The 142362-nt window shown below is 46.4% G+C and overlaps 3 protein-coding genes across 4 annotated transcripts; 1 reads left to right on the plus strand and 2 right to left on the minus strand.

The window, feature by feature from the left end:
• Window positions 1–1242: 1242 nt before the first annotated feature.
• On the minus strand, window positions 1243–5208 carry Pigp (phosphatidylinositol glycan anchor biosynthesis class P). Its single transcript, XM_051191922.1, has 5 exons — window positions 5190–5208; window positions 4882–4985; window positions 3002–3074; window positions 2002–2120; window positions 1243–1452 (listed from the first exon to the last, which is right to left on the minus strand). The coding sequence occupies exons 2-5, from the start codon at window positions 4961–4963 to the stop codon at window positions 1322–1324; spliced, it is 405 nt and encodes a 134-aa protein (XP_051047879.1). The 5' UTR covers window positions 4964–4985; window positions 5190–5208; the 3' UTR covers window positions 1243–1321.
• A 480-nt stretch (window positions 5209–5688) lies between these two features.
• Window positions 5689–91032, plus strand: Ttc3 (tetratricopeptide repeat domain 3). The gene is made up of 45 exons (XM_051191923.1): window positions 5689–5755; window positions 15853–16007; window positions 16321–16363; window positions 16746–16896; window positions 17330–17417; window positions 19090–19143; window positions 19918–20038; window positions 21780–21865; window positions 23045–23139; window positions 24263–24325; window positions 35017–35071; window positions 40054–40216; window positions 41865–41910; window positions 42826–42949; window positions 43592–43655; window positions 47160–47220; window positions 47480–47564; window positions 49186–49320; window positions 50115–50195; window positions 52431–52543; window positions 54084–54204; window positions 54737–54859; window positions 55538–55639; window positions 56546–56638; window positions 57115–57179; window positions 58144–58280; window positions 59949–60275; window positions 62415–62666; window positions 64483–64529; window positions 65478–65534; window positions 66585–66655; window positions 69960–70124; window positions 70958–72071; window positions 73348–73413; window positions 74860–75009; window positions 77903–78042; window positions 80243–80339; window positions 81938–82038; window positions 82781–82871; window positions 83305–83406; window positions 85910–86223; window positions 87700–87826; window positions 87971–88114; window positions 88916–89008; window positions 89756–91032. Exons 2-45 carry the CDS (start codon window positions 15864–15866, stop codon window positions 89828–89830), a joined length of 5946 nt encoding a protein of 1981 aa, XP_051047880.1. The 5' UTR covers window positions 5689–5755; window positions 15853–15863; the 3' UTR covers window positions 89831–91032.
• A 12088-nt stretch (window positions 91033–103120) lies between these two features.
• Window positions 103121–121992, minus strand: Vps26c (VPS26 endosomal protein sorting factor C). 2 transcript variants are annotated; one of them, XM_051191924.1, is made up of 8 exons: window positions 121918–121992; window positions 113872–114015; window positions 113239–113388; window positions 110483–110563; window positions 108696–108770; window positions 105985–106135; window positions 104879–105031; window positions 103121–104286 (listed from the first exon to the last, which is right to left on the minus strand). In XM_051191924.1, exons 1-8 carry the CDS (start codon window positions 121972–121974, stop codon window positions 104204–104206), a joined length of 894 nt encoding a protein of 297 aa, XP_051047881.1. In that variant the 5' UTR covers window positions 121975–121992; the 3' UTR covers window positions 103121–104203. The 2 variants fall into 2 exon arrangements, with proteins under 2 accessions (XP_051047881.1, XP_051047882.1); XM_051191925.1 differs by lacking the exons at window positions 108696–108770; window positions 110483–110563.
• Between the last annotated feature and the right edge of the window lie 20370 nt (window positions 121993–142362).

Raw genomic sequence — 142362 nt, forward strand, 5'->3', positions numbered from 1 at the left:
AGACATTATTATGTGGTAAAATTACCTTAACAACCAAAAAGAGATTGGCTTGTTATTCTTTGGTATGTGTGTGAGTGCCCAGGCCAGTGCACGCGTGTGAGTCAGTAGGTTTGCTGGTAATTACCTTCACCTCACTGACCCTGATTTATCATTTACAACAGCATTATATAAATCTCACAAAAGTTCTTTGGAGGCTCCACTTCCCACAATCTATTAGAGAGGTCCTGAGATTATTGAAGGTGGAGAGAGGCTTCATTAACTTTATGGTAATCCTCAAAAGAAATATAGCCCATAATGTGAAACCCCTGGTCCTGGACAGTGGCTTATGAGGTAGAGACAGAACGGAGAGCCGATTTAGAGGCTGAAGGGCTGGGGAGTACTATGCTTCACTGTAATTCATTTCAAACACTGCAGGCCCGTCACTGGTCCTTGGAAAGGTCAGGAGGGTACTGTGAACACCAGTGAGCTCAGATCACTTCCTGGTTTCTCAGGGCAGCAGCCAGTGTTGCTGGACCAGGGGCTCAGCCAAGGCCGAGCAGCTAGGACAGCTATTTTTAACCCTGGCTGCATGTGAGGAGACCGGGAAGATACTGTCCTTGGGTGCTTGGCTGTGCCGTGTTATGATGCACAGAAGACGCCCTTTATTCATTATTCTATACTTAGAGAGGGTTCCCTCAATAACCCAAAGCCTCTCCGTGTACGTTCTAGAACACTATACGACCTCAATGCTCTACACAGCAGTCACTCAGATCTGTCAATCAACCTCTAAAAGCTCTTTGACAGAGAGTCTTATTCACCCATTCTTAAAAAGTTCCTGGAAACATTAAAGAATATATGTTAGGCAGGGACGCATGGCTTAATGAGTAGAGTATATAGATTGTGTAAGCATGAGGACCAACCGGAGTTCAGCTTTCCAGCACCCACATAAAGGTAAGTGCCAAGATGGGAAACACTTCCTACAGCCCTGGAAGCTTGTGGGCTAGCCTGGCCTAAATGGTGAAGTTAGGCCAATGGGAAACCCTGTCTCAAAATAAAGGCATACTCAAAGATTATTACAGTATAATGTGGTATTTTATTTACTCTGTCAATTAAAAACACAATCGAAGGCTAGAGGGATGGCTCAGCCTTTAAAGGCTAGGCTCACAACCAAAAACACAACTGAACATCCTTACAGTATTAATTCAACTCAATCTATTAATCAACTTTCAGTTTTTTAAACTTGTCAATATTGAGTATTAAAAGAACAGTCGATGTAATTATGTTCAAAGTTATTTCGCCCCCAAACTTGTAAGTGTTTGGTGTTAGGGCGCTTACACACAGTTCAATTTTGGGTGTGCAGCTCCCGAGCTTCGAGGAAGAACATTTTGTTCACTTCACTAATGGGGACGTCTCTTAACGCCGGGATGGCATCTTCCTGGTAGCTTTTCCACTGCTGATTTTTAGCATAGTTATCTGCAACAAAAAAAGCTCTGCTGAGCCAGGCATTTTCTTCCTGTAATTTCTGTGGTTAGTTAAGACCAATTGCACTGTTTACCTGGCTGATATGAGACAACCACAAACACCACAGGTTGGTAGTTACTTGTCGTAACAAAGTCCCTAACAAATGCAACTTCAGGGCTTACTCTGGGCTACAGTTACAGGGATACAGTTCAGTACAGAGGGTGAGGTATGCGGCAGGCAGCTGGTCACTGTGTTCAGGCAGGGGTAGATGCTTATATTCAGCTGTTTTTCTTGTTTTTATTCAGGGAACGGTACCCTCCACATGTAGGGTGTCTTCTTCCTCAACAAACCTCACAGAGGACTCAGATTGCTCAGACATTGGTTTCCTTGGGGATTCTAAGTCCCATCAAGCTGGCAATCAAGATTAACCACCGTGCCATGTCTAACTAACAAGATTACTTTGTCTCAGTGCGTTTCTGAAGCCCACTGACCACTTTTCTGACAAAAGTACTAATATCTCATTCTTGTATCCTTCATAATTCTACTTACATACACGCTTACCTGTGATCGTGTGAATGGAGTTGAGTGGAGAGGTACTCATCATGTTAATTCCAAATAAGAGCACATAACCAATCACAATGGCGATAAGGAGGTAGACAGGCAGTGCAACCGCCCAGTACCTGCAGGAGAGGACACCAGCAAGTCCTGATTCCCGAGAGGCAGTCACAAAACACACTTCTTCGTTTGTTTGAGACAGGGTTTCTCTGCGCAGCCCTGGCTGTCCTCAAACTCACAGAGATCCACCTGCCTCTGCCTCCCAAGTGCTGGGATTAAAGATGTGCACCACCACTGCCTTGTCTACAAATATTCTTGATAACACATGGCAAAAACAGACTCTTCTATTTCAAAGAGTACCCTAAAATTTTGTTAACCTCTTTTATCTGCTTATACTTTTAAAAGATTTCTCAGCAGCAGTTATCATTTTAACAAGATTTTCGGGAGGAAATGGAGATAAATGTGTTTGCACCACCATCTTTAATTAGTGGTATATTAATAACCTTTAGGAAACTTTCATTTTCCAGTGGGGGGGGGTATGGCTCGCTGGTTAAAGCCCATGCTGCTCCAGTGTGAGAACCAGAGTCTGGATCCCCAGAACCCAGGTGCATGCCGGGTGCATGTGTGGCTCACCTGTAATTCTAGCACTAGAAGGCAGACACAGGGGATTCTGGAGGAAGCTGGCTAGCAAGACTATACCGTTCCACTCTTTGTTCAAGTGAGAGACCTTGCCCCCACAAATAAGGTGGAGAAGGATGGAGAGAGACTCCTGACATCAACTTTGGACCACTACAGGCGCATGCAAATACAATCACCTGCAGGCACAAATGTGGCCAGAACACCCCTCATCCCATCATGCCCCCAACACAGAAATTTAAAAAAAAAAAATTTATCAACAAGTTACTTATGGAATGTAAAGCAATAATGATTTAAGGTGTGTTAGAAAGAACTATAATCCTTCAAAACAGTACAGTTTTACCCTTATTAAAGAAATTATTAAACTTACTTTTGAGGCCAATAAGTTAAGCCTAAAGAGTTTAACCAAGATTCAGGAACGAAAGCCCACACAAGATAAAGTACTGCAGGATAAAGAGGTAAGAGAAGAGAGAAAAGTCAGTAAGGCACAGATCCAATCTATACGGTTCAGGTGCAACAAGAGTGTCCCCTGAGGCAGAATTCAGCATCTTTAGCCCCTTATTTGTACCAATCTTGTAATACCATAATTACCACATTAATGCTTTTAGTGTCTTAGCCCCCACACTGTGTTTTAAACAGTCTAAGGACACTCTTAGCAACTGTTACTTTTACAATATCTAGCAAGTTGCTTCTGCATGCTGTACTCAGATGTATTTGCATTTAGTTGCTTAAAGGTGAACTTGTGCTGTCTGGTTCCGACTGTCCCTGGATGCGGTGTCCCTGAAGCCTCCTCCTCTGCTTTACTTCATTTAACCCTCAAAACAACCCTGAGATATGTGTGTAAATTTTATACATGGGAAGTGGTAAAGGCAAGTTTCAAACCACAGCAGTAATGATGAGTCCTTTCCCTTAAGAATACAGTGCTATAGAGCTGTGGGACGCAATGAATCTTAAGAGCTGGTTTCTGCTTCCTTTCCCCATCAGGTGCTGAACAAACACGGTTAAAGGGATCTCTTCCTCACACTGGGTATGCTGGACTCATTTTCAGACTCTCCAACTATGACGGAAACTCAATGGGAGCAGACAAGGCTTGGTTGTTTTGCTATTCCCTGGACTGTAACTCTGCCTGGTACATAGTAAATGCTCAATAAATCATTGAATTAATTTTTGGTTGTATCTATTGATTTAACAATTTGTTTGCATACTTCCTAATCCTTAAAATATTTATAAAAGTTTACAAAAATAAACAGCTAATGCTTATTAAATAGTTTCTTTGCATTTTTTTACATAAAACATCCGAGTTAGTGCATGAGTCCAAAATGGCGGTAGAATGACTTCCGCCTGTATGACTGTGTTCTAACTCCAGTCCTACTGTTTATCAGCTGTGTGGTTTCCAGCGAGTTACTTCACTACAGCATTCTCATCTTCCAGTTGAGGACAGCAGGACTGTACCCACTTCCTGTGTCTATGCAAATCGTCAACAATGGACATCACCAATGTCCCCTTACAGATGAGGACACTTCAGGCCAGGGTTAAGTTAACACTCGGTCAGGTCAAACAAGGTCTCCAGGTAAAACGTCTTCATTCCACTGACCGGGCTACAAGGGCGCTAGATAATAAGGATTCAGAAAACTGGACTGTAGGCATTTAGTGTTCTCCTATTTGGTTGGTCCTCTGTGTGAGGTTTTTTTCCCGGTAAGGCTCAAGTGTCCTCCTGTAAAAAATGGGACATTATTGGGGATCAAAGTAGACCCAGAATGTAAAGGGCTCGTTCATTTTTGTTTGTTTTTGGGTTTTCGAGACAGGGTTTCTCTGTGTGGCTTTGGAGCCTGTCCTGGAACTCCCTATGTAGACCAGGCTGGCCTCGAACTCACTGCGATCCGCCTGCCTCTGCCTCTGGGACTAAAGGCGTGCTGGGCCACCGGCAGAGGGCACTTTCGTATGCCTGCACCTCTAGCCATTCACTGTGAGCATGCTGCCCTGCACCTGTACTCCCGACTCCCACACCTTCACCGGCCTCGCTCAGGACTCTGCCGCGGTCCTTCCCAAGCTGCCTTCCCTGGCCCGCGGCGCTCTCAGGGCAGGAACCAGGCTGCTCCACTCGCTTCGGTGTGGAGCCTGCAGCTGCAGACTAAAACCTAGCATCGGGCGTGTCTGCACCCTGGGCCAACAGCGGTCCCTCCGGCTCCCGGGGACAGTCAGGGAGGGGAGCGAGCACCGCGAAGTGGGCTGGCCGTGCAGTGTACTTACTGAAGCCAAACTGAGAGCTCAGGAAAAGCACAAAGCCGTAGATGGCTCTTTCTGGCAAGGGCGACGGTGAATTTTCCACCATCTTCCCCGGGGCTTTGGGCAATCTGTGGAAGAGGGAGAGGGACACGGTCGTCGTCATCGGAACCCTCCCTCCTCCATCCCTCCCTCCTCCATCCCTCCTCCCTCCCTCCATCCCTCCCTCCTCCATCCCCTCCCTCCTCCCTGCACCAGGGTCCCGCGCACTATTACATAATCTCAGCGCCGCGCTGCGCCCGCCCGCCCGCCCGTCCCCCTGCGCGTGCGCGCACCGCGGCGGCTGGAGAGGGCGGGAGCGCGCGCCGCGGGGGAGACCGCGCCCCTCGGACCGGCAGCGGGAGGCGAGGACTGGGCCCGGGCCGGGGCTGAGCGTGCGGGGCTCGGGCGCGGCGGGCCGGGCAGCGATGGAGACCCCTGGCCCGGGCCCGCCCCTCCCTTCCTGTGCCCGCCCGCAGCCCCTCCGCAGGCAGGGCTTTGCGCAGGCGCCGCCCGGACTGCCGCAGTGGCGCCCGGAAAAAAAATAAATAAATAAATAAATAAATCCCGGAGGAGAAAGGGGCGGGGCGGGGGCGGGGCGGGGGCGGGACGGGCGGTTGGCGCAGGCGCACTGCGCGGGCGCTAGCGCAGTCTGCCCCGGCGGAGTGGGCGGCGCGGCGGCCGCGCATGCGCGCCCGCGGCCCACGTGACCCGCGCGCCCGGCCGCCCGCCCGCGGAGCGCACAGGCGCTGCTGGCTCCGGCGGGCTCGCTCGCTCCCACCGCGGCTGGCGCCGGTGGACGTGGAGGGCCGGAGGCGGCGGCGGCGGCCCGCGTCCGAGGCTCGCGGGCTGCGGGCCCGGGGTGAGTGCCGATCCCGCCGCAGCCGGGGTGCGGGGCCCCGGGGCGCTGCACGCCTCCGCGCGCTCGGGGGTGTGGCCGGCCCGGGTCGGCCCGGGCCGGTGCGCTGGGTGGGTGTGTCCCCCTTTGTCCCCCGGCCCCGCTCCGGGGTCCCTGTGTGCGCATCCGCGCGGCTGACAGCGCTGCCGGGCGCCCGGGGCCGCGCGTCTGCGTCGGCTTTGTCCCTGCGCCCGCCCGCCCGCCCGCCCGCCCGGAGGCCTGGGCGCCCTCACGACTGTGTGTGTGTCTGTGCGTGCGCGCGTGTGTGTGTGTCTGTGTGTGTGTCTGTGTGTGTGTGCGCGTGCCTGTGTTTGCGCGTGTGTGTGTCTGTGTGAGTGTGTGTGTCTGTGTTTGCGCGCGTGTGTGTGTGCGTGTGTGTGTGCCTGTGTGCATGTGCGTGTGTCTGTGTATGTGTGTGTCTGTCTGTGTGTGAGTGTGTCTGTGTGTGTCTGTGTGTGCGCGTGTGTCTGTGTGTGTGTCTGTGTGTGAGTGTGTCTGTGTGTGTATGCCTGTGTGTCTGTGTGTGAGTGCGTGTCTGTGTGTGTGTGTCTGTGTATGCCTGTGTGTCTGTGTGTGAGTGTGTCGTGTGTGTCTGTGTGTGAGTGTGTCGTGTGTGTCTGTGTGTGAGTGTGTCTGTGTGTGCGCGCGTGTGTCTGTGTGTGCCTGTTTGTGTGTGTGTGTGCGCGCCCCGCCCCCACCGATCCTCGTCGCGGCCCCTCCCTCCCCCGCAGCCCTCAGTGTCCCCAAAGCGCGCTCCACCGCGGTCCCTGGGGCGCGCGCGACCCCCTGGTGTGTGTGTGTGCGCACGCGCGCGCGTCCCCCTGCGTTGTCACCTCCCCCCACCCCCGGATTTTTGGGGGAGGGCGGGAAGGGACGCAGAGCCGCCCCCAGCTGCAGCCTGTGCGGAGCATCCTTTGCGCTCGCGGCGCCCGCCCGCTGCAGGGGCTGCGGCTCTGCGGTGGTGGTGACGTCACTGGAGCCTGTGCAAGCCACCACCCCTTGGCGGGCGAGGAGGGGGCCCAGACCAGGGGGACAAAGAGCCAAAATGATGCCGACTGTGGGCCGGTAGCAGCGCACGGTGCCTTTTCCAGAAGCTTCTATCGTCCAGACGTGGTCCAGTGTGCAAACCCATTCCCAAGTATGCGCGTTCGCCTCTCACCCGGAGAGCTTGCTAACTGCGTGGTTGTCGCAGGGCCGTTTTATGGCAGCCCTGTAAATCCCTGGGTTCTGGCGAGGGAAGCAGGGTGGGACGCGTGCTTACTGCCCTCTCCGGGGACGGGTTTCTCACGGCCGCTTTTGTAGTTAGAACACCCGTCTCAAGAAATTTGAATTTTGATCGAAGGAAAACGGGTTTGTTCTGAGGATGCCTGTGGGGAAGGAAAGGTAAAAACCCCCTTTGGGGAATCAGTTGCTGCTACCGTTCTTGTCAAGGGTTTGTGCTTTGCGCTTAAGGGCTGCGGTTTCTGTTTCTCTCCTGCTCAATTTTCTTAACTGTTGGCCTAATTTTCCTTGTAATTTTCTGGAATACTTAAAAGGTTAAACATAGGCAGATCTAATCAAAACATTTTATTCATTTATTTGCCAAATTCAAATCTTCCAAAGGGGAAAAAAAAAAAAAAAGCTTAACAAACGTTGGAGGTGCTGAAAGTTCTCCCTCCCCTCCTTACCTGGAGATAGCCACTGTGTTCAGGTTTGTGTGTGTCATTTCCAAGTCGGTAATGGCGAATGCGTAAACAACACATGGTATTGGTTTTTAAACTAAAGTGATAAAATTGTGTCTTTTTGCAACTTGCTTTTTCACTCAGCATCACATTTAGAGATTATATATTTGAATAAATGGAACAGTTGTACTTTCTTTGAATTACTATAATTGTTGGTGTAATGCTGTCTTGTATGAATATACCATGATTTATTTTTATAGTCTCCTCTTGATGGGTTTTGGAATTGTTTATACTCTCTACCCTTTAAAACCGTCCTGCAGTAACTATTTGTTCCTGTTTGTTATGTGCACTTTTGGAGTTTCTCTAGGAAGTGCTCCTAGCTGTAATTTGGTGGGTGGTAGAGTATCTTCCACTTAATCCGGTAAGATAGAAGCACTCAGGGTTACTGTGCCAGTTTTCACAGTCACTAATACTGAGAACACCCATTTCCTCTCATGCTTGCTAACTACCGTGTTTCCCTTCTTTTCACTGACCGTCTTCGTGACTTTAGCTTGCTGCTAAATTTGCTTACAGCTTGGCCTCTGTTTAGCCATGTGACAGCAAATGGGTTACTCTCTCACAGCTCATTGGTTTGTTCTTTATTGAATTTGGTCTTCATAATATTAATTGCAACAAGTATTTGTTATGTTTATCTAATGTTGCTATGGTTGATGTAAAGACAGAATTTCATGGTATGCTATATGTACCTCTCTAGTAGCAGGTGAACTGATTTAATTAAAAGCATTTTAAAGATACGATGTTTTTCTTTAAATCCTTTCCTCTCCTTGATGTAGTAGTTGGTATATTTAGAATACATGTAGTATTTACAAACTGTGAAGAAAACAAACATTTGCACATCTACCAGTGGATCCAAGAGTCAACCTAACCAATATCGAATGTGCTCACGTTTCAGAAGTCATTATGCTGAACTCATGTTATGCTTGTATTTTAATCACTTTAATCAGTTTTTTGTGTAAAATTTAACACTGAATTGTATGTACAGTTTCTATGTTTGAGTTAAAAAGACATTATGGGTGTAGTCTTCTACAACTTTCTTTCACTCAATGCTGTATTTCTAAGTTACTAATATCAGTACAGATGTAAGTCTTTAACTCTTTACTGCTTGTGTAATATTGGGTGAATACAGTACAGTCTATGCATTCTCCTGTTGTTAGGCATTTTGATTTTTCTGTTTTCCATAAGAAAAGCAAACAGCTTGGAAGAACCATGGTAGAGCTTCAAGTAGAAATGTAAGAATAATTTAAAATGCTATATACAATGCAGAAAAGCTTCTTTTTTAATCCCAGCACGTCCTCTGTCCACTTAATTCAGGAAGTCGGTATAATTTCCTTTTTTCTGTTAATTACCATGTTTATAATGACTTATTCAACTGTCTGGCAAACGTAGCTGTAATGATCTGGAACGCTTTGACAGCTGTTTTCTTCACGTGGGTGTCTATGCCATGGTACGGGTATAGAGGGCAGGCAGCTTGAAGTCCATTCCTTATACGCTGTGGACCTGGGCGGCTGAACTCTGGTTGCTAGGGGTGGTGGCCAGGGCCCCTACGCACTGAGTCGCCCTGCTGGCCCAGGTATACATGTTAAAGACTCACAGTTTGACTTGAGAACGTCTTTACAATGCTGTAGGAATTACCCTTTGCAGTCTCACTCAGTGCCGACCAGTTTTAGGCATCACTGCAACATGTGGGCAGCACGTGATTTTAAAAAGCGTTTTTGGTGCTTTGTGGACAAAAAACAGGTTGGAGTATGCAGCATCATAAGCCATTTGCTAGAGTGGAATTGCTGGTCTTTAAGGGTGTGAGTGTTCAACTTCACAGAACGATTTGGCTTTGGAGCAAGTGGTCGCACCAGCTCGTATCTTTCTTTGGTAATAGTTTTGTTGCCTTATATACTTGGATCAGCATTCTATGAGAGTTACAGTTAACCCGGAACCTCTCCAACACTTACCTTAGGTTTCCTGTATTTGCCAGTAGTTGGAGGTGGTGCATCATTGGAGTTTAAATTTGCATTTATTAATGACATTGGGAATCTTTCATATACTATGCACCAGGTATTCACCCGTGAGGAAAAGGTGGCACATTCATTCCATCTCCATGGCTCGTCTTTTCCATCCTGTATATTGCCTCCTCACTTGCCTGCTGAGTTTCTGAGTATCGATCTGTCTCTATTTCTTGTCATCTTATTTACTATTATTATTATTTATTATGTATACAGTGTTCTGTGCATGTCTGCCTGCAGGCCAGAAGAGGGCACCAGATCTCACTACAGATGGTTGTGAGCCACCATGTGGGTGCTGGGAATTGAACTCAGGACCTTAGGAAGAGCAGCTAGTGTTCTTAGCCACTGAGCCATCCCTCCAGCCCCTTGTCATCTAGTTTCTACCCGTGCTTATACCTGCACTCTCTGAGTTACTGTCACTGTAGCTTTGCCTGAAATCTGTTTTTGTTCTTTGGACCCAGGCTGGCCATGGACTGAGTGAGTGCTGAGGTCCAGGCATTCAGATCACAGCATTGCTAAGTTGTCCTGGGCCATTGAGTCAGGCACTGCCCCCTCATGCCCTGGAGATTCTGCAGACTCACCTTTGACCTGTAAGAATCCGTCAAGAGGAGCCCTCTGGGGCTTAATTGAAATCAGTCCAGTTGGTGTTGTGAAGAATTGAAATTGGTTGCTGTTGTAAATAATATCCCCCCTCTCCAAAGATGCCATTTGCTGATTGATTTTAACTATCTTCTTTGTGTTTTGTTTTTCATATTTTGGAAGTCCATTGGATTTTCTGTCATTTGCAGTGGTGATGTTTATTTTTTTTCCCTTTCTAATTACTTTCCTTTTCAGAGTGAGTGAGTGAGTGTGTGTGTGTGTGAGTGTGTGTGTGTGTGTGTGTGCGTGTGTGTGCGTGCGCACACACACAGGTGGTAAAGGGGGAATTATTAGAGGCTGTGGTCCAGGTAGGCCAACAGAGGCTGTCTCCCTGTGGCAGGGTCAAGACTGTGATAGTAGGACAGTGGGTGGTCCAGTCCAGCACTCACTCTCTGGCGGAGGAGTCGCAGGACCCCTAGAGAGCTGCTGGTGTTCAGTCTGCATTGAAGTTCTGAAGGTGTTCTAGTACCAGCAAAGGAATGTCTCAGCTAGAGTGAGGGCAAGCAGGCAGAAGCAAAGACCTCCATGTCCTTCTATGTGGGTTCCCATCAGGAAGGGTGGTCCAGATCCAGAGCGGGACTACTCACCTCAAATGATTCAATCAAGAAAATCCCTCGCAGGCTGCCCACACGCTTGGGTTTTAGTTAATCTAGATATTGTCAAGTTAACAACCAAGATTAGCCATCACTTGTTTAAAAAGTGTATACAATTTTTAAAAGCGCATGCATTATGCATACGCTGTTCTACCTGCATGTCTTCCTGCAGGCCACAAGAGGGCACCAGATCGGTTACTGGAAGAGCAGCCAAGTGAGTGCTCTTAACCTCTGAGCCATCTCACCTACTCTAGGCATCGCTGTTTAAAAAATGGTTATTTAAATTTTTATATGTATGCTGTGTGAATATATGTGATATGTATTCACCATGTATTCACAGGTGCCCTGGAGAGTGGAATATTCGGTCAGCTGGCGTTGGTGTTCCATTCAGCCCATGTGGGTGCTGGGGACTGAACTCTGGTCCTGGGGAAGCAAAAACTGCTCTTAACCACTGAGCGAGCCATCCATCCTTCTAGTTCCCACTTTTTAAATAAACAGTCTTCATTCTGAACTTTGCCTTTCGTTAATTAGTTGTAGAGGATTGTACAATTGAAAGCCCTGTTTATTATTTAAATAACGTCTGGTTTTCGTCTGCTCCTTTTCAAGAGTATTTGTCTCTTTCTGGCTCACTTTTCCTCCTTCATGTTTCTCATCTTTTCATTTCTCCTAGGTGCTAGACAGTTTTAATGAGTTTTTCTTCTGGTTAACTAGTTTTTTGTCTTTAACTGGGCTAGGCTTTTTAGTGTGTGTGTGTGTGTGTGTGTGTGTGTGTGTGTGTGTGAGTGTGTCCACTTCTAACCCCTGGCTACCTACTTATCAGTTATCTGTCTGTATTGTATTTGTTGAGGCAGGGCCTACAGTATGGCTCAGGTTAACTTTGGATTTGTAATCTGCCATCTCTCCCTCCTGGGTTGCGGAGATTATAGGCATATACCACCATTCCTGGCTTATTTTTAAAATTTCTGTGTGGTTCCCTTCTGGTCGTATTTAGCCATTGTTTTAGTCTCATAACGGATGCTCATTTTAAAATCTGTAGCTTGTTCTGAATACTGTATTTGGCCATCTCTGTCTGAAAACTGGGGGTGGGGGTGGGGCTCTAACATAATTGCTTGTTTTCTTTTGTGTACTCATTCTTGTTTGGTACTGGTTGGTTATGAACGGTTTGACTCATTTTTGTGAGAATTTTCAGTAACTTGGGAGACCTTTCCTTCTGAAAGCATTGTGTCAGTTAAGGCTGGGAGTCCACGAGATTAACTGGATTACACATCGGCCTCCTGGACCGTTGTGAGTTTTGGGACCACTTAGGTGTTAGTTTAGTTTCTAACTTGAGGTTGAGGGCAGCTTTAAATGTTTTCCTCTGTCTGTGAATGGACAGAATCTTGATTTAAAAAAAAAAAAAAAATCTGTGATCTGCGAGACCCGAGGGAACGCAGCTCTAACTCCAGAATTTGGGGGACAGAGATAGGTGGCTCTCTGAAGTTCAAGGGCACCCTGGTCTGGTCTGTATAGAGAATAGAGGCCACAGTAGTGACTCTGTCCCCAAACAAAACTGTGCTGCACTTTCTCTCCCAATGATAGAGTTCTTTAATGTCCAATACATTCCTTTATCTTAATATTTAACTAGGGTAGTTTTACCTTGTATTGGAAAAAGAATTCATCCAATAGGATTTCTTAGTTACTAAAACAAGTTTAAAGTTAAGCCACAGGTTAAGTCAATCTAAAGAAAAATATTAGGTGGCTCCCTATGTAATGTGTTGAGTTTGTTACAGTTTACCCTCGAGACGCATAGCGAAGAAACAGATAGATAAACCTGTGATGATTAAGTAATATGAAAACACTCGCAGTGATGTGGGTGCTCTGAGCTGAGGGAGAGGAGGTGAACTCGGGGTAACCAGGAAATGCTCCCTGAACTGAGTGGTACTGGTGGGCCTTAGCGTGGTTACAGAATAAGGCTGCTAAGGGCTGACCAGCACAGCAAGCAGGCGTGACACAGTGGAGGCCCTGTGCCGTGGAGTAGGGACATGGAAGCCGAGTGGGGTTGTAGCGGGGCCTTGTCCTGCACGTGGTGAGGAAAACGTGCTGTTTGGTGCTGAAGAGAGGCTGAGCAGTGGCTCTAACAGTGAAGTGATGGGCCAGGCTCGGCGGACGTTGGACACAAGGGACATGTGTGGTCCGTTCAGGTGGTTCGCTGGCTGGCTGGCTGGCTGGTTGGTTTTGTTTTCAGACAAGTAGTAGTGTGGGAACGTTGTATTGAAATCTGAGAGTGGGCAGTCAACGCTGACCTGCGTTTTTGGTTTGGATAACCATTTGGCACTTAGAGCAGTTAATTGATAAATAGTATACAGAAAGAGGAAGGAAGTTGGCTTCTTTCTGAGTTTCTTTTTGTTTGTTTCGAGGAAAAACAAGTTTGTTTTTGAACTTCTCGAATATGAGAGGCTTGTGAGGCGTTTCGGTTAAGATCTAGTAGCAATTGACATAGATGTTCTAGAAGTTGAGAGGTGTGGTCCAGCCTGGAAAGATTTGGGAGTCCTTAGCACTTGGAAATTTGGAATCCAGTGTTCCTTAAGTACCACCTGAGCTAATTTAAATGGTCCATAGGTAAATACCTGGCAGGTTTTAATAGTAATTTAATGTGTGAAAAACTTGTGCGTCAGACCTGTGATACCGTGGACATCGTTTGGGCCAAGTAAACTCTATGAAAGGAACCACTAAGTGAAAATGCACGCAGTGAATGGAAATGGCAGGGGCTGCCGGGAGCCGTTCCGGTGCTGCCGCCGGTGTGGGGGGTGAGGTCACTCGGAGAGGATAAGATGAGAAGGAAGGGCAGTGGGCATTGGGTGTCGGGATGGAGACGAGGAGCCATGAAGGAGACTGAGGAAAAGCAGCCAGACGGATAGGAGGAGACGCAGAAGATGGTCTTTGCAGTCCACGAGAAGAGCTCTCAGGAGGAGGAAGAGTGGTCCACAGCGTCAAGTAAGTTGTAAGCTGAAAAGTGCTCTTTGGATTTAGCAATTAAAGTCGATTACCTAGCTGGGATCACCTAAACCAGTGTGTGTTAACAGTAGCTGGTAGTTATTGTGTTTGTTAACATGCCTGGCCCCTCGAAAGCACTCGACATGTGATAGCTGGTTAGCCGGGAAGGTGGTAGTCGTGATTCACACTTGGTGCGGGGGGGAAACTGAGGCAGCGGGAGCATCGGGTCCCCCTGCAGTCAGCCTGGCCACAGAGGTCACGCTCTGTACCGTCTTGCCACACTGCCTCTCTAGTCAAACCAAATGGAGCATTGGTAACCGGCACCAGCATTGTAATGCGGCCCAGTTGTTGCTGTGTGTGTTACCATGAGATCTGCTAGACTTGCATGGCTACCTTCATGTTAGAGGCTGAGTCTGCCAATTGTATTGTAAGCTACACCATGGTAGTGATTTTGTGGGTTATGACAGTTCTTGTCTCTTTCTGTATTTATAGTAAAAAAAAAAAAAATGTGAACTTAAAAGACTATATTTCTGAGGATAACAACATTTCACATTATGTGCTTTATCTTGGGTACTATGGTGTCTATTTTTCCCAGCTTTGTGTAAATCCCTTAAACTCTGAAAGTGTTGTTGGTGCAGAACAGATCAATTTCTCGGGTGTTACAGGTGACCATTTTACTGTAGTTTAACCTTATTAAAGCAGTTCCCTTCAAATGGGAGGAATGGGGCCAAAATGTGGCTGAAAACTGAGGGCCCGGTGGGAAAGGGAGACGGTTTCTGGGCTAGGTTGAAGAATGGGAGGTGATGGGGAGCTGTGGCCAGGGGGCGGGTGTTTAAGACTGGCTCACACAGCAGACACTGGTGTGAGAGGTCCTGGGAGAGGGGAGCCTTGTGGCGTAGGCTGTGACGTTGCTGGTAGCTGGGAAGGTGTGGTCGGCCAAGGCCTTGATGTGGCTGGGAAGGTAGGCTTGGGAGAGGAAAAGTAGCTGCAGCGAATTTCTGTGAGAGAGAGGAGACCGTGAGGCCCTCCAGAGGACGGGGTGTGAATCTTCCCGCACCTGGTGACCCTGAGCAAATTACTCGGTTTTGCTCAGGGTTTTCTTTCCGTTTGTGTGGTGGGGACGGTGACACAAGTGTACCGTGGAAGCTGCCGTGAGGGCTGGGGAGACGTTCCCTGCAGTGTGTGCAGTCACTGAGGTAGCTCGCTCCTCAGTCCTGGTATTGTGAGGTGTCCACAGGTCAGGCTGAACGCACTGCTTGATTGGAGAGATGGCTGTGTGTCCCACCCATGGTGGTCCATTTAAAGAGAAACTCAGCAACGGTAGGGTTGGAAGAGACAGAGGAGGGTGTTACGATGGTGCTGGTGACGGAAAGGGAGAGTGTGCTTACTTGTCAAGAGCTAGAACTTATGGACTGCTGAGTTTTCAGTGACATTGTAGCTCTAACCTGAAAAGTCCTTGTCATTGAACTTTGTTGTGAGGGTGGGGGGCAGCCTAAAACTTCAGTTTTCCTCCACCGAAATGCATGTTAGAAATACCTTTTGCTAAAGTGAAGGTGGTTTCTCACTCGCTGTCTAACAGCAAGTTGTGCTTGTAGTAGTTGAGAGTAGCAAGCGCAGAAAGGAGTCTTGGGATGGTAGGCCTGGATGCGGCCATGGATGTCAGGGCGCCAGGGTGAACCACTCCAACTTTGCCCTCTGCCCCAGACAGAGACTACTGAGAGATGAGTAGGACCCGGGAACCTATGCGCAGCTAACAGGAAATGGTTTCTCGGTGGAGTCAGGACGGTTTGAGGCTATAGCAGTTTGTATGCTGTGAAATGGTATGTTTTAGGGTGTGGCGTGTAGCCGATAGGGAGTAAGTACACAGCAGGATAATAATGTCTTTTTACATTCAGCAAGCACTTGTTAAAGACAGAGTTTGCTAGGCACGTGCGGAGTAAGATGCCCTTAGATGTGTGGAGAAGTGTGGGGACAATGAGCAGTGGATTAGGGATGAGGTTCCCCAGACCGTAGTGCTCTGATTGGAGTTGCTGCGTAGGATGCAGGCCCCCAGTACTTCTCCGATGTCCCACAGAGAAACTGCTGCTGCTCGTGTTCCCCGAAGCGACGGTTGATCTGCATGTGTGTTGTCTCCTTAGGACTGTGCAGCATGGATGGTTTTTCTGAGGGAGACTTCGCTTTGGCAGATGACGGGTTGTTGGAAGGTTACCCTTACGAGGATGACTGTATCTGTGCCCCCGACTTTACCACTGATGACTATGTCCGAGTGACCCAGCTTTACTACGATAGAGTGGTAAGTAGGCACCTGCTTTCTGTTGGAAGAGTTGTGTCCCAAAGGCTTCCTACCGAGAGGGACGACTGTGGCTTATGAGTGTGGGCAGGAAGTACACATGCCCCTGAGCAGGTGAATCCAGAAGGGAAGGGAAGTAGCAGCTCAAGAGAAGGGTGTGATGTGGAGAAGTAGTTCTCTTGACTGGAGGTTATAACCCAGCACCTGAGAAGCTGTAGGGACAGACAGCGTAAACCCCACGAGGGTGCAGAGAACACAGGTCATACATACTCACACGTTCTATTAGATGAAAACCAGAATAATTTTCTTCTTCTAGGGTATGCAATATAAAGATTATGCCCAAAGTGAGAAAAATTTAGGTGAGTACATTAACACTTTAATGTTAATTTGTTGAAGACCGTAAAGGGATGTTCTGTCCGTCTGTCACAGCAACATAATCCTTCATCTTTTAAGATGTGTTTTAGCTTGATTTGATGAGGCAGGCCTGTAATCCCAGCACGTGGGAAGGAGGCTGAGGCCCGCTTTGATCAACATGCTGAGGCTGCCTGTCATCTCAGACTGGAAGCTGTAATCTTTTTGTTAAGTTGGAGTTCACCCATTGCTTAAATATTCTTTAATATCTAATAGACTAAGTATTTTATTTCTTTAGTTTCTACCTTCCTGTATCTACTTTATTTTTCCCTATTAATGATAATGATTCATTTGAAAATACTAATTTTAAACTTCTTAATTTTAATTAAGAGTATGACATCTGCAATATATGGTGTAGTAAGCCACTTTCTATCCTGCAAGATTACTGTGACACCATTAAGCTATATATCTTCTGGCCACTTCTTTTTCAACAACAACACAGTTCTATAATATCAAGATTGCATCCCTGTGTGGAAGCCACGTAAGTTACTGTGTAATAATAATTTTTAAGAACTCTGACAGCACAGTGTATTGAGGAGTCCCCTGGTGCGGTGGGAAGGCCTGGGCCTCTTGAATGCTGTTTAATCTTTTGTTTGTTTAATTGGATAGAAAAAGCAAAGACTTGGGACTTGAATATAAATGGATAATTATAACATTTTAATGAATTACCTGAAAAGGAATAGATTGTAAACTTGAAGCTGAGTAAGAAAACTAATAAACTTATTTATTAGAGAGGAAAAGGTGCAGTGTCTGGTGAACCAAACACCGGATATACTGTTACCTAGAATAAAGAAAACGACCTTTCCACATAGTTTAAGGAGAACTATAAATATAAAGTTCATGTAAAGTGTAACGTTCATTAAGGAAGTACATTTGGGATCCTAATCTTTAAAAAAAAAAAAATTGTCTTTAAGCCGTTCTCGTGCCGCTGAAATAAGTTTGAAGAAATTACAGCATCTTGAGTTGATGGAAGACATTGTGGATTTGGCAAAGAAAGTTGCAGTAAGTGTAGATGTGGGTGAGTGCTGGCTGTGTGGACGTGGGTCCTGATACGGGACCCTAGCACCCGTGAAAAGCGTGACCCTGTAACCTCAACACTGGAGGGGGGGGGAGACGAGAGGGCACTGGTTCGCTGGCCACCAGCCTACTTCCAGAGTCAGTGAGAGACTTTCACAGGCGGAAAGCGATAGAGCAGGCCTCTTGCTGCGTCTTGCTAAGGGATGGAAGCTGGACCTGATCTTGAATGAATGCGGCCCCTGGCACATGCCGCCTCTGAAGCCAACGGTGACCTTGTGACGCTTGTGTGTGGAGAGTCTGTCAGGGAAGACTTGAGGCGGCACTCTGCTATGCGTTGTGGGTTGTTGCAGTTTTGGTACAGTTCTGGTTAAAGCTTATGTTTGTTTGGAGAAGGCGTTTCTTCTCAAATCAGCTGTACTAACACACAGCCGATGTACATACCTTTATTAAAAGTCTAGGTGCAATGAACTTCAAAAAATCTGCACATTTTATGCTATACAGTATATATAATTCTTTTGAGACAGGGTTTTTCTGTCCTTTGAATGTACTCTGTAGACCAGGCTGGCCTCAAACTGACAGAGATCTAACTGTCTCCGCCCCGAGTGCTGGGATTAAAGGCGTGTGCCACCACTGCCTGGCTTATCCATTCCGTTCTAGTTAAAAGCTGGAGCATTTCTGAGTTGCCTTAGGATGGTAAGGGGACAGACAAAGGAACCGTGCCAGTGTTGGTGGCAAGTGCTGTGCTGTGTGTGTGAGTGGTGTAGTCACACATCGCTTAGTGATGGGGTACATGCTGAGGACCGGGTCATTAGCTAGTCCCCCTGTTGTATGAATCTCATAGATTGCGTTTAAGCAATCTGAGCAAGATGATAAGCCTAGGCCTCTCATTGTAAACTAGAGACGGTAAACGTGGTTGTGTGAGACCAGTGACCTCCCTTCTGGTGAGTGAGTACTCTAAAGTAGTTGTAAACATTGTATTGTATGTGGTAAATACCCAGTGGTAAATACCACATGGTGTATCTGACCACGCGGGCCATACTTGCACAGTGACAGTGCAGGAGGTTTTTCTCAGGCGTGAGCACAGGCTTGTGAGCCGCGCACTGGGAAATCACAGACAGGGCAGTGTAGCGTGGGTGGTAACTTTTCAGGGTTGTTACCGTCTCAGGGGACGTTTGGCCTACCTGTGCTTCCTTGTTAATTCCGAGGCGGTGTGCAGCTCATGACTACTAAAATGTAGGGCTTTTGTTTTCGTCAGAAATTCAGTTCCTAGGCTGGGAAGATGACTCAGTGGGTAAAGCGTTTGCCATGCAAGTGTGAGGACCGAAGTTTAGGTACATACTCGAGCACTCGTGTAAAAAGTGGTGGCTGGGAGAATGGGTGGCCACCCCGTGGCGCTTCAGAGGACGGGCGGGATCACCCGAGCGAGCTGGCTGGCCACATAGTGGGATAGCGAGCTCTGGGCTCACGTGAGAGACCTTCCTCCCTGTACCAGGAGGGGAGGTCAGGGGAGATGTGTGTTGTTAACTTATGGCCTCCACATGCACACATGTGCACATACACATGTGCACACAACACACATGCCACCCCCAACGCAGCCCTCAAATAAATTGACAGAACAGAGAAAAATGTGTGGTTTTTGTTCTTCTTTATTTTGCAGAATGATTCATTCCTTATTGAAGGCTTATTGAGAATTGGTTATAAAATAGAAAATGTAAGTGTTAATGGCAACCCAGCACACCCATTGTGAGTGAATGATAGTCAGTCTCTTTGCATGTTTCCCGGGGAAGGACTCCATAGCCCAGCCTTTAACATGTAGTATTTGGTAATACCAATTTCTGTAATTATAAAAATAATCTTACAGATTTACCTCTTTTTGCCGTACCTATAGTATAATTTGAAGACTTTCACAAGTTACTCATTTTGTCTGTAGATTACTTGCCTAACATGTATTCCTCCAATGAAATTAAGTCCTTGGTTTTATTTTTTTAGAATTGTTAGGTAATGTTCAGGTGCAAAGATAAGTATTTGTAGTGTTACTGGAGACAGGAATGTCTGTATAGTTCCTTCAAGCCCAGTATCAAGATTGACAGTCCAGCCACTTAGTTTCTGAAGTTATTTCAGGTTATGCTTGTGAACTCCTGATGAGTAGCACCATTGCACTGATGGCCTGTTTGCTCTGCCATACCCTCGTCATGGGACCCTGTTCCGAACCCTGCTCTGTGCCTGAGGCCTTGTGCTCAGGATGAGTCCCTCTTGACCTCTCATCTGCCCCTATGCTACTACAGTACTGCTCCCTCGGCAGCCAAGGGCCATGCTTGTTACCATAGCAGAGACATTCTTGATCTGCGATAGTGGCCTAAGAGAGTCCGCCCGGGTGTTTTCCATTACATGCAGGGAAGTGAAGATAAGACAAGGGTGAATTCATAATGCCACGTAAGTTTAGAATTAATACCCACATCCCCTCTTCACTCCTCTCTTGAAACAGAAAATCTTGGCAATGGAAGAAGCTTTAAACTGGATAAAATACACAGGTGATATAACAATTCTCCCTAAACTAGGATCGGTTGACAGTTGCTGGCCCATGCTAAGTCTTTTCTTTACCGAATGTAAGTATGAGTGCTTGAATGGCGAGTTTGGGAAGGTGGGCTGAACACGTAGATGACGCTTGCTTTGCCTTAGGAATAGTTAAACGGTTTCTTCTGGTATAATGCTCAGATAAGAGAATTTAGCATTGCAGTTGTTTATTCTCTGCTTCTTGTCTTGATGGCTGTGTGGCATCATGCTCTTAAAGCTGCTGCTTCCGGGCTGGCCTGTCGAAAGAGCCCACAGCTGGGATCCTCTTTACTGTCTGAAGACACAGATGCTAACATGATTCTCGTTTTCCTGGTGCAGCCATTCCTCTTGAATAAGATGGAGCTGCCTGTCTTACACTCACATTTCACTGCAAGCATTTGCATATCAGCAGGGTTTTTATGAGGACAGGAAACGTTTGGTCCTGTTACCTCCTTGTCACCTCCACTGAGAAGAGCATGTGTTGTCAGGTGGTTTAAATGCTGTAAGTAGATAGAGACAGAGCCTTCTGGCCTGCTTGCTGGACACTGAGGTGTGTTGCATGCAGAATGTTTAGGGTTTTGCTCTCATCACAGTTTGAGGGTCTGTTATCACAGGGAAGGGTTTTGCTCTCATCACAGTTTGAGGGTCTGTTACTACAGGGAAGGGCGCAGTGTGCGCTCATCACTGAGTGCCTCTCATGGTTAGCTGCTCTCGCTTTCGGTAGTGAAGTCGGGATCTGAGGGTTAGAGCCGTGGGTTGTGACACCTTTGGGGTCAGAACCCTTTCATAAGGTTGCCTAAGAGCATCTGTGTATCAGGTATTTACACTGTGCTTTATAACAGTAGGCAAAATGAGTTATGTAGCAACGAAAATAATTTTATGATTGGGGTCACCACACATGAGGAACTGTATTAAAGGGACACAGCACTAGGAAGTTTGAGAACGATTTCCTTCAGTCTAATGAGCACTAGACTCTACACAAGAACTCACTCTGTCTTCTAATACTCTGTTTGGTGACTGTCCCAGATCTTGCTTGAATGTTACATGTTAAGTATATCTTTAACCGTGGAAATTAATGATTGGTTAGATAGAAGCTTAACTATAATTTTGGTGTAGTAAATTTTTAAATAAGAATTTAAAATCCTTCTTATATCATAGCCTAGAGTACAGAAAATGAGGCTTGATAACCTGTAAACACAAAGTTTATTGCATTTTTATTAGTTTACTAAGTTTTTTTGGAAATAGTATTTGAAATAATTCTCACTAACTTTTTTGTGAAGTCATTAAATAAAGCCTTTTAAATACTTGATTTGTTACAGTAAGTACATTTTAGAAAGTAGTTTTCCAGGTTTTTAGTTTTACACATTTCTATTGAACATTCTGTCTGGCACATTGAAAGTACTTGATACTGTTTGTTGAATTGGCTTTGGTAATTAGCAGCCCTAATCAAGTATGTTATGAAAGAAGGAAGAATATTACTCCAGTAATAACATTGAATTGCCAGAAATAAAAGCAGATTTTATTCACAAAGCAATGTGTGGTTTTCTGGTTTGTTTGATTGATAGAGGATAAATGTGTAGGTGCTTCCTGTATCACTGAGCTACATCCCCAGCCCCACCTTTTTATCCTTTAAATAGTTAATACATATGTAAGATTCCAAACACACAAACTATTTAAAATGTTTAATAATAAAACAAACATAGTAGACTTACTATTTAACCCAAGAATTAGAATATCACCAATACCAATTTAAAACTAATATTCCCTTTCTCTTTCTCCCGATACAAATCTCAGATAAGTACCATATTACTAAAGTCGTAACTGAGAATTGCAACTTGCTTGAGGAATTTAGAAGGAACAGTTGTATGCATTGTGTGAAGGTAAGGATACTTAACAGTAAATATATTTTAGATTTGTCTGTTAAAACATCTAATAGTCATGAATAATAATACTGTAGAAAGTAAAATATGGAACTACTACTGCTTTAAAGTAACATGCTTAAGGAAAACTTAAGGAATTTTGATTTAAATTTTTTTAAGAAGAAATATTATCTCAATCAAAATTTTCTGTTGATTTAAAAATTAGAATTTTTTTAAAAATCAGACATGTAATACATTGAAGAAATGTGATTTTCTTTGGTGAAACCCTTACTGAGATACAACCATGTGTCATGATTCACTCAGAGCTTAACTCAAGCTTAAAAAATTATTTAGGAGATGTTTAATGCTCTGTAAAGTTTTATAATTTAAGTCGTTAGTAATAGTTTTTTTCAATTAAAAAGTATGAGTATCTAGAGTTAAAAATTTTTTGGTTATACATGTAGCATCTTTTATGTATATTCTTGCTGACCTTTGATGCTATTCTTAGCAGTTAATCAACATTCTTGTGAGTCAATGATTTATATATGGTTTGTATATATAACAAGGATTATTAGATAATACTACACTTGCTAATAACCAAGAACTACAGTTCTACCATATATCTCATTTTTAGATCACTATACCTTATGGGTAACGTTTTTGTAAGCGTTGCCTATTGTAAAGTACTACACATGACAGAAAATTGTTTTATAATATGTTGGGAGACGCTGTCTCAAGGGAATAAGGTGGAAAGATGTAAAGGAGGGTACCATGCCTGTGCTCTCCTCCACATGCACACGCATGCGTGCACACACACACACACACACACACACACCCGGGCATGTGCACATACACCTCCCAACACATGTACACAGATGCATACACTGCATACAAGGTAATAAACGCATGCTCCTTCTCACTCCTTATTGCACAGTGCAATGCTGTGTACTTCGTTGTACTGTATTTTAGGGGATGATGACAAAAAACGTACATGATTGCCGATGCAGAAACCATGAATGCCATCTCAGTACTGATGGAATATATCAAAGTACTAGAGACCACATTCTCTTTTTCTGTGTAAATGACCGCACGGGACCCTGACCGCAAGGACAGAAACCGAGATGCCCTTCTCCTGGGTGTTGGGTTCCCGAGTGTCTTTGGAGGCGACTGATGGGCCTTCTCTCCCCCTCGCTTTCTCAGGAAGGAGAATTGATGAAAATGAGAGGAAATGAAGAGTTTTCCAAACAAAGATTTGACTTAGCTGTCATTTTTTACACCAGAGCCATTGAATATAGGTAAGAGCACAGGAGAACAATAAAAACAAGAGGCTTTTACGTGGTAGATGGGTTAGAATGTTGCCACGCAGAGCAGGTTTCCTTATCTGTGGGATTAGCTGTGCTGACAGCCTGAGTATGTGAACCAGCACATCAGGAGAGGCTGTGAGTTTCTCCCAGCGGGGCCGCCTCCATGTCTGAATTTCCTTTTGTATGGACTGTCCCTTCGGTACTATTAGTTGACTGTAGGGAGGGGTGTTTGTGCCTCATACGTAAGATGTTACCGTCTAGGAAGCCTTGCTTTCTTGGGGGAACTTTTGTTTGTTTTGGGACAGGCTCTCCCTGCATACCCTTGGCTGTCCTGGTGTGCACTCTGTAGACCAGGCTGGTATTGTACTCAGAGATCTGCCTGCCTCTGTCTCCTGAGTACCGGGATTAAAGTGTGGCTTTTTCCACTGCCCAACTCTTGGGAGTGTTACAAAAAGATAGTTGTAGTTGTTGAGAGGTCAGATGCACACAGTCTCTGCACACGTCACTCCGGTGCTGGATCTTCGTGGCTCTCCTCCAGGTCTATCTTACTCTTCCTTGCTGCTCATCTGAGCTGGGCACCTTATATTGTGGCAGATTTTAGGGGTGCCCTGTAGACTGCACCCTTTCCTACTCTGTTCTTCACATGGATTGAGGGAGTCCACATGTCATACCTAAAGGCTGCAGAATCAGACAATGAAAATTAACGAAATTCGAAAATATCTACCTGTTACTGTTGCTGTCGAATTTTACAAGTTTCTTTTGTCTGAGTAGTTAGTGTCACCGTCCTGACTTACATAAGTCATCTTGTCTTCCACAGTGGCATGCTTTGTAGTTGGCCAGCCTTTTAATAATGGATGGTATTACCCAGTTCTCAAAATAGTCCTGTGAGGTAGATAGATGTGTCAGTAATTATCTTCATTTGTTTTGACCGAGGTACTAAGACAGCAAAACCCTGGATTTCAGTCAGTTAAGGTGCTAGATCCTATATTCTTTCTGTTCTGAAACACAGTTGTAAAGTTTTTAAGATTTTTTTTTTTTGTCTTATGTTTTTAATGATTTATAAAGTTTGTTGCAGATGTAATGATTTACTGACTAAATGTTACTTCTTTTTAAGACCTGAAAACCATCTTCTTTATGGTAACCGGGCTCTCTGTTTTCTTCGTATGGGACAGTTTAGGTAAGTTGGTTAAAGTGATCTAATTACTGAATTATTATGCCCAATACCTATTTTAGGGAAACATTTATATCTTGCACATAGCAAGAAAACCCCTGATAGTTCTTTGTTTGAAATAGTTAAATGGGTAAAAGAATGACAGAATATAAGCATTTGTCACATGTTAAGTCTCACAGCACCCTTAGTAGGCATGTTAACGTTATTTCCCACATTTTACTCATGGGCAGTTCCTACGGCTAGTGAGCGGTGATGCTAAGATTTAGACACAGATCATGCTGGCGACATCTACATTTCATAACTTTTATAATACATTCCATCCTTCTGCTCTGTCACATCTGCATAGTGTATTTCTGCTGTTCACTTTGTCTTGTTATATAAAATTAAGTAATTATTTTCATAAGTGAAAAAATGCGTAGAAGTTTAATGGTATTAATGGGATAGACCTGTAATTTAGTTCCTTATATTGAATTTGAAATTTGCTTTTGAGTTGAGAAAGACTGGGGGGAGAAGGTACTCTGCTGTGATGTGATTGTCCTTCATTTAAAAACTTTTTAGTATATAAATTATAAGTGTTTATATTAAACAGCGTAGATTGTTGTGTTCAATTATGCCCTGCCTTATTGTAAGTGGGTGGGTCTGAAACCACATCCGTACAGAGGAAGATACTCAAAACACATGGGACTAGAAAACCAAGTCAGAGCCTGGGACCCACAGAGCAAGGCTGCCTGGCCAACGTGTTCATTGATGCCAGTTTTAATGCATTTTTGCCTTTGACTTTCTGTTGCCTGAAATAAAAAAGAAAACCCTGAAAAGTCACGAGATTCTCCTTATTCATAAAGAAAACTTTACAGCAGTTCTTTTTTTGAAAGTGTTCTCTTCACATTTAACCTAGAGATTGTCATATGGTTCACTGCTAATGTTAAGTACGTGAGGAATGTTCCAGAAACTATGGTAGGAAAATCTCTGGAAAGTGCAGTTTGGGGTTTCACAACTAAGCTTTTCTATGAAGTCATGCAAACAGAGGCTCTGAGGGTGTGGGGGAGTGGGGGTGGGGGGGTGTAGTATCTTCCAAGTGTGCAGCCGTAAAAAAGTAACATTTACTGTGTTTCTCTTTTATTATAAACAGAACACATTCTCATGGTAGAAAATTTGGAAAATACAAGAGTTTAAAAAGAAGAAAATAAGTATCACCAGTAATCCAACCACCTTGGAGAATACCGCTGTATTAACGTTATGCAGCTTTTAGATGGCTTAAGCCGTGGATAATCCGAGGCTATCTAGACTAGAGGAATGGATGGATGGGTTTGACACAGTCTTCCATCAATACCACTGTCCTCAACTGGTTCTGACAAGAAATGAGCTACAAATGTCTAGGTTATTGTTTCTGGCTAGGCCCAGAGTTACCAGATACTCTGTGTTGTGTGAAGGTGAATTTGTATCTTTTCAAGACAGAGGAATAGGTTTATGACTTGGCTAGCGTCTTGTGAAAACTGAGGTCTCCAGGTGAAATCTCGCCAGGCAGAGGGTCGTGTACTCTCCAGCTCCGAGAGCGGAGAGGCAAATCAGGGTGATTCTGCTTTTTATGCGTCTTTGAAAGTTAGACAGGGGGAAGCACTTCCTAAACCCCCGCTGTAACAAGAGGTGAGGGTAGAGACTCCTCCTCCAGATAGCGTGAGGGTGGGACGATGAGCCTATCCGTGCACCCTGTTGATGAGCCGCTGGTAGCGTGAACACATCGGTGTCAGTACAGGCTCAGTGTACCTGAAGAGTCACTGGTAACATGTAAAGCCATGCCACACTGGGTTTGCTGACGCCTCCTCTCGTCTCCGCATGCTGCTTCCATGGTTGTGGCCAGTACTGTGGAGATGAGGCCTTCAGGGTCTGTCCCTCCTGACGCAGCGAGTGGACGGTAGGACATAGGGTACGCTGCCTGTGATCGCCATGTGCCTGCGTGTAGGAGAAGTCTCACATCCTGTGACTGCCAGCCACATCTGTCATGGGCATCTGGTCAAGCAGCTGCAGGGACAGCTGGAGTAAAGTGTCCACGAGCCGACTCTAGGAGACAATGCAGTCCCTGTTTGTCCTCAAGGCCAGACTTCCTGTTTATTTTAAAAAAGCAGACATGCAGCTAGGAAAGAAATAGAATGAAAAGGTTAAAGGTTTGAATAAATGTAAAAAGCAAAGTGATTCCAAAATACTTTAATCTGAAATATTAGAAAATGAAAACATTCCCTTTAAAAAAATAACAGGCAAATAAAGGTAAAAATACGTACATTAGCTCTTACGACAGGCTCCGCCCTGAGTACTTTATACATATTTCTTCCTGGAAACCTTCACTACCATGGGAGGCGGTCGCCGGTGTCCCCTGCACCTGAGGAAACGGGGCAGGTGCAGGGAGGCCCTGCGGTGGCCGGGTCGCTTACGGGAGTGGTGCGGCCAGCGTGGAGCAGTCTCTGGGTATGCGCTCTACTGTCCTCACCTTGGAGAGGGGACACAGTAGAGCGTAACAGGAATGTGAACGTTGGAAAAGCTTTAAAGCACACGATCCACACAGTCACACATGCATGAGGACCTGCTTATCCTTACAGAACATGCAGATTAAAAGCTACAAGTTTCTCTTTCACACCATCAGATTGACAAAAACTTAAACCCTTCGTAAAACCAAGTATTTGAGAGGATGTGGAACAAAGGACGCTTTGACACTCGGCTGGACGGTGTCAATTGGTACAGTCACTGTGGAGCAGTCTGCCAAGGTGAAGATGAACACGCCTAGGATCACATGCGTGTCCAGGAAGACGTGCACAAGCCTTCACGTAGCAGTGCTTGTAAGAGTTCAGACGTGCAAACGGCGTCAGTGTCCATCACAAGGGGAATGGATAAAAGAGTTGTGGTATATTCATACAACGTTGTTTTAAATAGCACTTAAAATGAGTGCGATGTTGGAGTGTCAAGCAAGTTGCAGAATGATTTGTACAGTGTGATGCCTTTATATACTGTCGGAAGTCATGAGAAATAATGTGCATATTCATGTTAATATGAAGTATGAATTTCAAGTGTTTCTCAAATGTGTGCGCATGTTGTACACCAGATGAGTGGCTATCTCTGGGGAGAGAAGGAGGGGATGTGGGAGCCGTGGCACAGTAGGTGTCCGCTGTAACAACCCTGCAGAAATAACAGGAGCGAATGTGACAAAATGTTCCTTTCTCGCTAAGTTGTTGCCTAAGTGCTCTTCGTGTTAATGTCGTGTTCTCCGAATGGTGTACTTGAAATCTTTGATAAAAAGTAAAGCGAATATAATTTAAAATGCTCATAAAAGGGGAAAATACAGAAGCGAAACAATGAAGGTCAAAACGAGGAATGCTCTTGAAGCAAGAGAGACGCGCCCGTGCTATGGTTAGTGGTACAAAGAAGTAGGCCAGAGCTGGGAAGCTGACGCTCCATCCCAGGGTGGCCCAGGGACCTGTGGTTCTAGTGCTGAAGTAAACATTGTCACTCAGAGGGACCATGGAGAGGACACGGGTGAGGCCAACAGCCAGGATAGCCCCTGGGCTGGATGTTGTTCGCATGAAGTAAAGAGCTGGGGTTGTGCCCTTAACTCTTCCTCAGGCTGCTGCTGCTCCATCTTCCCCCGTGGAGTGCTTGGGGCTTAGGGAATGTGTTTCCCGAACCCAGGACTCCTGCTTGGAAGAGATTTTAGTTTACTGTGACCTTCTAGAAGCTCACTGTACAATACTCAGTTTATTACCATAGGCATTATTTGAATGACAGCTGTAATTGAATTAACCAGAGACTTTCAGGTTTGTTTATAGGGAAAGGAATCAGACGCGTCTACTGTAGGTGGTTACAACAGCTTAAGTAATGTACACACGAGCAGACGTTGCCTACTCTGCCTCACTAATTTTTGTAGAGCTCATATGTGGGAAATTTGAATTCTTCTCGGCTATAATGAGCATTGCTAAGGGGAATGTAACAGGAGATGGGGGACATGTATCCCTGGATACTCTAATTTGTTTTGAGAAATCCTTGACCTTTTTATATTTAATTTCCTATCTTGCAGTATTCCTTCCCAGCAGAGAGACTAAGTCCTGTCGATTTGTTTTCTGAGTTTCTGAGATCAGAGATGCAGCAGCTTAACCATGCTCCTGTGAGATTGCCTTCTCAAGTGTGAGGGAGAGAGACAGAGAGAGAGAGGAGAGAGAGACAGAGAGAGGAGAAAGGAAGAGGAAAGAGACAAAAAAGACGAGAGAGGGGAGAGGGAGCAAACACTTCTGGGAGGGGCCCACGGGCTTAGTTTAGGGCTTGCTGTTTGAATTACCCCTTGTGATATTTGCATCTCCGTTTTTATTTGGAAGGACTGAATTTGCTCTTGAAGAAAACACAATTGCCACTTGTTTCAGGGTGTACTCCCTCTTTAAAATATGTAGTTTTATTTTAGATGTACAAGTGTTTTACTTAATTTATGTATGTACCATGTGCACATAGTGCCCATGGGTCCAGAAGAGCCTGTCAGATCTCCTGGAATTGGAGTTAGAGACCGTTCTCAGTGGCCCTGTGGGTTCTGGGAACTGAACCTAGGTATCCTGCAAGAGCAGCCAGTGCCCAACAGAGTCATCCAGCCCCATCACTCCCCCTCTTTAGAAAGAAGTGGGTGCACTCAAGGGGGTGATTCTCACAGAGGCATGCATGGTAACGATGCTGTATCTCTGACCTCAGAAATTCAGAAAACAAACCTGATCGATCCACTGGCAGCGCTTGACTGTGTATCAGAATATTGGCAATTAGAGATGATTCAACAGCCTTTGTGGATGTTGTCGTATAACTGCTTTTTAAATGTTGAGCCATAAAACTTGTGTGTCGAGATCTTGCTCTTGTTCCCGGGCAACATTTAATTGGCTGGATACTTAGGTGATCCATCAAGTTTTATTAATAATATATGGTTGAATAGGCTACTTGGGTCAGTCTATAAATTACTTACAATTACAGGTTATTAGGACATAGATTATTTTTGCTTAATTAAATGCAGGTTTTTAATGAGTCTCCATTTGCTTACATTCAGTATTCAGGTGCTAGTGTATTTGTAGGATAAATTTTTTTTTTTTTTCTTGGTTTTTTTGAGACAGGTTTCTTTTTATTGCTTTGGAGTCTGTCCTGGAACTCTCTCTGTGGACCAGGCTGGTCTGGAACTCAACTGAGATCTGTCTGCCTCTGCCTCCCAAGTGCTGGAATTAAAGGTGTGTGCCACCAATGCCCAGTGTAGGATAAATTCTTGATGAGCTTCTTTTGTTCTGTTAGATGAAGGAGTATGAAGACTTTTATCTGAAGCATCTTCTGTTGGTGATTTTTTTTTAGTCCCTGTATACTTGACAGTAGCTTGAATTGTTTAATGCTTTAATAGTAACATTAAGCTACTTGGGTATTTGAATAGTTGTATCTTTTTAAATCTGGTCTAACCTTGAAAGTGATGATTGATAATATGAGGGAGAGGATCCCTGACAGCTAGCAAAATGTTTGTGTCCTTCACTGTGTGCGTACCGTGAGGGTGTCAGTTAAGAGATGGGCATGGAACATAAGCTACCCTGACCAAATACCACCTTCCGCACCGTTGGAGGGACCGCGACTGAGAGCCAGCCGTTAGTCTGATTGTTAAATTGTTCATAGCGATTCCCTCAGTCACAGGCAGCCAGGGCCTGTTGACTGTAAGTCTGGAAGAAAAGGGTATGTGAAGTGTTAGGTTGCAGTTTGCCTGGGGATGTAAGCATGCTTTTGTGGCGGCTGTAAGTTGGGACACTTGGACTTGTCCCTGTCACAGACTTGTCAGCCCCACTCGCTTGGCCACACTGGTCTACGTGAGCAGCACTGTGGCCTCCTCTGTTCGCTTTGTCCAAGTTGTAAGCCGTGGCTACATGCTAGGAAGTGTACTAGATTAACAACATCCATGTATCACCAAATGGGTTGTTAATAATAGCTGCTGTTATAACAAAGTGACATACTGTTATGGCACCAATAATTAATACCATTCGACCCTGATTCATTAAGTAACCCCAGGTTCTCGTCATCGCTGATGCCAGAAATGGGCGATGGAGACAGTCCCTGTGTTCTAACCAGTGAGCCAGCAGTGTGGGGCCTGCAGTTGGAAGTGCGTGCTGTGTTCATGGGAGCGTAGGTGGCTAGGGTTTAGACTTCGTAGATTATAGTAAGGCTGTTAGCTGTCAAGCAGGGCAGTAAGACACCAAAGAGTCTCAAAAGAGCTGAGGCTGTTACCCATGGTTAGGACCTCCAAACTCTCGTCTGGTTACAGAAATGACTTTGAAGCCGCCATGGCTGAGGTTGAGGCTGAGGAGGCTGCTGCCCCCAGGCGGGAGGAGGTAGTAAGAGTCGACCTGGAAAAGAGAGAGGAGCCAAGATCTTCAGAGGTGAAGTTGACAGGAATGGCTTAGTGCTGGGGTTTGAGGGAGGACACTGTGGTTTGTGTCCTTAGCAGAGCTTTGATTCTGGGCCTACTCGCTGGCATTGGGGTGGTGATGGAATCTGACTCTCTCTCTCTCTCTCTCTCTCTCTCTCTCTATATATATATATATATATATATATATATATATATCCTTTCAGTATATGTGTGTGTCCAGTGTATTTTGTATTTATAAATGTATGTATGCACATACACTATTTTTTATATCTGATTTTTTTATATATATGTATATATAATATACAAAATACACTGAATACACACATACTGAGTGGAAATACCTGGGAAGCATCCAAGTTGGAATGTTGTGTAGAGGTGAATGATAAGGGTCTGGAACCAAAGAGTAGATGACATGTATGAGGTAGATGACCAAGAAGCTTGATGTTAGAGACGTAGTTGCTATTGCTTGGGGAAGTACTTGTTGTTAGAGGTGTGGTTGCTATTGCTTGGGGGAAGTGGGTTTCGCCCTTTCCTGCGTCTTGGAATCATTGGCACTTTGAATTCCAGGCATTGTAGTTTAAGGTCCCGGGGTAAGCTTGCAGAATGGGGTTTGCGATGCTTCCCCAGTAATACTAGTGTGTAAGCAAGACAGAGAGGAGCCAGGTCAACCTCAGGTGTCTATCAGAGAAGGGTGAAACCCGGCCTGTGGACTACCTACAGGGGTCCAGAAAGGCGGGGAGCAGCCGTATGGGAATAGAGAACAAGTGTCTGGCTGCCAGGATGTGAGAGGATTTGCGTTTAGCGGTATGGACTGCGTTCTGGAACCAGAAGAGCTCTCCGTGGAAGGCTTTGAGCAGAAGCTGCTTGCAGAGAGCTGAAACTGAGGTCATTGCAATAGGTGTAGACAACATCTAAAAACACCCGAGGGAAGAGGCTTAGTGCCTACAAGGTTGTTTTAGGTCTAGGTAACGGGTTGAACTGGCTTGAACGGTGAAGAAATGTAATTTCCAGGCTCCAGAAGAAAGTGTCTTTAAAGTGTAAGTGATAGCTCTGTATTGTCATCTAAGACACCTATGTTTGCAGCCTGACTTGGTCAGGAAGCCGCCACTCTACTGCTGTGGTGGCATGCTGACACTTGAGACCGCAAGCCGTCACATTCTCCAGCGGAAGGAAGAGAAAGTAGGTTTATTGTGACCTTGTCAGAAGGATACGTATATCCCAAGGGAGTAGACTGAATTCTCGGAAGCCAGCACCCAAATCTCAACAGAGCCCAGGCACCTCTCCCTGGAATATTTGCCTAAACTTCATTGAGTAGTTTCATTTTTTGTTTTTCAAGACAGGGTTTCTCTGTCTAGCTTTGTAAACCAGGCTGGCTGAGAACTCACAGAGGTCCAACTGTCTCTGCCTTCCCTTCCTGAGTGCTGGGATTAAAGGCCTGTGCCATGACCACCTGGCGGGTAGTTTTATTTATTATGCAAAGTAAATGGGATCATGTACTCATGTACTGTGTTCTCCTGTGTGTGGCGCTCATCACTGTTGTGGGGGCGGGGTCCGTGTTGTTGCACATGCTTGTAAAGTATTCACCTGTTGCATGAATATACCATATTTTGCCCGTTGTATCATGATGGGCATTTTGGTACGTTTCTGGACTTGGCTGTTAGTGGTATCAGTCTCTGTGGAGTGAACAATCAGGCAGGGACAGGGCGTACTTGTGTCCTGCCATAGCCCATAGCTTTGCTGTGACGGCATCATTTAGTGTACTGGGGGTTAGAGCTTGGGTCTGTGTCCTCACCAGCACTTGTAACCCTTCATTTTAGGAGTGGCATGAGCCTAGTGCTGGCCTGCACTTCTGTACGTTGGTTAAGGATGCTTGATCATTTTCTCGTGTACTATTGTATCAGGGTGTCCTCTTGTGAAGTACTTTGTTGCCTTTTGTTACCTTCGCCCCTGCGTTGAATGCAGCTGTGACACTTGTGCTCCGGATGCAGTCGCTGAGACACAGGATTGCAAGTGTGTCTCCACTCCCTGTGGCCTGCCCTTTCAAGCTGTTCCAGGGGTGGATGAAATGGTTCAGTGGGTGGCAGTTGCCACCAAGCTGGAAAATCCCAGGTTGCACACTAGAAGGCTAGAACTGCACTCAGCCCCCCTTCTACAGCACACAACACTGTTACTTTTTAATACAGTGCGGCTTCCCAGATTCTTCCTTCCAGCGTCAGTGTTCAGGCACCTGTGCTGGCCTGTCCCTGGGGCTCTGACAGGACACGCCCTCAGTGCAGCCCCGAGAGCACAGTGCGCATTCACTGTGTTCCCTTTAAAGGAGTCCCGCCCACCTCCCCCCTCTCTCCCTCTCCCCCTTTCCCCTCTCCCCCTCCCTCTCTCCCTCTCCCCCTTTCCTCTCCCCCTCCCCCTCTGTCTCTGTCTCTCTCTCTCTCCCTCTCCCCCTTTCCTCCTCCCTCCTGCAGCTCCTGTCTCTGGAGGCCGGTTCCCCCTTCCCTTTCCCCATTTTATGATCCCTTTCACTAATTGAAAAATAAAAACAAAACAAACCCTCTGTTTGAGCCCTGTCTCATGTAGCTTTCTCTTGAACACTGCTTTTCTTGAATTGTAACAGTAAGCACTTCTTGTGTTGTGTTTATAATCCTTTCTGCTCTAAGGCCACCAGGATGTTCTGTTTCTCTAGAGTTTGACTGGTTTTTGTTTTTTAAACGTTAGGTTGCTATTAGGGTTTGCAGCCTCCGGAGCTTGGTTTTGCTGTTAAGCATGGGGAGCATTTGACATTTGAGGGTGTCTTAAGTGGCTCAGCCCCATTTGTGAAAAGCATTTGCCCATGAACTGTGCTGATACTGCTGTCATAGATTAGTTTGCATGGAGTCTCCTGCCCGTTGCTCCATCCTGTGCTGGTGGTCCACTTGCCTATCTTTAGGGGCTTTGCTATTTTGCTTTTTCCTTTTTAGTATTTTGGTATATGCCTTTGTGGATATGAATGTTTGGTGGTGTGCTATCTCATTTTGTTCTTTTTAATTTCTGAAGTGCAGTGAATTGATGTGTGTGACTATGAGATGATAAATTAGTGAATTCACACCAGACATCTAAACCGGGGAGGTGGAAAACGTTGAGAAGATAAAATACTCAGGCCAGAGAGAAGGGCGGTATGAGCCCACAGGAGAGAGCAGGGTGTGAACCAGTGCTTTAGGAATGTGTGAGCTCACGGGAGAGAGCAGGGTGTGAACCAGTGCTTTAGGAATGTGTGAGCTCACAGTAGAGAGCATGGTGTGAACTAGTGCTTTACTAATGTGTGAGCTCACGGGAAAGAGCAGGGTGTGAACCAGTGCTTTAGGAATGTGTGAGCTCACGGGAAAGAGAGCAGGGTGTGAACCAGTGCTTTAGGAATGTGTGAGCTCATGGGAGAGAGCAGGGTGTGAACCAGTGCTTTAGGAATGTGTGAGCTCATGGGAGAGAGCAGGGTGTGAACCAGTGCTTTACTAATGTGTGAGCTCACGGGAGAGAGCAGGGTGTGAACTAGTGCTTTACTAATGTGTGAGCTCACGGGAGAGAGCAGGGTGTGAACCAGTGCTTTAGGCACCTGGACATTTTTGCAAGGTGCTGAGTTCTATATGGATGTGGTGAGGACTTGGGGAACACATGTCCTAGAAGGCACAGATGCCACGAGACAGACCAGACGGAGGTGTGCATCTTTTTTTGCCTGACTGTTGCTAATTTAGTATGTACCTCAACAGATGGGCTAGACCAGAGTCACCTTCCCTTTCCTACAGATTGAAGAGTGGGCTCAGAGCCAGTGACATTCTACAGACCTTTCCACGGGGCTGGCCTGAGACCATCAATGAGAAACACAGATGTTCATATTCCATTTATAACTGTGGTTGGGTCACCATGTGTGAAGGGTTGCAGCCTTACAACGGTTGAGAAACACTGTTCTAGACTATGCTGACATTGTGTGAAAGGCTTGGGAGTTGCTTTGTTGATAATCAGTTTTGTTAAGAGACAGAAATAGTATAGGAAATCATGTTGGAGAGATACATAAGGAAGGCTCTGGAAATAGCAAACCTCATCCCTGGGTACTTGTGATGCGATCGGGTGACCTCTCCTCCTTTGTTCTATTTTTCTGCATTTTCTAACTTTATTACAGTGGACATTTATTATATGGATTAAAGTCTTTTGATTAGATTATATTTGAAAAATTGACAACGCGCAAATAGGTACTTGATAAATAGTACTTTCACAGTAAAAGAATGGGATGTTTAAATGCTTTATTTCTTGTTCTTCTTTTCAGAAATGCGCTTAGTGATGGAAAGAGGGCCATTGTTTTGAAGAACACCTGGCCAAAGGTAGGCTTCTTCTGTGTTGTACAGTGAGCAAGCCTTGAACCTTCACTGCATGGGTACCGATCTGTGGGATAACGTATTTGTACCAGGAAATGCTAGGTGACATCACAGAGCGCTCAAGAACAGGAAATGGGTTCGTGCATTCACTGAGTTCAAAGCTTGGCTGTGGGAGGGGAAGGGAAGGAGGCCTGGGAAGAGGGAGCGTGATCGAGAGACTCCTGTTAGCCTAAGGGTTGGAATGGTGTCCCAGAGCTCCTCCCAAGTTCTATTGAGTGACACCATGCACAAAATCGACAGCAGAAAACTTTGTCACTCAGACTTGTGAGGACGTGAAAGCACTTAGGCTAGCGAGGTCACGGTTGTGGGGACCTCAGGTATAACTGACAGCGTTTAGGTACTGCGCATGCGGAGTGCTCTGAAAGCAAGCGGGAAGCCTGGTCAGAGGGTCAACAGAAAACGAGGATATTCTCACAGCAGATTTATCTGGAATGGCAGTAGGAACGAAATGAAGGCTGCAGAGACGTCTGTGGTGAGGAGAGCTTGCTGCTCTTGCGAAAGAATGGAGTTCAGTCTCCTGCGCACAAGGCAGGGGGCTCACACCTGCCTGTAACTGCAGCTCCAGGGGGTCCTCATACCCCACACCCTCTTCTGGACTCCCACACACGCACCACACACACACACGCACCACACACGCGCACCACACACACACACGCACCACACACGCGCACCACACACGCGCACCACACACACACACGCACCACACACACACGCACCACACACACACGCACCACACACACACGCACCACACACACACGCACCACACACGCGCACCACACACGCGCACCACACACACGCACACGCACACCACACACGCACACCACACACGCACCACACACACACGCACCACACACGCGCACCACACACACACACACGCACCACACACGCGCACCACACACACACACACGCACCACACACGCGCACGCACACATACATAAAACAATGTAAATAAATGTTTTTGAAAATGAGGAACTTTGCTCTATTTCTAATAAAGTTGTAGGGGATAAAATAGAGAAAAGTCCAAATGGAAGAGAGCAGGGATCTAAGGAACACAGACCACCACACACAGCTACTAGCAAATAAGGCCATCATCAAAGCACTGGTGTTTACGGGAGCCCGAGGGTCCTGGGATGTTCTCATTGGGCAGTAACAGGAATCCAGCAGACTGATGGGAATGTGATTCGCATATAACACACTTGGGAAGGAGCTCCATAATTACTGTGTTCTGTATGCATACACCTTAGAAAATTACTCGATCTATGTGTACCATAACAGTTCTTGATTTCATGTGCATGCACCGTAGAAATTCTTTTGCATAAGTGCACATGGTAAAATGTACAAAGTCATTGAAGCATTTTTTATTTTCAGTTTTGGTTTTACACTGATTGACTGACTGTGGTAGTGGTGATTGAACCTAGAGGCTCACACACTGGCAGATGCCCAGCCACTCAGCATTTGTTTGTTTGCTTGAGACAGTGATTTCACTGGAGTGCTCCGGTCCAGGTCCCTTCCCGCCTTTCTCCTGAGTAGCAGAGATTGCTGGTGTCTGTCAGCAGGCCTGTCTTACAGCATTGTTCTTGGCCAGCTGTCCTGAGGTGAAGCAGTAGTGGGCGTCCTATCTTCCCTTGGTCAGAGTTGTTTCTTCAGTCTCTCTGATGTGCTCGAGTCTTGAGCGCTCTTACCCCCGCCCACCCCCGCCTGTTCTTTCTCTGATTCACTCCGCTGGCTTTGGCCTCTTCACTTCTCGAACGTGTGGCACCCACTTCACTTTCCTGCTTCTGTATCTTGGATTTTCCTGCACCTCTGCTTAGCTATTTTATTGCTGTCGTTCTCCCTTAGTCAGCTGTCTCCTGATCACACGAGAGCGCCAAGCCTGGCCCTGGCAGGCTTCTCAGAGTCTTTTCTTTCCTTCCTTTCCCCTTCTAGCATGAAACATTTTATTTTAAACAGATCACGTGTCTGGGTAAGGAACGTTCTAAGGCAAAGGTTCTGTGATTCACTCTAGAACCCGTCTGAAAGGCTCCGTGGTTCACTCTAGAACCCGTCTGAAGGCGCTGTGATTCGCTCTAGAACCTGTCTGAAGGGTCCGTGATTCGCTCTAGAACCTGTCTGAAGGGTCCGTGATTCGCTCTAGAACCTGTCTGAGGGCGGCAGTAGCCGGTTAGAGTGACGCAGCAGAGGACCTCGAGCACACTGCCACACAGTCACAGCTCACGGTAGTGACAGCAGCAGGCGCTGCCACTGCTTCTGGCTTAGTGAATAAAGTATCAAATAATGACTGTGTTGGAAATAAGTTGGCTGGCTTGTGCACATTTATGCATTTTAAAAGGAGTATTAAATGAAAAGAACAAAAGCAAGCATAACATAGGAGAATACTTACTCTTGATAGTCTGCTTCTGGGTGGGAAAGGGAAAGGACATTATCAATTTACCAAGGAGATTGTAGTTATGTCTATAGTTTCAGTAAATAAAAGAGAACCTGAAACGTACATAACTTGCTGAAGCATAGTCTCTGTGTCTGTTATATTAGTCTCTGATTTCCTAAGTCTTAAAATCATTTCTTTTAAATGGGGCTTTAGGGCAGCTGATGTGGACATCAGGTAAAGACACTTGCCATGCGTACTTGACGACTTGAGTTCCTGTCATTGAAGGATATAACTGACTCCTGAAAGATGTCCACTGGCTTCCACGTGTGCCCTATGGCATGTGTGGCCCTGTGCGCGCTCACGCATGCGCGTGCGCACACACACACACACACGCACACATGCACGCACACAGGCTTCCTCACCCACACAGTGAGTGTTGCAGCTGTGTGGAGGGGCTCAGTATCTTTGCCATTTTTATAGTGAGCCACTCTTGCTTGAGGTAGAATCTTTGTTGATCACTGACACTTGCATTTGGCAAATATTAAATAAATATTTGTACAAGTAGTGAGTGATAGAATTCTTACTACTAAAACCCAAGATCATACTAGTTTTCCAAATGTCTCTTGTGAATTTTTTGGGAGTATTAAAACTTCCTTTATTTTTTTTTTCTTCACTGAGTCAGAACCTCTCTGAGTGCTTAATGCTCCCTAACCTGTGACAGCCCAGGGAGGAGTTTTTGTATTCTCTCTCTGGGCTCCTACCTTATTACCTCAAGTTGTTCTGTGTTTCTCGTTCCTTCCGGTCAGTCTCTTGTTATTCCATCTTAGCTGAAAGTATACACTAGGCCTAGGCTTCTTGATTTTACATACTTTTTCCATGTAGGACAGGAGCAGCCTTCAAACCGTAGCTGCGGCCCCGGGAAAAAGAGCCCTCAGTTATCTGTGGTTAATCTAAAGGGTAGTCCTGACTGAGTGGCTGCTTGCTGCCTGTAGACTAATCAGTGTCCTGGAAGTTGGCCCCTCCCCTGGATCACGGCCATGATGTCGCTCCACAGTATTGCCAGGGTAGTGTACTTGATGGCCTCTGGTTGAAAGCATGGGAGAGCGACAAGTCTTGGGGTTAAATGTCATAGATAAGCAGAGGCTCAAAGGCAGAACAGAAGCTTAGTAATTGGTTTCCAGAAAGAGATAAGTTTAATCTTAATTCAGACAACTTCAGCAAAACCTCTGAGAGACCCTTGCAGTCAGCAGGAGTTGCACTGGGTTTTATAGTATCTCAGGGAGAATAGCGAAGGTCGCTGGGGAGTGATGGATAACATTCCCGCAGGTTTGGGTTGTGTATGGCCTCACTTCCTGAGTTGTGGTTTTCTCTTTTAAAGTGCTTGTGTAAACCCTGAAGGTGATCAATGCCTAGAGGTAGGATTTTGACCTTGTAGTGTGTCTGAGGTCTCTCAGTTGTCAAGAAATAGAGCGCACACCCTCAGGGACAAGCTGTGTTTAATGGGGTGCCATCTGAATCAGTATCTTCGATCTAACACTAGATAGTCTGCCTAAAACTTCTTTAGAAGTCACGGACAGGTCCCAAGGATGAACAGAATCTGCACACACATGTCACTGACTCTGTTAATGAGAATTGATGCTTCTTTAAAGGAATACCTTTCTTTTTTTAAATTCTGTTTTCTTTTGGATTCTTGTTAAAAAGAGTGTTCTCTGTAAGATAAATTGTAAATAAGAAGATTCTGGACCAGGTGTCAGGAGTCAGGTTCTTTGTGTAACATGCTGTAGCTTCAAGCCTTACTGCTAAATCATCTTCTAATAGGTTAGTTCCTAAAATGGGAGTTTGGTGTGTGAGTAGCTCAGAGAGATGTGTTCTATTATCATTCTAGAGTATAAAGTTAATGTTCAGAGCCAGAAAGGACTTTTAAGTTTGGTGATGATTAAAATCCTTGACGTTGGAATGAAGAGTAATAAAAGCAGTGGCTTCCAGACCCCTCTTGCATCTGGAGACTGCGCTGAGAGATGAAGCAGCTCAGAAGAACAGTGCTGAGAGGTGGCCTTGTCACAATTCTCTCTTGTCTCTGTCTCCTTGGAAGTGTTGGTGAAATGCCATACATGCTGACGGGCCCTTCCAGCTCCAGGAAGGAACCTTTGACTTCCAAAGAGTAGGGATGTCAAGACTTACAGACTTACCACATTCAAATATTTTTTTGGGGGAAAAAAGTTGCTTACTTATAACCAATAACTTCTATTCTTTTTTTCTTTTTTTTTTAGCTAAAATAATTATTTTGTTCCTTAATAGTAAACTATAACAAAAGTTAAATTATTTTCTGGGAGTTCAGAAACTTGAAAATAATGGTTTTAGGTTAATAATTAAACTTTATTTGCTTATTTATAACTTTTTACTTTAGCTTGTTAGCCATTTTATTTTCTGGGATGTTAGTATTTTAATTTATTTTTCATAGGCCTAAAGTAATCCATTTCAACCAAAATATTTTTCCTTATCTATCTTCTTTAACCTGAGCATATTTTTTGAGAAAAAAATTGAATTTATCTTTTTGGAACAGGGTCATTATCGTTATTGTGATGCTCTTTGTATGCTGGGGGAATATGACTGGGCCCTGCAAGCAAACATAAAAGCTCAAAAACTGTGTAAAAATGACCCTGAGGGAATCAAGGATCTAACACAGCAGCATGTAAAGTTACAAAAACAAATAGAAGACCTGCAAGGTATTTCACCTAAGATTCTTTCGGTTACAGTCGATTCCCTTTAACCCTTAGAAATGGATCTCGTGGGTTAATGGATCTCGTGGGTTAATGGAGGGCCGTGCCAGGGCCTCACACGGTTTGTACTTGTGCTATGCTATCTTGGTGAGGTCTCTCTTGCACTCTGTTTCTGTCTGTAGAGTTACGATAGTGCTGTGTTCAGCTGGGTAATTAAAAATGCTTGTCTATTTGAAACACAATAATCAAGTTTGTATTTGTTCTGTAGAAAAATACCCCTTCTTGCACTGTCTGATAAGCTTTTAAGAGAAAATTTTTTTTCATTAATTTCCTAAGAAAAGGCCCTTTAGTATTGCTTGATGTTTTTTGTACCAACTTTGCAACTGATTATGTAGCATGCTGAGCATCTATCATATCTATCCATCTGTCTATCTAGCATCTGTCAATAATCATCTCATCTATCTAATCTATCGTCTATGTAATCCATCCATCCATTATCTACCATCTATCTATCATTATCATCTATCACCTATCTATCTGTCCATCCGTCTAACCCATCCATCTATCCACCATCTAAATATCATCTATCTATCTAATATCTATCTGTCTATCATCTATCTATCTAATATCTATCATCTATCTAATATCTATCTCCTATCTATTATTTATCTAATATCTATTATCTATCTGTCATTTATCTATCTAATATCTATCATCTATCTATTACCTAATATGTATCTATCATCTATCCATCTGTCTATCTATCTAATATCTATCTCCTATCTATTATTTATCTAATATCTATTATCTATCTATCCATCTATTATCTATCTATCATTTATCTATCTAATATCTATCATCTATCTATTATCTATCTAATATGTATCTATCATCTATCTATCATCTATCCATCTGTCTGTCTATCTAATATCTATCTCCTATCTATTATTTATCTAATATCTATTATCTATCTATTCATCTGTTATCTTTCTATCATCTATTTAATATCTATTATCTATGTATCATCTATCTATCTAATATCTATCTCCTATCTTATTATTTATCTAATATCTATTATCTATCTATCCATCTATCATCTATCAACTATCTATTATCTATCTATCAACTATCTATCATCTATCTAAGAAATTAGCTGTGCTGATTAGGAGTTTTGAGTTCTCACTTACAGTTATTCATTTTTACCCTAGTTTTTCTTTCCTTACTTGTTTTTCTTTCTCTGATACTTAAAATTCCTGTTTCACTTCCAGCATGTAGATCTTTCTTGTGTTGTTTTTCCTTTGGCATTCAGTGTCTGCCTAGCTGAGCTGAGCAGTTCTGCTTATCCAGCAACTCTTATCATCCAGAATAATGCAGTTCTAAGATTGTGAGCTCCTTGAAGACAGGTGCTACCTGGTTCATATTTATGTGTTGCTGGCATCTTATTCATGATCATATATAATGGATATCTGACAAGATCATGCAGTTTGCGGACACTTTGAAGTTAAAAGCATCTAGAATTGTGAAAGTGCTAGGATTTACTTTTCAGCTTTCAAACTTTAATGTTTTCAACTGTCAGCTTAAAAGAAATAAGAAAATATTTTTAAAGTCTGTGCTGCCATTCTATTGATTATGTGTGTATGGTTCGCTTTCATAGGTCGGTCATCGAATAAGAATCCACTTAAAGCTTTTTATGAAAGCAGGTAAGTGAATATCAGGTCAGTGCCTGCTATTTGAAAGCTTTTCCCCATGAATTTAAGAATCACTGTTTGCCAGTTCAGCATCTAATAGTGACTTTTATGTGTGGTGCTGTAGGTCGAGCCTGGGCCTTACACATGCTAGGCAGTGCACTGCTGCTGAGCTGTGTGTCCTCAGTCCCGTAGTGACAGCTCGTCTTAGGGATGGAGAGGGGCTTGTTTGAATGTTTGGGGTGGGGGGTGCTTAACATCCGCATGCACATATGTACAGGCAAGCCTATCTTCCCGTCTTAAAACTGGTGACTTGGGAGTTCATTGCTCTGCTGTTTTTCTGGGCTTTTTCAATATATATAGTCTACGTATGTGGGAACAGAATAGCAAGGGATTTTAAAGTTGCCTGACATAAGTGGGTTACAGTGTGGCCATGTGGGTCCTGGCCAAGTGGCCAGAGATGGCATTTGTGCCTGTCACTTCCCAGTGTCTTTTGAAGGCTACATGTAGACAGAGCATGGTTATAGGTAAAGAAATAGTAGCCAGGGTTCTATGTTTGATCATTGGCAGTTAAAACAGATTGGGGAGGGGAAAGAATATGGTCAAAATACACTGTATGGGAATTTAAAAGTACTAAGAAATGTGATAAAATTAAAATAGATGAAGCTTTTCCTCAGGCTTGTTTAGATGCACGGTTATCTAACCGGGACAGGGAGATATAGTTATTTCCTGTTAGAGCCAGAGCCAGTCTTAGTTTTAGCTCAGTTTCAGGTGGAAAGTGCTGGTGTGTAAAGCCCATCTTAGCGGATGTCTTTCAGACATGACACTTGGCTTTCCGGACACAAGGGCTGTGGTGCTGCAGGGTGTTTGAAGCCATTTCCGTTGTGCCGGTGTATGAATGATGTGATGTCTTCTTGTGTATCACCCCAGGGCTTATATTCCTAGAAACTCATCAGCACCTGCTTTTAGAACGTCACTTAACTTTGTGGAAACAGAAAGAGGTTACAGAAAAACTAAGTACAAAATGGCAAATGGTGGCAGTCAGAATCTAAAGGTAAGCGTAGCTAACCCTGTGGTCATTTCAGGTATGTGCAGCCTCCCTTTCACACTGATGCTTTGGTGCAAGATGTTTCCAGCTCTACTCTCTGTTTTTACCAAGAAAAATGATTCTCCCACGTCAGGCAACATAAAGATGATGTTCAAATGTCTCATATCTACCTTGAAATCACAGTTGTGTGTTTTAAAATCAATTTTCCAAATACTGTTTTGTCACTTAGCTTTGTCTGTATCTCAGCCTGTCTCTTGGAAATGGTGACACCAGAGTCTGGTGGCTGCTGTGGCTGTCGCTAGAGTCTAGTAGCTTTTTCCAAATCCCGTACAGTCGTTTTGTGGATAACAGAGAAAATGTTCAGAGAATGTCATTCAGTTAGCGGGAGAGGTGAACAGGCATTTTTGGACAGGCCTCACAGTAAGTGTCAGAAAGAGGGACGTCATTCAAGAATTGCCATTGATTTCTCATTGTTTAGTTACCATGGTGTTTGCTTGTTCATACATTTAGGCTTCATAACCAGCTGTGTATTTTTAGGTGCTTGAGTGAATCCTATCATATTTTAGTTTAAATTCTGTTTCTTATATGATTGCTGACACTTTGGCTCTGTTGCTTTTCAAATCTCACTAGTGTTATTTTCACGGGCAGGTGGCAGATGAGGCTTTGAAGGGAGACGATTGTGACTGTCATCCGGAGTTTCTGCCACCTCCAAGTGAGTAGCTTTTCACTGGCGCTCCCGCCCAAAGCCTGCCTGAAAGTTGTGCAAGCTTCACTTGGTTGTTTTGTTCTTTTTTTAACGGGACAGTACTTTCAGTAACCTTTAACACCGGAAAGGAGTAACAATGCGCTGTCCACCTCCTCATCCCTGTAGCGACATTGAGTGCCTCGTGCAGGTTAGCTGTAAGAGAGGTCTGTTTTGGCTCAAGATTCTGAGGGGTCACAACGTTTGCTGCTTATGTTGGCTCAGCTCTGCTGAGGGCTGTGGCTGGCTGGCGTTGGCCGGAGACCAGGAAGCCACGAGGGGAGTAAGGGGAAAGACGAAGCTGAAGCCCCGTAGCACCTCTCGATTGCCCACAGTGACTGACACAGAGGCCCCCCCTCTGCCGCCTGGGAGCTTGGCGAGACTGAACTGCAGCAGTTGTTTCTAGAAATCACTGAGGGGCCTGAAGAGAGGTCTCAGCAGTGAAGAGCTCCTGTGCTCTTCTAGAGGGCTCAGATTTCATTCCTAACACCCGTCCGTAACTTCTGTTCCAGGGGCTCAGGCACTAGGTACTCAGATGGTGTGCATGCATGCGTGCAGGAAAGACGCTCGTATACCCGAAATAAACCTATAAAAGCAAAGACAGCGTTGAGGTATAGGAAGATGCTCAGTTGGTATACAGAGCACAGTGGAATGAAGTGAGCACATTGAGTTACATGATAGATAAGGTCTGCATATTCCAACGTCCGTCTCCACATGGCCTGTCCCTCAGCAGTTCCAGCTGCAGCTGAAGGCCTCAGGACCCCTGGAAGCCACTGGTCGCCCATGGCCTTGGGTTGCTGAAGAAGCTGCAATCTAATATTAGTGAACATACCTGTACTAGCTGAAGTTGCCCATTTGACTTGAAGGCAAACAGATTTCCTTTTAACTGGCTGCCTCCAGAGGGCGCTGCCCACACTAAGGGCGGGTCTTCTCCCGGGTCAAGAACGTCTTTTACAAAAATACCTGATGATAACTTGCCGGTCAGGTTGACAATCAAGGTTAACTACCACAGTTGGTAAAGTGATTGTTGCACACACATGAGCACCCGAGTTTGATTCCCCCCAACGCCTATCAGAGACAGGAGTAGCAGTGTGTGCTTATGATACTTATCACTGGGAGGTAGAGACGGAGGTTTCTTCAGCCAATTTAGCTGAATCTGTGAGGTCCAGGTTCAGGGAGAGACCCATCTTAGAAGACTCCCAGCACTGAATGCTGACCTCCACATACAGGAACAAGAACACACTAACAAATGGGAAAGGTCATTGGGTATTTATTTCAAATGAATTCTGGCCTTTCATATTTTTAATACATTTAGTTTTATAAATGCATTAAAAGTAATATAAAGATAAAACTCATTGCTCTTCCTTGTTTCCCCTTAATTTCCCTTAGGCTATTGTCTCTCATTATTGAGAGTTTTTACCATTCTCTAACAATAGGAATCCTTTTAAGTATTTTTTCCTTAATTGGTCTCCCTCATAAAATTTAACACCATAGGAATTCCTTTTAATTTTTGAGACAGGGTCTCAGTCTGTAGCCAAGGTTGGCCTCACTCGTTTACAAAGATTATAGAAACCACCGTACCAGGCTTACATCTATCTTTTTTTTTTTTTTTTCCTTTTTCAAGACAGATGGGTTTTCTTTGTAGTCCAGGCTGTCCTAGAACCCTGTGTAGACCAGGCTGACCTCGAACTCGAGCCGGGATTAAGGGTCACACCACCACCACTGCCCCAGCTTGGATCTGGTTTTTCTATATAAAAAGTACTGTTTGTTGTTCTGTCAAAACATCAAATTTTGACTGTTTAGAGATGATTTTACCCTGTTTAGAAAAGGTGTTTTTCCATTTAGAATAATATAGCAAAAATTCCACGAGCATGGGTAGTGTATTTCTGTGGGCTGAGAAATCGGGTGTCTAATGAAGCTCTTTCCATGGTTCATAGATGGCTGTGTTCTTGTCTGCACACGTGCTGGAAGGGTGAAGCATCTAACCAGGGCCTTGTAGAAAGGTGTGACATCATTTGTGACCTGATCACTCCTTTGACGGTTCTACATCCTCACATTAAGTTTTCAACACTTGACTCGCACAGAGCTGGGCTTTCACTTTTGGAGAACATGACTTAGTTTAGTTGTGTGTGTTACCTGCATGTATTGTCCTGTGGATGACATGTGAGCATGCGTGTGCCATGTACTTGTGTGTCTCCTTCTGTTGGTGTACTCTGATGAAAATCTCACTACAGTGGATTTGTATACGTCTCTGCTTCTTACAACTGAGTCTAAGGAAATACAGACTTCCTTGATGGTTGGAGGCTGTTAAACACAACAGTCACGCTCCTCCCTCATGCTGCCATTCACGGTGCTCCCGTTGGGCTGTAGCTGCCTTGCAGTGGTGGTGGCTGCACATGGCTCTCTGCTCTTTCCCCTGTCTGCTGCTTTCTCTTTCCAGTGGTTTGGCTCCTGCCGGTCATTTTTATCTCTCCTGCCTGCAGTTCCCGTTTTCACATACCTAGTGACTTAATTAGAGGTAGGAGTTTCCATGTGGTTAACATGTTGAACTTGGACTGTTGGAAGGTCAGGCCATTTTCTTACCTAATGTAACCTAACAGCATGTGAAGTATCTTTAAGGATAACACTTTGAAAGTTTAAAAAAAAAAAAAAAATTATCAGGTAGCACCTACACATAATTTTAATATTGTCCATCCATCAGCGTTTATATTCAGGCAAAGAAAGTGAGAGGTCCCAGAATTAGTTTCATAGCTTTGTCCATGCTCATACGGCAGAAAGGAAGTTCCCAGCACCCCTTGGAGGTCATAACCATGGGTAACTGCAGCCACAGGAGCTGCAACTCCTCTTCTGACTGCCACTGGCAGCTAGTATTTCTGAAATGAATGCCAGTCTTGGGTTGAGTAGTTTTTCCATATCCTGCTTATTCTTCAAAACCAAACAGCTTTTCCAAAATACTCCAGCTAAAGTGATTATCCTCCCTTCTGTGAGTTAGAGAGAAATTACTGACTATGGAATTAATATGTAAATGGCAACTTAGTGTGTCTTGGGTTTTTTTGTTGTTGTTGTTTTGTTTTGTTCTTTTGGCAATGGCTTGTTACTAAAGTGACTTGTGTTTCTTCCAGTCCACTTGTAGACTCCCTGAGAGCAGTAACTGTTTCCTGTGTGTGTCTGCCTAGGCCCAGACAACAGCTGCCACAACGTTAATGTCTTAGAGCCCAGCCCATCGTTAGCTGATGAATTCCTACAGCCCAGCCCATCGTTAGCTTGTCTTCAGTTATTTGAAGTGGCATTCACAGACTTCCTTATTCCACTTTACCTGTTCTTTGTTGATTTGGGTTTTTTATTTTGGTGGTTTGTTTTGTTTTGCTTTGTTTTGTTTTTTTGCAGTCCAGTTAACATGCATTTTTATTTTTTACTCCTAGTCTTAGAGGTTTTGTGTACAGGTTTCAGGAACAAATACTTTTATGTTTGCAGGTCAGCCTCCAAAACATAAAGGAAAACAAAAATCACGAAACAATGAATCAGAAAAGCCCAGGTTTGTTTTTTCTCTAATTTTATAGGGATTTTAATGGCGACCACATTGGTTTTACAGTTATAATTCGGGGCGGAATCAGCATGTTGGTAATATTTCTGTTCAGGAACTTCGGTCATTATCTGTTTACTCAATATTTGAAGTAAGTGTCGTAAATATACTTTCTTCTTTATGTAATATACTTTTTGCTTTATGTAAGTGAAACGTCTTTATTTTGGCAATGTTTCACAGTATATGCCTTTTTTTTTTTTCCCTCCTTCAGTTCTAATGCACAAGTGACTTTACCAGTGGATTTGAAAAACATTTTGGAGAAACAGTTTTCAAAGTCTTCCAGAGCTGCACACCAGGTAATAGAACAGACTTTTTTCTTTTTTTTTTTTTTTTTTTTTTTTGTAGAAAGAGCAAATGGTTTTCCCTAAGATTTAATAGTAATGCTAACTTCAAATATTCAAGTATTTAGTAAGATTTAATTACTTCTAGTTTCATTCTGCCTACCGAAAATCGTTAGTGCCAACGTTTGATTGACTTAACATGAGTCAGATCGATGTCATATATAAAGTAAACTTTATTATGTCACAGAGTGATGAAAATGGCATATTAACATGGCTGAGGATATTTTTTCTAAATATGGGGGTCAGTTAAAAATTCTGATATTTTAGAGCTATATAACCAATCTTAATGACTGAAACTAATTTCTAATTGTTTAGAACTTCTAACAGCTTTTAGTTATCTGTTAATTGGTTTTACTAAGTCTAGAAACCCTGGAAGACTTATCCCAGGCATGCTTGTATTGGAGCTCTTTCCTATGATGAGGAAATGGTCTGTGATAAGAAGGTCCTGCCTGCTCATTGGGCCTGTCCAGTCCTGGGAATCCTAGGTGGGCCGCATTGGAGAACTCACTCTGAACAAGATTGTCTGGCTCTATTGCTGTTTTCTCAAGTAACAAAGCAATTAAAATTGGGTCAGCTCCTACAAAGCCAAGAATGGATATTTTTGGGAGGACATCGTATTTCCGACTGTTAAGCTCATCATATCTTAAAAATTGTGTACATTGTGTATCTTAACTGTAGCAAGCACCACGTTTATACAAAAGGCCACTCTTTTCCTTGTGTATTTCGAGAGGAGATCCTCTTGGTTTATCTGGTAGAACTCACCAGGTAGCTTTTGCTCTGGTGGCACCGAGGTGTTCCCAGTGGGATCTTTGTGACATTGCTCACTAGGAATTTGTCTTTTCTCTCCCACTGGCTGGCTTATACATGTATGGCTTACTATGATCTTACCCTCCACTCTATGGAACTTTGTAACTTACGCAGTTATACATTTCAGTGATGACTTCTATACATACATCATCAGGTTAGAATGCATGAAAGTACTTTGCTGATACCGTTGTTAGTTTTTTCTTTGTCTTTCCTTGAATTTAACTTACTGATTTCCGTCCTAATAGTTTTGTACAGCATAACCGTAGCTGAGACTTGAAATAGCTTTCTTTTGCTAAAAACTAAGGCTTTATTTCAGGTCAGGGCAACAGCTGTTAGGAATCTGAGAGTGATCAGTACATAGCTAGCTTGTTCTAATGTGTCCTAATTGTTTTAGTTCCAGCTACAAAACTCACCCATGAAGAGGTGTGTTGTTAAAACTTCATGGTACTGTGCTGGGCCTGCAGGGGTAAATAAGATCTGAAGTGAGTGGCATAGGGTGAACATGCTTACACGGGCCTTTTAATAGTGTATTGCTGAGAAAGGAAGTTCATGATAAGGGGCAGTTTAGGCATTTGTCTATCATTTATAAATGTGAACTGGCTCCTGCAAGTTGTCCGCTGACTTCCGTGCGGATGAACTGACAGCTGCTCTCATCCGTACAAAATAATAACAGTCGTTAATCTTTTGAAAGTTTTTCTTACTACTGATAACTAACTGTCTTAAATTTGAAACAAGTGATAGATTTAGACTCCTGATTTTTTCCCCCCAGGATTTTGCTAACATCATGAAGATGTTGAGGAGCTTAATCCAGGATGGGTACACAGCCTTGTTAGAGCAGCGTTGCCGCAGCGCGGCACAGGCCTTCACAGAGCTGCTCAATGGGCTGGACCCTCAGAAGATCAGGGTAAGTTTGCAGCGCTGTACACACCCCATACCCGGGAGGTCAGGTGACTCCTCTACCCCAGACCCGTGAGGTCAGGTGACTCCTCTCTACCCCAACCCGTGAGGTCAGGTGACTCCTCTCTACCCCAACCCATGAGGTCAGGTGACTCCTCTCTACCCCAACCCATGAGGTCAGTGACTCCTCTCTACCCCAACCCATGAGGTCAGGTGACTCCTTCTCTAATGTACCCCAGACCCGTGAGGTCAGGTGACTCCTCTACCCCAGACCCATGAGGTCATGTGACTCCTCTCTACCCCAACCCATGAATCAGGTGACTCCTCTACCCCAGAACCGTGAGGTCATGTGACTCCTCTCTACCCCAACCCGTGAGGTCAGGTGACTCCTCTACCCCAGACCCGTGAGGTCAGTGACTCCTCTACCCCAGGCATGTGAGGTCAGGTGACTACTCCTCTAATGTAACCCAGACCTGTGAGGTCAGGTGACTGCTCCCAGTGTGTGAAGCGGGTAGCGCTCCCAGTTGGAGTGGGCCATGTGGGTGTTCACTCCAGACCACTGTTAGGTCTGTTAGAAGCCCTGGCATTTGACAGGTTAAAGATTTGCTTCATGATGTTCAGAGTCTATGTGGTAAATAGATAGATAGACGCTGTGGAACAGCTTATTTTGAAAAATGTATTTCTGATTTATTTGTTCTGTTAGTAAGATGTCATGTCCCTGTTGTAGCTAGAAAGTTATTCTAATGCAGATTGGACAGGGTTATGTTCAGGTTACTAACCAATGTGCATTTTTATTGACAGCAACTGAACCTGGCCATGATTAATTATGTACTAGTAGTCTATGGACTTGCTGTTTCTCTCCTTGGAATAGGACGACCCGAGGTAAGCCTTTAACATCGATACCAACTGAAACATGAAATTAATTGTGGAAGATATTTAAAAATTGTTTTCCTATTTGGTTCATTTATTTCTTGAAAGACTGAGACGGCTGAGTTAACTTAGTGTTTTGGGGTGAGGCGTTAGATGTCTAACCCTCACCCCAAAAGTTTGGCTTCACACTTGTGACCATCCTTCCCACTTCTGAACACAGTGTAAACTGTCGAGTGATTTGATTTAGAGGAAAGTCTGGCAGGGTTGGTATTCATGCCTATAGTCCCAGTTCTGGGGGCAAAACCAGGAGAGGCCTAAGTCTGAGAACTGTGTGGGCCAAGATCTTGTCTCCAAAAAGGACAGAACATTTAATTTATATTCCTGGTGGGAAAAGGCTACACTTGGCCGTTGCTAGGAGTCCATTTTAGGCGCGTAAGAGTAAAGTTTAGCATATCAGGATAGGCACATTTCAAAAACATAATGTCAAGGGGGAGGGCATCATTGCGACTCCATCGTTGTGTGTAGTTTTGTAAACAGCAACCCATTATATTCTTTGTGGCTATCTTAGAATGCAGTCTGGAATAGTAAAAGCACCTCGACCACCCTTATGCCAAGTACCATTGCTTACAGTGATAGAAGGTGGAATGGGTCTGGGAAGGTTGGAAAGAGCATGCTAGCTTCAGTGTGATGTCACACTGGAAAATCAGAAGCGAGAATGATCTTGCTTAGGTCTCCATGATGAGTGCACCAGTATGGACTGCTTCCTTAGCTGGGCTTCCCTAAGGTTTGGGTGTGACTCCCTGGGATGGCAATGGCTCACACGCCTTCAGCGAGTTCCTAGCATGCTTGCTTAGAGTATTATTCGCTTTTATAGTCTCCTGAATGCTGAAATGCTTGTGGATGTGTTCAACTTTTTTGACATTGTGCAAGAAATTGTGTTTTCAAAAATGTGTTGGTAACTTTATAGTGTTGTATTGGACTTTATATTATACATTATACATGTTATGATATTATTTATATATGTTATATTATAAAGTTGTATTAGCTTTATAATGTTGTATGTGTTTATAGATGTCCTTGTTTGATGGGACATGCCTGCAAGAGTGACCTCAAATGTAACATGCCCATGTAGTATGCCTTTTCTGCCAACCTGGGCTCTAAGCTTCCCTGGTTACATGCAAGCTTAAATTACCACTTACTTAAAATAAAAACGTAGGATTGACTTGCATGGATTCATGGTGTCTGGGGTCTTTTTCCTAGTTGGTAATGAGACTGACCGCTGGATTGTCTTCCATTAATTCCCATCTGACTCCACTTTTTAAATAGATAGGTGGAGATAGGACTTTGTGTTTTTAACTGTATCATGGTAGATTATGTTTTGCTTTATCAAAACTGAAGAAATAGTTTTATTGCATCTGTGTTACTAGAATTTACACATTCAAAAAAAAAATTCATCAGGCTAGTATTCCTCTTGTTTTCTTTTCAAAAAATTAAGTGTAATAATTTTAATTCTTTAGAATTTTCAGGTACAGGTACAGTGTACTTTGGTTGTATTTATCACACACACACACACACACACACACACACACACGTCCCTTAACTCCTCACACTTCCCTTCCCAGAAAGCTCCCCAGGAACACGTGTGCATCTTTGCTTTCAAACCTCCAAGTAACTTAGAAGCCCATTTGCCCCATCTCTCTTCACTCGCGATATGGTTGCTGTTACTTCAGCCACAGGCTTTTTGTTTTTTTTAAAGCAGAGATTCCCCTTGTTGAGGATGCTAAGAATGTGCTCCAGGTTCGGTTAAGTCTTTACCAGGGGGTAGTGTTTAACACAAATGCTTTTCTCATCCATAAAGGATCATGGCAATGTCGTTGGAACGCGACTCTTACAGGGAAAAATGCATGCTACCATATTTGCTGTGGTGTGTCTGTACCCAAACCATGAATTCATACCTGCTTGTATTAACAACAGGCCTGTGCATTTGAGTAAATGTCTTTTGGTTGGCAGTCTGTTTTCAGCAGGATTAGTTTTAATGTTATTTGAATTTCCACGGGCGCCACATTAATCAGAAATTTACATAATTTATAAGAAAATGAATTTATAAAAGGTAAATTTTGCAAAAGCTACTTTTTGACACAGGTTTTAGGTTTTGTTGTTGTTGTTTGTAAGCATTAAAGAAGCATCAGCTTTGAGATAGTCTGTTTAAGCACCTCTCACGTAAGTAACTGTTCCCTGCTTTTGAAGGAGCTGTCTGAAGCTGAAAACCAGTTTAAAAGGATTATTGAACACTATCCCAATGAGGGCCTTGACTGCTTGGCCTACTGTGGAATAGGAAAAGTATATTTGAAAAAAAACAGGTCAGTAGAAACTACGGTGAGCGACAGGTTGATGGCCGCTGTGATGATTATTTTATAGAAGGGACTGGGGGTCAGTTGTGGGTTTCTAGGAGAGTATATGTGTGCATACATGTAGGCTAGAGATTGATGATGGGTGGCTTCCTCTATTTTCATATTAATACTTACTGCTGTCTGTGTGGCCAGCCCCCAGCGGTGTATGGCTCAAAGGGAAGCCATAGAATTGACTTGTACTATGAGTCTTCTATCTGAGGGGTTGGGGAAAAGACACATAGTCTCTCAATAGATACTTCCTGACTTCTCCTTTTTTATTTTGTTTTCTCTGTTCTTTATTCTTGATCTTTTCCTTCTAGCCCATTTTAACTCTTTCTTTATTCTTTTCCTTATATACCCCAGCAAAATCTTTCAGGCAATATAAAAAGTACAGTTTGGTTGCCTTCTGTTTTTCAAGTAAATGATTACAATGAGTACAAAACAAACCATAAACACACACACACACACAGAACACATTTTGCATGACTCTTACATGACTAAACATTTTACATATTACAGGGGAAAAAAAATTATCCCAAGAACCCATGTACATTCATACCCAAGCAACTTCTTATGGACACAGCAACACCTCCCAACGGTACCTCTCCCTGTGAGCCTGTGCGGCCACTTTCACTAAGAGCCCCACAATCATAGCGCAACACATACTTTGCCGTTTACCGAGACCCTGGGATGGGTTTGCCGTCATAGCGGTGATTTACTCAAGGGGCTGGCAACTGAAAGCATACGGGGTAAGAGAAGGCACACATTCAGAGACTACCGTTAGCCACGGAGCAGCTCTCCACCCCCTGTACTGGAGGGAGCCTGCTCTTGTTTGCTGCGTAGCTGTTCTTTCCGTCTTGTCTGAGAGAACCACGTAATGGCTTAGGACTGAAGACAGTGTGTTCGCACCCTTGCAGTCAGAGTGGTGGACGTGTTAGGTTGTTTTATAGAAAACAAAAGTTACTATTGGTAATTGGATATCATTCTTAATACCTAATTAACCTTACATCTTTTACTGTTTAGAGGAAGTTTTATGATAGTCTTGAGCTCTCTATCTTAGCATATGCCACAACGTCTTTGCATATTTTTCAGACTAAAAAGAAAGTTCTTTTAGTTTCTAGTTACTGTCTGGGTGGGATCAGGTATGTAGGGGATTCCAGGACAGACAAGTGCCTCATTTACATTACTGCAACAGGAAGTAGCAACTATGTCTTAGGGTGTGTGTGTGTGTGTGTATGTGTTAGACAGGGTTTCTCTGCAACAGTCCTGGCTCTCCTGGAGCTCACTCTATAGACCAGGCGGCCTCAAAGTCTCTGAGGTCTGCCTCCCTAGTGCTGGGATTCACTGTCTTAGTTTCTAACAAGGAAATACATTACATTGAATATTTGTCTCTATTGATTTATCGTGTATGGTCTTTCTAGTATATTTGTGGTCTTGGTGAACTTTACTGCGGAGTAAAATACTACATCAGGTCTCTTGATATTTTCTGTCTCCCCAATTGTGACTTTAGGTTTCTTGAAGCCCTCAATCACTTTGAAAAGGCAAAGACCTTGGTTTATCGTCTCCCTGGGATTCTAACTTGGCCCACAAGTAATGTGATTATTGAAGAATCTAAGCCAGAAAAAATCAAGGTAACTGTTTGTCCAGCATTTCATTCTGGCTGTGAGAGTCCATCTGTGTAGGGGACATACGTGGCGTGTTCCATCCACACACCTGAATGCTGAGCGCTGAATGCATTGAATGCTCCTGTATGCTAGTCTTACACCTTCTGTTATTGTTAGTTTTCCTAAAGCAGTCCTGTGATGCGATCATGGCATTCCTATTTCACACATGGGGAAGATGGAGTTTGGGTTTGAGTGATGAGCACAAGGTTAAGGTCCACTCTGGCTTCCTGGAGTCCTTGGATGACATTTCTTAGTACTGCAAATTGTGGGCCGGGGTTTCATAGTTACAAGAGTATAAAATTTAGATGTTGACTGAAATCTAAAGATAATTTTCCCCCAAACCTATTTTGACCTTCTCTAAAGAAAAAAGCAAGCATTTATAGTTTGTTCTTAGGGAATCACATTTGATGGCAGAGGCTCTCGAAATCACTGGCATGTTTGTTGATGCATTAGTGTTGTGACAATATTTATCTTTTTTTTTTTTTTTTTTTTTTTTTAGACAATGCTGGAGAAGTTTGTTGAAGAATGCAAGTTTCCCCCCGTGCCAGATGCTGTTTGTTGCTATCAGAAATGCCGTGGATATTCCAAAATTCAGATTTACCTAACTGATCCTGACTTTAAGGTAAGTAATACGCTTACTGTTTTGCAAAACCATCTCCGAATTAATTCAGAATGGACTGTATGAATGGGAAATCCCAGGTTCTCTGGCTTGGTAACATTTTTATGTCCCCTTCTTTCCCATTTCCTTAGACCCCTTTATGTCTTTGTTATAGTACATGGAAAGCCAGAGTAAACAAACTAAATGGCATGCGTTGGGTTGGTGACTGAGAAAGTGTGCTCGCTGGCTCCATTTTCTCTTTTAGCCACAGAAACGTCGGAAGTAAAATGATTGTTTCCTCTGACTTGTTGCTTTTTAAATACGTGTAAAATTTGAATATGAGAATTTAAAGGCCGTTGAAGTCTGAATTATTCCATGGAGACCTAATTTAAGGCAAATCTCTCACATAACTAAATGATTAAATTATTGGTTTACTTAAGAAGGTAGTGCCTGCCCCCTGTCCTGCTGCGTCTAGTTAGTAGGTCAGATGAAATGATGCTTGCTCAGCACTTGCTGTAATAGTGAAAATGTCAAGTTCTTTAATGCTATAGCTAGACGTATTACTCCATAAGAAAACATTATGCCTAGTTACATGGTGAATATAACATCTCTAGTTATTGCAATGTATGCTATTATAAATGTATTGATATAGACATGTTTTTAAATGCCTGTCTATTATGTTTGTTTGTTTTTTAATTCCAGGGTTTTATACGAATTAGCTGTTGCCAATACTGTAAGGTAGAATTTCACATGAACTGCTGGAAAAAGTTAAAAACAACAACTTTTAATGATAAAATTGACAAGGTAAGACATAAGGTTTGATTTTTGTATTTATGTGTTACGCTTGTATATTCCCCTCCTCCCAATTTTTTTTTTTTTTTTTTTTTTTTTGTAAAGCCCTTACGAAATGTATATTCTTTCCTGGGCCTTATAGCCAGAATTAGAATAGTTTATATTACACCAGTATCAAGGTAAGAACACAGTGTGTTTATGTTTTCTATGACTATAAAATCGTTGTTATCAAAAGTAAATGTTTCAATGCTTGGAGTTAATGTCCATATTTTAAATTGTGCTCTATGGTATTAATTCTCCAGAGAATATCCCGTCAGTCATCAGAACCTACTGATGAACAATTAGTCTCAAAACCTCTACTTTTTACGAAAATTTAAGAAACCAACTTAAATTTTATGTTATTTCTATGGGGGTTCCCAGTTATTGAGAACATTTTGAAAGAAGGTATATTTTATTGTCTAATTTGCATTCATAAAATAGATATATGATCTGTATGGGTTTAGCCAAAGGAAACCTTTGCATTGTACGTTAGCAGTAGGAATTACTCGTTCGGTAGAGGCAGATTTTTACAGAACTAGAGGGGAATGCCATGGAGTCCCTTTCTGCTCTCCCTTGCTAGTGTATGTTCTCCACTTGTCCGGCTCCCTCTCTCTGTCCCTTGTGTAGTGTCCTCTGCACTGCATTAGAAAAGAAGGGCCTTGGCCATTCCATGCAAGGGCTGAGCTGCGTAGACATGGATCACACCATGCGCGTTCACTTTGCTTTCACCAGAGCAAGTCGGAGCTCATCAGTACTCTCTGTGGCGGTGTAGGGCTGCTGCAGGAGGCTGTACGCTGGGCTAGCGTGGCCTTGTGTAAGATAGCACACATGAACTACCTTACCCGCTGAGGCATAACCCCCTTCTTTTAAATCAAAAAGGATTTTCTGCAAGGAATTTGTCTCACGCCTGACTGTGAGGGAATCATTTCTAAGATTATCATCTTTAGCAGTGGTGGTCAAGTTAAATGTGAAGTAAGTATCATTATTAACACCTTTGAAAACATGGCTTGAATGTGTGGAGTTGTGTAGTGTGGATCTTGTCATTGAGAATGTAGGGTTGTTGCGTGTGCATTGCAATGAGGGACTACGTTTCAGTTCTATTGATTTTGCCCTTTGCTTATATTTTTTATAAGTCCCTCCAACTTTAGGGGTGGGGATGTGGACTTTTAGGCAGCAGGAACTTTGCAATCTGGGGGTTACATAGGTGTGTGGCTGTGTTAACAATTTATAGCTTACTGGATTGTCTGCTTGGTTGTAGTTTTTGAAAACTCGTTGAAGTGTCTCCTGCTCCTTTTTACTGAATTACTTCACAGCAGCCTTCTGGGCTTCCGTGTGGTGTAGTGTCTGCACTGCTGTGCATTGAGCACTGACTGTACATTTATTCCTTGTGCTTTGGTACTCTGTGTCATGTGAGTGTGAGAAAAATTTTGTCTTTGTTTTATTTAAAGTTTGAACACAAGGTCATAAAAGAAAAAGTTCCTTCAAGACCTATTCTGAAGCAGAAATGTTCTAGGTAAGACTTTTCACATCAGACAATAGTTTTATGATGTCTCAGAAAATATAATTATATTAAGCGCAGATGTATGAATTATTCTGTTTAAGTTGCACACAAAGTAAATACCGGAAATGATTTTTACACATATTTAAAACTAAAATGAACTTGCTTGGGATGGTTAAGTACTAAAATCTTGAACAACAGTCATTAGTGATTTATGAGTAAAACTATGGCACTTCATGTTGTGATGTTATGTTTGATTACAGATTTGGCACTTAGGCAGAAATGGTATATTTATTCTGGTTGTTTTAGCTTTAATTCCAAAGTATTTAAAACAGCTTTCATCCCTTCAGCAAACATTTTGAAACAATAGCTAGTCCTTACCTTGAAATTCTCAATGTGTTATGCAAACTATTTACCCCTATGCATCTTTGTTCAGACCAAATAATTCCAGTCCTTCCTTCTTTTCTTTCTGGTCCTGTTTCTTGTTTTTCTTTCTGAAAAATAACTCTTCTCTCTCTCGTTTGTATTACTTGTAACCAACAAAAACAAAAGAAAAGATGGACCTGATTATTTTTGGAAATATTTCACTGTAGCCACATCAACCAGTGAATCATGTGGCCGGACGTTATTGGTCTATTATGAGAGACGGCTTTGAAATGGAAGGTTACACATGTCATCTGCGGACCACTTTTTACTGATAAGCAGTTGTCTGTATACCTGGACATAGCATGCATATGTTTACATTTATTGCATCCTTAGATGTCACTTACTTGTCGAGATGCTTGTTTTTATGAAATGACTTTCTTATTTTGACTGAATTGATGTTATAGGTCAATAGGTTTTTTTGTGTTGAATAGAAATTGTAGGACAGGTTCTAATTTTTTAAAAAAAGTGTTAACCTATTGGACTAGACAAAGGGAAATGGTTCATTGATTTTTATAACAAAGATAAATTGTTAATGATTGGAAATGTCTATCAGCCTAGAGAAGTTAAGACTCAAAGAAGACAAAAAATTGAAGAGAAAGATCCAAAAACAGGAGGCCAAAAAGTTAGCACAAGAAAGAATGGAAGAAGACTTAAAAGAAAACACTCCACCCAAAAAGGAAGAGCCAGAAGGTATTCAGAAGTACAAATTATGAAAATTGTATATACCTGTCTCAGAGTACAAATATGATTATTCATATTATGTCCTCATACTAATTTTTACTGAATTGGTTATTACTTTTAGTTAGCATTTTAATAGCCGAAAACCAGATTTTTCTGTTAGTATCTTAGTACTCCCAATGTGGTGAATCGTACCTGCAATCCCTAGCATTCAGGAAGCAGGGTTGCCCTGACTTTTAGGGTCGCTTTGAATACATAGCAAGAGTCTCAAGGAAGCAAAACCCCATACAGCCTGCTACTCTGAGATAAGTCTCACTCTCAAGCAAAACTCCAGGGAGCTTGCTCTAAGCAAACCACTCTTCCAGTGGCGGCAGCAAACTGACTTGCTGCTTAGTCGTCATGTGTGACCGGGCACTGTAACGTGTACCCAGTGGTCATGTGGGACTGGGCACTGTACAGTGTTCCAAGTCGTCATGTGTGACCGGGCACTGTAATGTGTACCCAGTGGTCATGTGTGACTGGGCACTGTACAATGTTCCAAGTCGTCATGTGTGACCGGGCACTGTAACGTGTACCCAGTGGTCATGGGTGACCGGGCACTGTACAGTGTTCCAAGTGGATCTGAGTCCCAGTGTCATTAATAAAGTTACTAATTTTCTGGGTTAATGTGACATATATTGTTGGATTCTGAGAGTCAGATGTCTAAGTCATTTTTGGCGGTTTGCCTTTTAGTTGATGCTCGTGTTCTTATTCCTGAGCAGCACAGAAATGTCTCAGATGATTTTCCTGTTCCTGTGATTAGCTCACACATGTATTTCCAGTTTTGAATTGAAATAGCATTTCCTCACTTTCTGTATATTCCTCAAATGAAATATTTTCCATATGCTGTTTGATTTTTTTCCCATCTGCTTAGCATGTGGGAAATGCCTCAAAAGTAAATAAATTACCTGTCGTAGTCAATTGTTTTCAGCAGTGTATTGGCTTTGTGTGCTTCTCACAGACCAAGCACCTTAAATCGAATGTTTGGTTGGTGAGTCTGAGTTAGAATATTCGAGAGGAGAAAGCTTATTTTAGAGGAAATAAGGTTTAAACGCTATACGTAGCGGTGTGAAAGGAAGATTGTAAGTATTTGCTCTGGGAGTCCAGGCATGCGGATTTAACCCAGGTACCTGGCAAGTACAGTGAGCAGAGCTGAGTCCCGCCCTCTGCTGTCTGTGTCTGGGGCTCCTTCACTCGGTTGCTCAGGCTGGCCTTAGCAGCTGATACAGCTCTTACAGCCAGAGTGGGTCTTGAACTTGAGGTCCTACTAATTTGAAGTGTCCCACCTTTTCCGGGATACTGTTAAATTTGTGTATTCCAGATTTAAACTTTGCTCAGTTGTTTATGTCAGTACAAACAGAAATCAGACCTAACCTTGCAGGGGAGACCCCATCACAAAGTTGGTTTTTCCAGGGCAAGGCTTATCCATTGCCCTCTGGATTTGCTGATCCCTCTGGTTTCAGCATGATTTGTGGTAGTGGAGACTGCCTTTGTGTTCTCTCCGGTAGAAACAAACAAACAAACAAAAAAAATCACAGAAACCATCTGCTTTGTGTCACTGTGCATGCTACGGTGTCTAATTGCAAGTCTGTATAGTTGCAAATTAGCCCTGCTTATCCCTTTAATCTTTGTTTTCCATAGAAACTGTAGACAACGTTCAGCGTTGTCAGTTTCTTGATGACAGAATACTGCAATGCATAAAGCAGAATGCCGACAAGATTAAATCTGGAATACTGAATACCTCCACACTTCTCAAAGAGCTGCTTTCTTGGAAGGTTCTGAGCACAGAAGACTATACAACATGTTTTTCTAGCAAAAATTTTCTCCATGAAGCAGTAGACTATGTTATCCGCCACTTGATTCAGGAAAAGAACAGAGTGAAGACACGAGTATTTCTGCATGTTTTGAGCGAGCTTAAAGAGGTAGACCCCAAGTTGGCTCCCTGGATCCAGAGACTTAATAGCTTTGGTATGTACCTTTAAATTCTAGAGTGCTGTTGTTTAGAACGGTGAATATAAGCCTATGAATCCTTATTTATTTATTTATTTATTTATTTATTTTTATTTTGCTGTCTTATTTATAAACACACCCCACACAGGTGTTTTTGGGTTATACTCTTGACAGGTTGTGATACAGTCTTTCGAAAGATGAGAATAAGAAAGGCTTAAATATATGAGCTATTTATGAATGTGTAAATTTATTCAGAAGTAGATGGAAATGGATGCAGAAGTACACTGTGTAAGCCCGGCGATGGTGGTGCATGCCTTTAATCCAAGCACCCGGGAGGTGGAGGCAGGCGGATCTCTGTGAGTTCGAGTCCAGAGCCTGGTCTACAGAGTGAGTTCCACGACAGGCGCAGAAGCTACAGAGAGAGCCTGTCTTCACAAACGAACAAAAGCATACTGTGCAGTCTGCTGTCAGTACAGTGGCTGCAGGGATTCCGTGGGAAAGGGAGAGGCTAATTGCCGGGACCCCTGGGTGCCTGTACTTGCCTAGTGAATGGCAGAATCACACCGCTGCTTTGACGGGGAGAATGGAAGGTTGAGGAAACGTTCCCATGTGCAGGCTCTGTGTCAGGGCCATGCAAGGGTGGTTGTTAAACTGTGGGTGAGGATGCTCTTGGCCTTGGGAGGCCAGTGTTAGGATGATGCCTAGCATGGCGGCTGGCCAGACCCTGCATGATGAGTCAGCAGGTGTAGATAAAGACTAGAAAGGGAAGGGAACACTACCTCTCAGACCGGTGGGGGGGGGGCTTCCCACCCTCCGACAGACCTGATGACATCCAGCTTGGCAGAGCCTGGAAGGCTGGACACCTAGGTCTGCTTATGTCTGTTTTGGTCCCAGAAAATTACTCTTAGAAGATAAGAGTCTGTCTGTCAGATGAGCAAATTAGTTACTGCTTACATTACTTGCTACAGAGGATAGATTCAACAGTTGGAGAAGCAGTCTTACCTGGGCTATGCCACAGAGGCCAGAGGACCAAGCACTATGTTTTGTTGTCGTAAATGCATTGTTTGAGGCTCACTGGCAGGAAAATCCAGGTCCTTTTGATGTAATCCGTGTTTACTCTGGAGATACAAAGTAGTTTTAAGTTCCGAAGTGAGCTTAAGCTTTTGTTCTATCCTGGACTAAAACACACTTAACTTCATAAAGGAAATCATTTCCAGTTCATGAAATTTTACTTCCTTCTCATGAGAGCCCATATAGTGAAATCGCTCATGTTTAATTTAGGAGCCAATTTATTTGATGGGTAAAAACGGGATGGAGGAAGAGATAGATTGTGAGAGAGAATTAGCATTGTCTGCTTACATTCACTTGTGGGACAGACTGGACAGGGAATGTGAGTGTGTCTCATTGGCAGTTCTCTCAAACTGTTATTGACGGTATAGTTCGTGTCGCTGTGGATTGTCGTGTTTAAACATGCAGATTTCTCATATCGCCTGATCTTGTCTAGAAGAATCACCGGAATAGTTTTAAGAAATGGTCTCCTGCTTTCTTGGCACCTAGGTCTATGTGGAAGGCGCCCATGAGGTGGGAAGGGAAGGTGAACTAATTTTGTTTTGCTCTCTGGAGGCATTAGTAAGGAGTGGCCTTCCTTGTCACTGAAATGGAGTGTATGGGGTTGGAGGAAGAGGGTGAGGAGCCCTGATAGTTGGAAGATAAGAAGCAAGTCTTGGAGGTATTGGACGAGGAGTCTGTCCAACATAGTTCTTTGCAAGGCATTTGGGAAGATTTGGGTATTACTGACATCTAGTTGGTATGGAATACTTGTAGGAAAACATTGTTAAGATCTTGACAATTTAATTAGACATAAAGTGAGAATTAGTGAAAAATGGTATGTTTCTAAGGGAGTTCAGTGTCGTCATCTTTTCATGATACAATTGTTTAGTTCACCTTCCTCAACTACTAAAGTAATTTATAATTGCTATCTCTCTTCAGTCTTGTTTGTGAAATGCATGATAGTTTTGACTACTTTATCAAGTAGTTAAATATTTTCACTGAAAATGTAAGCAGACTATAAGCAGAACTACTTCCAGGGAATGTTATGGTTGGGTTTTTTGCTGAAGAAGTTTTGGCTTCTGTGATTTGGGCTTTGTTCTGTTGCAGGCTTAGACGCCACAGGACCGTTTTTCTCTCGATACGGAGCATCTCTCAAGGAACTTGATTTTAGCGTTATGACTTTTCTCTGGAATGAGAAATATGGCCATAAACTGGATTCTATAGAAGGAAAACAACTTGATTACTTCTGTGAGTCAGCGTCAATGAAGGAAGCCCGCTATTTAATATGGCTGCTAGAGGAGCACAGAGACAAATTCCCAGCCTTGCACAGCGCTCTCGATGAGTTCTTCGATGTGATGGGTATGTGTGATCCCTAATGTTATTTGTTGAGGAAACCTATGAAGGACCTAGCTCATTTTAAGATTGTGTGTGTGTGTGTGTGTGTGTGTGTGTGTGTGTGTGTGTGTGTTGAATGTATTTTTTGTGGAGTAGTTGAGAGTTTTTTAATGAAGGGACATAGGAAGGATGCTGAGGACTTCAAATAAGGTCCCAGCCTTTGGTTCTTTCTCTGTGAAATCGGTGGAGCAGGGATAGTCTGAGGGGAGCTGCAGATGTGGAAGTAGAATTGGACAGTTATGTGTGGACTTAGAGACTAGGGTAGGAGGGAATGGAATAGGGTTAAGCTTGGCAGAGTAGGCCAGATAGCAGCTAATTTATTTAGCTTCCCCTGGGCTTTCTTTATTGTAATGAACTGATTTGATCTGTGTGATTCTGCTTTACTTAAAGATTCTAATACTATATTCTAAATTAATTTTAGCTTCCCGTCTGCAATTGCTTGATTTTTGCCCCTTCTCTTAGCATCAAACTCTACATCGTTGGGCATGAGGTTCACGCCTTGTGCTCTTTGTGTTTGAGTACGCCAGGAGCGCTGACCCTGGAGCTCTACCATGTGCCCGAGAGTTTAGTGCAGTGCAAGCTGCTTGCTTGTTTTGATCTTTAGAAAAGAATGTTCCTTCCTGACTGACAGGGATACCATATTTGATAGCCTGGGCTTACCGTCATCAGTTCAATGCTTGTAATAGCAAAACCCTGCTACATTCACAAACCCGCCACACAGTACCAGCAGCACAGGTGTCTCTGGCGTGCACCTGACACACAGCTGCCTGCCGATGGCGCTCTGCCTGCACTCGTGGAGGAGAAGGCCTTCAAGTTGTGGCCATCTTACCAAGTCTGGCAGCTACATGCCTTTCTCACTTGAGAAATTTTCATTTTTTTTTTTTTTTCGCTCCTTGTTTAAAAGGAGTATTATATTTGTTAAGACTTTCCGAAATCAATTGGTCTTATATATTATGATGTTTAGTGTCTTCACCAGTGATATAATTGGGAACCCCAACACTCCTGAAGTAGGCATGCATACTTCCATACAGGTTTGTACAGATAGCCAAAAGCCCCTTAGAAGAAATATGGCTGAACTCACTTGCTTAATTTTCTTATATTCATATTGGTGAACATATTGCTGTATATCCAAATGTTAGTCAAGAAACTTAGATAGTCTTTGCTCTTTTGTTTTCTATTACTATTATAACTACTTCGTCACCGGTCCACATAAACTTAATGATTGATCTGTCCGTTCCTCAGTTCTGTGGGCCACGACCTTCACTGGTTTTCTTTTCCATAATGAGATTATTACAGTAGTCATGCCCTGGCCTGTATGCTTCCAAGCATATGATACTTCCTGTAGTGACTCGTGGGAACGGTAGCTGCTCTGTGTGGGAAACACTTGCTTGATTTGATGTTCCCCGCATGTTACAGCCCTGACTCCACGCCTTGTGGCGTCTCAACACATCCCCACCGGAAGGAATCTCCAGACATTTTTGCTGCTCTTGTCACTGTGGACTCTGCAACGCTGAGTTGTAGGGATTTTTTTCCCTTTCTTTATTTATTCTTTTGGTAGCAGAACATGAACTGTTGGCTCCAGGCATCTCTGTACACTCGTGCCCCGTCACAGATGGCCCCAAAAGGGGACTGGAGACTTGCCGGCTTGGATTCAAGCTGTGCATCTCTCTGTAGTTGAGTTCTCATTTAGTTAGATAAATTGTGTCAGGAAGAGCATAGGCCTGGGTGAGAACTATCGTAACCGTGCCGATGAGTCACCAGACATGCGTTCTTCCTGCAGATAGCCGGTGTACTGTCCTACGGAAGCAAGACAGTGACGAAGTGCCGGTGAGTCCTTGAGCCTCGGGCTCCTTATGTTAGACAGAGGAGCAGAGGGGAGCCGGGCCGGTGCGTGCTCGCCTCACAGGTACCATTACAGACCCAAGCGGAGGACTCACCACTAGGCGACTGCACATGAGGTTCAGTTGGTGAAGGGGCCAGCGTGCACAAAGGCCCGAGAGAGATGACTGGGCAGGGTAGCACACGCCTGTGATTCCAGCACTCACCAAAGCGAAACAGGAGGACCAGGTGTTCAAAGGCACCCTTAGCTACATAGTGACTTCAAGGCCAGGCCAGGCTTCGTGAGACCCTGTCCAGACAGTGTTCGTGATCTTCAGGTTAATGCACGTGCACTCTAGAAGGAGGAACGGAAGATGGTAATGTTTGTTCCAGAGGATCGCTGGGGCGCTTGCCGCCAGGAGCCCTGTTGGTGTAAACAGATGCCATGTAGTCGCTTTCCACGCGGGCTGTGGCTGCCTTTTAGTCCCTCTGGCGGGTTAGTAGCTCCTCAGTTAAGAACACCATAGTGAGGAGAAAATGTCATGTTTGCCAGTGCTGGAGATCATCCGTCCTAGAAGAGTGTCCTACGGTCCTTTAGTTGATAGGTCTTGCCAGACTTTGAAAAACAGTGACAGACCTGTGCGAGGTGAATGCCACTTCCTTCTAGATCCACGCAGTTTCTGGCCACGTGCCAGATGTCTGCTTTACTCACTAGTGAAACGAATGTCTGTAAAACATCAGAATAACATCAGAATTCCCAAAACTCTGGTTGTGTATTTGAAGTAACACAGGGCCTGTTGAAATCAAGGTTGAAATGTTGGAGCAGTTTAGTGTGTGCGTTCCCCTGTAGGGACACACAGAGACGTAACAACATACGGCTAGTCAAGGACAGCGAGTGTGCTGTTTTCGTGGACTCTACTGTTTGAGGATTCAGTGCTCTTCTCTTTCATTTTCCAGTTGGGTTGTGTCAAGGTCAAAAACAAAGGCAAGAAAAAGAAGCCAAAAGATTCGAAGGTAAGGGGCGTCTTCTGCCGAGCTCTTCGGGCTCCAGGAGCTGACTTGACTATGTCAGCGGGAACAGTTTGAAGCGCCTTGTGTGAGCGAACCCCTAGGACCCCAGAAGGGGACAGAGTAGACAGGAGGGCTCTGTGGTCGGGCAGCTCTTGGCTGTATAAACACCCAGTGCAGCTGGTACCCTAAAACTAGCAGCCACTCCAGCCTACCTGGGGTACTCCAGGCCCAGCGAGACACTGGGACATGGCTGATGAAGATACCTGATGACCACCTATGGCCTACACATATGCATACGCGCACGCGCTTGGTCACATGCAAAAACCCATCCACACAAACACCACAGAATTCATGCACTTTAGAAAAAAAGCTATTGGCTCCTAAGCTAGTACATGCATACTAATAATACCACTTGACTGAGTATTAGGAGCAGATAAGAAAGAATATTTGTCTTTGTAGTATTCAGAACTTCAGTGAAAGTTATTTCTGTTCAGATGTTTACCTAAAATAGTCAGAAATAGTCAAAGTGATGAATCCCAGCCCTCCTGATGACCTAGGATAGCCTTTCCTCCTTTTACATCAGTCCCAAGCCACGGAGACAGAGAGCATCATTTCACTGTTGAGGGGAGGTCTGCGTGGCTCGAGCATACAAGGGGGGCATGTGGGGGACCGGGAAGAAACTGAGCTACTGCTAGAAAGGGGTACAAGCATGTTGGGGGTTTCCGCACAGCTGAGCTTCGCATCCTTGAGTAAACCGGATATTTTAGTGACTAAATTACAGTCACATTTCCATTTTTTTTTTTTTTTTTTTTTTTTTTTTTTTGGAGCTTTGGAAACTACTCTGAGTTTTAATTTTCAATATAATTCTGACTGTTAAAATATACAACGCTTTATCCTATTCATAAGAAACTTTGGGTTTTTTAGTATTCACAGTTGGCACGCATGTGTTTATGTAAATTCTTGCTTTGAGGTAGGATGTTTTTATCATTTGCTGTAGAGACTCACTGTTTGCCGGGTGGGAATATCATGTCACTTTTCTTTCTGTTGAATTAGCCAATGTTAGTGGGATCTGGAGCAACGTCCGTAACGGCAAGTACTGAGGCTGTCACCCCAGAGGACCCTGAGTGAGTATGAGCTAGTTTACCCCGCATAGCACAAGCGTTTGTCCTGTTAAATCACGCCGACTTCCCGTAGACCCCCCTCCCCCCTCCCCCACCCTTAGAGATATGAATGCATTATGATAATCTATATTGAGTCAATGGCAAGGCTATAAGAATTCATTTGAGCTGTGCTGAAGTCACAGGACTAGGGGAAGGAGGAGTAAAATAATTGCTGAGACAGATAAAACCAAAATATGTGGCATGAATGTGCGGATATGTCAATCTGGAAGCCCATTATTTGCACAATTAGTGGGGCTCAGGTGGTAAAGGGCTTTTCGAGGGACAAGCGTGAGGGAATTGTCTTAATCTGAACTATTAAGAACCTGCCTTGGTCTGTTTGGGCTAACAAGACAAAATGCCCTGAAATGATGTTCTTACAGAATTCTGAGCTGGAAAGAGGGCTCAGTGGTTAAGAGCACTGGCTCTTGCAGAGGACCTGGGTTTGATTCCAAGCACCCACGTGGTGGCTCACAGCCGTCCGTGCTCCAGTCCTAAGGGACCTGCAGCCCTCTCCTGAGGGCACTGGTCACACAAATGATACACACATGTGTGCCTGCAAAACATTAATGAACGTAAATCTTTTTCAGTTGATCAGTTAAAAAACAAGAAATCTTAAATTTACCAAAACATACCACAAACTGAATAGCTTACAAACAGTGGAGTATTCCTCACAGTTCTGGAGTCTGAAGTCTCGTGCCAAACGGGCCGCCTACTTCCTGGTGCATACATGGATGGCATTGCCTTCCTGTGTTCTCAGAGATGGAAGACTAGAGTAGCTCCTACCATCCTACACTTAATACAAGTCAGGTATACGGCCTCACGACTGATCACTTCCAAAAGGCCTGCTTCCTAACACCATCACGTTGGTGACTAAATTTCAACGTAAGAATTTGGGTGGGCGGGTGTCTCACACACACACATTTAGATCACAACATGGCCTTTACTGACATTGGCATGTACCAGTTTCTATTCTGCGGCTTTAGACATAGAGCTCATCTAACCCATTCATCTGCCACAGGACAGGCAATGTTTACCATGTCCCTGTGGATGGATAGGGGGACCGGGGCCCAGTAGAATGGAGGGACTTCCCAAGTATAAAACCCTGACAGATAATAGACCCAGTATATAAACCGTGCTTTCTATTTGAAGGCCACATTCAAGATGCTTTGTCTTTTTAGCGTGTTAAGAGTCTAAAATAGACCCTAAGCCTAAACAGGCTCCTTTTAGAGGGAGGAGACGGAACTGCCGGGAAAAGAGAAGAGGATGTGGCTGGCAAGGATGGAAAACTGTAGAAAATAGAGTTGCAGATCACCGATGGGGCAGTCCGGCTCACTTAGGCTCTGTGCTGGTATTTGTTTACTTCCTGAACTAAACTGCATACAGCTTAAAGATATTCTTCATGAACAGTTGCTGTGCTTCAGGAGGACATTTATAACTTAAGTCTCTTCTGAGAGAGCCTAGCAAAATCAGAAAGCATTGTCAGACCCAGGAAGTGAGCTGGGCATGGTGGCCTTCCTCTCAGGAGGCTGGATTTGAAGCCAGATTGAGATTGGGCTACACAATGGAGTAAGTTCAAGGTCATCCAGAGCTACATGGTTAGACTCTGTCTTACACACACACACACAGACACAGAGAGAGAGAGAGACAGAGAGACAGAGAGAGAGAGCGAGCACGCAGCAGAGTTCTCATTGTGTGCTCTGGATAAGGACACGCTGCCAGGACTGAAAATGAAGTGAAAGCAGAATTACGAATGTCTGCAGTCTCAAAAGAACCAGTGTTGTTCTGAGGATGTCACTACAACGTGGCCAGGCATATGGGTAAAACGAGTTTTGTAGGGTCAGGCCCGACAGCCCTCTAGTTTTCTCAGCATGGGGAATCTTGGTCTCTTGGGAAGGTAAAGTGTTTTCCTCTTTCCTCTGGGGACATTCCGTCAGTGACATATGCTCTTTCCCTGAAAGTGCCAGGATGACTTGTAGACTTGTTAACCTGCCAGGAGCGGTGGGACACGCACGGTTAATCCCAGTCCTCAGGAGGCAGAGTCAAGTACATTTTGAAGCCAGCGTGGTCTACAGAGCGAGTTCAGGACAGCCAGGGCTACACAGAGAGACCCGTTTAAAAAAAAATAATAATAATAACTAAAAATAAAATTTAAAGATTCTAAAATCCTTGCATGATGGTAGCGCATACCTAAACAGTGCTTAGTAAGCTAAGTTCAGTCTGGGCTTCAGTTTAAGATCTTGTCTCAAGAGTAAAAGTTTTTGATTAAAAAATACTTTAAAGTGTATAGTCTCTGGAATACACTCACAAAAACGTGCACACTTCCTCGGCCTTTCCAATGTGTCATGTTCAGTCCCGCCCCTCAGTTCTGTCCTGTGCACCCTGACCCTGCAGCTTCCCTGTCCCTCGGGACCTTCATCCTTTGTAGGGGCCTTTCCAAGGCTCAGGCTCTCACTTTGGAGGAGCATCTGAGGAAAATCTGGGACATTTCTCCGTGGCTGTTCCTTACCGTGGCCCTGTCTCCATTAGTGTGTCCTTCAGCCTGTCTTGAGCACAGAGGTGGTCACTGCAGGGTGTGTGTAGGCCCTCGGTTCCAGTCACTGCTATGTGGTCGGTCTCCATGGGTCCTGGGCTTGCTTCACCCTGTCCTTCGTGACGCTGCTGCACGCATTCGTCTTGTTTGTTTAGTTTTCGAGACAAGGTTTCTCTATATTGTTTGGGAGGCTGTCCTGGCACTATAGAACAGACTTGAACTCACAGAGATCCGCCTGCCTCTGCCTCCCGAGTGCTGGGACTAAAGGCGTGCGCCACCAACGCCCGGCAGTAAATAAAATTTACTCAGAATATGAGCTCAGGGTTTCTTGACTGTAACTGTGGGTTTTCCAGTTTTATTTCTGTGTTGTGTCAGTGTTTTACCAGCCTATATGTCTGCACTAGTGGCGCCTGTGGCTATCAGAAGATGCCCTGGACCCAGAGTTATAGATGGTTGTAAACTGTTAAGTAGGTGCTGGAAACTGAACCCATGTCCTCTGCAACATCAACAAGTGCTCTCACCCACTGAACCAACTCTCCACCCTGTTAATTATAACTTTTCTATATTAAATTCTTTGGTAATAAATTGTAGAATAAAATTGAGATTATTAATTTTATTTTGGTTATTTTTTTTTAATTACATATTTTTCTATAGGTTATTTCCCTGTATTCTAGTATCTTTACCTGCAATTAAATATTACTTCCCAAATTTTTATTCATGAAATTGTTTTCAACCCAGCAGGCGCAACTCGGATTCTGCAGGCCCGTTTGCAGTGCCTGACCACCTCCGGCAAGATGTCGAGGAGTTCGAGGCTCTTTATGACCAGCACAGCAGCGAGTATGTCGTCCGCAATAAGAAGCTGTGGGACATTAACCCCAAACAGAAATGTTCCACGCTGTATGAGTAAGTAACTTTGCATCCCTATGGCTCACTTACGAGGCTGCCAAGGAAGGATCCAGGCTGTTTGATTGTGTCTCTTACACTTAACTGACATGTTCACCAGGATTGCAACCGCCACTCACTGAGCAGTCTGTGCAGTCCTGTGGTGATTCAGGTGTGGGAACGCTGCTTATTAATACTGTAGTGTTATGGGGAGAACAGCTATGTAGTATAACAAACACTTAATTTTTACGTAAGTGCTGGGTGGGATCTATCAGTCACCAGCATCCTCACTCACTGAGGGTTACTGTCTCAGGGATGGTCTTTTTCTTTTTTCCTTGCATCCCTCAGCCCTGTGCTGTGGTATATTTTGACTGTTGCAGAATAAATGCAAAATTTAATTGGAAGAGGCCAGACCGGAACTGGAATGACCAGACCGTTGACAGCTGGTGTCAGACAGAGGAAGGGCTCAGACCCCTGAATGTGGGTGTGGGTCTTGGGACGGAGTAGGTCATTGGTCAGGTGTGATGCATTCAGTTCCTCCGAACCATTGCATATTCCTGATACGCATCTTAGTGAATGTATTCTGTGCGAATGGAATGTATCGAGATCCGTTGTTTGGTCTGTCTCCCCGCCCCCTTCCCATTGGGCATTTTTGTTACTCACTGGCGTTGTTAATTTTATTTTTTTTTTTATGTACATTACACAATCAATAACGCCTGAGGTTTTTTTCTTTCCCCCAAAGGAAGAATTAAGGGGTTCTGTTCTCAGGGCACGTGGATTCCTGATTGTGTCATTGGGGCATTGATATCAGAAGTACTTTCTTGTAGCCCAATGTAAATACTGTCTTTTCCAAGTTACTTCTCTCAGCTGCTGGAGGAGCATGGCCCCTTGGACATGAATGACAAGGTATTCACTGAAGAGGGTGAGTTTTTCCCTGAAGAAACGCGGCAGATGCTAGAGAAAGCAGGCGGCCTGAAGTCTTTCCTCCTGGGATGCCCTCGGTTTGTTGTGATCGACAACTGTATCGCGCTGAAGAAGGTTGCCTCCAGGCTCAAGAAAAAAAGAAAGAAGAAAAACATGAAAACTAAGGTTGAAGAAATGTCAAAAACAGGAGAATACCTGCGAGTTAAACTGCCTCTGAACCCAAGTGCTAGGGAATTTAAACCCGATGGGAAGTCCGCAGCGGTGGGCGAGGATGTGAAGTCCGCAGCGGTGGGCGAGGACGTGAAGTCCGCAGCGGTGGGCGAGGACAGGAAGTCCGCAGCGGTGGGCGAGGACGTGAAGTCCACAGCGGTGGGCGAGGACGTGAAGTCCGCAGCGGGAGCGGCGCCCGAGGATCTGAAATCCCAGCTGGACTCTGACAGCTCTTCTGGCTCAGCGTCTGAGGACAGCAGGCTGGAAGTGGTCTCTTCTGATTCTCCCACACCACTCTGTGAGGACGTGCATCACGGGCCGGTTTCCTCTCCTTCCCCCACACCAGCTCCTGAAGGTGCCAAACCGACATACTGGGCTCAGCCGCACGTGGTCACGGGGTTCTGCACGTACCTCCCTTTTCAAGGGTTTGACATCACTCAGCCCCGGCCAGCATACATAAACATGCTGCCAAGCCTGTCCCCGTTCACTGGCATCTACACGCCTTTGGCCAGCCTTCCTTCTGAGTATCCCATGCAGAGGTCCATGCCACTGATGCCGTCTTTTGTGGCCGGTGACAGAGCAGATAAAAGCACCACTTCGTATTTTGAGAGTCATAATTTGAATGCTGAGATTGCCTCTGGCACACAGATCTTCAAGGATTCTTTGGGGATACCTGTGAAGTCCCAGAGCAGCCCAGCTGATGCCAGCACAGGTCTGAGTGAGCCTGACAGAAACAGCAGGTGTGGCGGGCACGCCGACAGCCCGTGTGAGGCTTCTGGGGACCGTATGGGTGGAGTAACACACACCCCACCCGCACCAATGGGGGCCGCACAGGTGAGAGAAAAGAATGCTTAAAAGAAACTTTTCATTATCCTTTTCTGCGTGTGTGTGACGTGTGTGTGGCATGTGTGTGTGACGTATGTGTGGCATGTGTGTGGCGTGTGTGTGACATGTGTGTGATATGTGTGTGTGTGTGGCATGTGTATGTGGTGCCTGTGCACAGATGCCACAGGGTGTCCTCCCTCCACTGTAGGACCTGGGGACTGCACACAGGTTGTTGGGCTTGTCGGTGTTTGTTGGTACACGAGCTAAGTTTGCCCTTTCATTTCCCACTGCCATTATGTTTTATATATATATATAAAAGAAATAGTTACCTTCATCTTAGTTATGAAAACTTTCTTCAAAAATATCTGTAAGCTGGGTGGTGGCATCCCAGCACTCAGGAGGCAGAGGCAGGAGGATCTCCTGTGACTTTGAGGCCAGCCTGGTCTATAGAGCAAGTTCCAGGACAGCCAGGGCTACACAGAGAAACCTGTCTCAAAAACACAGATCGAGAGAGAATATTTGTCAGTATGAGCCTTCTGAGAGGCTCCACAGGTGCCGTTGTTGTTCACACGAAGTTTGGATGAAGCAATGTATAATAATCTGATTCCTGCCAGAGTTCGACACCAATAAGAACTCAGGTGACAGAGTCAGCAGGAGGAGCCAGAGCATCATTTTCATGACTAATAAAGGAGAGGGGTTTATACACACACTGCTAACTGCAACAGCTTCATCACACAAGGTCAGGAGAGAGGTCCCCGGTCTGAGCTGCCTGTGCCCTACAACTCCCGCTATGTGCTGCCAGCACCGAGGTCAAAAGGCAGGGTCTGAGAATGAGCCTCCGTTGGAAGAGAACTTGTTTATCATGTAGAAAGCCCTGGGTTCCAGACCAGTCACTTAGTAAGTGATGAATAAACAAGAAAAAGGGAAGAATTTGGACTAGACATCCCCAGGTTCTGCCAGACCAGGAGGGGACAGCCAGGTGGAGAAATGAGCAGTTTGTGTCCTTCTCATAAGCATGCAGATAAGTCAGTGTTCTCTGTTGCTGTCCTTGAGTGTGAATTCACTGAAGTCCTTGTTGAATTCTGCCCCCTTACGGTTTTGCTTCCTAGGAGCTTTGAAAGCAATGTTGATATTACTGAGCTAGCATTGATTTTGGTTACATTCTAAATAAGAAAAAACTCCTTGGAAAGCCATGGGCATGTTTCAGGCTGTTTGTTACGCAGGGAGCTCATTTACTAGTATGGCTGAGGTCAGTTCAGTTTTAAACAGTTGCTTTGTCCCTTAGGTATCTAAGACTGTAAGAGACCAGGAAGTCAATACCGAGCCATATCAACCTTTTGAGACACAGAAGGTGAGTCAAAAGCGTATTAAATCGTTTACATATTCTATTTCTTACTAGCTGGGGCCGGCTAATCCCAAAGTTACTGTGGGGTAAGCTTTAGACTATAACAAAAACTGTTTTGGTTTTGTTGTTGAAACTTGAGAAGAAGCAAAGAAAAAGGTTAGTTTTTTTTTTTTTTTTTCCCCTTCACGTATTAATTCAAAGGCTTTGTTTTAGCTGGTGTGATAAGCGTGTATTAATGTATGACTAAGGTTATTGAAATCAACAACATCAGAAAATATAATGACTGGCATCCCTGTAATGGTTCAGTTATCTTGTTTAAAGGCAAACATCACCACTAGTATTTATTATTTTCCTGGAAATACTAACCAATAAAATTAGATACGAGAAAGAAAAAAAGGAGGTATAAGTATCCTTATTCGTGGAAATTAATACCAGAATAATTGAAAGGTAATTACGTACAAGATACTTTCCATATACTAAGATTATTTTACTTATTAAGAGAAAATATTTTTGTAGCAAAAAATCCATTTCAAGATATCTAAGCTGCTATTGAAAGACTTAATGAAGAGATGACTTGGTTGGTCGGAATGTAATGAAAAAATTGATTTTTTTCCCCCCCCATAGTCTTGATTCTTAATTCAGGACAATCTTATAATACATGTAACTTAAACAGTGTTTAATGGTTCCTATTAAGGCAGGCTGGAGTGGGCACAGCTTTAATACCAGTACTCTGGAGGAATAGGCAGGCAGATCTCCATGAGTTCAAGGCCGACCTCAAAATCTAGTGGCTTAAAATAACAGTAAACATTTGCTCTGCCACGGTTTCTATTGGTGAGAAAGCCAGGAGCTGCTTAGGAATTTTGGGTCTGGAGGACCCAATTTTGGGTCTGTTTAATCCCAGCACTCGGGAGGCAGAGGCAGGTGGATCTCTGTGAGTTCAAGGCCAGCCTGGTCTACAGAGCTAGTTCTAGGACAGGCTCCAAAGCAATACAGAGAAACCCTGTCTTGGGAAAAAAACAAAAAACAAAAATAAATAAATAAAACTGTAACAGTAATTCCTGATGTTAATTATAAAATAACATTCAAATCAAAGTTTGATCCAATATTATGCCTTTAGGAAACAAATTTTTAGAAATAATAATTATAGTTTATAGGTTGATGTTTTTTATTATAATTTTCAATATTAAAATAATAGTATTAAAAAGAGTTGGCTGTGCCAGGCGTTAGTGCTGAGAGGCAGTGGTGAGTTCAAGCCCAGCCTGGTCTCCAAAGTGAGTTCTAAGACAACCAGGGATACACAGAGAAAGCTTGTCTCGAAAGCTGGCTCTTGTGAACGGTATTTAGAGGTTTTTAATTTCTGGATTACTACAACAGTTCCCACGTGAATTTTCCTTTACCCTCCTTTGAGGCAGTGCAAACAGTGGCTGTTACTGATGCCTGTGGTTGCTCTAGGGGGACCTTTCCCGGATTGAGAAGGAGCACCACCTGCTGAGGGACCAGTTCAAGGCGGCATTCGAGAGCTATGAGCAGATCAAACTCGAGAGCTCGGAAGAGGCCAGGGACCTGGAAGAAAAGCTGAGGAGGAGCATTGAGGGGAACAAGGTGACCCTGCGGGGTGGGCGTGCACAAGCATGCGTGACACGGTAGAGCCTTACACACTGCTCCCGAGAAGACCATTATAACTCTGGGGCTTCCGTCTGTAGCTCCCTTTCTCTGTTATCTGAAACTCCAGGTCCAAATAAATTCCCACGGCAGCAGCGTCACCTGAGAGGTCACACATGTGGGGCTTGGTTCTGTCCTAATAGCTCTGCTTAGAACTATTCTGATAGAGCAGTTTAGTTACTTCACTAAGGTTTAGTTTGCATATCTGGAAAATTTGGGGAATCGTGTATTTCCTGAGTTTAACATGTACATACATGCTCGGGGCTTGGGAAGTCGTGGTTTTACTTTTTCATCTTCTTCTAAGTGAACATGAGAGTAACTAAGGGGGCCCGTGCAGTATTGCTGTCCCTGGGAGTATCTAGTTAAGACTCTGTTAGTCAGCTGGGCCGTCCGTTACATCTTGGTGAGTGGCTCCAGATAGGGAAAGCCTGGGTGCTTTAGTTGGGGCACAGAGATTACAGATGCGAGAAAATGATGTTCCTTTTTAAAGAAACTACTGCTTCCGATGCATAAAGGGCACAGAGATGCTAAGCCATTTCAGAAGGGAAAAAAGCTGTTTGAGAAGTCTGAACTAACAGCTGGAATAATACATTGAATAGCAGAAAATTACCTTACCATGACCTTGCTAGGAAACTTCATGGAGGTTGGAGTATCCCCAGGAGAAAGGGGTGGATGTTCATAGGTGACTCTGGTAACACTCCCCAGATTTGGTGAAATCGTGATAGAAACGTGGTATTGTCTCAGGCAGGTTTGCACTGACCCGTGTGGCCTCCTGTGTGAGTGAAAGGCAGATTCAGGAGCATAGATAGCCGTTTTGTGAGTGACATTCTTGACAGAGACCCCCTCCAGCTTCATAAACGGTGCTCAGGCTGGGTGCTGTGTTTGTACCGTCCCCCCCCCCCAGCCTGCTGTGGGTACAGACGGTCCCTGCTCTGGGGTACAATGTGCCCAAGAGGAGGGCTGGGACAGAGCACCTTGGCTGCTGCTCCTGGCTCTCATCCTTGAGGTCTCAGGCTTTTGAGAGAGGATCTTACTGTGTCGTGTACGCTGGGCTCTAATTAGATCCTTTGCCTCGTTCATGTTGGAAGCACAGGCAGGCAGCCATACCAGGCTCCTCTGGTCCCTTTCCTTTTGTGAGCTGTGGATGTGCTGTCATGTGACCGCACTCAGGAGCACGGCCAGTCGAGCTATTCCATCCCTCAGGACAGGGTTTACAGGTTCTAGGCGTTCCTGGTGAACTGTTACCTCTTAAGTTGTGTTTTCTGAGTTTGGTTGTGTTTTCACAAGAGTAGGTGAGAGTTAATATGATCATTTCCTTATTAATTATGAAGCAGCTTTGTCATTAAGGGTGGTGAGTGCCAACAGCACATGAACTTGGGTAATATTTTTGTTGGCAGAGCTGTGTGTGTGAATGTGCCCACACAAATGTGGTTATAATTCTATTTTTCTTTTACCTGACCTCCTGGAGATACCTTTGCCAAATAGGTTCTCATGCCCTAGCGTAACCTTGTGGTGGTTGCATATAATCTCCTTTTCACAGAGTAGGTCCAGGTGAGGTCATTGGCTCACCGTGGAAACGGTTGGCGTGCCTTCCAGCTGCACAGCAGGCAGACTTGGTCTTGGAAAGAGACGTGACCACGTAAAATACAGGAACTCATCCATGTGGTAGGCATGGGGTCATACTAGGCACAGTGATGATGTAGCCTGTTTGCAGACAGCAAGGTTTTATTAGCAAGAAAAACATGGGCAACCCCCCACCCCGTCCCCAGCCTGAGGGGGACCACAGAAGTTTTGTGCTTCTGCCACTGGGAAGAGAGAACCTCTGCATGGCGTCCATCTGCGCTCTCTCTCTCTCTCTCTCTCTCTCTCTCTCTCTCTCTCTCTCTCTCTCTCTGCCTCTGGGTTCGCGTCATTTCTGAGTTGAAACCCATTACTCCCTGTTCTATCTGTGTGGGTTTATTATAGTCATTCTTTCTGAGGGAGGAAGCCCCATCTTTCTGTAGCTGCGTCCTTCATCTCGGCGTGGTCTGAGTCTAGGCAGGAAGAGCTAAGCAATTAAAGTTTTTTTTTCTCTAGCAAAAAGGAGCACAGATTTCATTAAACAGTGTTGGTAGCCAAGGAGTTTGAGACTGAACACTGTTTAACACATTTTTAGTTGTTTTAAACAGTGCTTGGATTGTCTGGTGCACTTTAATTATTTGAAACGGTAAGGTATACCGTATCTTACCTGTGGCTGGTATTTTACCTACAGAGGTTCCCTCATCTGATGCCTTGCACCCCGAGTGGAGGGTGCTTCACAAATGACTGCAGCTTGCCCCGCGTTGGCCAGGGCAGGGCGTAAGGGAGCTGAGAAAGAGGTGTGGGGGCGGCAATGAACCTCGCCCTCCAGGGGAAGGGGATTAGCATTGGTCACCTCGAGAGTTTCTCTGCCACAGAGCCTGCACATCAGATGCCTCTAATGGTCAGCCAGAGGTGTCACATCTGTATTTCTAAGGCAAACAAAACCTGTTGAACCCCAGCTGAAACATATGCAGTCACTTCTAGGTTAGGGACTGTGTAGGCCGGAGACTGCAGTGTGGACCCTGTGGGTACACAGGGAAGGTTCTTCACAGGGTTTCACGAATACTGTGTATACCGAGTCCTGGGGCTGGGGGTGGTAGTGTGTCCACCAGTGCCAGCCAGCTGCACTGGACGTGAGTTGTTGTGTATGCTAAGATATTGTAAGATATTGTCACTGTTCTAGGTTTTGAGGGCCTTTTTTTTTTTTTTTTTTTTTTTTCTTCCAAAAAAAGTATTGCCATGATTATTCAAGTATTTTCTAAAATGCTTTTAGATCTCCAAGACAGAATTAGACTGGTTCCTCCAAGATCTGGACAAAGAAATTAAAAAATGGCAACAAGAGAAAAAAGAAATCCAAGAAAGACTAAAGGCCCTGAAGAAAAAAATTAAAAAGGTTGTAAATGCCAGTGAAATGTAAGTAACTGTTGAAGGATGGTGTTACTTTTGTAATATCCTGTTGTTTGAGTCCTGTCACATTCTTTGTACTTAATTTCAGATGTATATCAAGTAAAAAGCCTTTATTGATACCATTTTCACAATTGCTTTTTATTTTTGAAACGCTTCTATGAAGAATTCTTTCACCTAAAACTTTGTCTGGAGAGGTGTGTTTTCAGACCCGTTACAGATGTGTTCTGGAACTGAGTAAACAAAGGTGCAGTTGCCTTTACGAATGAACATCGCTCCGAGTGAACATTTTTACTGCCTATGCCGCGCTGGCCAGGAGAGGGTGTCTGTCATCTCACTGTGTAACCCTGCCTGTCCTTAAACTTGAGATTTCCCTGTCGTGTCCCTGAATAGCTGGGATTCCAAGTGCATGCATTCCTGGAAACAAAAACTAAAACTTGCTCTAAGTAACAACATGACGCAGTACAGTGTGGCCGTCTGAGTTCACGGGGAGCTTTATTTATTTATTTTCTTCGCTGTTAGGCACAGTTCATTGTGTGTAGTTGTAGTGAAAAAAACCTGGAAGGTAGCTAAGTTTTTGTGGCTGCTTTTATAGGTCTGCCCACAAAAATGATGGGCTAGATAGGGAATGCGGGCCACACCTGGCCCAGTCCCTGGGAATCAGGCAAACCAAGCTTTAATTATTCTTAGCGTCTTTCACTACAATCTAACTTATCTGTCTCTCTCAAAAAGTTCTCAAGGCTCAAATGCATATATTCAGGTTTCTAGGAAATGGCCAGATTTATTGCTGCCATTTACTACTTTTCTTTATTTTGAAGTAGGGTCTCACTGTGCAGCCCTGGCTGGCCTAGAGCCGACTCTGTAGACCAGACTGGCCTTGAACTCACATCCATCACCAGCCTCTGCTTCCCGAGCGCTGGGGTCACAGGCATCAGCCACCATGCCTGACTTTTTCATCTCTTTTTTCCCTTTAATTAACTTGAAACTGAAAGTGTATTTGAAGCACTCTCCTGAGGGACAGTGTGTCTCAGTGTGTGCTTCCCCAACGCGCAGAGTGTGGCTGGGCTCCAGACCCGCCTTAGAAAACGCCACTCTCAGTGTGCACTTGGTTTGTTTAATAGTTTTCATTGCGAACCTGCAGAGTTCCCTTTGAATTATTACTAATGGACACTGTGGATCAGCAGTTGTGTTTTGCTTTGCTTGTGTATTGCCATTGTGCATAATCTTTTCTGTTCCATCGTCTTCTCCGGCCTTCCTTGTTACTGTAGTGCATGGCCTTGGTGGAACAGGAAATCAATCAGTCCAGGCTTACAGAGAAGGAAGGGCACAGTGTTTTCTTCTGTGCAGACCACAGACTCTAGTTCTCATGTGTGCACATAGAGAGGGGACCATGGGGAAAAAGGAGACCTTGCAGTGAAAAGTGAAACAAAGAGAGAGTAATGGGGGGAAGGGTAGGTCAGCGGGAGGAGGTCAGAGGTCAGGGGGTTCTGAAATTGTCACAGCGAAACACGGTGCTTTGTATGTTAGTTTTTAAAAGTGTGGCATGGTCAGTTTGTGCTGATCACCTTTTCCCTGTGTTTATAACAACCCCATGATGGAGTTTCTTGCTTGAAATGTAGAGGGTGCGTAAGAACAGTTATCTGTTTATCTAGATGGCCCCGCATATCCTCAACAGCCAGTGAGCTGGAGCTGGGAACGTGGCTGTCTGCAGGCGCATGCCATTTTGTACCCCAGCATCCACTCATAGCCACGACTGGAGGCGGACACAGGAGGGTCCCTGGGGCTCACTGGCACCGCTGGAGCCCAGCTGAGATCCAGAGCTCATCCAGAGCCCCTGTCTCAAGTAGAGCAAAGTGGGTGGCTCCTGAGTAATCACACTCAAAGTTAATTAACGTGTGACCTCCATAGACACCCACCTTTACCTCTGCCTGGGTGCATGCGCTCTCGCGCTCGCTCTCTCTCTCTCTCTCCCTCCCTCCCTCCCCCTCTCTGTCACACGCACGCACGCACGCACACACACATGTGATCTCTACACTTCTTCCAGACACTCCCTTTTGGTTTCTTACCTTCCTTTGGTGACTGGACAAGTGAGTGAACCAATCGCGTGGGTGCACGTGAGGCAGAAATGACTCTGGAAAACGTGACGTGGCTCCAGAGCTAACCTCACGGTTTAGATCGTGTCGTCAAGGCTTTCTCTTGCTGTTGACAGAGTTGCGCTCACAGATGAGAAGGTGCTGGTAGAGGAGTCTATCCGGAAGGGGAGAGAGCAGTATGAAGACAGCCATCAAAGAGCAGTGGCTGCAGAGGTGAGTCCAGACGGGTGGTGAGCAGCGAGGGCAAGGGCCCTTTGCTCGTGTTTCCTAGAACAGTGCTGTTGTAGGAGCTGGGAAAGTAAGGGGCAGGGCTGTCATCCGTAACCCGGTTTCTAAATAAAGTAGCTGTTACTTTTCTTTGCCTAAGGACTTGCAGTTTTTATTCCTTCTTTTCAGTGTTGGGACCTCGTGTTCTCCAGGCAGGCACCTCACTCTAGTGCAAACCTAGACCTCAAGTTTCATACTGGTTTCAGAGAAGTGCCCATCAATAGATCTCAGAATTCTTACGTAACATAATCTAGTTATTCCTCATGCTTTTCATGGAGTGTCTTCATCATACTTAATGAAGTGGCATGCTGTGAAGTATGTCAATATTTAGCACTCCTTCAAAAGCAAATTAAAAGCCTCCACCACCACACGCACGCACGCACCCACGCACGCACGCACCCCAGGCTGGAGCGCTAGCTCCCTGCTGGTAAAGTGCCTGTGCTTGCTGAACAGCAAGGACCTGAGTCCCGTCCCTAAAGGTCCCCCTGGCATTGGGAGGGCAGGGCTAGACAGATCTGGGGCTCACTAGCAAGACAGTTTCTCCTGCTTAGCGAAAGACCTCTTCTTAAATGAACAAACAAAAGGTGGGGTGAATGTGAGAAACGACTCCAGAGATCGTCCATGTGTTCTCACAGAAGTACACCAGAGCCTACTTAATAAATAAAATAAATTACAAGTAGAGATCGTCCATGTGTTCTTACAGAAACACACCAGAGCCTACTTAATAAATAAATTACAATTCAAGCACCACTGCTGTGTTGGTGACTTGTAATTCTGTTCTCAGATACTGCAAGAAGCAGATTGGGGAATCACAGGTTCAAGGCCAGCTTATCCCTACAGACGAAAGAAAAATGTGTGTGCATGTTTGGGTGTTTGCATGTTTACATTTTCTTCAGTCCCCTAGAGAAATAGACTGTTAAAGTTGGTATACTATGTGAAAAACTAAAACAAAGGAAAATGGTTATGTGTAACACCCGCTTTATTTTACCTGTTTTTGTGTTTCTAAAATGGTTTTCGGGTTTTATCTAAGAACAAGTTGTTTGCTGTGACGTGCATGTGTGGTTTTTCTGGGCAAATGAGAAACGGACTGAGTTGGGCGATCGGGGAAGCTGACTAACGAGCTGGCTGCCTTGCCACGCAGCCTTTGATTTCCCGGCCCCTTAGTTGACACTCTGGCTACTTGGCAGCACGTTTGTCTGGCCTGTGTGGGTCATCGGCGCCTGGGTTAACTTGAGGCTACTCCACGTGTCCTGCACTGAGCACTTGAGTGCTCACTGTGGCTGGAGACGGTGGTGTAAACCTCCCCACGCTCCGGTAACCTGGCTCTGTGCTCGGGGTGGGATACACAGTCATGAGGTTTCGTGTCACCAAGTAGATGTTTTTGGTGTCATTTTCAAATCCTCAGTTTTTCACCTCTGTCACCTGATGAAATTACAGCACGATTAAAGAGAAACTGGAAAGTTCTTAACGTTTACACACACACTTTTCAAGTCGTTTCAGGTTTCGTTTGTAAAATATCCGTGTGTCCTCTGATGTTTCGACAGGTATCTGTCCTTGAAAATTGGAAGGAGCGAGAAATCTATAAATTACAGAGTATGGCATCACAAGCAGAAACCTATCTTAAACATCTCAAGCTGACGGACAGGTACCTGGCCCTAAGTGTTCTTCCCTTCTTGCATTTGGGAAATAAAGTTAGAAACACTTGAAGAAAAATGTTTATGTAAAATGTTTTTCCTGATTTTGATTATGCCCCCCACACAAAAAAAAAAGATGAAAATCAAGACAATTAAAGGACCAGTGTGACCAAAATAAAGTGTGGGGGCAAAGTAAAACGTCAAAGAGCAAAAGTACACTCTGTCCACCCACCCCTGGGCTTTGGGCCTTCCCTGGGTGTGTGTGTGTGTGTGTGTGTGTCTGTGTGTGTGTGTGTGTGTGTGTGTGTGTGTGTGAAGTACCCAGTGAGGTTCCTTTGGAGAAGACTGATTTTCCCTTTGACTTTGGGTGTCTGCTTCTCCAGTCAGGAGACTGCAGTGTGCATTACCTCACCTGCTCTAAAATCTGCAATTTCAAAAACACTTTGTATTGTATGTTTGCTTCTGTTTACCTTTTGTTTTGTGTTTTTTTTTTTTTGTTTTTTTTTTTTTTTTTTTTGTTTTTGTTTTTGTTTTTGTTTTTGGCGGGAGTGGGGAGGAGTTTCTGTCCTGGATCTCGCTCTGTAGACCAGGCTGGTCTCGGACTCACAGAGATCCCCCTGCTTCTGCCTCCCAAGTGCTGGGATTAAAGACGTGCACCACAACCACATGGCCTCTGTTTGCCTTTGAATGCTTTTAATTTTTCCAGGCTATAACATGGACATTAAGCAGTTTTTTACTTTTGAAATTTTCCAGTGATTCTGCATCATACCCCGACATGGAGAGTGATACACACTCGTGGGAATCGTTTCTTTCTAATGTAGGAGAGGAGATTGAAAGCACAAAGGTATGGTAGAAAACGTGTCGTAATTCCACCAAAGTCCTTAGGGTGGCGTATGTTACTGAAATTACTAGGAATATTTCATGAAATTAGTGATACTTTCTTAATTATCTTAGAGCATTTCTTAGCATGCATAGCACCCTGGGAAGGGACAGGAGGAATCACAGGAGGCTTCCCAGTGCCCGATGATGAGGTCTCCCCCAGCTTGCTTTAGTGGACTGCAGGCCAAGTCTGCCCGGCAAGGGTCAGGTCACCCTGAGCTCTTCAGCGCCTCTCAGTCATTGTTGACTTCCTTAGAAAGATTATCTTAAAGCTTTACTCACAGATAATTCTCGGGACACTCTTGGTCATGATAGTAATCTGACAAAAGAATACTAATTGAAACTGCTTGTCTTTTGGAACTGGTTAGAAAAACTTCACATTTCGCTTCTACTTACAGTCCCAGTTTGAAGATCGAATTAAGGCCGTTAAAAATGGCTCTCGTCTCTGTGAACTTTCCACAGTGGGGACTGCTGAGCTTTCATTTCCTGCCTGGACAACGGTAAGTGAGGGGAGATGCGTAACCCCGATCTCTTTGACCGTACAAATAGTTGTCTTTATTTTTTGAAAACGGGGATTGGCCAGTCTTAGCATTTCCAGATTGGTGCTGCTTGTAGCTTTTAAGCTTTAAACATTCTAACATAAATGGATCAGTGTTTCTATAACCAAGCATTAGAACAGGGCTAAGATGTACGTGTGTGTGTGTGTGTGTGTGAGTGTGTGTGTCTGTGTGTATGTCTGTGTGTGTGTGGGGGGGGAGGAATGAACTACGTTATGTGTAGTCTCTCATGTAAACAAGCACTCTGAGTAGCAGTATGTGTGGTTGAGGCAGCAGATACTGTCACCATCATCCTAGATGCTTGGCGGATGACAGTCTTGAGTTAAGTCTGTTTCCTCATCAGTTACAAAGCAGAATGAGACACGAAGGATTCACTGCTCTAGCATGTTGTATTTGGTGGCTTGTCTGAGGTATGTCCTCAGTCCTTCAAGTGACAGTGCTTGCTAAACTTTATCATTTTATTTTATTTTGTGGACTTCATAGAAAGGCTAACCGTAATTGTCACTTTGTTAAATTTTGAGCTCCAGTTCCTGGGATTTAGAATTCAGGTATTGCAGGCCTCTGTTGGATTTCAGAGTATCAGCATGTCTTTGTACTCCCTCTGCTTTTCCTGTGCCTGCCTTGACCGGTGTGCTGTGGGCACATCCAGCTGGACCTTCCTCCAGCTAAGATACTGTCATAGTGCCCCAGCTCTGGCCTTTACCTGAAAGGCTCCCTCTGCTTCCTCTCTCCCTTCCCCTCACCATTATAAGGGAAGTCACCTCAGTCTAATTTCCTCGGTGCCTGACAGCCTATCTGCTCTTCCAGAGGACCTGGGTTCGATTCCCAGCACCACACTGGGTCACGGCATCTGTGACTCCGGTTCCAGGGCATCTAATGCCCTTTTCTGGCCTCTGAAGACATCAGCTGTCACATAGTACATAGACTTAAATGCAAGCTGAGCATTCGTGCACATAAAATAAGTAAAAGTAAATTAATGTTTTAGGAATGGAAGGTATGGCCTACCCTGCCTTGACTCTCGTGAGGAACAAGTTCTTGCTACACAGAGGGAATTCCACAGTTCTGTTTCTCCAGGTGACTCCAGCAAATATGAAGGGAGAGAATCAGTGGCTTTATTAACTAATAATTTTATTTTTGTAATTTCATAACTATTCAGAATGTTTTCATTCCAAATTCTGAGACCTCTCAGTCAATCAGGAATTTGTGTAAAAATGTATCCTTAAAAACCGTTTATTGTCTTAATCCCAGCACTTGGGAGGCAGAAGCAGGCAGATCTCTGTGAGTTCAAGGCCAGCCTGGTTTATAGAGCGAGTTCCAGGACTACACAGGGAAACTGTCTTGATAGACAAAACAACAACAAAGCAAAAACACTGTTTTGTGCCTCGTTTCTTCTTACTTGTTAACAGGGTGCTCATGACTCAATGTCGCTGGGCTCTCGGTACTGTAGGCATGGCGAAAGACAGACCTTAAACCCAGTGCCCAGTTACAAAGAAGACACACCAATGTTTTCCCGCTGAATGCTCCCGCGACATAAATTCTCATCTAGGATAGGAAAGGGATAAGAGGGTAGTGTTTGGGTGGGCGGGAGCCAGTGCTTGCAGTGGACAGAGCATGTGCTGGGAGGCTAGAAGTAAACAGGCACCCGCTGTGTGTTCTTTGGGAAGGGACATGCGGAGCACTAAAGAACCTTCCAGAACCAGGCAGAGGACCGGTGCTTTGCCCCTGAAGCTCCACTATTGGAAACCCCATCATTGGAAGGCTGTGGTCTAGGGTTCTCATCAGAGAAAAGATGAATGGGGGAGGCGTAGATGGGCGTGCAAGCTGGGGCGAGTTCTGCTTGGCAGTGTTTGGGGAACGGAGCCCTAGGTGGGAGCGTGTGCTGCTCACCAGACGGGAGCAGTGTGGTTCAGGTGAACCTGCCTTTGAGCACATTGAGTCGTTTCCCCAGATCACCCATGTGGATGTGGGGTAAGAGTCTCGGGAAAATATTCTAGTCTAGGAAGTGTGTGCTGGGCTGGGGGGAGGGGAGCCTAGGGTGAGATTCTGGGCTCCGACCGCAGAAGGTGTGGACAGAAGGTAAGAGCTACGAAGAGCTGAGCTGCAGAGAGAGGGGAGGACAGCACTTCTACGGCTTCCTGTGCCCTGGGTAGGTAGAGACGGCTTTTCGGAATGTTAGGGCTGCCGGTTCTGATCACTTAAATAGCTCAGCTACCAGGGCTGAGGTGTGGTTGGGCACACTGGAGGGGTGTGACTACAAGTCACAGAACTATGTATGTTGTAATGAGAATTTACAATTATTGATTCTTTAAAAATAAAAATTAATTTCTGTATTCAAGTTTGCTGAGCGTTGTGGGCATGCATACTGACCAATTAATTTTTCACCTTGTCACTTGAGGCCAGCCCTAAGCTCTAAGTGACCCAACTGCTGTGGACTTCTTCTCAACAGATTCGTCCTCAGTCACCCTCTGAGTCTTCAGGCCATGAGGACCGAGGGCCGGTGACTTCCATAGACATGACTGGAGCCGTCTACCAGGATTCTCATATGGAGCCTGCTAGCGGCTGCGCAGAGGAGGGTCCTGAACTGTCACCAGGATCACCCGCCCATCAGCTCAGGAGAGCCAGCCAAGTGTCCCCATCAGAGCAAATCCCTGAGGCTGATGAGAAACCACCCGGACAGGCCACTCGCTCAAGCCAGTCTCAAAAAAAGCCTTTCAACAGTGTTATTGAACACTTGTCGGTGATATTCCCATGCTATACCAGGTGTGACTAGATGTTTGTGACTGTTAAATACGTCATTAACTGTTTCCTAATAAGATAAAACCACGGCCAGTTTAGGGGTCGATGTGAAAAGGGCTTTGGTAATTGTTCTGCTGAGAAAGACACTTCAGTTCATGTGACCATAGTATTGTGGCGGTGGGGTTAACGCAGGGCTCTGTGAGGCAAAGGCTCCAGCACTTGAGCCGCACACCCAAGCCACAGGTAAGTGTGTAACATTCATATCAAGATTGATATGTGCCAGGCGTGGTGGCGCACACATTCAGTCCAGCACTGGGGAGGCAGAGGCACGCAGATCTCTGTGAGTTCAAGGTCAGCCTGGTCTACACAAAGAAACCCTGAACACAAAAAAAAAAAAACTGAATGCTTGACCACTGAGTAACCCAAAGCAGAACCCATAGTAACAGTAATTTGCTGGGACTTGATGAGGTCTGTAACACACCAACATTATTTGTTGTGAACTCAGTAAATGAACTGTAAAATAAGTTATGTTCATACGGGAAAAAAGATAGCAAAGAACACACTAACATCTTAATGTTTTTATAAACAAGAAGTCAGATTTGTGTTAATTAGCGTGAGGTGAATAGACTAAATTGAATTCAGTACCAGCGTGTGTGTACATACTGCCAAAGGAGCCCTGTGAGTCTCGGGAAGAGCTGCCCCCAGTCAGGGCTAGCTTCTGGTCAGTGCAGACACAGAGTAAGGTCTGGGGGCAGCTAAAAGACAACTCTGCACAATGACACTTTGTGCCTGCTTTGCTTGTCTTTCTCGGTGTTAATGACAGGCTATGAAGTTGAAATTTAGGAATAAAGTCGTCATTAAAAATGTCTGGGGCAGCTGGGGAGATGATTCACTTTGCTAAAGTACTTGTGCAAGCTTGAGGACCCGAGTTCAGATCCCCATCACCCTCATGGGCAGCCAGCCAGTGCTGTGATCCTGGCAGAGCAGAGACCAGTCTGTCCTTTCTCAGAAATAAGCTGCAGAGTGATTGAGAAGCACACCCGGGGTTACCCTCTTATGTACACACATATGATGGGCCAGAAGGAATGTTTCCTGTGTCAGCGGAGCCCTGCCCACGAGGGGAAGACCACTGTGCAGACTTTAAAACTGCTGAACTACTTAGTTACTTGAGACAAATCATTCTGCCTTAAACAATCTTTCTGCAGTTAACTGGTCGGCAGGCCTTCGGGTAATCTTTCTGTATGGTCACCGTAGTTAAAACTGTGGTCGGCAGCCTTGGGTGGTGAGTTAATCTTTCTGTATGGTCACCGTAGTTAAAACTGTGGTCGGCAGCCTTGGGTGGTGAGTTAATCTTTCTGTATGGTCACCGTAGTTAAAACTGTGGTCGGCAGCCTTGGGTGGTGAGTTAATCTTTCTGTATGGTCACCGTAGTTAACTGTGGCCGACAGCCTTGGGTGGCGAGTGGACATAGACATTTAATCATTTGCGTTTCTCTTTCAGCACTGAGCTTGCTGGTTTTGTTAAAAAAGTTCGAAACAAAAATAAGAACTCACTCTCTGGGTTAAGTATTGAGGAGACTGTTGAGAGAGTGACGGAGCACATTCTAGAGGAACAGAAGAAGAAAAAGGTAAGGTGTCTTTGCTTGTTTATTAAACATTTATAAAATGTGAGACCAAAAACTTCAAGCCCCCGTGAGGGAGAAGCTAGATTAGGAGGCCAAACTTGAGTGTCTGTACTTTGTTTCCTCTTTCCTACATCATCACCTCTGTAGCCAAATGCAGGAAAAGACAATAAGACATCCGAGGCTCAGTCTGCTGCCGCTGTGGCCAAGTCCTCCCAGAGTGCACCCTTGGCTGTCGTGGGACCGTCATCCAAAAGCAAAGGCCAGAAAAGAGAGGATGTCCCCGTGAGCCCTGTGAGTATCACCTGGACAGCTGCAACACTCAGTTCCCTCTTTAGTGAGGATGGAAGGGCACGGAATGTTTAATTCATGAGGCAGCTAAAACCCACTTGCAGAAGATTCATTTCTTGCTTCCGAGGTGCTCAGAATTAAGAAGTCAAATGGGGGTCAGTGCACTATAGGGTGGTGGTCTTGGTTCTGCTGTCCCGTAGAAAGTACTGTGCTCACCACACTGAATATGGAGGTCTCATCTCCTGTGTTCATCTCCACACCCCGGACTGCAGCCTTTCTATTGGCGTGTACTGGTGAACCACCAGTATGTTCTGTTTGGATTTGTGCTAATAATCCATACTTAGATAAACCTGAGAAAGTAGCAAAGGGAAAAATTAAGCCTATCTCAGCCAGGGGTAATCTCGTTAACATTTTATATATCATAGTCTTTTCTGGGTCTGTCTATAGGTACATAGTCTATTGGGTTTTTTTTTTAAGTCAATTACATAATCAGTACTGCCATCAACTGCATTGATCCAGAGATCCGTTGTGATCCACTTTCTGTGTTGCTCCTGTTCAGTTTCAAACACTGTGATTGGCCATCGAATAGCTGAGTCCCTGACTGATTTGGAGTATTAAACTATTTATTAAAGGTGTGTGCCACCACGCCTGGCTGGAAACTGTTTTAAAACAAGCTATTTTTCAATCTTTTCAACCATAATTGGGAAATAATCTACCACCTTTGTGACGAAAAAAAAAATTTAGGCCACTCAAGTACTGTCATTAAAAAGTTACTTTATTAATTAAATACGTTTGTTTCTGCAGGCACCAGATGCAAATTTCTGTGAGATATGCCACGAGATATTCAAGTCAAAAAACATGCGTGTGCTAAAATGTGGGCACAAGTTTCACAAAGGGGTAAGAGTTCTCTCTTGACTGCTTATCAAGCACTGTGAAAATAAAACTGGATTGATTTATTTATTTAGTTATTTATTTATTGGTATCAGTGCTTGTGTCTCTGAATCCATTTTTTTTCTTTGTAAATCTGTGCAGTGTTCCTAGGCCTATGGATTCATTGGGTGTTTTGAGAAGTGCGTAGGGTCTTACCAGGGTGTCCGTAGCTCTGTAGACTGGATAGGTCCGGGTCTCAAAGCAATATTAATTCCTTGAAAGGTGGCTTCTTACTTGACTAAATATATAAATAGTGTACTGTGTCTGTTCAGTGTGGCATAGGAAGCTGCCATGTTAGAGACAAGTGTCCTTACGGGACTGAGTACTAATTTTCTCCATGTCCTGGACACTGCTGGCTTAGGACAGATCGGCTCTTTACTGAGTTCATTAACCCTAAGAAAGGTTTGCAGCACCCCCTTCAGCTGATGCCCCACATGCCTGCCCAGCCATGTGACAGCAACAAGAAATGCTGGACACAGGCTGATGAGGCCCTCAGGAGCCAGCATTGAGTGATTTTTGTGGCCACAAACCTGGCAGTGTGTACAGATCAGGGAAGGAAGCTTAGATGGAGGCCAGGGTGTCAGGAAGGAGAAGGCCCTTGAGGAGACCGTGAGTGTGACTCTGGAGCACAGTTGTGTCCTGCCAGAGTGCAGTGCTGAGAGACCCGAGCCATCGGTCCCGCGGGCACTGGCTCATCTGTGTCCCCTTTTTCAGTGCTTCAAGCAGTGGCTTAAAGGGCAGAGCACTTGTCCCGCCTGCGGCAGTGGGGACCTGCTGTCGGAAGAGTAGCCTGCTGCACCGTCCTGACGGAACCAGCCCAGCCCAGACGGGCGGAACCGCCTTCCTGTTGCTGTAGGCCGTCACCCTTCACTGATGCCCCGTTCACTGGCGCCATGCGCTGGAATAACAACCATGTCTTGTTACCAGTATGAAACCAGAAACGTGAAAACTTGTGCACTTCACACGGAGTCTTGAGTGCAGTCCATACCACGTTCCAAGCAAGTGACAGCCATGTGCGGGCCTCTGCGATGCCGCATCACTGCATTGCTGCACGGTTGGGGCTGCTGCGGGGAAGCAGCCGCCTTCAGAAAGAGCAGCGCCCCGATTGTAAGGATTCTGAGCCGCTTCGGGTCTTGCCTGGGACTGCAGGGTCTCCTTCACAGATTTTTAAAGCCCTTATGATCTGATTGATTGATCCTCATTTTGAAAAGCAATTCTAAAATTGCTTTTTTAAAACAAGTTTGACCTCGGACTTTTTTCCCTGGAAACCGGCTTCCTGTTGCATTAGTTCACACTTGACGCCTACACTGATTTCTGTGCTGGTCTCATTAAGCTCCTCAGCCCGTGCTTGCTTGGAAGTGTCCAGCCAGCGGTGCTGAACTCAAGAGCACTGTGTAGAACCATTCACCATCCTTCCTTTTCCTACCGCCAAAAACAGAAATGTGCCCGACAGTCCTGAAGTGTTGGTGTCACTCAGCTGTTCTGTGTTTTGACTTTTGTGTAAATTAATGCATGCAGTCTTGTATTGTGGCCTGAAAACAATCTAACTGCATTAGAAACTATTCAAAACTAGCTATTTTATAGTGACCTGTAGTCGGTGGCAAATACAGAAGAAACTTGAACCCTGGATGCATTCCATTCTCTCAAACATGAAGAAACAAGCAAACAGTGTTTTCCAGCGTGTTCTCTGTTGCAGTGACAGGCTAGGTCACCTCCTTTCTACCTGTTTCCGTGTGAGATGTGGTGTCTAGTGACTTAGTCTATAGCCGTTCGTTCCCTGTTCTGAGACACTGTGCGTGGTGGTCCCTGAAACGTGATCTGCATGCTCCAACAGTTGAGAGCAGCGTACATTAAAATACACAGGGGCAGACCGCAGTGTCTGGTACAAAGGAGAGTAGCTGCTTCCAGAATGAACCTCTGTGCTCCGCAGAGCCTGTGAACATGCCTTATACTTGTGCAGTAACTGTCAATAAAAGCATTCAGAAAGATAAGCAGCCCGCTGTCGTTCTTGTCCATTCTTCCCAGGTACCTTAAGTTTCATTCTGCTTGAAAATTCAGCTGTGCTGACAAATGCTGAAACGGTGACTGTCAGGCATGCTGCGTCCGGGAAGTCTTGACTAAGAACCTGGGTTATTTTAGAGGCCAGGTGAGAACATTCCTCAGTACAGCTTGCCAAGCTCGGCTGTCCAGTTTGTGAGCAGAACGTTTACACAGGAGGCGATAGAGAGTTGACTGCCGGGCTAAGTGGAAGCTTTGTGTGGGCACACGGAAAGATGCTGAGATGAGCGTGTCTTGGGGCTTTGTTTCTGAGGGACTTCAGGGTCCATGGATTACTGAAGCTGATGGACAGCAGTGGCGTTTTAAAGGTCCTTTTGAATATGATGGGTGCGGACAGACTATTAAAGAAAAGTTTATTAATAAGCAGATTTAATAAAAGGTGTTCAAGCACCTGTTGGAGAGGCTGATGATACCAAGTGTGCCTGCCTTAGAACAAGGTTGTCAGACACATTCTTCAGGGTGTTTACATGCCAGAGGATGCTTTTCAAATCTTGGGTTAATGGCACGGTATTGTACTTGAGGCTCACAATCCTTTGTGGATACAGCTTCTTAATGAGCTCCTCCCAATTCAGACTGAATTCCAACACTCAGTTCTCAAAATGTGAGGAAATGGACAAGATGCACACACACACACACACGCACGCACGCACACACCCCTTGTGTAAGGCCAAGGGTGTGGACAGTCCTCCGCCCCAATCTCCATGATGGCTTTAGTAAGACGCATGCACAATTTTAACCTACTATCCATTCAAGTGTATTCAAACAGTAGCATTTAATTCAAGTAATACATAACTTGAAGTAGTAGCTATTTATGCCTTAAAATTTGAATTATTTGTCTCTGAATTGCTTAATCTGTGTTATGAATAACAGGTAATTAATATCAAACTCCGGTGGTGCCTCAGCAGTACAGATGTTGTATTTGTGAGGTAATGTGGGAGACAGGAGTGGAGCCGAGTGGAAAGCGCTCTCTCACACCACAGCCCTCACAGCAAAAGTGGTTTGGTCACTCCTCAGGCGTCACCGTCTCCGGAGAGGTGGGTTCGGGGACAGAATTGACGGCAAAGGTGGGTACCGAGGCTGGGGACAGGGTGGCTGTTCCACACAAGGATCGGACCAGCTCCTGCCGGACGCTGCCGGAAGGAGGCAGTGGTCACTTGTGTCTGGGGCCTCTTTGTTTACTCCATCTCGACAGTGGCCCATGCATCCACCTTCACGCAGTTACCCACCTTAGTGTCTGGACAGGCACTGCCAGCCATGGAAACATTGGGAATGGAACCGGTCACTACAGAGCGACTTGAACACCTGTTGCGTGCATAGTTGATGAGGTAGTAAACAAGAAATTGCCCCTGAGAATATCATCAGAGTATGATACATTCACAGAAGAAAACGTCACAGCACCATTCTGTACAAATAGTGAAGTGTAAACTACAAGGCATGGCCAGAAGAGGCTTGTCTTTCCATTGTATAAATAGCAAGTAATGTAATCATCTGGGGCACTTAGGCCTCTGATAAAGGGGACTGGCCATTGGGTGAAGAGCCTTTGCATTGCACTGGGCAGGCTTGGTCCTCTAGAAGTTCTGTTAGCTGAGGTAGCACCTTAACAGCATCATCTGAACCAGAACTGGATCAGATGTCTCAAAGTCATTTTGAAAAATTCTTTGCATTCCTGACCCCAGGACACTGTGATCCTGATCTTTTCTGTAACAGGATAATTTCGTCTGTATCTGCCCCAAAGTGTCTATGTGAGTCATTGAGTTACCCTATCCTGTCTACTCGTTCAGGTTGGGGCAGACATTCGCACTGGTACCTTGGAAGGACCTGGGCTTAGTGTGAGAACTCTCCATGCTATCATGTGTGGATTCACTGGCCCCTGCTTTAAAGACTGGGGAGAGAGGGATTAGCAAAAGTACAGAAATTCTAGTCAACCAAAAAGTCATAGTGAGTGGGCTATTAGCCTAAGCAAACTGATTGGCATCAAGCCACAAAAAGACTTTAGCTACAATAAGAGTAACGATGTTGGATATCCCCACGGGAATCCTTTAGTCTGCCACAGAGTATACAGACCAGATGGTTCCAGGTGGAACGGTCCTAAAATGTGTCCCTTCTACAAGATAACAGGTGATTAGAAAGCCATGAGGAGGCCAGGCATTGGTGGCGCACACCTTTAATCCCAGCTCTTGGAAGGCAGAGGCGGGCGGGATCTCTGAGTTCCAGGACAGCCAGGGCTCCACAGGGGACCCTGTCTTCAAATACAAGAAGAAAAAGGAAGCAAACCGCGAGAGTAAGAGGCGGTAAGCAGGCTGCGTACATTCCCACAAAAAAAGTGAAGACAAGCCCGGGTGGTCTGTAGACGTCCTGGTACGGATTGAAACCTTGGTAGGACGGTGGTGTGCCTTGTCCACAGCTTGCAGGACACCAGTATGAGGGCTTTGGGTTGGTGAGGGTTCTGTGAACCCGTGTTCACATGCTACATTAAAAGCAAAAGCAGCTACTTAGTGTAACTTACTGCCCACGTCCGGTTGTTTCGTGAGATACTACATAATGAGTTGTGCTCAGCTGTAGCACACTGGTAGTGTAAAATCATCAGTGGATTCGAGAAACAGCCAGATAAACACGGGGCCTTGCCCACTTGAAGGAAATTGTAGGTACCCTTCTGCTGATTGGAGTCCACCAGCCCTGCGTAGATGATTCTCTGCTGAATGAACTCCTTTCTGGCACCCTCTGGCTAAGGGACTCACCCTTGCTGGCCCATCAGTCCCTGAGCCAGGGACACAGACAGCCTGTTTGACACAGGCTCTTCGTAGTTCCTTGGGAGCAAGAAGCTTCTACGTGAGTACCTGATGCCGATCCCACACTGAAGGTAACTCGACTTGTCCCCCGAGAGGGTAACGGACCAGGCTCTGGGCCTTGTCAGGAACCTTCCAAGCAGAGTGGAAATTGCCATATTCTATGGCCCTGGGTGCTTCCAGAAGAGAGCCACACACTTCCTATTGTGCCTTTGTGTCCAACAGCGGTGTTATTGTTTTCAGCAAAGACCTTGAGGCCCTAATGAATAAGCGCGGTCCTCCTCCTCCGTGCTTCAAAAGCTATGTATGAAGGCATCCTGCCGGATTCCTGTAGTGTCTATTTCAGCTTCTGTTTGTTTGGTGTGATAGAAAGGTCCCAATTTAGACCTTCCTGCCACCGGTTCCAAGAAATCCACCACCAGCTCCAAGTTTCGTGTCCTGAAGTGCCACCCCGTTCCAGTGGGGTGAGCCAGCCGTCTCCAAAAAGAGAGCGGTCGGACAGATGGCCATTGTGCTCGCAGACGCTGGCTGCTGCCCAGCGCCAGCAGGGCTCTGGCTTCCTTCTGTCCTCTGGGGAGGACACGCTCTTGCTCCCAGAGGCACAGCCGCCAAAGTCTCCAACCTGCCAGACCAAAAGCTGAAGCCAAGCTTTCGGGCACCGAGGGTACCCTTCCTCTCCTGTCCCTCTGTCCCTCAGACAGGTCCTGACCCTCTCCTCATATGGGCCTTGCAGGGGCCTTGGAATACCCTAGCTGGTGTCCCTGGGAGCAAGCCGAATGGCTCTGGCCACCGTGATGGCTGCACAACACATTGACCTGTCATTGTTCATCCGCTAGTCCATCAAATGTGCCACGGGCAGGCACAGTTCTAGTGCCCCAGTTACAACAGAGTAGATGGGAAGGGAGGACTTGAGCATCCCAGCAGGGGAGGCTGACGTCAAGGAGGGCAGTACCACACATGACAAGCTTGGTAATCCAGAGAAGAATGGAATCGGGGGCGGGGGGTGAGGGGGGGCAGTGGGGTGGGGGGGGCAGTGGGGTGGGGGGGCAGTGGGGTGAGGGGGTGGGGGGTGGGGCAGTGGGGTGGGGGGGCAGTGGGGTGGGGGGGCAGTGGGGTGAGGGGGCAGGGGGGTTTTGGCTTCGGATAGAGGCCAGGGTAGGCAGCCTGGAGGAAGGGAGAGGGGAAAGAGGGGACAGAGTTGAGGGAAGTTAGCAAAGCCTGCCCGTGTATCTGGCAGATGCTGTAGAGGTGGGAGCCGCTTCTGCGGACAGTGGGGGACTAGAGCACAGTGTCCTGCAACAAACAGCAGGACAGGCATTTCCACAGCTGGAGCTCAGTCAACCCAGGAGCGCTGTCCTGGCAGCAGCGGCGCCGCACGCCCAAGGGACGGTGCCAGCGCCCGAGGAGGAAGCATTTCTTGTTTCTTGTTCTTACCGGCCCCGGAACCCCGCTTCTAGCCCTTTCTGTTGCTTGGATTGTAGACCAGGGCTTTCCCTTGCTGTCTCCTCACACTGGTCTGTGTCACTGTCCACAGCCAGCGTCCATAGCCGCCGCCGCCACACTGCTCACCAGGCGCGGGGCTCCGCGCGTGCGCACACCCTTGCTCATAGCCCCTCAGTCCGAGTTCTCTCACTCTACCAGACTCAGGTTCTGAGCCTCACTATCTCCCAACATCATTTTAACTAAAACCGTTAGGGGCTGCTGGGATCACTGAGTGCAGTGTGAACATCATGGTATTTAAATCCCCTTTTTGTACCCAATTTGCAGATTCAGAAACAAAACTTAAAGTTTAAGTAACTTACCTGAAGTCATGTCGTAGCTTTACCTTAAAGAAATGTCATAGCTGTGTAAGTGGGACCCTCACAGGGTGTGTTTGCATTACCTGCCGTGTGTGTGTGTGTGTGTGTGTGTGTGTGTGTGTAATAAAGCGTATGTTGTCGTTACTTTTGCATTAGTGAACTTTATTTTATAGCATCTTTACTGTGATATAATTTAAGCACTCTGTAATTAACTATGTCTCATACAATATGTTTTTGAGATGTAATCATGCCTGTGCCCAAGCTGGCCTTGGACCCCCCTGGATTACAAATGTCTAACATCAAGTACAGCTTAACACCGGCTATTTATAGTTTCTGTGGCTGGGCATCTGTATCACAGTGTGCATGTAAAGGACAGAAGACTTCTTGGTGGGTCCGGAGGATTGAACACAGGTTGTCAGTCTTGGGGGCAAGTGCCTTTGCCTGTTGACCATCTGACCGGTCCACAGTACTAGGTTTTTACGTTTTGTTTTGTTCCCCATCTCAGACACCGTCAGTCCCAACCCGAGGGGTATCCTAGGTTCTCCTCGCCCAGAGGGCGCCTTCCCTGTGTGGACTGAGGCTGTGTGTGCCTTTCTTAACAGACAGACTGATTTGCTTTTCAATGTCCGTGCCTAATTCTGTCATCTGTGTTCGCTCTGGTCAGGTTCTGGTGGCCACCCAACCCCATCGTGTGTCATATCCCGTGCTCTTTTGCATGCCTGATCATCTCTTTTGAATGACTTTTTAGTGTGTCCGGAGCAAGTGTACATACACACGGCAAGGAAGGCAGGGAAGGAGAAACTTTAGCCAAGCCTCCGCCAAGCTGGCCGCCAGCATCTGTATCCCCCGAACCTAACAAGCTCCACCACAAGTTTCCTCGAATATGTCATGTATGTGAATAGACCGTGTTAACATTATTACTTCAAAGGCAAAGGAGAGTCCATGGCTGTGCATGCAGTCTTGTTAGGTTTTCTCAAGTGGTCAAATGACTTGAGATTTGTGCTGATTTCTGATCTGAAGTTCTTCCTCCCCTAAACATTTCTTCGTGCCAGATCTTAAATGAGGGAGGCATTTTCTGCGTGTCAGGTCAGGGTGACCGCTTGCAGCAGTGTAGAGAACTCTGACCGGGCCACTGGCCTGAGCCTTGGTGGAGCTGAACCCCAGCAGGGCAGAGAAGACCACACAGACTGAAGTCTGCTGCCCTGAGCCAAAGCCCCAGTGCCTGCCAGCCTGCGGACAAGCTCTGTGAGTGCTGGGAGGGAGGACAGGAGGGAGCTGCCCTGGAACCTCCCTACCTGTCTGCTCTCTTGCTGCTGTAGCCATCTCTCAGCCTCTGGTCCCCCACAGAATGCTGGGAGGAGCCTAGGGAGCAGCCTGGCAGAAAGACTTCTTCCTTCCCTGCCCCCAGTCCTTCCGGGTTCTCCTTCCCATCCTGCTGCTGAGGCCAAGACTTGAGCTCTGTACTGAAAAAGTTTCTTATTCCTGGATTTGAAGGAAATGGTTTAATCTTCCCCCCTCTAGTACAATGTGACGTTTGCTGTGAAACAGTCTCAACCGACTGAGAGATGTTTCCTCCTCCTAGAGTCTGCAGGACTTCTTACCCAAAATAGGTTAACTGATTACAAGGGCCAATCTTTTTTGTTAACTGTATCAGGAATCAACTAAGACCCAAGCATCTGGGCATCTGTGAGGGACTTTCTTTTTTCTAAATTGTAAATGTAATTCTTTACTGATTTTTTTTTTTGAAAATTCATATCATGTATCCCAATCCCACTCACCTCCCAGTCCTGCTATATCCACCACTCACCCCTGCAGCATGCCCAATTAATTAAAAACAGTAACAGCAAAACCCCACCTCGCGCCTCATCACCCCTCCCGGGGGCACGGGGATCTGCAGGGTGTCACCCAGTAAACCCCTGTTGTCCAGTCAGCCACACCTGCAAAATCTTCACTGCACTGAGTCATTGGTCTGGTTCACGACCTCTGGTTTCCGGGACACCATCACCACTGGGCCGAGCCCTCCTGGAAACACCCCACAGATACCCTGAAGTTGCCCTGAGTCATAGAGTCTGGTTGTTGTTCCGCAGGACCAGTGAGGGATGTTCTTGATTGAATCATTTGAGTTGGGAAGACCCACTCTGAATCTGGGCCACACCTTCTGGTGGCAGCCACATAAAAGGAAAGGACAGGAAGGGAAGCTTTTGCTTTGTGCCTGTTAGCCCTCAGTCACTTGCATTTCATCTATCAATTCCTTCACGGAATTAGAGCCTACTTCTTCAGGATTTCTACACAGACTGGACTAACAGCTCTCCAGGAATCTTCCAGGGCTCCAGCACCAGACTGAAACATGCAGTCAGTCTTGAGGTCTGAACAACTACTGGATCCTTGGCCTGCCTGTCATGAGACAGCTACTATTGGACTACCCAGAGCACAGCCGGTGACCTAACTACTCTAGTTTCCCATGTATGCTTCCTTCTACCAGCTCTGTTTCCCTAGACAACCCTGACTAATACAAGACTTTTTAGTTTGAGACAAAGTCTCACTCTGTAAGCCAGACTGGCCTCAGCATCAGGAGCACTGGGATTATAGCTGTGGGCCACCAGGTCTGGCTTCCTTGAGACTGTTTGCATATTGTACATTACATTATTTTCTTTTGAGTTCGAATGTGTCTTGCACAGCTACTGTGTGGAACACTCCCCAGGTGTCAGTTAACCCATTTGGTCTATGATCAGGTTTAGGTCTCAAGTTTTTTAGTTGATGTCCCTTCACTTGACTCCTGCCCTCTCCTTTTTTATAATTCTTTAAGACGGGCTTTCTCTGTGTGGCTCTGGCTGCCCTGGAACTCTCGCTGTAGACCAGGCTGGCCTTGAACTCAGAGCTCTGCCTGCCTCCGCCTCCCGAGTGCTCACCACCACCTGGCTTTGATCCATCCCTTAATGACAATGGGGTAGAAGTTGCTCACTGTTGCTGCTTCTGGGCCTGTCTGCACCTTAGTTCCACCAGCTTTGTGGAATTAGATGAATGTATGCGTGTAATCATTGTACCTTCTTGATGGATGTTCCTTTTATAGCTGTGCACTGAGATTCCTGACCTCTCCTTCGCTGGCGTGAAGTCTGTCTTGTCTGATAGAGAGCAGGTATCCCTATGTTTGCTTTGGGCTTCTACTTGCTTAGTATATAATTTTCTATTAACAAACATCTTTGTTTTGAACTATCCTTGAAACCCTAACAGAAACCTTTTGTTATGTATACTGGCATTTTAATGCACAGGAAAAACCAACTTGATATTTTGTTCAGCCCCTTTATATATCTTGTATAAATCATTGTACTGGGTGTTTTTGTGTGTTAACTTGACACAAACTAGAGTCATCAGAGGAAGGAGCCTCACCTGTGGAAATGCCTTGACAGGATCCAGCTGTAAGGCTTTCCGTCATTTAGTGATCAATAAGGGAGGACCCAGCTCATGGTGGGTGGGGCCATCCCTGGGCTGGTGATCCTGGGTTCTACAACAAAGCAGGCTGAGCAAGCCAGGGTAAGCAAGCCAGCAACAGCTCCTGCCTCCAGGATCCTGTCCTGACTTCCTTTGATGACGGACTGTTCTGTGGAAATGTAAGCAGAAGAAACCCTTTCTTCGTTACTTTGGTCATGGTGTTCCGCTACGGCAATAGAAACCCTAACACAACCATCCTCAGTTTGGGGCTCTCCTGGCCCCAGATAGCTAACCCTAATCTTAAAAGATGGGTTTTGGCGTTAGGGTCATGCCTGATCGGCCAAATCAGTCAGGAGATGTCCCTCCATGCTGCATGACTTGTAGTGGTTTAAACGGTCTAACAGACACGATAAACCTCTCTGGGCGGACATGCTTTCTGCGCTGTCTCTCTTGCCATGCCCCGCTTCCTCAGTGGGCCATTGCTCCTTTCTGGTAGTCTCATACATTAACAGGGAAGTTAATCTTACAATTTTTAAACATTTTAACTGCATCTGTTGTATATGTGTCCATGTGTGGGGTTGCAAGTAAGCCACCGTACACGTGCAGGTCAGGACCGTTTGCATAGTTGGTTGATTCCTTCTACCTCGTGGGTCCTGGACATACAACATGAGGTTTTCAGGCTTGGCCAAGAGTGCTTTACTCACTGACCGGTCTTATCTTGGAGTCCATGGCAGCAGTTTTTAAATTAGGCTTTTCTTATCTCAAGTTGTCCAAATTTGCCCTCCTATTTTGTGTTTTGTTAAAGATATGCTAATTGAAGTTGTCTTTGTTTTTGTTGTTTTGAGACAGGGTTTCTCTGTGCAGCCCTGGCCACCCTAGGGCTCATGCTGTAGACCTTGTAATCACAATGATCTGTCTCCGCCTGGTCGAAGTTGTCTTTTTAAAGAACTTACTCAAGAACTACTATGAACAAAACACTGGGAATTCTGTTATTTTTAATTTGTCAATTCTTTCCCATTTAGTTTTGTTTTCCTAGATATTTTAGTATCTAGCTCACTAGTTTTTATTATTTCTGATGTAATAACAGCAGTACAGCTATGAATTTTCCTCTGATTACAGCACTGGCCACACTACAAAGCTTTTCTAAATATGCTCATTTTCATCAAAGAAGGCTTGGTTTCTCTTTGAAAAGTGTTCTAAAATTTACAAATAGTTGTATTTATTTTTAGTTTGGGTAGTAGTTCCTAAGTTTATTGCACTATAGAATTCAGTTTGGGCAATTCCTACTAAAATTTTGAGATATGCGGAGCAGGGGTATAACAGACTTTTACAAAATGGCTGTGGATTTAAAGTGTACCCATTTGCCATATGGTACAAAGGAATGTGAGATTTTTTTTGTTGCCATTTTCTAAAACTGAGCTATTTCCCCCTACTCCCGGCAGGCATCTCCTCCCCTTCCCCCTAACACCCTACCCCTACCTACCCCCACTGCTCCCAACTTACTCGGGAGATCTTTCTATTTCCCCTCCCTAGGCTGACCACCCTCTTTGTTACACAGCTTCTTCTGTTATCTACTGTGAGTGAGTGCACACTGTTTGTCTTTCTGTGACTGGGTCCCCTCACTCAGGGTAGTTTCTGTTCTAGTTCCGACCACTTGCCTGCAGATTTGAAGATGTCACTGGTTTTGTTTTTATTGCTGAGAAGCACTCCGTTTTCCCGTCTTCCTTATCCATTCTTAAGTTGAGGGGCATCCAGGTTGATTGCAGCTTCTGGCTATTACGGATAATGCTGCTGTGAACACTGATGAGAAAATGTCCTTGTAGTGTGAGGGGGGATGTGCACTTTTTAATTTCGCGTTTGAATTTGGATTTTCCTAACACACTGTTGAAAACTGTTTTAAACGAGGTGCCAGGCTTGCTGCTTCTGTTCTCCCCCACCGTTTTCCCAGCTGGTAAAGCCACCCTTCCCTCGCGCACTCTGCACAGTAGCCATCGCCACTGGGGCTGATCCCAGTCCTTGAAGACTCAGGCTAGGGTCCGCTGAGAACAGAGGTGAGCAGGTCTCATCGACGGGCATTTGCTGTAACCCTCTGTCAGTAGTCATTTCTCTGTAGCTGCTTTCTCCAGAAGCCTTCACCTTTAGCCTGCAACTAAGGAGCCAAACGCAGGCATCTCTGGGAAATGACTGATGCAGATCACAGGCAAACCGACAGTTTAGTTATCCAGACCCTTGTCTGTGGGCATGTAGGTGCTTGCCAAAAATCAGATTACATCCTGTAGACACAGGCACAACTTGTCTTTGTACTCTATTTGGTACTTAGTCTCCAAAGTGAATTTTGGTTTTTTTGGTTTTTGGTATGTTATATGCAAGCTATCAGGACTAGCTGGTTTGGGGTGAAAACACCCGCTCTCAGAACCCTGCTGATGGAGGTACCGAGGCATTCCTGACACTCACTGAGGAGACCATCAGGAGTCCTCCGTAGCTGTGAGTTCTGCTCTCCTCCTCCTCTGCAGAACGATGCCCTCATCTGGCATCTGGCTGCATCTTGTGTAAGTGCCATCAACAGCTGAGCTTTCCACGTGGTGGCCACCCTTCTGTTTCTCGGTGAATATTCTAGGCACTCTGGTAGTCAGGTTGGAGAAGGCTCTCTCACATCCACCCCTCAGACCGGAAAACGCCTTTCCTCCCACTACTGTGGTTGGCTTTGACAGGCGTCTTGGAACCACAGCACACGGAAACCGAAACGGCCTTGGGTTGAAATGTTTTCATAGATGGCTATTCTGCTGGTTTCCAGCTTTACCTAGAATCCCCAAATGAGTGGACTTCCATAAATTTGTTTTGCATAAAAATTTACCATGTCCTTTTGAAAACCAAGAGGAGCTTACGCAGAGTTGTTCCAGTGGTTGCCATTCATGATGTGCTCAACGTTCTCACTGTAGCAATGATTACACACTGTGATTCTTGTGGTGCAATCCTGGGCTAGTTACCAACACTAACTGGCGTTTGAGCGACTCATTGCTTCTTGCATAGCTGTGAAGTAGGAAAAACAAAACTCCCCGCATGAACCTGCTGTGATGAAAGCTGATGTTCTGAAAGGATCTAACATACCCCGGTGTTCTCGTACCCGAAGGCAGTCGGAGCCAACGTATGATTCCGCTTGGACTCACATCAGTACTTTCATCCTTAAAGCTGAGCAGTTGCAAATGCAAACCTCGATTTCTTCGTTTCCTTTTGATGGATTTTCTCAAAGCATTCAATCAGACTGCTTGGCTCTTAGCACCCTGTGAGGCAAACGTGGTGGGCAAAATGGACAAGTGAGTAGAAAGCTGTGGCTGCCTCGGTGACAGCCACACAAAGCAAGAAAACAGTGTTGCTGGTAGTTTCACCTCAGCTCACACCCACAGCTGGGTGTAGAGGTGACAGCCTGCATGCCCCTGGGCCAAGTGAACCCAGCTCACCGCAAACCCAACCCCTTGTTACCAACAGTGGCAGTGTGGACGTGGGTCCACCGGAAATGCTGCAGTGATTGGCAGTGGCAGGGTGGGTTCACACCCCTGCCAATCCTCAATCAGAGGGTGGCGGAGAGTGTGCTACACACATCATTGACTGTCCCGACTCAGCTTGCTCTGCCCTGGCCTGGAGCCCCACCCCATTGTTTTAGGTCCCCTCTTCATCTCTGTCCCTTCATGCTCTTGGTGCAATTGAGAGAATCTAGCAACCTTGAGCCCTGGACACTCATCTCCAGCCAGTATGCCGCTGTCCAAGTCAGCCAGACATGCCAGGTCTGCTTACTAACAAGGTGGAGACTCAGGTCGAGAGTGGGAGGAAATGGCCAGCTTGTGGCCTCCTGGCTGGATGGGCGGCTCCGGCTGGATGGACGGCTCTGGCTGGATGTGGTCACAGCAGGGCAGCCATTAGCATTACTGGTAAAAATTCCTGAGGGTTATGCTCTCCAACTTTCCTGGGCGCTACTAAGAAATCGTGTAAGAATATGCACTCCACACCACTTTTAAAATTGTTTATCATTCTTTATTCATTAAAAAAAAATTATGTCATCAAGGATGACTTTTCCAAAAAGCGTGGCCTCTATGTTTGGTTTCTTGATTGTTTAAATACATCAAGAACACAGGAACAAGTAAGTATATGATGTAAGCATAAAAAAATAGACAAATCAAAACTCCCCTGCCTGGGAGCCACTCAGGGCCCGTCAGTGCACAGAGACCACAGTGTCAGTTAGTGAGAGGCTGAGGGGAAAGTTCAGGCCACAGCCCTGCTCAAACCACAGGTCCTTCAGTGTCAGGGGCAGGCCAAGTCCATCGTCCCTCCCCAGCATGGTCTCCTGTCACTCAGAAATTACCTATAAAGATGCAGCCATATGCATTCTTCCCTTATGCAACCTCGCTGCCTTCCAGTCCGGGCACATGGGAACATGGCAGTATTAAGTGTGCATGCCAGTTCTACAGACCACAAGAGCTGCAGTAGCAGCCACCATTCACAGGGTCCCTGTGAGAACAAGGACTGGTTGTTTTCTGGTTCCCTAAAAGCATTTGAAGTTCTAGTGAATGTTATCAAGAACTCAGGAGGTTTTAAACAGGGCCGGCATTCCCAGATGACGTTACTGTGGCCTCCCAGCTTCAATCTGTGGGCCTGCTGGTGGCCAACCCTTTGCTGTCAGGAGTCTGGGCAAGCTGGAGAGAGTTCCTTTCTGTCTCCACGGTCTCGCTGGCCCGCAAATCTCAGACACAACAGCTTTACTGAACCTAAAAAGAAACAGGCACATCTGGGGTTGTTGGAAATGTTTCCTAAGATCTTGAAACACACATGAGGAAATCCTGTTACATTCCAGAGGAAAGGCTGAGCCTAGGCACCTGAAGGAAACAGGCTTTGGGGCAATAGGAAAAATCATGAAAATATAGACTCCCAGGGTTGGTGCCCGAGCAGATGACCCATGTGATTGATGTCCACGTGTGAGCAGATGTCTGGATAGATGTCCTCGTGTGAGCAGATGACCGGAGAGATGTCCACATGTGAGCAGACGACCCGTGTGATGTCCACGTGGCTACCCCGGCTGAGCCCTTCCTGCAGCTGGACTATGCCCGGCACAGCTTCAGTGGGAAGTTCTCTGTGATGAGGTGGTCAGCATGAAGAAGGACCACCACATTGACCTCAAACTCTGCAGGGACGAGAGAGGTGGTCACTCACAGTGCGTGACGCTGTAAAGTTACACCCAAAGTTTCAGTGGGTGTCCCAGAATGTTGGAGATAACAAGGACCGAGAAACTTCTGCCAAGGAAAGCTGTGGGCAACAAAAGTTGGCGAAACATAGCAGTTACATTTGCTGCATGCAGTAGAGCTGGGTGGGTGGGGCTACCCCAGAGCTACCGGAGCAAACGTGGTGGAGCACTCATTTCTGCCATCTGGTCTACCTGGACGTGAGCAAGCAGCCTCCAGCAGTGGCTTCTCCACGACAGGGGCCTAAAGCCCCAACTGTGACCCATGATAAAGCCACTGCCCTTACTGTCCCTTTCAGGTCCAGTCACATGCTTTAAGGCCTTTTCTACAGACTCATGGCGTCTTTGCTGGGCTCGAGGCTGACTCTGAGGGGCTTTCAGCAGTTAGGCTTTAGCGCCCGCACATGCAGCTTCTCAATGAGGCACTGTTGAGGGACCAAAGGGCTCAAAGCTGTGTGGAGCCTGTGTGCAAGCTGCTTCTCCCTGTGGACCACACCCTCCCCAGACCCCGCAGGCCACACACCACACGGCTTACCCACTTTGAAGTTAGTGGTCTCCAGTGTGGGGCAGGTGAACAGTCTGGGGAAGACCATGTACAGAGGGACAGAAAGACTTCTACAAATGTCGCCATCAGCGATTTGAATATTCTGAATCTCTGTGGCATCACGTGCATAGCCTTCCGCACACCCTGGGGAAAGAGGAAAGCCCATGGGGTCAGGACACCACGACACCAAAGCAGAGTGGTCAACAAGCCCTTCCAGTTCTGTGCCGAGCGGCAGCAACACATTCTCCCACTTCTAGTCTGTTCTTCAGCACTGGGGCCCTCCCTTCCACAAACATCGCCACACTGGCACCAGAAGTCCTGGGAACCTAAGGCCCAATTTGTATTTCAATGATCATAAGCCAGTGTGGTCTCTGGGGGTGAGCAGGCCATGATGGTCATCAGACAAAGATGAAGTCTCGGGCATATCTGCTCTGTTACGATGTGATGTTCTCCACCGTGTTAAGACTGCAGGGACAGACAGCTTAGTGGCTGACGACATTTTCTGCTCTTCCAGTTCTAAGGGATCCAACAACCCTTTACAGCCTCACAGGTACCTACACACACACACCACAGACACCCACAGCAGGGGACAGACAACTGTCAGCATCTCATGCTTTGTGCTATGTTACAACATGGCAGAGGCCATCACATGGTGAGCACAGCTAGCCAGCCTGGGAGAGCTCTGTATTACTATGGTCACTCAGCACTGCTGTGCCAGGGAAGCACACCCAGAGCCATGCAAACCAATCTGCTGGCAGCTAAAGCATAGGAACATGGTCATCAGCTCAGCAAATGAGGCTGCCATATTTATGATGTGTTTCCCTACAAGGTCTAGCAGCCCCATGTGCCACTCCAGGAATCGAGGAAAGCATTTTTAAACCCTTGGAGTCCCTGACTCCCAGGGATCGCTCCACACTTGAATTAGAACCTTTGAGGACAGAGCTTAGGCAAGTGCACATACTGGCAAGCTGCAGGAGAATGAGCACAAATGAGTTTGAGTGCATCTGACTCCCAAGAGCAGAGACTCTGTTATAACTGCCCAGTACTGGTCCTCTCCAGTACGGCCTGAGGACGACAACACAGACTCAAACACTTACCACAGGTCTCCACTCGGACCAGCTGAAGCTCTATGCTCCGGATAGCAGCGTCCGAATGCTCCACCACCAGCTCTCCAGTCAGGGGCTGTGTGATAGCGCAGTTGGTGGAGTTCAGATGTCCTCTAATGAGGAATTTGGGGAGTGCGGCCCTCTGTGACAGACAAAAAGATGCCAGGAACAAAAGGAAAAGAGCCATAGGTTGGTTATTCTTGTTTTGCTGCAAGTAAGAACTGAAAACCAAGTTGAGTAATTGCTCTAGAAACTGGAAAACCTGTTGTTCACAACAGAAAGGAGAATAAGCAGTGTCACCATCCTTCGGTGGACATCAGACGACCCCTCAAGCCCCCTTCATCCATGTAAGAGACAGATCTGGAGGACTAACTCTCTGCCTTCACCAGGCAACATGACATAAAATGTAAAAAGCCTGAGAAGTTGACAAGGGTATTTAAGGACAACCACCCCATCAACCCCAGGCTGAAAAATAAACAAAAAAGAAGAGAAAAAGAAAAAAAGATTTAAGGAGAAAAGAAACAGGTAGTCGGTCTTACAATGTTCTTAATTAGGCAAGCTTGAAGCCAATTATTTTCATTTCAAGGCTATTGAAAGAGCAGTTTTTCTCAATCCTGATGAAAAGCTTTGGGACCTTTTTCTGTAGACAGGAAGCTGGCCAAGGGGAACTGGCAGAGGCTCTGGAGGAAAATAGTTGGGCAGTCACTGTAGTAGTCTTCATCTCTGTCATGACCCACTATCCAGTAGAAGCAACGTAAGTCACAAACAAAATCATTCAGAATTTGTAATTGCCTATGAGTGTAATTTAACATTTTCTGGGACCTACACTAAAAATTTTTAGCAATATATCCAAAATGTTATCACTTCTGCATGCCATCAATGAGATATGAATGCTATAGCTCAGCCAGAAGATTATTTGCCTGGCATGCATGGAGCTCTGGCTTCAGTCTCGAGTACCACAAACCAGGCGTGGTAGCACACGCCTGTCATGCTAGCCCTCAAGGGTCAGAAGGTCAAAGTCACCCTCAATTGAATAACAAGGCCAATCTAGGACACATGGAACTGTCTTTAAAAAAAAAAAAATTATAAGCGATGTTTTGTGTTCTCTTTTCCAAACCGTCTGAGGCCCGGCCAGCGCTCTCCGCCTACTCCCCATCCTGAGTGGCACTGGTCACTCAGGGCTGGCGGCCACCAGACTGGTGGAACACCAGCAATGTTTCCCCGTGAAATCCTCTAGAAATTCGTGGGTGGGGGGACAATGTTAAGCTGTTTGTTTGGAAAGGGAGGTGACAGCAGAGGCTCACACTGGTCTCAGGCAGCTTACAACAAGCCGACCTGGGTGCTGCTCTCTAGAGTCTCCAGCAATGTCCCCTCTCCCATGTAATGATGGTGTAACAAGCCCTGAGTCTCATCTGCCTCCCCTGATTTTCTGTAGCCTCCTTACCCCCCCCCCATTCCTGTTTTTACTTAGAAAAGAAAAACCACCAGTGATATTTTATAAATAATGATGTGTTATACAAGTTATTTAAAATAAAGCACGTGCCTGGCGGTGGTGGTGCACGCCTTTAATCCCAGCACCCAGGAGGCAGAGGCAGGCAGAGCTCTGTGAAATTTGAGGCCAGCCTGGTCTACAGACTAAGTTCCAGAACAGCCAGGGCTACACAGAGAAAACCTGTCTTGGAAACCCCAAATAAATAAACAAACAAACAAATAAATAGACATTTCTCGTTTTCCAACAATAAGCATGAACGTCTCTGTTGTGACAAACACTGCTCCCCCAGAGCAGATAGAAAGGTCCCCTGCACACACCTGCCACTCGCTGAGTGATGCTTCCCACAAAATCCAGTGCCCACTACACTCGGGAACAGTCGCGCCAGGGCTGGCAGCAGACAATCTTACTAACAAATCCACACCAGACACCAAGTCCACACCGAGGACCAGCGTGTGAGAACATAAAAGCAGGGGAAAGGGGCCTCTGTTCCACACGTGACGCCTGTAAAGGGGATGTGGGGTGGGGCAAGGGGGACACGGAAGGGTGCGGTGCGAAGACAATGCTTCACAAGGCGTACAAGACGCCGGACACAGAAATCTGCCTGGCCCCAGAACATGATGACTACAGCCTTCCAGAACCTTCTAAAAGGGCTCCCTATGACACACCCCTGAGAAAATGACATCAGCCATGACTCCAGTGTCCCTGATCTCCCAGATATGTCTTCAACCCAGCGTGAGCGAAGTGCTAACCCCAGAAGGCTGGCCGCAGTGGCCCAGCAGGGGCCTGCTGGGTTCTCCTGTGGAGAATCTGCTGCAGCTGCCCAACTCGCGTGTCCCTGCTGCCCACCCCCACCCCGGACCTGGTCTCTGCCTGCCTGCGATGCTGCTAAGAGACCACAGACAGCCTCGGTGAGGGATGAGAGGCCAGGGCCCAGTGACGGAAAGGAGCAGGCAGGGAGCCTGGGCAGGCAGGCAGACCAGCTAGGGCCTGCCGTCGGGGACGATGCGTCATCATTTCACAGAAACGAGGTCACAAGCATGGGGGGGGGGGCTTGAAAAGTGCTGTCTTCTTCCCCCTGAGTAATGGCTGAGCTCAGTATGAACTCAGACACCATCAGAAACCTCTTACCACCGACACCTCGATGCCTAACTAAGAACGGGCCAGTTAGTCACCATGGAAGCCACGGCACACAGGTGTGAGGATCGCGTACCTCTTTGACGTTCTGCAAGGTTTCCGGGGTGATCGTGAAATCAACAGGACTGGGGATCAGCTTCCCCTTCTGAGGCTGAAATGGAGGTAAAGCCACAGTTAGGGGCGGGAAGACGGTGGGCGGAGCACTTCTCCCTTCTGACGAAAGCGAATGGCATTGCAGGAAACTAACTGATGAGAGGCAGGGATCTGATTCCAAACAGACGCAGGTTCACCCACCCCAGTACTGCGTCATCTGCCGCCAGGGGCCAGATGTCTCACCCTGAGACCGTCTGGGCTCAGAACTGAAGGTCAGACCAGAGGAACAGAATGGCAATTCTGCCATCACCTCGCACAAGGAGAGCACTTGCCCATTATGTGCAGAGATGAACCAGACTGACTAGTGCTAAAGTGCTGTCTACCTAGAAAGAACATTCTAGAATCCATTCACACGGCCAGGCTACATGGAAGCCTGCTTGGCACCACACCCAAGGGCCAGGATCCAAAAAGCCAGAAGACCCAAGAACCACTCACTTCCCAAAGGCTTATCCCCAGAGCTCTCCATTGAGCGCCCTCTAGTTGGATGGGTTCACAGCACGTTCTTAGGGTGTTCTGCCTGCTGCCCAGAGGAACGCGGAACTTGTAAACCACACGCCAGAGTGATCCACAGCCTCTCTCTGAGGCCTCCACTAACATCTGTTTTCTGTCCTTTCCTGCCTACGTAGGTACCTACCTATTTTTGAGGCAGAGTCTCACTACACAGCCCTAACTATCTTGGAACTTACTAGTAGACTAGGCTAGCCTTGAACTCACAGGTATCCCCCCTGCCCCTGCCTCCCCGGTGCCACCACAGCCAGCCTTGGTTTTTGAGGCGACACCTCATCACTGTCTCAATGAAACACAAATGGAGTACAAGCCTCCTTAACTGCCGCCCACCCTCTCTCGAGGCCCTCTGAAGGCCTTAGAGCAAGCTCCCGAGGTAGCTCAGACCGACACCATTCAGCAACCCAGCTGTGCTATGCCAGGCAGCTCTCCAGCCCAGGGTCCCTGCAAGGTCCCTCTCGAGTGCCCTAACTCAGTCCTGGGACTCCTTAGACACACAGCGGGATCGCAGAGAGACAGACTGACCACTGCCCAGGCCTGAGAGTGGGTGCTACCAGGAAAAAAGGCCAACATGTGGCTGCCCCTGTGCAGCTAAAGCTAATGAGGACTGTGCTGGGGATGTGTCTGTCACCACGTGTCACACCATAGGGAAGCTCTGGTCACTGGTCATTCTGAATGCTCATGCAGGCCAATGGTTCTCCGCTTTCCTCCTGGGGCGGCCCTTTAGTACAGTGACCCCAACCAAAACATTATTTCTGTTGCTATTTCATAACTGTAACTGTGCTACTGTTATGAACTGTGATGTAAATATCTGTATTTCCCGAAGTTCTTAGGTGACCCTGTGAAAGGGTCGTTCCACCCCCGAAGAGGTCACGACCCATGCCAGGTTGAGGACCACTAACGTAGGCTATGAGGGACTTGTTATGAACTCCCCCACCGGGCTGCAGAAGCCCTGGGTCCAACTACCCAAGATGCCATGGGCAGGCATGGGGGCCAAGGTGGGCGTTCCGTCTGCACAGAGAAAGAACAGTCAGTGCTTACTGTGGACTGTAAAACGAGGTGCAGGCCCCAAAGACGGGTATCATAGAATCGGAGCCCATGCTGGTGCTCGGGCCACCACAGGTCCCCTGCCAGACCCAGCTTACTGGCTTGTGAACAGGTGCTACCCCACATCATGAGAGCCGAGGGCCCGGAGGAAAGGCTTACAGCAGAGTGAACGATGAATTCACAGGTCTTGGTCAGGTCCTTGGCCAGCAGGGACCGCCGCATGTCACAGCGCAGTGTGTACTAGAGGAGAGGCAGGAAAGACAAATGTCATGTCAGTAGGCTTTGCTCTTACCTGGCACAATGTCCAAAGCAGCAATTAGGCAACACAGTTTAAGGGCACTTTGGCCAATGGGTGCGTTTCATGCAGTTGATATACACGAGAGGAATTAATGTGCAATTAAGGCATCTCTAAACAAAACACAAGCAGCTGTTCCCTCCCACAGGCAGGCTGTAGGAGGTGACAGCCAGGTAGACAGCAGAGCACTGGTTAGAAGGCTCAATGCAGCTGTCCCTCTCCTCTGCAGCCCCAGGGATACGGAGGCTGACCTGTGACGGGGTCCGTGAGCTCCACTCTGGACACCCAGGACAGCCTCAGCACCTCCCAAGTACCACACTGGATGCTTAGTGTGGGGCACCACACCCAAGTTGGGCCACACTGTCCTGAGGAGCTTTTCATTTACACACAAGGAGCCATGGGTGAGTGCATGGATAAGGAAAAGAGGAAATAAAAACTCCAGGAAACCTAAAATCTATCTTTGTGTACTTTAAAGAAATAAAGACTATGATAAGCTCGGTGTGCAGACAGCACAGGGCCAGCCTCCTTTCCCAGCCCTCCTCCTGGGCCTGCCCACCCATCCTGTCAGAGCCTCAAGTGAACTGAGAGGTAGGAGGGAGGCTCAGCTTTGCCTTGCCTTGTTCCTTGGTGGAGTGCTGGTCGTTTTCTGAGTCCTGCTGTGAGGCTCCTGTGCTCCCCAGGAACTGGGTAGTGCAGGGCCACTAAGCTTACTTGGTTGTGGCACAGAGCTGTGGCCTTAAATCCCTGGCCATGATCCAAGGCAGCTGAGAAACCACCTGAGTGCCAGACTGCGGAAGCCACGGTGTGGCCAAGTGGCACTTGCGTAACGTGTGCCGAGCTCTGGGTTCCGTTCTCAGCATCATAACTTAGGCCCAGACCCTCATTCAGCTCCTTAAGCTTACTTGTTGCTTTAATCATATAGGGAGAAATAATGTTCTGATGGCTGGGCATCATTACTGTCCTAGAGAACCAGCCACACGAATACTCTCTTGCATCTAAGAGGTCCCAGTACACACATAGTCTACACGTCAGAGAACTCACTCTACATTTGTATTCTCAGAGCACAAGACTTCCAATCTAACTTTAAACAATTAAGTTTTTTCCCCTAGGTGACAGTAAACAATGGTATGTGAAGTGCCCAGGTGCACCGGCGGAAGCCAAAGCACAACTTCCATCACGCAAGGCTTGCAGACGGAGCTCAGGCATGGCAGTGGGCATCTTTACCTGCTGAGCCGTGCACAGTACCAGCCCTTCACTCAGTTTTTAAAAATTATGTATGTGCTGTGTGCGTCCTTGGGTTTATACATATGTGTTCACGTGCCCACAGAGGCCTGAGTTCCAGGAAGTGGTGAGCAGCCCATCCTACCTGAGGGCCTCTCTCCAGCACCATTTTGCTTCTTAGATTTATTTTTATGTGTGAGCATTCATGTGTCAGCACTCGAGTGCATGTGTATTACTGCTTGAACAGATGTGTGACACAGAGGGCTGGAAGCGTTTTCTTCATAGAAAGGCAGCTTTTGCACTAGAGCACATCATCCTACGTCGTTCACCTTGCCAGACATTCAAGCATTCCTGAAACTCAAAGACTAAGCCTTTAGTTAACCCCGCAAATGTTAGTTTTTGTTTTTAATGTGTTAGATTTTCAGCAAAAGAGTGGTACTTACTTACTAAGTGTAAACGTGATAACTGAACTTGATTAACAAATCAAACAAGTCTCCCATCCCCTGCCTTTCTGTGCATCCTAAGACTTCCGGGGGTTTTCTCAGCAAGAGCTACTGCAAGGCAGACTACACAAAAGTAGCGCTCTTTGCACGGAATGAAGGAAGGGGCTCTCTCTCTGGCTGAGTCATGACTGGGCTCTGCTCCTGAGACAATAGCAACTGTGAAAGCCATCCTCACCAGCAGAGGTAGACAGGAAGTCATAAATCCACTCCCCTCATTCACAAGGTCCCCTCAATGAAGAATGCGGCCTGTGTTGAAGTGAAGCAGCAGCTTTGGGAGTTACACAAAGAGACAGATACTCATGAGAATGAAACAGACAAGCTAACGCCGCTGCCACAAAGACACTGGAGCAGCCCCGTGCCCCTGGCGGTGCCACTGTGGCCTGAGGGAAATGCCCAGAAACAAAGGAACTTTAAGGAAGCAGTTATAACCATGGTTCCTGCCCATCACAGGGTCACCGGGCTCGGGGTAGTAACTGTCGCAGCGTGCAGGATGTAGTTGGGGCTGGGGTAGTAACTGTCGCAGCGTGCAGGATGTAGTTGGGGCTGGGGTAGGAACTGTGACAGCGTGCAGGATGTAGTTGGGGCTGGGGTAGGAACTGTGACAGCGTGCAGGATGTAGTTGGGGCTGGGGTAGGAACTGTCGCAGTGTGTAGGATGTAGTTGGGGCTGGGGTAGGAACTGTAGCAGCGTGCAGGATGTAGTTGGGGCTGGGGTAGGAACTGTCGCAGTGTGTAGGATGTAGTTGGGGCTGGGGTAGGAACTGTGACAGCGTGTAGGATGTAGTTAGCAGGACAGAGTGAGGAACTGATACAGCAATCTCAGCGAAGGAAAACAGTGCCGCTGGTCTTCTGCAGAAAAGTAAATGTGTCCAGCGTGTGGGTGGGGCAGGAGCTCACCTGGATGTTCACAAACACGCCGTGGTAGGTCTCATACAGGACTTTGCTGCCCTTCACGTGCAGAGGAAACTCAAAGGGAATCTCAGTCTTGCCATTGGGGAGCTTCCCTGGCTTCAGCACATCTATGGTGCTGTTGAGGATCTGGATCGGCTGTGAACACAGTCAGCGTCAGCCGTCAGCACACACAGCCAGCGTCAGCCGTCAGCACACACAGCCAGCACCAGGACACGGGGGACACAAATGCTCAAATGCTCCTGCACTCGATGCCTCAGCAGCACAGTGCAGGATGGCACACAAACAGCAAGCTGCTTCAGTTTCTTATGTCTGCACGGTAACGCTTCAGTTCTTTAAAATGTTCTCACTACACTTAGTTAATGCAGTGTGAGTGCATGCGTGTGTGAGTGCATGCGTGTGTGATGCACACATGCCACCAGTTTGCATGTAGAAGTCTGCTAGCAGGACACAGAAGCGACACACACTGATTTCAGACTGTTCTGTAAGAACCCAAAGTGACCCAGGCACACAGCATCCCACAGCCCAGCACCACACGCACGCATGCTCACAGAGACACGCACGCACGTGCAGACACACACACGCACACGCACACAGCATCAGTGCTGCGCTGGCCCTCACCTTCACAGAGTTGTAAAAGGCTTCGAACACGCCCACGCTTTTGGCACTGAGCTGGAGGTTTACAGTCCCTTCCATTGTCAAAGACACTCCCTGGTGCTGGACGGAGTCCTTGCTAGAGATGACCACCACACCAGAGAGCATTTCCTGGGGACAAGAGACAGCTTCCAGTTAGAGCAGCACACCCCCTAACAATCCTGTTGAGAGTCACACACTCTGTGGCGATGTCTCCATCCTCCTCACCCCTGCCTAACAACAGTGATGCCAGGCCTGGACAGAGGATGCCCTGGACCCTCCCCCAGTGCCACCTTCCAGATTCATCTTCAGTCCTGGCTTGTAAGGTCCCACCTGAAGCCTACACAGACTCTGGTGTTTACTTCATCCTGTTCTCCAGAGAAGACAGTTTACCACGTCCTATGCTCTGTGGGATTTCGGGACAGAGTGTACCTGTGTCTAGTCAATGTACCAAGTATTTGTTTTTCACTACCTACTCCAGAGCCCTAAAATCTAAGTGAAACGGGGCAGGACGGTGCAGCCGATAAAGACATTTGCTGCCAAGTGCCCTGAAATAATTTAGCTTCTAAAAATTCTGGCCAGGCCTTTAATCTCAGCACTTGGGATGCAGAGGCCAGGGGAATCTCTGAGTTTGAGGCCAGCCTGTTTTACAGAGTGAGTTCCAGAACAGTCGGAACTACACAGAGAAACCCTGTCTCAAAAAATAAAAAAAAAAAAGAAACTCAAAATTAATACTAATTTGTTGATAAATCAGGTATTTTATATACTACAAATTCCTATTTTAAAAAAAAAGAAAAGCCTCTCCCACTCTTACCTAGACATTCACTACAAAGGAGGGAAAAAACCCACTCTGGACAGTGTCCATGCCTTACCCTGGGTATCATCACACAGGGGCCTCGGCTGAGGAATCAGGACATTAGAGGGGAATCTGGAGGATGGCAACGGACCGGAACATCTTACAGAGAAACTCCTGTGTGCTGTGTGTTAGGGAGTTAGGGGTTAGGGAGCAGCCGTGGCGGCCCTCGTCATGTGAAGATGATCCTTAACCCAAGAAAGCTAAGGTAACGGGAAACAAGAGCGAGGGAGAATACAGCTCTATGCTGTACGCATGCAGTAAACAGAGAAGGTGGGCAGAATGTTCTAGACTGTGCAGCACACCATCTCTGTAGAAACGTGAACCTGTGTTCTCCACCTCAGTAGGCAGCATGACCACCTCACTGACCCTGAGAAAAACTCAACCCTTCCTTGAGGCGCAGGGCCAGAGTGTCCTGCACAGAAATTTAGTCTGTGCTCTGGAGACACTGGAGGTGCAGCAGGACCTCCCCGCCCATCCTTAACCAGATCCCACAGATTAGCCCGAGTGTGTACTGTGCAAGCTTCCCGTTCACCCCTGGCCTCAGCCTTGCGATCTTCACAGCAAAAGCCATCATCCCTTTGACCAAGAAGACACATTTCCAAACCTGTTAACAAAATGGAAGAGGCCACTCCAGACTGTGTAATGACTTTGTTCCCTGGAATAAAATGGCCAAACCATCACTTCCACTAGGAAACAGCTCACCAGGCAGCACGAGGCACCTGGCCCCTTTGACGCTGGGTTTGGACGTGCACCAGAGCATCACTGTGTGTGCACGTCACACTTTCACAGCCACTCTCCCGCCAACAGGCACGCAGGCCCATGGCATACCGTAGTGCCATGAACAGGGCTGTAAGGAATGCGTCTAAAGTTGTACACTGCCCCCCCCACTTACCGCAGGTGCTGGGGGGCATGTATGTGCGTTCTTGTACTTGCAAACATGCTTTTGGAAAAGCTGAGAAACTGTCAGATGAGCTCACACGGTCGAAGGGATGAGGGTGGGCGGGAGGAGGGCAGGGTTACCTGTCTTGGAATGTAAGCTGTTCCAACCACATGAACTGGTTATTACCACAGTAAATTCAGTTTTTGTACGGCCTCTGCCTCCTGAGTGCTGGGACTAAAGGCGTGCGCCACTGGCATCTGGTGAAGATTCATTTTTAAGTAAAACAAAATTCCAAAATGGGACACCTTTAAGACCTGAATGCATAGTCTCTTAGTCTGGGTAACTGAGGCAGGGATGTTCTCTGAAGACTCCGAAGACTGCAGGCTACAGCATTCTACTTGGGACTGGCAAGAGAGTAAAACACTCAGCTGGACACTTGGGCCATGCTCCCGCCACCTTGCCAAGAGTGCTGGAAGTACAATGAGCAGCTGTCAAAGTTCACGGTTGTCCTCAGCCTCTGCCCTGCCTCCCCGACACCCTTACAACCCCCAGGGTTCTGAAGCCAGATCTGTCCAATGACCCTGTAAACGGAGAATGGACTGCCTGCCTTTTGATGTCCAGTGGGGAAGAGAGTCTAACTAACAAGGGAGCAAACCACAAATAAGTTGCTGAGCTGGGTGGGGAAATGCTTGCTCTACTTTGTAGGAGCGCTCAGTGTGGCTAGAAAACAGCCGTCAGAACTGGAGAAGTTTCCATTTGTCTTCCATGCGCACCAGCACAGAGCAGCGGCATGTCCGTCTTGTTTGAAAAGTTGGATAAATAGTCAGCAGGCATTTCTCCCCATAGAAGTCATGCCGGCATGCTGTGTGTCTATGGAAGTTCTGCGAGGAAGGAATTTTGAGGACAGTGTGCTGTTGTGATGCATCAGTAAAAGGCAGTGGTGGCACTCGCCTTTAGTCCCAGCACTTGGGAGTTCAAGGCCAGCATGGTCTACAGAGTGAGTTCCAGGGCAGCCGGGGCTACAGAGAAACTCTCTTGAAAAACCAAACAAGAAAGTGAGACTGTGCGGAGCTGGAATTGGCTCCACAGGAAGAGCTCACAGTCCTCAAAGCCCATCACACAGCTCACAACTGCATGTAACTCCATTCAACACTGAGGGCCTCTGCAGGTACCTGCACTCAAATACACATACGTGGCCGCATGCGCGCGTGTGTACACACACACACACACACACACACACGCACACACACACACTTAAAAAAACACAAAATAAATATTTTAAGTGAGATAGTGCTACCCACTCCTGAATTCTGCCAAAATGAAAGTGCAGACTTATCTTCACCTGAGAGCTTCCGCATAAGCAATTGTAGCAATTTTACTCTATCTATCCAGATGTCCTTCTATGGATGGATGCACAAACCGTGGTTCCTCCATACAGGGTTAGACAAGGCAGCAATAAAAAGTTAAGAACTAAGCTAGGGGTGATGGTACACACCTAAATCCCAGACTGGGTCGGGGGTCAGGTGTCAAGACCTGTGAGCTTGCAGTGCGGACCACATAGTTCAGGGTTCTTCCCTGCACAGACGCAGCAGATCACCAGAGCCCTCCTCCACATGTCTACAGGAACAGTGTCTGGCGGAAGCTCTCACTTTTCCTCATGTGGGACTCTTCAGGGTTACCATTGCTACAATGCAGCCGTGACAGGAACAGCTCAACTTCCAGATGTGGCCTGGAAACAGCTCACCCACGAAATGCTGAGGAAAAGACAGCGCACGTGCAGCCACCTGGGTTTGCCAAGCCGTGCCACGGGTGGCCTGAGTGTGCGTAACACCCCAGCATGCAGCTCTACCATGCTGGGGCTGGAAGCATGGGGATGTGCATGGCGGAGGTCATGCCTGCAGCAGTGGCCCCTGCTCCGTGCAGCTTCTCCCTTGGCTCTGGACGTCACAACACGAAGCTCTGAGCTCAGCAGGAACCTCTCACTGAATGCTGCTGTCAGGTACTGGTTTGCTTCTGCTTTTCCAGAGCAGTCAGGGCCGGTGTGTGAGATGGGAGGGGAAACAAGTCACGGCACCTGCTCCCAAACCTGACGTTAGGGGAGAACCGAACCCACTAGCTTCGCCTGACCACACACAGGCACGCACGCGCACGCCCATGCACACATGCACACACAGGAATGAATGAATGATACGGGGGAAAAAAGTCATTCTTTTCCCTGACTACAAGCTGAAGCCTAAGTAGTGCCTGGGGTTGGAGAAGAAATTACAGATGGAACAGCACATATTAGCACCATTCACGAGCTGGGGCAGCGGGGGTGTGTGTGTGTGTGTGTGTGTGTGTGTGTGTGTGTGTGTGTGTGTGTGGCAACAATGATGGAGAGCAAATAGAAGAGTGCCTTCACTGAATGTCTCAGTGACCCACGTTGTAAGAGCTCAGTCAATAATCAAGGGCAAACATATGACACTGAGAGATGGGTTCACAGACAACCACACCCAGAAGTTCAGCTGCAGTCACGTTTGCCGCACAAGCACCCCAAGCATGCCCTCTCACCCCTCCTCTGAGCTGGCTGGCAATGGGGCTGCCCCAGCGGGAGCCGAGGACCGACAGGCCAGCGGGGAGCTGACTCAGCCTGGGGCACTGCGCAGGGAGAACATACCAGAGAGGGGCTGTGGTGAATACTGCTCATACACTGTCGAGGATCCTAGGAGACAAGCTGTGGGTGGCCTGTGAGGGGCCGTCTGCCTTAGGTAAGTGAGGAGGGTACCGCGCTAACACTGGCAGCTCTTCCTGACTGCGGGCACAAAGTGACCAGCTGCCTCAAGCCCCTTCACCATCAATCCCCACAGGGACTGTGAGCCACATCAACCTTTCTTTCCTTGAGCTCCTTGTCAGCATGCTATCTCAGCAGCAGGAGAAGTAACAGATACAGGGCGGCTGTCTGCACAGCTGACTCCAGCAAGAGCAACTGGGTGGGGAGCGCAGAGCCTGGGGAGCGGCAGGAAGCCACTGGGTACAGCTGGGGCAGAGGAAGGCCGGAGAACAAGCCCGGCTCCGCAGGGAGGAGTCCACGCAGCCCCGATGCACAGGGTGTGTAGCACGCTTAGACCTAAACAGCTGCGGAGCCTAAGTGAACACCCTGCAGGGGGCAGGCCGGCACCAGAGCACAGAACCACAAAGACAATTTTGCTGCAAACAGGCTAGGAGAGTTCTCCAGACACCTGCCAGCCATTGCATAAGGCCTGGGTCGTGAATTAGGAAACACTTACAGTACACAACTGTGCCCCACATGACCCTGCAACCCTCCCAGTTTGAAGATGACCATCTTGTATCACAGCACTACAGCTCATTTGTTAGGAATCTAGCAGGTCAGCTGCCTTAGCCACTGTTGAATTATGGTAAAGAGACACCATGACCACCGCGGCTTACAAACCATGTAACTGGGAGTTGGCTCACAGCTCGGAGGGTGAGTCCGTGACCATCATGGTGGGGTGGTGGGGTGCATGGCAGCAGGTACAGGCAGGCAGGAAGGTGCTGGAACAGTAGCTAAGGGCTGGTCCTGAGTCACACCCAAAACACAGAGACTGGGCCTGGTGTGGGCTTCAGAGACTTCAGACCCCAGTGACACACCTCCTCCAACAAGGCTACACCTCCTAATCCTTCCCAAACGGCCCCACTTACTGCAGACCAAACATTCAACTATGTTAGCCTATGAGGCCATTCTCACTCAAAGCTCCCTCCGCAGTAACACAGAGTACTCAGGCTTCCTGTCTGTGTCAGGATTTATTTCATGAGTAGGGGTGTTTTGCCTGCATGTGTGCCTGAGTATGCCTGCTGCCCATGAAGGTCAGGGGAGGGTGTGAGACCCCCTGGGAATGTGAGCTGCTTGTGAGCCACCACGTGGATGCTGGGAACCACATCAGGCTCTTCTACAAAAGCAGCCAGTGCTGGGAACTCCAGCCACCTCTCCAGCCCTGGGCTTTCATTTTTAAACAGCATTATAGTTTTGCAACTTTTCGTTATAAATAATGAGCTGTTGCGTTCAAGGTTTCCCTCTTTATTTTTTAAGAAGTTACATCCACAACAAGTAAGACATAATGAACATAGAGTTCTGGGATCTTTTCGGGGAATGGGTAGGTAACAGTAGCCACCCCATAGCACAGAAACCTCTTGTCAGAATAGCCCTGGCTGTCCTGAGAGCATGTATCCCCTTTTATTTCACAACTCTTAACACTCAATGGTGTCACTTTCATGAGTACACACATCAGATTTAAGAATAAAGAATTCTGAATTCATAAATAGAAATGAATTATATTTACATTACAGGAAGATTTACCGCAGGGTTCTTCTGGCCAATAAGCTCCTCTAGTACATCAAGACATAAGGTAACTCACAATGTCATATTCATTTTTGTTCAAGTACCTGTTAGTACCCCCACACAAAGAAAGTGCTAGAACCTGTGCACTCTGTTTGGATACTGACCCTGTCCACGGTGGGCCGGAATCTGACCACAGTGCCATGCTTAGCGAGCGCCTGGCATGCCACTTGTGGAGTATGCTGCCACAGTCCCGTCATGGCAAAGTAGCTCCAAGGGTGAACAAACTATGGGGTGGATGAAAAATAGGACAATACAACCACTTGGCATCTGAACCTCTACCATGGTGACATTTATGGTTAGCCTGGAAGTATTGGCTCTTCATTTTGAAAACACAGCATTGAGCAGGCACCATTTCCGTCCTGCAGATGGGAATGAAGACCCAGATTCCTGACTGAGAAGTGAAGGATGGCGACCCCTGACCGCAATCCCAGCATTCCAGACGCCACTACAGGGAGACAGCTGCAACTTCAAAGCCAGCTTCGGCTACAGGGTCTCAGGCCATCCTGAGTGACAAGCAGACAGACTGACCAAAACAACAGGGAGGAACTACCTGAATTTGATGCACAGGCCATGGCGGACGGAAAGAATCGACGGACTCAGTGTCTTGTCTTTCTGTGTGTGTGTGTATCCTACACACATACTAACATACACATGTAAGTAAGTAAATGCTCAAAACAAAAACAGGCAGTGGGCCACACCTTTAAACCCGGCACCGGGGAGGCAGGGGCAGGCAGTGCTACACAGAGAAATCCTGTCTCAAAAAACAAAACAAACAAATAGAAAAATAAAGGGCCTTTTTTTTTTTTTTTTTGGCTGTATCTAAATTTGTGTGTGTCTGTCTGTATTTACATTTTACCTCTACAAAACTATTAACTGGGCAAAACAAGTAGAGCCACATAGCTTTCAACTGGCCTCAGAACTGTTTAGTTTCTGCTACATTTGCTTTTGTTTTGTACACACAGCAGGTGCATATGTACACCCACACTTCACAGCTAGACCTCCTGAGCTTACTATGGTAATGGTAAGGTCCAGCATATGGAAGGGGCTCCCTCATCACTCATATTCACTAGCAAATTCAACACTGATGCAATTGTTCGACAAAGTTGCCGTTTCCTCTTAAACAATTTTATTGCCTTAACTTTCAAGACTACTTATTTGAAATTCTGTGAGTACACTTGTGTCTGTGAGTGGATATGAGCGTGTGAGGGCAGGTGCAATCCAGAGCTGCCGGATTCCCTGCAGTGGGAGTTCAGGTGGTTGTGAGTGGCCTGACACGGTGCTGGGAAGCCAGCCTGGATCCTCTGCAAGGTAAGCGCCAGCCCATCCGTCTGTCCAGCCCTCTATCTTTTCTGAGGCAGGATCTTATGGAACCCAGGCTTGCATCAAGCTCAGTATGCAGCTGACGATGGCCATGAACCTGTGACCCTCCTACCTCTAACTGCCGAGTGCAGCGCGAGGGATGAACCCACGGCTTTGTGCGCGCTGGCGACTGTATTACCATGTCAGCAACCTCCCCGGCCCGTTTTGTTTTGTTTTTTAATATGCCAATGGTCTGACAGTGTCCCTCAAGTGAGCGAGGCGGGACAGACAGTTTCCTTTATAAACGGGGGGGATATTGTGGCAGGCACGAGTTCTTTCTCGGTGCATCTCGCCATAGCCTGCGCTGGTTGGTGGGCGCTTGGCGGTGTTTGGGCTTCTGGTTTGGGGGGGTCTTTGGTCGTGAGGGTGGAAGTGGGTGTGGCCGGAACCTTCACCCCGCTCAGGGCTCCCGCTTTGAGCGTGCACCCGCTGGTGGGTGCGCGCGGCTGCCGGCGCCCTGAGCGGCTCCCTGGGAGCGGGCGCGTCGCTCAGCGGCTCCCCCGCCACCCCCGCCACCCCCGCCCGGGGCCTGGGCGCCGCCCGCGGGCCCGAGCGCGCACTCACCCCGGCGTGGTACACTTTGTTCGCCCTCTTAATCTTGATGTCCAGGGAGGTCCCCATGCCCGCTCATCCGCCGCGGCCGCCACTTCCGGCCCCGCGCGCCCCGCCCCGCCCCGCCCCGCGCCGCAGCGCTGCCACGTGACAGGGGCACGGGACGCGCGCGCGCGCGCACGCACGCACACTTCCGGAAGGCTGCAGGGAGCCCGCGGCTCTCCCGGCGTGCCCCGCGGCGGGGCGGGGCCCTCCCGTCATGCTGTGCGCGCGGCGCCGCGCTGCGGCGGTGGCTCCCGGGGGCGGCGGCACACACGCGTCCGCTCCAGCGCTCGCCTCGCCCTCCCCGTCCCCCGTGGCGGCGCCCGCGCCCGGGTCCTCCCCGCCGGCCCGTGCGTGCCAGCCGCAGGGGCGTGGCCCCGCGCTAGCGGCCCGCCCTTCGCTGATTGGCGGAGCGCCGCGGCCACGCCCCCAGCAAGGCCACGCCCGCCGCGCCCGGCCAAGGTCTCGGAGAAGCGCGGGTGACCTCGCTGCGCCGGGTCGCCACCGGCCGCGCGGGCTCACGGGTAATTTTCTCCCTCCCCCCCCGCCCCCGTCCGGCGCATGCGCGCTGCGCTCCCGCCCGGTTTCCTGCCGCAGCGGACGCCGGAAGTGCGGAGGGCTTCCGCCGGCCCGCGGCCGTCCCAGTGGATCCCGTACCTGCCGGTGTCCACAGACCTTCGCTGCAGCAGCAGCCAGCAGTGCCCTTCCCGACACGGCCCAGACCTTTTGTCCTCCATGCGTTCTCCGCGAGCGAGTAAGGACGCTGGTGACAGCCTGGGTTCCATCCCTGGTGAACCGGCTCCCACATGTGCACACGCGCACTCAGTAAAAGCTTGCTTTTAGAATGGCACGTCCTGCCCACGGAGGAGGCGGTCCCATTCCTCTCTGATCTCCTTGGTCTCTCTTGAAACGTGAGGACAAGCTAGCATGGTGACGAAGCAGACTCTCCTGCCAGTGGGTCGTGCCGATGCCCGAGGAAGGTCATGCGACCGTCCCGTCCTGCATCTCTTCCCACCACTAGATCACAGGGCCCCAGCCCCCCCTGTGTTCCGTCCTGGGCTTTCCTGTATAGACCTGGGAGAGGAAGGATTTGGGGGGGGGGGTGGCGGTAATCAATGGAAGCAGAATTAGATGTAAGTCGTTTATTAAGTGCTGGAAGTAACTCCAATCCTAGACATCTGTCAGGGTAATTGTGTATTAGTCCCTTTTATGTTTTTATGTTACGGGTGTTTGCCTACATGTATATCTGCACACCACCTGTGTGCCAAAAGAAGCCATCAGATCCGGAAGCAGAGTTAGCAGGTAGTCATAAGCCAGCGCGTGGTGCTGGGCATCTAACTAGGGTCCCGTGAGAGCAGCTAGGACTTTAACTGCTGGGCCATGTCTCTAGCCTTAATTTCTTGTGTCACTGTTGTGATGAATACATGACAGGAAGCCACTGGAGGAAGGAGTTTACTGTGGGTCACAGTTTGCAGGCCTGGCAGCGGGAGCCTGAGGTAGCTTATCACATGGCATCCACAGGAAGGAAGGAAGGAAGCAGAGGAAGGTGGCGCTGGCACTTAACAGCTTCTCCTTTCATTGTGTCCAGCGCCCCAGCCTGTGCCGTCCACACACTCAAGGGGAATCTTCTCACCTCAGGCCAGGCAGTCCCTCAGACTCGCTCAGAACTCCATCCCCAAGGTGGGTCAAGGATCCAGTCAAGCTTGCCTTATTAACCATCACACTAGTGTCCAGTTGTCGACTTCCTGGCAACTCAGACAGCAGCAACTGTCCAACCGGGCACCTTTAACCAGCTTCTCCTTTGGGCCCCCTGTAAGCGTTGAGGGCATGCTTTCTGAGCTGCTGGTGATTTAGACTACACAACTCTCAACTACATCACTCTTCAATCTTTGCCTCTAGCTGAACTGAACTTTCCCCAAGGTCATGCTACCTTTTCAAAGGCAACCTATGTCTGATGACTCAGGACAACACTGAAGAGCAGTTCAGGAAAGGCCCTCTTCTATCACACACAACAACTCATTCAGTAGTTTGGAACAGCAAATATCCGCGATATTGAAATGAGTGCAGGCCAGCAACAACTGGGTGGCCGACCTATGGTCTCCAGCAATTTGGATCAAGACATTAGACAGGGCTACAAACTTACACGATAGGAACATTGCAACCTCTTCACCCAAGGAAGGGTGAATGCACTTGGGAAGCATTCCTAAGGTTCGTAACCCCTCCTGACTGCAGAGACGGCAGAGACGACGGCTAGTCACTGCGCTTCCTCTGTGCTCACAGTATGAGCATGGCTAAAGGCCTGCCAATCAAATAAGGCAAGCAGGGCTGCTCCATCACAGTCAGGACAATTTAAAGTAAACAGGTGAGAGTTTCATTAATTGATCATGAAGGTAGGGCACCATTACCACAAACACTACACAGTAGCACAGCATGTTAGTTTCCTAGGGCTGCCCTGACAAGGACCACAAACTGCATTGCTTAAACAGAAGAAATGTATTCTGTCATATTTATGCAAGCTACAAACTTGAAAAAAAGTTAGGATTGGTTGTCTCCGAGGACTATGGGGGGATATTAACCAGGCCTTTCTCTTTGTCTTCCTGGGGCTCTACATGCTTGCTTTGTCTGTCTTTTGGTGCACCCTCCATACGTGTGTGTGTGTGTGTGTGTGTGTGTGTATGTGTGTGTGTGTGTGTGTATGTGTGTGTGTGTGTGTGTATGTGTGTGTGTGTGTGTGTGTCTACGCTTGCTCCTCCTATTAGCCTACATTAGTGACCTCTTTTTAACTTACAGATCTCTATGAGGACCTTATTTCCAAATACAGTACCATTCTGAGCTCTTAAGATTCAAGTCCTAGGGTTAGGGTTTGAATTGGGCAGGGACACAATTTAAACTTAAAATATGTAGCAATAAAATATAAGTAACAGAAATGTAAGCAAAATGGACTGAGACGGTTGGTAGGTTTTAACACTACTGCACATTCCTTGGTGGATTAAAAGTGAAGGAATTAAGAGCTCTAATGAACAGAGTAAGAAGTACAACAAACAAGACAGCCGGGCTTACTTGGTGAGCTCCAGGTCAGTGAGAAGTCCCATCTCTAAAGAAAAAAAGTTCATCAGTGGTGGCACACACCTTTAGTCCCAGCGCTCAGGAGACAGAGGCAGGCAGATCTCTGTGAGTTCAAGACCAGCCTGGTCTACAGAGTGAGTGCCAGGACAGGTTCCAAAGCTACAGATAAACCCTGTCTCAGGGAAAAGAGAGAGAGAGAGAAAGGTAAACATAGATGAACAGCACCTGACCTCCAGCATTAGCACAAACAAATGCAAACAAAAATGCTGATCTGATCGGGTGGGGACTTTGGTACACAGTTGAATTCTCTCACCGGAGATAAGATAATCACCTGGTCAGGTGACATTTTTTTAAATATTAGCCTAAAGTGTTTTTAATTCTTAGCATTTTTTGTAGGTTCCCAACTCTCAGACTTTGCCTTAGATCATAGAAGGTGTGATAAACAAGGTTTCCTTCCAAATATTAAAAATGTCAGGTCTAAAGGAGGGGCTATGGAAAGAGGACAGAGAGAGATGGGCGGTCCTAGGGTCACATGGGACAGTCAATGACCCACCTGGGGACGGAGGCGGGCAGGGCTACAGAAACCATGACTAGATAGAACCCTGAGAAGCTGAGGAAGGAAAGGACCTAAGACTTGTAGAATCAGCAAGGGTGAACTCTGCTAATGCAGGGCTCAGCCCAGAACAAACAGTCCTTGTAGCTTGTGGCCCAAGCACTGCTGGGTTAGGCCATGGTCAGATAACCCAGCAAAGGCCGTGTTTTAAACTTTGCCTCTGTCAGAAGGTGAGGACGCAGGATGAAGAGGGACTTATGGAATGCTATCAGTTGAGTTCCAAGAATGATTTTTCCTTAGTAGTCATGGCTACTGGAAAGCCAAATTGGATTAATTTATAGAGAAATGACTGCTGGGTGGGTTTGGTTTTTGTTTGTTTGTTTGGTTTTTTTTTTTTTTTTTTGGTCATTTCTGTGTTGTGCTTGTAAATTTTGAAATAACTACATATACAAAAATCAATAGGCCTTTCTAGTTACAGCAATAAAGAGCCAGGAAATGAAATGAAAATAAGAAGTACATTCTCAATAGCAATAAAAACATAAATATTTGCAGTAGTTGGAATGGGATGTGTGTTGGAGCCACACAAATAAGGGCACAATGCTGATTTAAGCCATATCACATGAGAGATATACAGTGTTTCTGAATAGCAAGTCTATAAACATTTTAAATATCCAATTATATTGTTTAGTTCTAATGAATTCCTCTGAAGGCCCCAATGCAATTTGAATGAGAAAATTTAATGGAATTATTTTAAAATTCTTTCTGGGAAAAAAAATGTTCTTGAATAACGTCTTTTCTTTTTGGAGTTGACAAACTGGGTATAGTGTTCCAAAGAGAACTGTGAATTTGAGGGTAACCTTGACTACATATCAAAATACTATCTCAAAACTATAAAGGAGATTAATAAAGAGTAATGAGAATTAGAGCAAGAGGCCGGAAGGGTGGCTCAGCAGTTAAGAGCACTGGCTGCTCTAACAGAGGTCCTGGGTTCAATTCCCAGCACCCACACGGTGGCTCGCAACCATCTGTGGTGGGCTCTGATGCCCTCTTCTAGAATGCAGGCATACATACAAATAAGCACTCATTTACCTACATGCATGGATGCATACCATACATAGGATCGGAACCAGACGTGATGGCCCACACCTTTAATCCCAGCACTCAGGAGGCAGAGGCAGGTGGGTCTCTGGGTTTGAGGACAGCCAGCTCTATGTAGAGAGATCCAGTCTAAAAATAAACAATTAAAGTTGTATTTCCCTGGAAGAAAATCAACCCGGCAGAATAGAAAGTTCAGGCTGGAGGCCAATGAGCGTAATTCTTTCAATGTATATGTTTAAGCTGGGGACAGTACTTCCCCCCCCACCCCCCACCCCCCCCACCCCCGTCCTCCATCCTCCTGCCTCTGCCTTCCCGACTGCTGGGGTTACGGGCCAGCTGTGAGATTTTAACATCTAGTCAAAGAGGCACTGCAGACTCACAGAGAACAAAGGACTGTTCGCCCAATAAATGACTTGATAGAGAAGAATCCATTTAGATTCTGTTATCACACCATAGGAGAGCAGAAAGAAAGAGAGACAGAGAGAGGAAGAAGAGGGGAGGGAGGAAGAGAGAATGAATGAATGAATGAATGATGGCAATGTGGGGAAGACGTACAGTCTTGCGAGTTGTACCCAAAGCGACCTGCATGGTTGCTCATCAGTGGATTAGTTCATCTATGGAAAGATCACCCTTAGGAGCCACAAACCCCTCTGTAGCGCTAGCAGCCAGGAGCCAAGTCCCCAACACACAATGAGCTTCCGTGGGGACAGAGGTGCAGAGATGAGATGGCTCAGCTGATGAGGCACGTGCAGCCACGCCTGATTATGTATGTGAGTTTGATCCTGGGGTCCCACGAGGTAGAAGGAAAGAACCGACTCCTGCAAGACATCCTCTGACCTCCATGCATGTGCCGAGCCACACACACGGACCTCCGTGTGGCTCTGTGGCATGATCACACCCCACCATATACATCACATACTCATAATAATAATAATAATAATAATAAAGCAAACAGGATCCGAGTGTTGAGGAGATGCTGAGGACAGCTCTGTTTGGTCCGTGCAATATGGAAACCCTGGGTGTTATCTCAAAGAGCACAGAGTCAGGGAAGGTCCAGCCCATGGGGTGGAAATACTCCTCTGCCTGAGAGGAATGGATGGATCTGTGCAGTAGCACAGGTGACCCCCGGGTGACCGGACTCAGACGCACAGAGACCGCTGGGGTTTAGGACAACCCTGCTGGAGCTGGCAAAGCATTTAGACGTGGGGATTCTAATCAGTCTGCTTTAATGGCTTGACATTAGGCTCATTGAGGGCATGGCCTGCAAGGGCGCTTCCTCTGTGTGTTTCACAACCTACCCCTAAAAAGACAAAGATTTATTTATTTACTTATTATGTATGCAGTGTTCCACCTCCATGTAAGCCTGCAGGCCAGAAGCAGGCACCAGATCTCATTACAGATGGTCGTGAACCACCGTGTGGTTGCTGGGAGTTGAACTCAGGACCTCAGGAAGAACAGCCATCACTCTTAACCTCTGAGCCGTCTCTCCAGCCCCAAAGTCAAGCAGGTTTGCTGTGGCCTCGTTGCAGGCTCAAAAGTCCCAAGGAAAATGAGCCGTGGACGGCGACCTCGGGAACTAGGAGCCAGAACAGACTTTTTCTACTTACAAGTTAATTATTTCAAGTATTTTGTCACAAGAGTGGATAACTGTGTGTATAGGAAATGTCCAGTAAAGGCAAAACCAGGAAGCACTTTGGTGGATACTGAAGAGCCAGGAGGGAGCAGAAAAGACCTCTGAGGTGCTGGAATGGGTCGGCTCATAAGGGTGTCAGTTTACTAAAACTGTAGCCTATGATTGGTGACACTTGGGGTATGCAAATTATATCTAAAGTGGAGATGTGTGTTTGTTTTATTTTTAATTAAAAGATTCTTTCAGGACCAACCTGTAACTGCTCAATGTGATAGTCACAGAAGCCATCACACCATCATGTCGAGCCAGACTTGGAAACCTTCAAAAAAAAACTAGAATATGCAACTTCTAAACATAATTGTTACGTTAGGTTAGCTCACAATACCAATGCTGGGCCAAGAATATTAGCATGTTAAATTTAGGGCAACAAATGGAGCACTTCCCTCATTTGGGGGGATGGGGATGGGCCTGGGAGCCAGCAGGGGCTCTGTGAGCTTTTCTTGACTGGGCAGCTGTTTAGGGCAGATCCTGGCATGAGGAAAGGTATTCAGGGTGTAGACTTAAATGCCTTCCCTAACAACTGTAGCATTGCTGAGGGTACGCCACAGAAATGCCGGCAAATTATAATAGGAAAATCCAACTTCAGAGGCAAAAGAATGAATAGAACATTCTAGAACTGGCATTTCTGACCATGGCAACTGGTTCTATGCTATGAGCATGGGATTCTCCTGATTTGCTAGATAGGTTCCTAGCCTGGGTCCATGGGCCTGTGGCCCTGAGTTTCTGGAAAAGAGTCTGAATCTGTAGCAGGTCCTGGATGGGTTAAACTGACAGCCACCCCAAGGGAGCACAGGCTGCAGATGAAGGTAGCTTTTGGAGGTTCTGCTGTTTCAGGCTGTGCTATAGGCACTAAACGTTTGCCTGTTGGCTGTAAGGCCATTCTTAAGATGGGGTCTGTAGAGGCTGGAGGACTCCCTGGTTGGGAACCCTGCTGAGGTGCGGAAGGAAGCCCGATTTATTTAGCCGAGTTTGGCAGTCCGATCCTGTGCAGAACCCTGATAAGCTCGCCTGTCTTGATGTCACCTGGGAGAGCAGGACACTGACCTTTCTGTAAGACTCCGTTTTTTTTTTTTTTTAATTCTGTCAGAGGTATCCAGCGGTGACCACTAACTTTTCCTAAGACCTTTTCTGTGTTAGCTTGAAGGAGAAATGTCCCCCAGGGGGGCCACGCGTCTGGACACCTGGCTCCCAGGCCCAGGCGATGTACCCTGGGAAACTAAGTACATCAAACACACACAAGAAAGGCCATTATTGGTTTGGTGTAGTTTCCACCAACTGGAGAAGGAACCAGGGGCCTCATGCTTGTTAGACAAGAGTTCTGCCACATCTCCAACCCTCAGCTGTCGTTTTGGACTAAGCTCCTCCAGACTAAAAATAAAAATGAGGTCAGCCGTGCCAAAGTTCACATGAGCAAACAGTCCTTGGCCTTCCAAGAAATCAGCAGTGAGAGGTGGCAGCCAAATTCCTCAGTCAGTGGCAGCCGGTTTCAGCGTGTGATACAACGCAATTCCCTCTGCCTCGTCTTCACATAGTGTCAGCCTGATGGTAGTTACTTCTCTGTTTCTTTCCCCCAGTACCAGCTTCTGTGTTACCTTGAAGCGATCCTTCCCTCTGCCTCTGCTTTTTGCGGCTCATCTCCCTTTACAGAGCCGGCCTCGTCTTCTCAGCCAATGACTCTTACTTGATTATAGGTTGTGCTGCCCAAGGCTGGGATCACAAGCAAACCAACCAATCAAGAGCTCTCCCTCTCAGTGTATGTATCTAATCATGTCCATGAGCATGGTCCACAGCAGCTCTGCCCCGAGCTACAGCGCCGCACACGGACTGAGACCTCTGGACTAGGGGCTGGAGGGATGGCTCAGAGGGAGAGAGCCCTCAATGTTCTTGCAGAAAGGGTTTGGTCCCAGCATCCCCATGGCAGCTTAGAACCATGTGTAACTAACTGTTGGGAGCCTTTATCATTTATTACACAAGTGGCAGTTAATACTCTAGGTATCAACTCCAGGATTTGGTTTCTACAAATCTGGCTGCATGTGGACTATGTACTGGGTGTTTTGTTATTGTCAAAGAGTCCCCAGAGAAAGGAATTCCTTCTCTTACTGCATCAGCAGTAAGAGTTGCACCCTCCAGATCTCTTTCCCTTTGAAACAGCACTGAGCAGACCCCTTTAACGAGTTAACAGCAAGAGTTGCAAGTCACACAGAGACTCATTTGCCAGGATGTTTTGCAAGTCATGTCCAGGGGAGAGACCTGAGGCGCCTGGTTTTCTCAAGACCCTACCGGCCTTCCTGGAGCTGAGAGATATGCATTCCCTATTGTCAGAGATGTTAAATATTGTCAAGAGTTGTTAAATGTGCCTGTGAATACGAAACAGACCTTAGGAGAACTTCTAGGGGAAGAAACTTTTGGAGATGTTTTAGAAAGCACTTTAGAGAATTTTTAGGAACTTTAGGAGAGAAATCTTAAAGAGAACTTTTGAGAGAGAACTTTTTTGTGCAAGTCCTCCATCTTTGAAGAATAAAGAGCCGTGAGGGGAACTGGGGTTTTGAAAGAGTTCTAGGTTTGAAATATCTGTCTTTTTAAACGACACATTGAAACATTTATACCTGAAATGATTTGGACTCAGGATTTGTGTCAAAACCAGGAAGTAGGGGGCCAAGGTAGGAACTGGACCAGAGTTGACTTGTCAAGCAGCAGCTAATCATTGAACGGGCTAAGGGCGGTTCGCTATACTAGTCTGTCTGCTTTTTATGTGCTCAGAACCGTGCTGGGTAATGTTAGCTGTCAGCCTGGCACAATGTAGAGTCAGCTGGGAGGCCACTGAGCTTGCCTGTGAGGGGTTATTTTGATTGCACTGGCAGGGATCCTGTAAGTAGAGAAAAAGCTTAGCAGCCGCCGGCCTTCTCTGTCTCTGTGAGCAGCTGCCAGGAGCCCCTGCTGCCTTGACTAGCCCACCATGTAGCCAGGATAAACCTTTCTCCCCTAAGTTGCTGTTGTCAATGTGTTGTATCACAGCTGCAGACACTTGTCCGTAATCACTAATTTAAAAATGCCGATTTGGGGGCCTTCTAGGTTAACGCAAAACACCAGCACTCCGAAGTAAAAGGAAGTCTCTTTGGTTTGAGCCCCAAGGGTGAAGTTCGGAAGACCATTGTTGGCTTGAGGTAGGGTCTTCCACTCCATGGGGTTAGTGTGGGAATCAGAGCACAGAGTCCACAATGGTGATTGGGCTTCGTACTCAATTCACATTTCAGGGTGTGATCCAAGTGAACTATTGGGAGATCTGAAAGTTTCTTTTACAGATCAACCCACCCCACCCACTTGGTGGGTTTTATTTAGCTAAAAGTTATTTGGAAGATTTAAGACTAAGAGAGACTGCCTCGAGTAGAACATTCTCGGAATAGGTTGAAGGTATAGGAGTCAGAAACCGCAGGATCTTGGGAGTTCTCCAGCCGCTATAAAAAGCCCGGCAGATCCGCACAGGCTCTCCTGTTTAGCAGTGAGTGGGAGGCAGGAAATGGCAGGTACTTACAAAGCATCAGGAGAACCAAATACATCTGTAACATATGCATTCATGTGGTCATCGCTGGTCTTTATCTGGGAGGAAATGAGTTTTCCTTAGGAGTCATGATTTCAAGTTGAGTCCTATACCCACTCATCCTCCAGGTAGCCAAGGTCTGCTTTCTGCATCAGGACCCAAAAGGGCCGTCCCTCTTCCTTCCTTCCTTCCTTCCTTTCTTTCTTTTTATTTATTTTTACTTTAATGTGCGTTGGTGTAAGGATGCCAGATCCCCAGGAACTGGAGTTACAGACAGATGTGAATCTCCATGTGGGTGCTGGGAATTGAACCCTGTTCCTCTGGCCAATGCTCTTAACCACTGAGCCACCTCTCCGGATCCATCTCTTTGTGTGACCCGTGGCTGTCCTGTTTCCATTACTACTTCCGTAACTACTTCGGAGTTCACTTGGAGGTTAACTCCGAAACCAGTCATGCCTTTTTTTTTGGGGGGGGGGATTGCCAAGGTGCTATGGAAATGGAAGAATCCTCTTGTACACTATGAAGATTTTTCACTCTAATTGGTATAATAAAATGCTGATTGGTCAGCAGCCAGGCAGGAAGCATTGGTGGGGCTATCCAACTAAGGATGATGGGAAGGACAAGGGCGGAGTCAGGAGCCTCCAACCAGATGCAGAGGGAGCAAGACGCGCCCTGCTAATAAAGGTACCTCCGCGTGGTAGAGCGTAAATAAGGGATATATATATATCCTTTACACACACACACATATATATACATACATACATACGTAAGAGCTAGGTAGTAACAAGACTGGGCTGTTGCCCAAGCATTTGTAATTTGTATAAGAGCCTGAGTGATTGTTTGGGACCGGGCAGTCAGACAGGAAACGTCTGTTTATTCAAGGCCATCCCTTGCTTGCCGGGGAGTCTTTGGTTAACCTGGTTGTCAACTTGTCTGGACCTGGACCCAGAACCAAGTGAGAGAAAGGCCACTGGATCCCCGTGATGGCTTTCCATTGCCACGCCCTAAGAGTAGACGGCGCCTCCCAGATAAAAGGGCGTGGAAGGAGGAAACACTACTGGCTTGCCTTCAGTCTTGCTGCCAAGTCCACCTGTCTGTCCGACTGCTCATCGCTGCATAGATACTGACTCTTATGTGAAAGGCCAGTGTCGGGCTGCCCAGACTGCATCGTGTAAGGCAGTCTAACAAATCCCTTTTTCATGTGCATTTGCTCCATCAATTCTGTCCCTCTGGAGGATCTGACCGCTAAACTCCGCAGGGCTGCCCAATGGGCCAGGGCACCGCAAACTCGTGCATGCGGACAGGCCTTGCCCTCTCCCCTGCCCCTCCCCTGTAACAGTTTGATTGCACTCCTACAGTGAGGCCCCAAGGTCTATTCCCTTATTTGGCCACTGACTCACTCATTCCAGAGAAGAAACACCAAGGTCCAGCAATCAAAATTCATTATTTGTCTACACAGCTAACCTGTCCAATCAGGACTTAGCAACTCACTGTAGCACAGACTTCCTTCTTTCTCCTTAAAATCCCACCCCCGCAGAAACACGTGCCGCTGTCTGCCTTCGACTGATCCAGAAGCAACACCACCTCCCCCATTCACCCCCTCTGGGGTAATATATTTCCTTTATGCTGAGAACTTGGTGTCTGGGTGTGTCCTGCGCAGCTTCTCAGGGGCCCTCCAAACCCTGACATGCTTCATTTGTCCTGTGTATCTTCCCCTCCTCGCTCTTGTGCACGCCAGTGCTTTGAAGGTCCCCTCCAGGACTCGGTGTGAAAGCCGTGCGGACATTTGTTTTTTTGTTTTTGTTTTTTCGAGACAGCATTTCTCTGTGTAGCTTTGGCTGTCCTGCAACTCACTCTGTAGATAGACCAGGCTGGCCTTAAACTCGCAGAGGTCTGCCTGCCTCTGCCTCCTGAATGCTGGGAATAAAGGCGAGCGCAGCCACTGTAAGGAGTAAGGTTTTTCCTCCCGCCGCTGGCTGCCGCGCCAGCCCCAATTAACACACAGAGACTCTGTATTTGATACAGTGCTGTTGGCCAGGTACTAGTTTCTTATCGGCTAGCTCTGTCTTAAGTATTAACCCATTCCTGTTAATCTATGTACTTTCATGTGGTCTTATCTTACCGGAGAGAGGGGGCCAGTGGTTCTGCTCTCTCCAGACTCTCCATCTTGACTCCTCCTTACCACTTCCTCTTTCCTCCTCGTCTCCTAGTCCCGCCTGTCTTGCTTTTTTATTGGCCAACTTATATTAACAAAAATGGGTTAATACTTAAGGCAGAGCTAGCCGATTAAAAAACTAGTACGTGGCCAACAGCATTGTATCAAATACAGCGTCTCTGTGTGTTAATTGGGGCTGTCGTGGCGGTGGCGGGAGGAAAAACCTACTCCTTACAGGGCTCACAAGTGCCAGCTTTAAAATGTAGTCTAGGGACTGAGATACAATTGTCCCCTTTCCTTTCTTTCCTTTTCTGATTCTTGGATTTTTATTTTTTTCCTGTTTGGTTTTGTTGTTATTATCGTTTGTTTTTTGAGACAGGGTTTCTCTGTTTGTCCTGGCTGGCCTGGAACCCAGAGATCTGCCTGTTGCCTGCGCCACCGCTGGTGCACCGCTTGGATTGTCTCTTTTTCCACCCCTCCTTCTGGGTACTTAGAACACTGCACATGCCAGTCTTTTCATGACAAAGCCCCGCTCACTGAATTCTTACTGAGTTTTCATCGCTATGTAGATCCATTATATTAATTAGCTCATACAGCCAGTTTTCTGTTCCCTCTTACCTTAATTTGAGTTTCATTCTTTACCAGGCTCCTTGTTTTTTCTGGAAGGAAGTTTTGAGGGTTTTTTTTTTTTTTTCCCAGGAAGGATGAGAGATAAACATTCCAGGGCCATTAGGGCCGTTCTCTTCTTCTTCATCGCAAAATGGAGGCAGTGATGGGGAGGCCCAGCATGCTCCCCAAGATTAAGCGTGGTCGGTCTTGGAGCTTCGAGCAGAATGCCTTGTAGTTTTGAAGCAACCACTACACATCAACTCTTGTTACTGTTATCAGAAGCACGAGTTATTTTGTCATTATATACAAGTATATATTCAAGCCAGTTATGGGGCGAACACCTTTAATCTTAGGCCTTGAGAGGTGTAGACCAGCCTGGTCTACAGAGCAAGTTCCAGGACACCTGGGGCTTCGTAGAGGGAGCCTGTCTCAAAACAGGAAGAAAGAAAAGAAACATGCAAACAGATATATACCAGGAGGCAGAATGGCGTCTTCGGACATTACAGGGGAAAGGGCTTTGATAGACAGAAGAGCGGGAGACATGGCCACCGTTTTCCGCTTTGCTCACGGGGAAAGGCCAAACAGTAGAACCTCCTGTACCCACTGTTCTGAAAGCCATGTGGGTGTTGATAGTCACAAATCCGGCTGTCCCCTGTGAGGTCATTAGAGTTTATCAGCTGTTGTGTACCTTAGCATGAGTCAGAGGTTCTGGGGGGAATGTCTTTGCAGTTACAAGGACAGACAGTCTCGTTCAGAGATAAATACACTCGACACAACACTCTGAAAGTGTGTGCTAAGCTAAATGTACAGTGTATCTCCCAGAACAGGAGACACGTTTGCAGATTCCTTATACAGACCAAAACTTGTTCAATTCATTCTTTGTTATTCATGAGCTAAGGAGAGGGAACAAATTGTTATGCCTGACACCAGACTTCAGGACTGGAATTTCACATTGTGATTCATGTAGCTATATTTAATATTTGCAGAGTCATATAGTAAACCCATTCAGAGGCTGCCCTCCCCTCTGCCCTCCCCTCCGCCCTCCTATCCTCTGTCCTCTCCTTGCCTTGCCTAGAGACCTTCCGGATGGTCTTAGCATGGCGTCACCGGCCATACCCTCCAAGCACATGACCTCTTGTGTCAACTTAACAATGTGTTGTCCATACGCTGGTAAGGCATTGACTGCCCTTGGCATTGTGGGATGTGGGTCTGTGGTTGACCAGATATTTAAAGAAAAAAAATTACTTCTTCTTGCTGTATGTGTGAGGGTTGCCTGTGTATGTGCACACACTACACACACCTGATGTCCGTGCTGGGCAGAAGGAAATGTTGGACCGCAGAAACTGAAATTAGAGGTGTCTGTGAGCCACTCTGTGGGTGCTCCTAACCACTGAGCCGATCCTTCTAGCCCCCAACTTAGGGTTCCTAATGGGAGGGCGTTTGGTACTTCACTGTTATCAGAGAGCAGAACTCCGCAGTCTGAGGGTATGCAAGGGGAGAGAGAGGAAGGAAGGAGAAAAGGGGAAATCCAGTTTTTAGACTCACAGCTGTGGTCCTTAAAGTAGGCTATTGTATTTAAATCTTCCCGAACGGTACTGGTGAATATTGATGGCGCAGTAGTTAAATAATAAAAAGACACTGCTTCGTCAATTGGTTCTTTAAAAGCGTTCACAGGAAAGAGATGAAGGGTAACGTGTCTAGTGACGGAAGTGTGGGTAACGAGTAAACACAACAGAACAATCCCAGTGGCTCACACTCAGGCGAGAAGCATGGAAAGCAGACAAACAGGGTCAGGCCGCTGGGCGGATTCCGGGGAGGTAAAGCAAAGCCCCCTCCCCATCCCATACATCTGCTAAAGAGGATGCAAAAGACAAAAGATAAGATTGGTCCAAATCGTGACCGAGGGACGGTTACGAATTCTAATATTGTAAGTTGAGGTCTGGGGAGAGTTTTTTTCACACCAAACAGGAACGGGAAATAAATCCTGAAGTGGAAACTAAGAAAACACAAGAAAAATGTTTCCAGAGGTTTCAGGTAATTCACATTTTTAAATGCACAAACAAGATAATCAAGGCCTCTTATCAGACATTAATTTTAGAACAGATGTACACACCAGGGTTTTCCCAAGCGAATGAGATTCTGTATCCCTTGCACCTGTATGGTGCTGTTCACGTGGACAGTGTCAGCGTTCTTCAGGGAAACGAGAACAGTTTATTTTTACCCTACGTACCCAAGGAGTTGCCAGTGAGAAATGGAATACACAAATCCTGTCTTTTCCTTCCTTCTCCCCCACCCCCTGCCCATGACAAGGTTTATTTTTCCTGGTTGTCATTTAGAAGTTGTTGTAGGAGATTTCACATTGGCATGTACTCCTCTCTCAGCTCAACACTGAGTGGCCTCTGGCTGGCTTACTCAGGCATGAAGATGGTTGCTAGCCATCCTCTTGCTGAGGATTCTGACTTCGTAAGAGTGTGGTCCCCGGGAGGGGCACTCACTTCTCAGGGCTCTGTTCACTTACTTTCCTGACCTACACATTTCAAAGTCTATTGTTTGAATCAGGACACACGATCCATGCATTCATTGTGGCTGATCTCTCTCTCCAGGCTTTAAGAAAACCTCCCCTCTCCTCTCCATCTGCAAACACTAACAGGTCAGATCCAGGATCTGGACCAGGCCCCAAGCCTGAGGAGCCAGGACGTAAAATTCATGACCAGGACCCAGCCAGGGTCAGAAACCAAGGCCCATGGGGCTGGAGAGAGGGCTCAGTAACGAGAAATGTCTGCTGCTCTTTCAGAGGGCTTGAGTTCTGTTCCCAGCACACGTCTGGCAGCTCAGTTACCTGGAGCTCTCACTCTAGAGCGTCCAATGTTCCCTTCCGGTCGCAGGAGCCTTCCCACAAATGTGCCCTAGCATATTCACAAATAAAGATAAGATACACCCTTAAAAAAATGGCGTCTTCCCCAAAAAGGTCAGTGTTGTGAGAAAGAGCAATGCCAAAAACAAATGAAGCGTGTGTGCATGAGTGTGTGCGTGTGTGCATGAGTGTGTGCGTGTGCGCATGTGTGTGTGCGTGTGTGTGTGTGTGTGTGTGTGTGTGTGTGTGTGTGTGTGATAAGGTTCCCTTGTCTATCCCTGGTTGGCCTGAACTTGCCATGTAGACGACCGTGGCCTCCCATGTGGGTACTGGGAGCAGAACCTTAGGAAGATCAGCCAGTGTTCTTAACCAGTGAGCCATCTCTACAGCCCATTAGGTGCTAGTTTTAGGTTTATCAATAGTTTCATTAGCCGGGTGGCAGTGTTGGCCCACGCCTTTAATCCCAGCACTTAGGAGGCAGAGGCAGGAGGATCTCTGTGAGTTCGAGTCCAGCCTGGTCTACAGAGCGAGTTCTAGGACAGCCAGGGCTACACAGAGAAACCCTGTCTTGGAAAGCCAAAAAAAAAAAAAATTAATAATAATAATCTTACTATTGTTAGTGATTATTTAGTTCTCCTTATGATCTGTTCCCTTCTCCCCATCCTCCCCCTTCTCCCCAGTCTCGGTGTTGAGAAGGTCTGACCAGAGGAACCTGAAGGCTCTAAGCCCTGCGTGGTGAGGGGGTGAAGGTGCCACCGTGAACGATACCGCAAACACATGTGGAGAAAATCACACTGTGCTCTGTAAAATACATACAGTTTTATATGCTCACCAGAAATCTAAAGAACAGAAATGTCAAGCGCTATGATATTTTTTTTTTTTTCATGAAGAAAGGCTAGGGGCAGGGGACGGGAAACTCAGGGCTGGAGGAAGAAATGAGGATACACACAGAATTCCTGCTGAGTGCTGTTTCGCGAGGGACCGCCAGCCGCCAGTGCAGTGACTGCGCCCTACACACCGTGTGCACACACTGAATTATCAAGCTGCACCATTGCGAGAGTTAGAAATGACTTATAAAAACAACACAGTTGTGTTGAGATTCCACAAAATCAAACGTAGGAGACCACACAGTGATGAGCAAAAGAACAAACAACCATTCGAGGCAGTTCATGATTAACCCTGTAATATTTTCGTCTAGGCTTCAGGACCGCTGCATTTCTCCAGCTGCTCTACTTCTTGAGAGTTTTATTTGACTCGATGTATACTGGTGTGAGGGTGCCGGGCCCTCTGGAACCTCTAACCGAACCCGGGTCTCTGGAAGACCGGTCAGTGCTCTTAGCCACGAAGCCTTTTCTCCAGCAGGGTGTTCTGCGTTTTTTTTTATCAGCTGCGTGGAGTGATTCCTCACCTAAAAATAGGTTCTGTATGTAAAACCCCACTCCACATCATGTTTCCCCAGGTCATGCCTTCATTTCCTCCAAGCCAGCTGCAGCTACCACCGTCAGCCCTCCGGGGCCACCGGCCCTGGGATGCCCGTGCACCTCTCCCATGGGAGCTGTGACTGGGGGACCTCACTGGAGCCCACGCCTCCTCTGCTTCTTCATCCGAACTGAATTCCTCACCCCTGCATGACATGGCCCACTCCCTCTAAAATCCTTGGGACACTGCTCTGTCGGGTGCCGGGTCCACAAAGTGTCTCAAGGTTCGTCTTGTGCTGGGCACGTGGTGGCATTGTTTATTTACTGCTTTTTTTCTGGTGGATTGAATTTTTTTTTTAGGGCTTGGTTTTATTTATTTATTTAGAAACAATCTCATTATGTTGTTCCGTCGGGACCCAACTGTGGTGACTTCCTGACTTTGCCTCCTAAACCATGGAATTATTTATTCAATAATTTCCTCCTTTCTGTTTTCCTCCAGTCTAACCTTAAATTATATATATATATGTATGTATGTATATACTATTATATATATGTATATATATATGGTGTGTGTGTGTATATCTCTGTGTATGTGTGTCTGTGCATGTGTGTGTATGGTGTGTGTGTATGGTGTGTGTGTCTGTGCATGCGTGTGTGTGCGCGCATGTGTATGGTGTGTGTGTCTGTGCGTGTGTCTGTGCGTGCGTGCATGTGTGTGTGTATGGTGTGTGTCTGTGCGTGTGTGTATGGTGTGTGTGTGCGTGCGTGTGTGTGTGTCTGTGTGCGTGTGTGTAGCACGTATGGCAACTTGGAGTTGAGTGTGCCCTTCTGCCACTGTTTATTTCAGTGTCACACTCAGGTTGTCAGGCGTGGTGGCCAGCAGCCTTTGACTGTGACGTCATTGGTCCTCTCCGGAATATCTTCCTGAGACCCTTCCACCACACCCTGAGCTTCAGGGTTGGCCTCTGTTTCTGGAAGATCACAATCTTTGGTTCTGTTCAGAGTAAGTCTTGAGCATGTCCTCTCGGCCCTTCTACCAGGCTCACACGTCTTACCCTGTGAGCCTGTTTTTGTACTGAACCGTGTTTATTTGCCAGAGGTCTTCTTTTCTCTCCGATCTGTCCCAGCTGAACCTTAAAAAAAAAAAAAAAAATACCTACGTCATTTGAGAAGCAGGAAATGTTACATTCATGGACGAGGCTGGGAAGTTCTGGGGCTGGACACTGTCAAGACCGGCAGCTCTTGAGAAAACCTAGATTCAATTCCCAGCAGCCACATGGTGGCTCACAAGCATCCATCACTCCAGCTCCATCAGGTGTGTGTGGTACACATACATACATGCATATATACACACATACATGCATGCATGCAGGCAAACACACACAAATTAAATGAGCTGTGAGTTCCTACGCCTTGGTCCACAGGCAGCACAAGGAGACTGTGCCACACACGGGCATGGCTGGAGCAAGTAAAACCTCAAAGCCCGCCCTCACAGTGACACACTTCCTCCGACAAGGCCACGCCTCCCAATAGTGCCACACCCCATGGGCCAACCACTCAAACACGTTCTATGGGGCGTTCCTGATCACACCAGCACAGCATCTTTGACCTCCATCGTTTTGTTTTGCTTTTGAGACAGGTTCTTACTTTGTAGTCTAGGTTAAACTTGAACTCAAAATCCTCGTGCCTCAGCCTTCTGAACACTGGAGCAATGGCTGTTTTTTTTTTTATTATGGCAGTGATTTCATTTGTCTGTTTGTTTTGAGACAGGCTCTCTGGCTGTCCTGGAACTCACTATGTAGATCAGGCTGGTCTTGAACTCCAGGAGACCTGACTGCCTCTGAGTGCTGGCATTAAAGGCCTGTGCCCCCCGCACCAGCCCACCCTGCGTATTTTCACCTGTGATTGGCTGCATGGCGTTGGCTCTTTGAAGTTTTCATCCTGGCGGTCAGGGATGCAGCCCTTCATTGCCGGGGCCTCTTCAGTCGGCTCCACGGGGCTGCGGGAGACTGTCTCAAAGAGGGAAGTCGACATTTATTGTGCATCAGGCACTGCGTTTAGAACCGCAGAGCCTTTGGTTGCCGCCGTTTTTCATCCACAGGGAGGACTTGATCCTTCTATGTGAGGCACGTGGGGATCCCTCCCTCTGTCACGGCCCAAGTTCACGGACTGTTTGGAGGGAAACGAGTCTTAAGTCCCAGAGGTAAGTGTATTTTCTTACCTAGTACTAGATAATCTTGGATGGCAAGGATCGCTCTTACAGAGCTGCTAATTTCTCGGCATGCAGGGCTCCACCAGCAGCGTTTGACAGTTTGCAAGCGGCCTCCTCCCTAGCAGAAGTGGGGTAGCGCACGCTTTTGTCTCCTTAGACCTGCGGTTAAGTTGGTGTTAGAGGACAGATCTCCATTGTAAACAACAAGGGTGCTGCAAAGTTAAACAGACGCATTCGGCTGATGGCCACAGGGTTGAGGCAGAACCGTTGACCAGCTAACCCACATGCACTTTGAGGTACACAGTGCCGGACCAAATACCAACCACACAGTAGCTAACAGACCGTTGGTCCCCCAGACGTCCTTCAACACCAAGAGTTGCCATACAACCCGTGAGACAATTCTTACCTATTCTCCCCACTTTAAAAAAAATAATTTGTTTTGGGGGGCCACAGATATAGCTGAGTGGGTGTAGAGGGGCAGAGACGTGACATTGAGGGCTGCTGATCATCTAACCTAACAAAAAACAAAGCAAACAAGCAAACAAAAACAATGGCAAGCCCTGGCTCACAGAGAGAGACCCTCTGTTACGGGATAGGGTACGGTGACAGAATCCCATTCCTATGGTGCTGGGAGATGTCAGCAGGAACAGGGCAGCCCTATAACCCCGGGATGAAGACAGAGGCAGACTCTGCCGAGACGCAGGCACTAGCAGTCCTTGTGGGCCGGATTGCCATCATGGATTGCCATCATGTTGATGCAGCCTGTTAGGAGGGATGCCCTTCCTTTGGCCATGTGCCCGGCTCCGGACTGAGGGATGCGGATCACTTAAAAAGCAGAAACTTCAGTGTTGCCTGGCATGTCTCAGACAAAGGCCTCCACTCTGGTGAGATGTTGCTGGACACACGCAGCCTCAGCAGCCTCCGCCACAGACGTGCGTGGTGGAGGAGAGGGAGGCTGCCATTGTGGTAAGCCACTGGTACTTCCGGGTGGGCTACAGCAAAACTTGGTGAAGCCTGATCGATATAACAGATTTTTTGGTGATTTATCTGTGATACCCAGACTACCATGTTCGTTCATTTGTTCGTTCGTTCATCCATCCATCCATCATCCATCCATCCATCCATCCATCCATCCATCCATCCATCCATTCATTCCCGTAGCTAAGCGGTGTGGGACAGGAAGCAGAGTTACCGAATAGAAAGACCTGGAGGCAGTGACTCC

The sequence above is a fragment of the Phodopus roborovskii genome, unplaced genomic scaffold (assembly GCF_943737965.1).
Source record: "Phodopus roborovskii unplaced genomic scaffold, PHOROB, whole genome shotgun sequence".
Taxonomy (NCBI): Eukaryota; Metazoa; Chordata; class Mammalia; order Rodentia; family Cricetidae; genus Phodopus; species Phodopus roborovskii.

What these genes read in the sequence shown, in the direction of transcription:
- Pigp (XM_051191922.1), bottom strand. Translation starts at nt 4,963, where the DNA reads ATGGTGGAAAATTCACCGTCGCCCTTGCCAGAAAGAGCCATCTACGGC. An exon ending in GAGCTCTCAGTTTGGCTTCA is followed by an intron (nt 3,075 to 4,881) that starts GTAAGTACACTG and finishes TTTATCCTGCAG; the next exon opens with TACTTTATCTTGTGTGGGCT. An exon ending in TTAACTTATTGGCCTCAAAA is followed by an intron (nt 2,121 to 3,001) that starts GTAAGTTTAATA and finishes CCTCTCCTGCAG; the next exon opens with GTACTGGGCGGTTGCACTGC.
- Ttc3 (XM_051191923.1), top strand. Translation starts at nt 15,864, where the DNA reads ATGGATGGTTTTTCTGAGGGAGACTTCGCTTTGGCAGATGACGGGTTG. An exon ending in CTTCGTATGGGACAGTTTAG is followed by an intron (nt 24,326 to 35,016) that starts GTAAGTTGGTTA and finishes TCTTCTTTTCAG; the next exon opens with AAATGCGCTTAGTGATGGAA. An exon ending in AGGATGTCCCCGTGAGCCCT is followed by an intron (nt 88,115 to 88,915) that starts GTGAGTATCACC and finishes TTGTTTCTGCAG; the next exon opens with GCACCAGATGCAAATTTCTG.
- Vps26c (XM_051191924.1), bottom strand. Translation starts at nt 121,974, where the DNA reads ATGGGGACCTCCCTGGACATCAAGATTAAGAGGGCGAACAAAGTGTAC. An exon ending in AATTCATCGTTCACTCTGCT is followed by an intron (nt 108,771 to 110,482) that starts GTAAGCCTTTCC and finishes CCTCCATTTCAG; the next exon opens with CCTCAGAAGGGGAAGCTGAT. An exon ending in GACCACTAACTTCAAAGTGG is followed by an intron (nt 104,287 to 104,878) that starts GTAAGCCGTGTG and finishes TCGTCCCTGCAG; the next exon opens with AGTTTGAGGTCAATGTGGTG.